This window comes from Cavia porcellus, unplaced genomic scaffold, assembly GCF_034190915.1.
Source record: "Cavia porcellus strain 051 isolate PalLab524CR breed Dunkin Hartley unplaced genomic scaffold, mCavPor4.1 scaffold_20, whole genome shotgun sequence".
Lineage (NCBI taxonomy): Eukaryota > Metazoa > Chordata > Mammalia > Rodentia > Caviidae > Cavia > Cavia porcellus.
In genome coordinates, this window is record NW_026947503.1 from 63,156,769 (window position 1) to 63,285,897 (window position 129,129).

Below are 129,129 nucleotides of genomic sequence, written 5' to 3' on the forward strand. Positions count from 1 at the left end.
AATATGGGAGAATGAAATGAAAAACTTCTTAAAAATAACAAAGAAACAAACAGCAATAATACAAAGACAAGAAGATGATAAGAGGATCCATAACTTAAGAATTAAGAACATAAAAGAAGAAGTAGGGACACAAACAAATGAACTACAAAAGCTACTCAAAGAAATAATCCAGGAGAATTTTCCTAATTTAGCAAAAGGTAAAGATACTCAGATGTATGAGGCATACAGGACCCCAGCCACCTACAACCCAAACAGAGCTACACCCAGGCATATAATAATAAAAATTCCAGAAATTCAATACAAGAACAGAATATTAAAAGCTGTCAGAGACAAGAAACAGACCACTTACAAGGGAACACCCATCAGAATTACAGCAGATTTCTCTGCACAAACCATCAAATCACAAAGAGCGTGGGGGGAAATAATTCAAGTTTTGAAAGATAATAATCTCCAGCCAAGATTGAGATATCCTGCACAACTGTCCCTGGAAATTGATGGAAAAACAAGGTGCTTCCAGGATAAAGAGGAACTAGGGGAATTTGCAACCACCAATTCAGCTCTACAGAGAGTATTGCAGGATATTCTAAAAAAAGAAAAATACAACGAATCCAGAAATAGTGGCGGGGAGGCCACAACGAATGGAGCAGACAACAAAATGAAGAAGACAAACTGAAAGCTACTGACAGAAAAAGAGCTCAACAGAAATGAGGCAGAGAAGATTGGATGATAGGAACAGCTATTTTGGAGAAAATGACATCTTAATAGGTAATACTGATTTAGTATCATCTTGTTTTGAAGTCTCATCAAGCTTTTGTTCTTCTGTCTCCATTGGTCTAAACAGGTTGTATCTTATTGGATTTTATTATGTATGATAGTATAAGCAAAAACTTTTAAAGACAAGGAGATTATACAGAAACCATTGTTCATTTTCTGTTAGTTGATTCTAAATACCCTGTAATGCTGTCATTCTCTTAAATGGTTTTACATTGTTTTGATATATGTAATGCTACAGTATATGAAGTTGTACTCAAGGATTTCTAGGAAAGAGACAATATGGTAACTACTTTTAGGTTAGGATTATCTTGTGGTGAAACACTATTCTGCTTAAATGGTTATGTTTTGATCTGCGCTGTTTTGCTGTTATGCCCTCTTTTATCTCAATCTCCACTCCATTATTTACTTTTTTATTTTTATCCTTTTAATTAAGGGAAAAATAAATAAAAGTAGCAGGATATATTATAGTAACCCACTTTGACTTTCCATTATCTTGATTTAAAGCCCTGTATTACTCTCACCATCTTGTTTTTGACTGATGTCCCCCTATTCTGTTTTGCTGGATAGTACCAGGTTCGAAAGTTTAGGCAACAGCTGTGAAGATAGTGAGATTCATTATGACGCCCATTCTCGATGACTTTTATCTACTTTTGAAGACCTACAATGTCTCCAATGTTTTGGTTTTGTCGGTTTTGTTCTTTACTGTTTTGTTCAATTTTATTATAACCGATGATATAGGCAATTCTATTAGAAATAGCAGGAGGCATTATGGTAACCATTGTTGATCACCTTGTATTATGTTTTTACATTATCTATTATGTCCACCCTTTTGATTTGACCGACTCTGTTCTGTTACGTCACATTTGGCTTTACTCTCTTCCAAAAAAGTAATAAGAACCGTGGGAGCAATAAAACCCAAAATGTGTAATAGTCATTGTACAAAAGAGAGGAAAAGAAAGTGCTGTAAATGATATAACTGCATGTATATTTAAGTGTATAAGATAGAAAATGATATCACTGAGTTTTATTGGATCATTGAACAGAACTGTTTGCAGTATCATTGTTGGAATGTCCACTTTACAAGCTTTAATTTTGTGACTTGAGCAATTATTTATAAGATGACAATATGTAATCCATTAACTAGTGATTTCCTACTGTTTATTTTTTTCTGTATATCTGTATAACTTGTACCCTTTCTCTGCTTTTTTTTCCTCCTTAAATAAAATTAAAAAAATAAATAAATAAACTGTCAAAAAAAAAAACTTCAAGGCAAACTCCGAAAAATCATTCAAGCAAAGATGTCAGGGACATAGAAGTCATTGCCCCTTCCAAACCTTTCCCATGTCCCAGGGAGGCTCCAAGGATGACCATTTGTTCCTTGTTGTCCATCCCCCTCTCTGGGATGAAGATTTCTTACAAATTCTTAGGCAGATATGACCTCCAAATTCTTGCTCCAGATGGGTCAGTGTTAAACACTACACTGATATTAAGACCTCTTCTTTGTATTAACTTTAAAAAGAAACATTGCTGCTGATTAGGTTTATCTGTCCAGGGGTTGTTTTTCATACTGAATATCCTTTGTTCAGTTTGTATCAATCATTCCAGAAGGGAATTCAATTATTTCTGAATGAAATCTATTTTACTTTCCAAATATATTTCCTTTCTCATCTCACAACAAAATTGGAAGCTGGTTGTCTCCCACTTTGATGGTACACTGCCTGGTTCGACCAGTTTGGCAAAAAGCAAGCACGATTCTTTTTTCTTACCTAGAACTAATGGTTCCAGACTTCATCTAAAACACTCAAAAAAAATAAGCTTCAGACTCACTGCCTGGGGGCCCACACTCATACCAGACCCTCCACATTTGGGAGATGGAGCCGGGGTGGAGGAGGAAGGACCCACCCATAGGACAGCTGCCAACGGTCACTCCTTCCCAGGACACTACAGATCCCAGGGCCTCTAGGTACTTTTCAAGCCTTTCAATCAGAGCAAAAGGAAAATGCCTAAACATTTTACTCAAAAGCTTGTCTTCTCTGTTTCTAACTGGTGAGGGTTCAGACATATGGTAGGTGGGCCCCACAAATATTAGAAGCAGAACTCCTTGCATTCCATTCAATTCCACCATATTGTTTTCTCAAAGTGTCTTTCCAACTTCGGAAATATTTAATTAAGCGCTCACAAAGACCCTTCTTGTCCCTAGAATGTTCCCCTGGAGGGTTCTGATTCCATTGGATTCTCTAAAGAGCAAAGTCTTTGGTGTTCCTGTTACCACCAGGATGGTGAGTGAAGTCTGCAGTGTACCAGCAGCGAGGGTAATGGCACAGGAGCTCTGCCCCATTTAACAGACAACTGTGCCTCCTAGGCTGGCGGATTAGTAGCACAGTGCCTGCCCTGCAGTTTGGTGGCTAGGTTACACTGCATCAGTGTGTTTCATAAGCTATAACAACATGCCACAGACTGTATAATTTATAAACAACAGACTGAGCAGCTCGTCCACATCTGTAAGGAAAAGGATAGGATATAATGAGTGAGAAAATGAGAGAGAACTGCACTAGCTTTTATGAGGAACCCACTTCAGAGAAAATGACCCGGCTCCCTTCTGCTCTCCTGGCCAGCTCACCTCGTAACACCCCAGCTCCTGACACTGTGCCAGTGGCAATTAAGCCTCAGTGGGAGTGTCGGGCAAAGGGGCACAAACCGTAGCATGAGGGGAGTGAGCCTCAGAGCACACACCCAGCCCTTATTAAACAACCTCTTCTCAACTTATTACAAATATTTATAACCTGTTTCATGGACGCAGTAGATCTTGCTCAGGTGACCCCATCAGAGCTGCCAGGTCATGTGAGGCCACACACACACACACACACACACACACACACACATACACACACCTGATTCTGCTCTCTGGAGCCCTCCAATCCCCCCCCACACACACACACACATTGAGGTCTCAGAGAGTAGCTCAGTGATAGAATGTGAATTTTTCATGCAGTAGGCCCTGGTTCAATCCCCAGCTCCACCAAAAAACAGTAATAACAATCTGACACCTAACCTGGACATTCTCAAGTTTGGGGACTCAGTGTGACTCTAGCTGTGTGAATCTCTGGAACTTCTGAGAGACGGTGGAGGAAGAAGGATGAGCCTTTTCCTGTTCTACTGACTCCATCTGCTAAAACATGAGATCCAGCAGTGCCATGGATTGTTGGGGAGGTCATTTCATGGCTCCTGTGAATGCAGTCACAAATCATCATTCTCTCTCAGATAAGTAGAAAAAACCTTCCATTCAGTCACCAATCGACGGGGGCATCTTGTGTGTCTGTTTCACTTCCTAAATCTTGCTGGCCACATTGTGTCAGTGCCCAAAACAAACACAAAGATTTTCCTTTCTAAGCAAATCCCCTGTCCGAGAGCAGAGGTCTTGAAGTGGCAGATACCCATCGAGTCACCATTTCACATTGGACCTCAGAAATATGCATGACGATTGCATCAATCAAAATACAAATAACAATTTTAAAGGACTTGACACGTGCATCCCAGTGCTAGGATTAGGACCCAGACCCAAACCCGCCTGGGCTCACAGAGCTCCAAACCAGTGGGAAGCCCCTGCCCTGGTTCCACCCACCTTCCTGGCCTCCTCAGGGTCCCTTGGGCATGAGAAACTTTTCCAGCTGCTGTTTTTGAAATACGAATGGACCATTCTGTTCATCTGCTGGAAGATGCAATCCTTCTGTATTTTTCTTTGACCAGGTTCTCATTGTGTACTTCACGGTGGCCTTGAACTCACAGCGACCCTCCTGCTTCAGCCCCCTGAGTACTGCGATTACAAGCATGCATCACCACTAGGGTCAGATCCAAATCTCAGTGTTCTAAAAATAAAAATAAAATCACATGGCTAACAGAGAAGTAGACCAGGGTGTGATCCTGTAGCACTCCTGGGATCCCACACAGTGTCTTTACAATTGCATAATACTTTACCATTCCGCAGAGTGTTTTCGCACAGGTTAATTCCTCTCCTCCTTGCCAAGCTCTAGGACGCTGAGTGGGCAGGTGACACCCAGGTGGGCTAAGTAGGTGAGCGGCCCACATTTACCCGACGAATGCAGAGCATCTTCTGCCCAACAACCCAGGTCCCCCGCCTCTAATGAACGTATTTCTTGGAGCTCATTTTCCTAACCTCGGTAAACCTTACAAAATTGTGCTCAATAAGAGAAATCCCAAATTAATAAATTCATTTGCAGGTAGTCCCATGTTTGTCAAATGACATAAAAATGATAAAAACAGATCCAATATTCCCAAAGGAAAAGCAATTCTACACAGCAAGTAAAGCAGACTCTCCTGGAGCAGATAGCAGTCCCTTGTCACTGGTGTGGGTCAAGGCAAGGGGTTGTGTAGATGACACTGTGCTGCCCTGAGTCTCTGTCAGGCACGAGCAGCTTTGCTTACGCAACCTGATGATGCAAATCAATCCTACAGGATCTTCACAGATGAGAATGGGCAGGGCCTGACCCACTGTTCTGCTAGCTCAGAGGCCTCCTTTTCAGCCCTCTGCGCTGAATTACCAGCACACGTTTCCCAAGGCTGAGCCTTCACTTTTTTGTCAGATCCCATAAAAATATCCCCATGGAAATTAACTAGGACTGTAAAAATAAATGACCAATGCCTGCGTTTATAACACTGAGCGTCGCTGCTCTCCAAACTCTCCCTTTGTGCCTTTTGGCAACATAACCAGCTGCCCGCCTCTTCCTCCCCCCACACCTTCCTGAAGGGAAGCTGAACACCAGGAAACCTCAAGTAGAAGAAAAGCGGAGTCTCGGCAGCCACTGGGGAAGCTAGGAGCAGTGACCCTCACAGCTAAACACAGTCCCGTGAGCACCTCTGCGTGCTTCCCGTCCACTCTGCGTTGCTGTCTTGGAAATAGGTTTGTTGTGATGAATCTGTACTTGCTAGTAATCTGCTGTGGAGAAAATGATGCCTTCTGTTAAGGAGGAGAGGGCTACAAGGATGTGATATTCCCACAGCATGGAATAGCAAGCAAGAAATAAAAAATCCTGGAGAAAAGAAAAATCAGAACACACTGTGCCCAAGGCTCCCTGGAACGAGGCCTGGCTTTAAACTTCAGAGGCCTGCAGAGGCAGGGGGCCCAGAATTAAGAATAACAATGATAATGCAGTGGCTAGTAGTGGTACACACCTGTAATCCCAGTATTACGGGAGGCTGAGGCAGGAGGATTGCAAGTTCAAGCCCAACCTGAGAAGTTAGTGATTTACTGAGACCCTGTCCCAAAATAAAAAAGATTACAAAGGGGCGGGGGAGGATGGAGCACAACACAAAGGTGCTGGGCTCAATTTTTGGCACCACAAAGAAAAGAAAAAAAGAAGAAGCAAAGACAGAAACATTTTGGAAGGTTAAGTATGTTTTAAAACTGCATCACGTTTAGTGGTACATACACTAGACTCTAAACAGTAGGGTAAAATGTCGAGGTCCCCTAAATACAGTGTTGATATAACTGTCTTCTTATGCTTTATGTTTCTACTCAACAAAAGCCCATGTTAGGGACCACACAAAGGCTGATCAGAAAATACAGTGTGTTTGAACAAGAAAAGATTATGGTAAACAGCACAGTGCCAGTAATCCCCTTCATGATCCCCGCCTTGCTTCAAACACACTTACTCCAGCATTCTTTGAGTTTCTGAAGCAGTTCTGGAAGATCTCTTTCAGAGTGATTGTTTCAGTGTCCTGAATCAATAAATGTTTATAGCCATTTCCGTCAAAAACATGACACTGGGTCCTCATCTACCTTTAATACCAGGTCAGGCACCAAGCAACTTCTGGGATTCAAGGTGTGAAGACAGTCAGGAAGCACAGCTGTAGCTGAGAGGGTGGGTCATGTCAAGAGGGTTACAGCATCAAAGTCTCCCACCTGACTGACAAGCACCCTGGGGGAAGCCAGCGCTATCTGCAAGGAGCGAGACTGTGCTAGATTATCTCAAACATGCTTTAGTATTAAAAATAAAACAGGGCTGGGGGTTTAGCTCAGAAGCACAAGCACTTGCCTAGCAAGTGCAAGGTCATGAGTTTGATCCCTGGTACCAAGAAATAAAATAAAATAAAACAAAATTTCAAAACAAGATAATAGGACAGTAACAATGCTTAATACAGTACGTGTTCTTGTCTTTAAATTGGTGACACAGAGTACAAGATATAGGCATTTAATTCTCCAAACAATATTTGTACAAACTTTTCTTTTCGATGAACTAATAGAAATTAGTAGCGTAACTACCTTAACTATTACATAGATAGGCAGGCATGATGGCGCAAACCTGTAATCCCAGCACTCAGGAGGCTGAGGCAGAAGAATCCTTGTGAGTTTCGATACCAGCCTGGCTACAAAGTGAGTTCAAGGCCAGCTTGAACTGCATAGTGAGACCCTGCCTCAGAAAGACAAAACAATCACATATATTTTTTGTTTCTTTTCCATTCCTTCTTTTGTCTATTCCCCCATCCCAGTTTCTCTCTTCTTTTGAAGTTTTCCCCGTTTTACAGTATCTGTTGTGCATTTTGGATCTTATTTAGTGTTTTAGCTTCTGACACTAGGGAGACAACAGGATGTTCACACATGTGCAGCTGGTTTATTTCACCTCAAAGATGCTTCAGACCTTTAACACTATACAGAGTCTAGGTGGATTTACAAACCACGACCTGATGACTTCTAGAAGCCACTGGGAGGAGTCACAAAGCCCCGCGCCACCGCAGGAAGGTGTTTAACGGTCTAGGAGCCCCTGAGCTTGTACTGGGCTTTCTGTGCTTCTTCTACGCCTCCTCCTTCAGAAGCAAGCTCACGGCCACCCCGGCCGCCCTGCCTTCCCCCAGGCCAGCGCACGCACAGGTGCCCAGCCTGCTCACTGAGACCCCAGCCCGCCTGCTCTTCTGGTTGCCTAAGTGAGCGCCTCCTCTTTCCTTCTGCCTGCACACGGAGCAGCCCCTTAGCTCTCCTGACCTGTGGCCTTTTCCTCCTGACCTTTCTCCTGCCCTCTGGCTCATTCTCCAGGCCCCAGTACCATTAGCTCAGCCCTCTGGCCCTCCCACACCCTTTGGTTTGCATGCCCTTACCTCAGTTTCCTCCTCTGGCCACTTCATCGCCCTCTGCTCTGCTGCTTTGGCTTCCTGGCTCCCAGCACCTCAGCCCACCTGTGACTGAGCCCTGAGACCTGGGAGGCCGTGGAGGCTGCCACACAGGCTTTCCAAGTCGTGTCTGTCATCTAGTGGACACAGCTAGTAATTACAGGAGGCCGCGCTGGCCCCTGCCTAGGGACCAAAGGATGCTGTTCCCTTCATGAAAAACTAGGTGCTTAAATCACGCCTGCGACATGCATCCCTCTGCTGGTCATTGCAGTCAAAAGATAAAGCCACATTTCATTTCTGTGTTGCCAGTGGAGGCATGTGGTCCCTGTTTCGCGAGGCATCTTCTGCAAACCCCTCTCTCCTGCAAAGAGTTTGGCGGCACGCTTTTTCAGCAGCCATTTAATAAATGTTCTGGAAAATGGAGAATCTAGCTATTCAACACATGGACCTATAAATAACTCGGAGGCAATTTATCCTAACTGCAAGTCAAGTGTTGGAACCCTTAGCTTATCAACAGACTAGATCCCAAAAGCTATTTTTAGTTCCGTGCATTTTATGAGAAAAACTTACAACCTCCAGGTGTAGTTTCACTATCAAGAGTGGGAGGCGGTCCTTGAAAGTTCTGAAACAAAGCGCATTCTTGTTTTCCTTGTGATCTGTGTTCTACAGGCAACATTGTTCCCCCTCTTCTTTTTTTAGTGTCACACACGAAAATAATTGAATCTTTTCATGGTTTAGTCTCGGTGGTGGTTCTATTTGCCTCCCTGGAGCTCCTAACCTTCATCCCTATTCCAACCTCCTCTTCCCCACTCGTGGCCGGAAGGCGGATTTATACAGGTTGGCCTTCCTGCCCTCTGGTTTCCTGTTGGAGGAATAAACTGAATATATGTGTGTGCTTAAAATTTACGTCGAAATTCCCATCTCTGGGGTAGTGGCATTTGGAGTGAGGAAGTAATTAAAGTTTAATAAGACCATGCGGGTGACACCATAATCCATACGATTGCTGGCTTATAAGCAAAGCGGAATATCTCTTTCCCTCCCTGTCTCTCTGCACCTCCCGAGGGAGGGGCGTGTGAAAGAAACAGGCAAAGCAGGAAGACTGCCCTTGGCAGAGAACCAGGAAACGCCTCTCGTCTGGAATTTTGGATGTGGCAGCCTGAGTTACAAGGGAACTCCACCAAGGCCGGGCAAGGCAAGATGTCGGGGTCCTCGCTCCCCGTCCCCAGCTGTTCTTCCTTGGCTACTGCTGCACCAGGCTCCTGGAACTGGTCTCCTCCAAGTGGGAACTGCGTCCTGAGCTCCTGGTCTCACGCGCTGCCCTCCTCCATGGCTCCTATCACCCCTCCATGTCTCTGTGACTAGTTCTATCTCTGGGCCCTTTGCAGTGTGTCCTCTGAGTTCTTCTAGAGCCGGGATCCTCAGTTTCTGTGGAGGGATGGACAGTAATAATTTCAGACTTTGCCTGGGTATGTTCTGTGCTACAGTTGGTCAGACCATTGTAGCACAAAAGCAGAAATTTTTGTATGTGAATGAATGAACAGGTCATTTTCCAATAAAACTTTATTTACAAAAACAGCAAGTAAGACCAGTGCTGAAACCCAGTTGAAGAACCTTGACCTGTACACATGCTTGTCCACTAACAGGCAATAAGAAGTGCTTTAAACCCATAAAACCAACTTGGTTTTCCTCAGTGGCATCAAAAATGAAAGCAGTCATTCTCCCAGTGTGCTTAAGCATCTGGAATAAAGTCCCAGCCTCTTGAATTAATGCTGAGTTACAGTATCCTGAGTGAGTCAAGCCAAGATTACAAAAGCATTTTGTGTTCCGAATCGCCTCTCCCTGTTTCTTGCCATTTACTACGTACTGGTACCGGTAACACAGACCCAGTTTCCATCTCTTGTGTGATTTGCTCTTTATCCTTCAGAATCTTCTTCTGATATCAAACAATTCTCTCACATAATGAGCAACTGGAGGTGAACTAATGGTGGGTGAGGCTAAGATCTCTCCAAGGCCCCTCATTCAGATCTCGAGTGGGGCCCAGCCAATGCTGTATGTTTCTGTAAAAATTGCAAAACAAATTTTAGAATTTGTTTTGAAACGTCCTGATTTTTCTGTCGCTCGACTTACTGCTCCTCCATCTGCCAAGGGTTGGCACCGCACAGGCCCTCCCCAGACACTCACGCCAGGCTGCTGGACTCCTCAGCCTCCTCCAGAAATAAACTCTCTTCTTTATGAATGACCCAGCCTGCAGTATTCTGCCACAGCAGCAGGAAAAGGACTAAAGCAATGCGTGAGTTTAATTTGCTGCTGGCTGCGTCCATTTTAGAATGGTTCCTATTAACACACCTTCACCTCCTCCTCTCAGCCTGCTTACCTCAGGGCTGGAGGCGCAGCCCAGTGGGGGAGCGCATGTTGGTGTGGGGAGCAAAATCCGGGAGGGGCTGGTTTAACCGCAGCACCACCAAAATAAAGGAAGGAATGAATGTCCCAATTTAATCTCAACTAAAAAGGCCTTTTTGGTGGAAGGTATCTTACTCACAGGCTCTAAGGACTAGGACATGGCCTCTTGGGGGTCCACTCTATTTCCATTAAAAGAGGACCTGCCTGCCACAGAAGAAATGAGGGGTGTCTCGGCTGGCTCAGGTTGCCATGACAATTACCACAGAGCGAGGCACAAACAGCCGAAATGGTGACTGACGGTCCTAACGCTGGAAGTCCAAACTGCGGTTTGAGCAGGATTGTTTCTTTCCAGGAGTTTAGAGGGAACGATCCGTTCCAGGTCTTTCTCCTGGGATTACAGGTCATATCTTCTCCCTGCACCTCTTCACACCATCTTCCCTTCTCTATGTCTGTTTCTGTACCCGAATTCCCCCTTTTTATAAGGACACAGTCATGTGTGATTAGGACCCGTCCTAATAATCTCCTTTTAACTTGATTCCTTTGTGAAGAATGTATGTTTGAAGGCAGGTACATTTGGAGATTTTTGGGGCAAAGATTTCAGCGTCAGAATTGTCAGGGACATAATTCAATCCACAATCCATTCAAATAATAGATTCAAAAATTACTTGGAAGCCGGGCATGGTGTCATACTCCTGTAATGGCCAGCACTCGGGAGGCTGAGGCAGGAGGATTGTGAACTGGAGACCAGCCTGAGTTATGAAGTGAGCCCAAGGCCAAGCTGAACTGTACAGAGACACCTTGCCTCAAGAAGACAAGAAAGAAAGAAAGAAAGAAAGAAAGAAAGAAAGAAAGAAAGAAAGAAAAAGAAAATTACTTGGTGTTTTACAGTGGTAGGTGCTGAATTAGCTTTATGTCACTATAACAAAATACCTAGGAGAACTGCTTATAAAGAGAAAAGGTTTACTCCAGTTCACAGCCCTGGAGTTTCCAGTTTATGATCCATGGTCCCATGATGATCTGGGCCTGCAGTAGCTCATCGTGTTGAGAGTTCTGGGAAGCGTGAAACCACTCACTTCATGGCCAGGAAGTAAGCAGAGAATCAGGGCGAGCCCAGGGCCCCACATCCACTCCAACCACACAGCCCTAATGACCTGAGTCCTCACACCAGCTCCCCTCTCCTAAAGGAGCCTTCCAGAGACACTCTGTGTCAGGATGGAGAAGACGGGCTGGGTGGCAGGAGGGATGACCTTGGCATGAGAAGGGCTGGGCTGCAGGGTCACACAGAGGCATTTCTGCTCCTTCTTGGCTCTTCTCTGCCTTGGATGACTGAAAGGCAACCATGAGGAATGAAGGCAGAAACACGCATCCTGGATTGTAAGGTCTGCTCTCCAGTTTCTGTGACCCACGCACTGTGTCACCACCTCGTTTCACACAGAGCTTCCCCAGGTCACTCACGGATGGTGATAGGTTTCGGGTAATGTGAGCTTCTCGGCTTCATGTGGGACCGGAATCCTTACTTGAGACAAGTCCTGTGAAGCCCTGCCTAGAGGCTACACACGGACCAGCAAGCGTTTGTGTGTATTTACCGGGTGTGTGGCCCTGTTCTGTGTGCCTTCCACCGACTGCTCATTTCCTTCACCCCACATTCCCAGAGGGTGAGCAATGTTATAATGTTTACCCCTCTTCATACCTGAGGTAGCCAAGTCTTAAGGAAACTAAGTAATCCAGATAAACCTGAGGTTGATAGGTTGTAGACTGTGTATCTCAGGGCGTTTTAACTGAACCAGTAACCCATTTGCTCCTGTCTTATACTAGTCTCATCAAAACTTTCTCTCTCTCTTCCCCCACGATAATCACAGCCAGCCCTGCTGTAAGGCCGAAGACTCTGAAGGAAATATAAAATGGTCCCCAGGGTAATTCTTGGGGGCCAGTGGCTATTCTTCCCAGACTACTGATGGACTGACAATTGGAGAAATTCTGGATCCAGGCTTCAGTGGACTCACAAGTCCTACCTTCCATGCAGCAACAAGCCGTTAGCCTACAGGCCACCCAACAACCCTCTGAGTTTACATATACTCCCAGCATGGTGTCCTCTTGGGAGCTGCTGGGACTGGGTGCAGTTTGAGTATGTCCCCAGAGAGTTCCTGTCTTGGGGGCTGGGTCCCCAATATGCTGATATTAATATGTGAAGGGACCTTGAGAAGTGGAGTCTGGAGGGAGCTCATCGCCAGCCCTTCCCCAGCCTCTGGGGTTCCAATCTGACCCTGGGATCGCTTCCCCTCGCATGGGCTCCCAGCACAGTGCCATCTGCTAGGTGGAACCTAGACCAGATTCCTCAGAGACTGAATCAGTGAGGTTGCCCAATCTTGAACTCTCAGCCTCCAAAACTGCAAGCCAAGTAAATTTCTTTCTTTATAAAGTATCCAGCTCTGGATGTTATGCAAGAGGATAACACAAAGGCCAGCAGCAAAAAAGGCCTTAACTCAGGCCCAAAATCCCGTCTCGCATGACTTGAAACCTGGACCAGGTTCTGTGTGGCCCAGCCGAGCCCCTGTGGCTCTGGTGCTGTCTCTTTGCAAAGACAACTAACAATTGTCTTTTGAAACCAACGCGATACATAGAAAGAATCACATCCTCCCAAAGCCATTGCTGGTGAAACAAACAAACAGTGGAAACAACTCCCATAACAACAATAGCAATGACTGATCACTGATCACCTGTGATGTGCCATTCAATCACCCAGGCAGCCAGGAGAGCTCTTCTAGAGGAATTCTCACTTTACACAGCAGGGGACTGAGGGTTAGCAAGTTTCGGTGGCCGCCCCCATCCCCTAGCTAGTACATTGCAGAGTGTCATAAATACCCTGTGTCATAAATACCCTGTTTCAAGTGCCTTCTCGTGTCCTAACACACCATTCACAGCAGAGTCTCGGGGCCACCTGCTCCCTGGGGCTCTTTAACTTATGGCCTCAGCCCTCCATCTGTTAACTGGAGAAGTTGCCTGTGGTTTGCTTCCACGGTACTCCAGCTCTGAACTTCTATCGTGTCCCTAGGGTTGCAGGCCAGAGGGCAGGAAGGGGGAGTGGTGACCCCAAAGGATGATATTCTTGTAATTTCAGAATGTGGTCACCCGGGAACAGCAGTGCACCACACTGTGCCACTGTTCCAGGCCCTCCTTCCCCCACAGCAAACTCCACTCATGTGTCTGTTAGGGGAGGAGGGTCTGCTCCTCCTGAAGGGCTCTGCTTACCCAAGAATTAGCCAGAGTGAACTGCACTGTACCCTGGAGCAAAGGGGTACACCCTGCACCTTTCTCCCAGTTATTATTAAATAATTTGGCTTTTTAAAAAAATACTTTTATAGTCATCTTGGGAAAAAAACATTCAGAACTCCTTTGCACTCCTTTCAGAACCCCACCGTACCTGTTTTCCCATTTAGCACTTACCTCGTCTACACATGCTGGCTATGGAGGTGTGGAAGGCTTAGGGGCTGTCAAGACCCAGGCCTGACTTTGCTGCTGGAATGAATCTAAGGATTTATAAACATGCAGCATTTGCATGCTCTTATTTCCTCTCAGCTTTATGCAGGTGAAATAGTGAACAAATACACTTATTACTTAGGCTATATTCCCAAACACGCTCTTAGAAGAATCAGACTTTCTCCCCATGAGTACACTTCTCTGAGCATAGGGACGAGATCCCTTCGTGTAGTCGAGCAGTAGGGTCACTCTGCTAGCTTCGACTAATCCTGACCCTAACACCTCCAAGTCAAGGTGGTCCCCACATCAGAAATGAGGACTGCAGGGACCCCCCCCCACCCGTGTATCTTTAATCTGCAGTTGGGAACCCACAGCTTCCTGTGCCCACCTGCTGCCTGGAAGATTACCAAGCTCTCTCCACACACAGTGACCCAGGAGAAACTGGACACAAGATTAATGCTGCATAAAAATTCCCACTGTGAATGTCAGTTCAGAGCTGCAGGATTCTTGTAATTAGAAGGAAAATAAAACCTTAGACACTTTTTTTTCCTCACTGCAAAATGTTAATAGATAAAGCACCAAGGATAAAGGACTTATCTTTGATGACAAAAGGACCATTATTAAAAGGAAGAAGAAATTTTTCTCCACCTATAAAGAAATGACAAGAGTACTGTGGAGGCCCTGGGGACAATATAAAAAATGGACAAAGTTTATAGGGAAGCTATTTAGAGAAGGAATGGTCATTAAAAGTTACAAATGATGACGACAAATTATTCCCAACATCGGTGGGATTCCCCTTGGAATCCTAAACAGGTGCACTATGCACTAGAAAAATGCAGTCGCTTATTTACAATTAAGAAAGAAAGACACTCAGCTGTGTATCTGAAAATCCCCTCCAAGCTGCCTTGCATAGGATTGAGAAGAGCAGAAGGCAAACGAGGTCTCAAATTTCCACGACATTCACAGATCTTCAGGACTTTGGCTTCACTCACTCCGCAAGAGGAGCTTTCAGGATCCCAGTGTGTTCATGATGACCCCTTTGCTCAGTTTAAACATAATGCTCCTTGGCTGGTTTGTGAAATAGATACTAACTGTCCCTCTCCTCCCATTGTTGGAGAAAATATATCTACCCATAAGATCATTCTGAGACAGCATCACAGATTTCAGAAAACAGAAGCCAAATGTAACCAGAGCGCACTTGTGTCTGGAAGTAGACGATTCTGGGTTAAGTTCACCCAGTTAAATGAGTGATACAAAACACATTTTAGAAATGATAACTAAGTAATTTTTAAGAGGCTGCTTATCCTGTCAGAGAGCTGGCGATATACAGGTTAATATTTCTGAAGTTTAAAACTCTTAACTGCTAGTAATACAGTATTTTACAAAAATACTAGCCCAAGAAGAAATGTTTTTTTTTAAATGGAATATAGTAATAATCAAATAAAATATACACAGTTTTTTGCTTCACAAAATTAATTGGAGCATTGCTGCGTATCTGTAATAAGTTCACCTCTGTTAAAACTATTTGGTGTTACTGAAAACAAATAAAATATGTAATATCTCAAATATTTGATACCATAATAATTAATGCATTTAAAATAATTCTTGTGTGAAAATCAAAATTCGTTTTATATCTTCACTTACTCATAAAACAGTTTAGGGAATTTATAAATGATTTTGGAAATTTTTATTTCTGTAGATATCTTTACTGACCTATGCCTAGTAATGTGGAAATAAAAATCACTCGCTATCAGAAATGGTCTTTGAGACGATGCACCGACATCTCCAGCTTGCTCTTCCCATGCAAATTTTGTACCTAGGTACCCCAAGATATCTCCTGATGTGGAGGAGGCGACCTTGGTTCTACATACTGTAGAAGATTTTCATGACAACTGCTGACGGAGTCATTTTTCATAGCTCTGTCATACAGACCACCACTCCCTGGTTGCATCTCTGGAGACACAGAGACCCATCTCCTGGTGCCATTTCCACAGCCTGGTGTTTTGCGTATTGCTGTGCCCTGAAGATGACGGTCTTTCCACTATGGTGACACAGAGTAACTACAGAAGAACGGAGGTGACAGCGAAATCCCGTGCTATCCTGGCACCTGGAGGCCCTGGTGCTAAGCTCCTCAAGTTCTGCCTCATGCCAGCATGTATTTTATTGAGAATTTGTGTAAACTCAACCTTTGGAAATGGTTTGCAGCTTGCAGAGCAGAGGGTATATTTGAAGAACAGAGATTGATGCATGTGAGACAGCAGTAGAAGCTCCGGGTGCAGTAAGGAAGCACCAAGGTCTTTGAGAAGTTCACACAGACGCTCGGGCTGGGATCCCATCCTGAGGACATTGGTGAGGACTCACCGTGAACACAAGAGTGTGGGAAATCAACCAAGACTGAAATAAGCGGGGGTGGAGGGACTGGCCCTAATTCTCTCTCCCCAAATCTAAGGAAATCCAAGCCACTACAGAATTACAATGGTGAGCAAGTAGTTCCCACTTTAAATATTCACTGTGTCAGTTAGTGATCGATTCCATGAATGGACTGATTTATCTATATTAACACTTCTGGCAGTCATTTTTGTTTGTAATTGATAAGGATCTCTATAACTCAAAGTAACTGTTTTGTAAAAGAAAATCACCCAATGCTAGGCTCCTGTGTATGTGTTATATGTTAGATCAAAAACAAAATTTCAGTATCTCTGAGTTTTTTAGGGTCTCAATTTTAGCTAATAAAATACTTAGTTTTGGGAGAAAAAACGAATTGTGAGAAGGGCCAATGATAAAGGAGACAGAGTAGTAATGACACATCCATATCAGTTCACCAGCTGTCACTACACCTGGTGGGGTACTGATAAAGAGGAGGCCAGGTGTGCGTGGGTGCTAGAGGTCAGGGTCCATGAGAAATCCCCATGCCTTCCTCTCCATTTGTTGTGAAATTGATGCTGCTCTTTAGAAACTAAAGGTTACTTAAGAACTAAAGCAAGCCCATGCCTTGAAATCTTTTTCTGTGCAGACTGCTCCAGGACAGCATGGAGTGCTCTCTTCTGCCGCCCTGGCTGCCCTCTGTCTGGAGCTGTGCCCAACCCACCTTCTGCTCCACTTCCTGGACACCACCATGGTGACTCTGTGAGTTCTGATTTGAGCAGCAAAGCCTGTGTTTCCCGTCTTGCCCTGCACTTACCTCTTAAAGAGCCACAGCTGGGTTTGAGAGGAACACATCTGGAAATGTGCTCACTACTGCTAATCCACTGCTAGAGCCCTGATTTTCTGTCACGCAAGTGAGTGGTGATTGTCTCACCCATGCAAGTGAGTAACCGCAGCAGATAAGCCAGGGTAGCCTCAGAGGTGGAGGCTGGGCTAGCTCAGGGACATGCTCCCTGCTAGTGGGGCCTCGGGGTCTCCACAAATACAACTACACCAAAAGCTGTGACGGCGGCTGGGAGCTAGCTTGCATGCTTCACTTCTGTAGGAGGCAACCCTTTGGTCCAAGGAGCACATCATGCTTTGAAGATGGAATCTCATCACCAGCCATCAAAGTTTATCACGTCACCCTCATGCACTGTGCTGAACCCTCCCTGTTAAGCATAGCTGATGGGGAAGCAATTCTCCTTCAGCATCCACCCCAAAATAAACAGGACATTCAAAGCTGCATTCATCAAACTTCAGAGTGAATGAGAGGGAAAGGGACCAGAATGTACAGTTCTGGCCATTCCGTCACATTTTATCAGGTCACAGCTTACAGGATCTCCACTCCCCAATGCAGAGCCAGGAGCGTAAAGAACTCTGTTTACAGAAGAAAGCATGGAGAGGTAACTGTCACTCTGTTGTGCTGTGAAACTAAACTGGCCTGGACACCTTATGTGTTCAGAGGTGGGGCTTTGTAAACGATTGGACAACAGGGTGAGTTGATGGATTCGTTGTATCCTTAGGAGGTGGGCCTGTTTGGAAGAGGTGGACAATGGGGATGTCAATGGGGGACTGGAAAGGTGGCTCTCCCTCCCTGGCTTCTCTCTCCCTCCCTGCTTCCTGGTTGCCATGAGATGAGTAATTTTCCTCTACCAGATCTTTCCACTATGCCCTGCTTTCGCTGGAGGCTATAGACTGAAACCGTGAGCCAAATTGGACCTCCCCTTCTATAAGTTGGGGGTATCAGATATGGAGGCACATTCCAATAGTATATTTGGCCTTGCCTGCTGCAAGGTGCTGCTTTCTGTGAGTTTCTAGAGATTTAGGTCCAAGACAAGAGAGTTCACAAGTTGCTAAGGATCCCAAAGCTTGATAGCCCATAAGCTGCCATGCAAGTCTCAGACCCTCAGTGGTTGCTGGTCGACCTCCTGCATGATGGACATGGAGGAAAGTAGAATATTTTCTCAAGTAGTAGAAAATCCTTGATGTGTCAAAAGTTCAGGATGAATCTAGAGGAGACATAGATAATTTTTAGAAGAAATTGGAAAAACAATGGAGAAATAAGGTCATCTCCCCCAAGGAAGCCCCTTTCCTAGTGGTCCACCCCTAAGTCTTTCCTCCCTGGACCCATCATCCTCCAGATGTAAAATCCAGTTTCCTACCAAACAGACTGATTGAGACAGGAAGGCTCAGGCAGAGCATTCTGCTCTTGTCTTCACAGTTGGGTCTCCTGGGGTGACTGGATAGTAGGGCACTACACTCCTGGGTTCTTCCACTGATAAATCTATGGCTAAATGTGTGGCCAGAAGAGAGCTCCTGGTTGGAAGGCCTGGTCAGGGTCCCAGGAAGCTACCCATGGGTACAGTTCCTGTATGTTTGATAAGAAACGTTTTTTCACTCCAATAACAGAATGAGCATCTGAGCCTGGGTACAGCTCTGTCACCTGCTGGGAACTGTGAGGAACAGAGATGTCTGCAGCTTGTCTGACAGCATGTCATTTCCAGTCATACCTGCCAGCCCTGGACCAGGCAATGGCTAAACTGCGACTCTGCCCCACGGGACACAGACACTGAAGTCAGAAGAGACACATGTGTAGGACACAATGGAGGGCATCGACCCTAGGAATAAGTGTAGGTGTCATTGGGGAAATTGGAAGGGGTCAAATGGTGGAGCCCAGGGGCTTCGAGGTCCCTAGTCAAGTGGCCACCTTCCTCAGTTTTGTTTTTATGTGTAGTATCTATCTTTCAGAAGTGCAATGGGAATATGTATTGAGCAGTTAGCTGACACCAAAAGTGGTTCATAAATAGCAGTTATTATTAAGCAAAAGAATTTGGCAGGATAAAGTCTATGGTGCAAGAAATACACAATATCAGTGTGGTAAAAAATATAAAACATAACAGTGAAATATAGTAATAGGACTCATCCGTGGGCTGGGAATGTGGCTCAGTGGTAGGTTTGCTCCTCAGCATTGCAAAAAATAATTAAGCTGCACATCGGTTTTGGAAATAATCCTTCTTGGATATCACAGTGGAGTACTTTTAGTAAGTGCTGCTTCTGGAAGCCAAGTGCTGCAGATTCAAAATGAAAGTCTATGTGGAAAAGACGAGTCCTGAGAGGACAGCAGAGGAAGAAAGGGACACAAGGCCATGAAAATGTGCTTTCAATTCAGGGAAATATTAAGGGTTCTTATGGGTTATCAAAAGGAATCAGCGGAGAAGTGCAGACAGGGCAGAGCAGAAGTAAGGGACAAGCCAGCAGTTTTGAATGAGTACAATAGGGTCAAATCTAGAACCTTGGCAAAGGAGCCTCATCCAGAAAGGGATGTGTGATCCTCCAAAATGGAACCAGAATGGATAAGGATTGCTGAAATCATTAGTTGGGGAAGAGTATGTCTAAAACACTCAGAGATTCAAACTATTAAAAACATGAGGACTCCAGAAAGGCCACAATGGCAAGCACAAAGCCCAGCAGAATAAAAGATTCCTGCAGTGAACAGGGAGGAGAAAGAACCATTCTATTGGAGATGATGCACTTATGTGGTAAGGGAAAAAATCAAAGCTAAAAGCACAAGTGGAGAACCTGGTTCAACTTTTCCATTCCCTAAATCTATCTGGCAAGAAACTCTGCACACAACTGAATTATTGAAAGCTAGAAAGCAATCCAGAGGATACATCTTCATCTCCAACACTGGATGGCATTGTAAGGTAGAAATAATACTGTTTCTAAAGAGTCGCTTCTGCTAGACATCCTCTTTCTGCCTGTCAGTTAAAGAACAGTTGGACTATGTACTGATACCAAGACATTTGAAATTATCTTTTTGCCTGAGAAAATCTTAAGTGATTCTAAAAGTGTCCAGATCCATTCAGAGCAGGGCATCAGCAAGGTCCGTCCAACACCTGAAGATGTGCTGCTTTTATTCAAAGGTCTATTTCAAAATTCACACTTAGCATTTCTTGAGCTGTGCTATAAGCTGTTCAGAACTAAGCAGGTACATTTCAGTATTGACTTCCAAGGAACTGAAATTTAGAAGGAAGAGAGAAACAGATGCAAGAGAATGGACTGAAAGCAGAGTGCATGAGAATGAAGCAGAAGATAAGAGACAAGAAATGGTGAAACATGGGTGAACATGGAACTTTCCAGATGCTGGCTTCCAAATGGAATGAGGTTTGGTGCTCTCGCTAACTCTTAAGTCCTAACCTACAGGCTCAGTTGCTTATTTATTCATTTATTTTGCCTTTTTGAGACAGGGCCTTGCTATGCAGTTCAGGCTGGCCTCAAACTCACTTTGTAGCTCAAGTTGACCTTGAACTCCCAGCAATCACCCTGTCTCACCCTCCCGAATGCTGGGATTACAGGCTCAGTTCATCGTATTTGATTTTCTCAAAAAGGCAACCAGTGACAAGGGGTTTGGAGTCATTTCCTAACACCTAGAGGGGAAGGGAACAGGCTCTCATGGCATGGACCTGGCAGGGGAGTCAGAAGAACCTCACACACTCACAGGGTCCTCCCCTGGATGAACCCCCGGGGTGTCGCTGTGGCCCTGGAGGACTGAAATGAGGAAGCCCAAGCTTTGCATTTGGCCCCAGGGTTTCATCTAAAACCTGGCGTCTACAAATGTAACCCTTACCATGCTTGACTCGGGGTTAAGTCAGACTCTCTTCGTGATCCAAAGCTATCGACCCTGAGAGCAGCCTCCCCAGCCTAGCAGTACACAGATGATCCTATGATGAGGGCTCTGTCTTGCAAGGTTTCGATACAGGAATAAAAATGATCATTTTTTATTGCAAACAAAAATCCAACTCTTTAGAATGAGTTCTTTGCTTTAAAGTTTAAATGACTGCAAAATCTTCACAGACTTAAACACAAACAACCTCAAAGGGCCCTAAAGGAAGACACTTCTGGATAAGCAATGACTCATTCTGTCTTTTGTGACTAATTGACCACGGATTTCACAAAGTGGAATCCGCTTTTGCTTTTATGTCTGGACTAGAAAAGAATGCTTTTGTGTACCCCTTTTTCTTACCACAACAATAGCAACTTCAATACAGAGAACACTTCACCGTAATATTTTTAGTCTTCTCCTACCTCCCCTCCCCCCAATGAATCCGTTGAAATAAAACCCAAGTAAAAATTATGGAAATGTTTGAATGCATTATTCATCCTTGTTGCTACTGGCATTGCTGTAAGTAACAGCAACGCCTGTGAAGTGTAAGGTCCCTAAGACCACTTGCTCTCCCCTCCCTTCTTTCCTCCTTTGTCTTCTCCTTCCTCCCACAGACACTGTTACACCCTCTGCCGTCCATGAGCAGCCCCCAAACTGGGACACTGCTTCTATAGATGACCCCCCGCTGCCCCACACAGGTCATATTCTCTACTGAGGCAGGGCGAATTCCAGCAGCCAGTCAGGGGCTGCAGAGCACATCCACCTGCTCTGCCTGGGACACTCCTGCCCCTGGTCTTCTCAGGGAAGGGAGGTTTAAGATGTCACACAGTAGGGAGTCCTTTCCTTGCTGAAAGCAAAGTGGACATCCGTGCGCCATTCCTCGTTGGGGAACAGCTGACCATTTGGATCCCCCATGCTAGGTATCCAGGGAGAATGAGTGAAATCTTCCTAGCTTTACACTGCACTTACTACCGCACCAGTGCTCAGGGGTGCAGGGCAGAGCATGACACTGAGGAGGACACGGGGCTCCCTGCCCAAAGCAGCTTACAGCATAACCACGGTGGTGGGTCCAGACCGTCTGCCACAGTGGCCAGAATAAACTACTGTTTTTCTTCATCTACGCCCATCGGAGATGCCCACCCACACAGCAATAGGTGTAATCGAACAATGGGAGTTGAGATCAGGAAAGCAGGTGGGTGCTTCCCATCCCTTCCCGCCGGGACCCTGTTCTTTCAGGCTGTGAGTCTGTTCAGCGTGCAGAACTTTTTGTCTTTCTTAGCCCACATTAGACCAGGACTCCAGCTAGGAGATGAGAGAGGATGCAGTGACAAGTGGATTGGCCCTGGGTGCCATCAGCCACACCTGGGTTCTGAGGATGGAGGTGGCCAATGCCTGCAGGCTCTGCTCCATGTCTTTAACATACCTCACGGCCTTCTGTGTCCTTATGCCCCAAATTTGCCCTCCAGGGTTCTCCTCCACTATGTATCCAACTTGCTGTAATAAACTAACATTTTTAGATTTCTTCTTTCTCTTTTTCTTTAAAATTATGGAACCCTCTCAGGAAGGACTTTCCAAGTCAGCTTTCAACTTGGAAAAGCCTCTGGGTCTACTCATGAACTCCAAGTTCCTAAGCTAGGAAATTCCCAGAAATAGCTTGGAGATGATTTCTGCCATGCAAGACAGAACAAGGAGGCCCAGTGACAAGGGTGGTAAAAGAATCTACTGAGGCCAGAGTAAAGGAAGAGATTTATTGGATCCACTGCTGGAAAGAGAGAGGAGAGAGAAATAGGAGAGGGAGGAGAAAGAAATCAGAGAGGGAAAAAGGGAGAGGGGAGAGAGAGGGAAAAGGAGAGAGGAGAGAGGGAAGCCTCCAGGTACATTCCCAGAGGGAGGGTCATGATGCCCGGAAAAGGCTGGGACCCTTAGAGATTACTACAGGATATTCTAAAAATGAAAAATATGAAGATTCCAGAAACAGTGGCAGAGCAGCCACAATGAATGGAGCAGAAAGTGAAAGGAAGAGGACAAACTGACAACTAATGACAGAAAAAGAGCTCAACAGAAATGAGGCAGAGAAGCTTGGATGGTAGGAACAGCCATTTTGGAGAAAACAAGACATCATAATAGGTAGTGCTGATTTAATATCCTCTTGTTTTGAAGTCCTGTCAAGCTTTTGTTCTTCTGTCTCCATCGGTTTTAACGTGTTGTATCTTATTGTATTTTATTATATGTGATAATATAAACAAAAACTTTTATAGACAAGGAGATTATACAGAAACCATTGTTCATTTTCTGTTAGTTGATTCTAAATACCCTGTAATACTGTCATTCTCTTGAACAGTTTTACATTGTCTTGATATGTTTGATGCTACAGTATAGGAAGTTATACCCAAAGATTTTAAGAGAAGAGACACTGTGGTAACTACTATTATGTCGAGATTATCTTGTGGTGAAACACATTTTGCTTAAATGGCTATGTCTTGACCTGCGCTGTTTTGCTGTTATGCCCTCTTTTTTATCTCAATCTCCTTTTTATTATCTACTTTTTCATTTTTATCCTTTTAATTAAGGGAAAAATAAATAAAAAATAGCAGAATATATTATAGTAACCCACTTTGATTTCCTATTAACTTCATTTGAAACTCTGTATTGCTCTCACCATCTTGTTTTGACTGATTTTCCTCTATTCTGCTTTGCTTGATAGTACCAAGTTTGAAAGTATAGGCAACAACTTTGAAGACAATAAGATTCATTGTGACGCCCATTCTGGTTGACTATTATCTTATTTTGAAGTCCTCTAATGTCTCCAATGTTTTGGTTTTATTGGTCTTATTCTTTACTGTTTTGTTCAATTTTATTATAACCGATGATATAGGCAATTCTTTTTAAGATAACAAGAGGCATTATGGTAACCATTATTGATCACCTTGTATTTTGTTTTTACATTATGTATTATGTCCATCCTTTTGATTTGACTGACTCTGTCCTGGTATGTCACATTTGGTTTTACTTTCTTCAAAAAAAAAAAGTAATAAGAACTGTGGGAGTAATAAAACCCAAAATGTGTAATTGTCACTTTACAAAAGAAAGGAAAAGAAAGTTCTTTAAAAGATATACCTGCATATATATTTAAGTGTATAAGATAGATAACCATATTACTGAGTTTTGTTGGATTATTGAACAAAACTGTTTGCAGTCTCACTGTTTGAAAGTCCCCTCTATATGCTTTAATTTTGTAACTTCAACAATTATTTCTAAGATGACAATATGTAATTAACTAGTGATTTCCTACTGTTTATTTTTTCTGAAATTCTGTATAACTTGTACCCTTTTTCTGTTTTTTTTTCTTTTTTCTCCTTAAATAAAATTTTTTAAAAAGGCTAGGACCCTTTATAAGGGTGTAGTGAGCTTGAAAGGACACATAGGTAAGGTGCAAAGTGGGAAAGGAAAAAAGGAAGAGTCGTTTGTCCTTTGCGATCCTTCAGCTCTGTCCTCTTTACCGTGGGGCCAGTGACGTGTGTCATCTGTACCACTGCGGGTGGGAATGGTCACACTTGCTGCAGGTTACTTAAACAACTTTTTGGATACCGCACATTGTTGGATCTTGCTTCTTGATCCATTTGCCATTCTGTTTCTTTTGATTGCTGAATTGAGACCATTAACATTGATGACTGTAGCTGAAATGTTTTGACTTATCTTTGTCGTATTGTTTTCCTGTTGTTGGCTCCCTTTTCCCCCATCTGTGTCACTGTTTCCCTGGCCTGGTGGATTCATTCTGTTGGGCTATATTCCTCTTTCTAGAATGTCCTTCGGAGCATTTTGGAGTCCTGGTTCAGCGGTCATGAATTTCCTCAGGTGTTCTTTGTCATGGAAGTATCTGATATCTCCATCAATTCTGAAAGATAGTTTACATGGTTTATCAGTCTGGGTTGAAGGATTTTTTTTCTTTTAGGGCTTCTACTCCAACCTCTCTTTGAGTTGAGCGTTTGTGCTGAGAAGCCTTCTGTGATTCTGATGGGCTTTCCTTTACAGACGATTTGTTTCCTTTTTTTATAACAGGTTTCTATAGTCTGTTCTTGGGGTGAATTTCTAGAATTCTTGACTGTTATATGCCTTGCTGTATATTTTTTTGATCATGGCTATTGGAGTTCTATATATCTCACTTATCTGCATGTCAAATTCTTTAACCCTACCAGGGGAGTTTCCTGCCATTACTTCTGGGAATGGGGTTCTTATGCTGTTTGCACGATCTCCTGCTTTTTCATTGACTCTAATCTGATGCTATTCTTCTGTGCATCATCTAACAGCTTGATTTATCATGGTCATTTGCTACTTTTTAAAAAAAAAATCTTCCTTTTGGGGCTGGGAATTTAGCTCAGCGGCATAAGCACCTGCCTTGTAAGCAGGCAGTCGTGAGTTCAATCCCCGGTACCGATAAAGAGTAAAAAGTAAAGTAAAAAATCTTCCTTTCCATAATTGCTAATAGCAATCCTATCTTCTGTATCTGAGTCCTCCAACTGGTTAATGCTTGTTAATTGTCTACAGTGAGTAGCTTTATTGCTAGTATTTAGAACCCTTCGGAAATGACTACTTCTCAGAGGTATCTTCCAAGTGTAACTGATTTTGGATTTTGAGTCCTTTGCAAGGCCCTACCTCTTTGGTTTATTGAAGATTTGCAGTTGTTCTGAGTTCCAAGTTCAGTTGACCCCTCTCCAAAACGACTTCAAGACAATTCCCTCTCCTGCAGGACATCCAAACCCAAAGAACCAGCTACTAAAGTCCATTGCATCTACTGCTCTGTTCCACTGGTGTGACACTGTGTGGAGGCCTTTGACGTCACTAATAATCACCCTGAATGTGCAGTTTTAAGCCACCCCTCACATTCAGTGAGTCTTGGCTCGGGGAGAGACAACATTGCCTGCCACCCCCTTTTTCTTTGTTGAAGTCTCTCTTCATTCTCCCCGTGGGTTTCAATTCCTGCTTCAGATCCTTCCTGAGAGCTTGGAAACCACTTGCTCCTTCTCTTTCTCACATTGCTGTATTCCAGGTTACCAAACCTTGGAGAGATTCTTTCTGCTGCTCACCACTCTGCCATCTTCCTGGAAGTCTTTCTGAAGCAACTTGTTTTGAAGCACAGTACATGACTCTGGTGTAAGGCCAGCAGTCCTGGTTGTCTAGCACTCCACAATTTCCTTGAGGTCTAACAAAAAAATTCACCAGAGCCCCAGTGTCTGCCAGTAAAGCCACTGCTGACCTAGAGCTGCCAAGGTGACCTCTTCTGGTTAGTGCTTTACCACTTCATTCAGACAGCTTTTAACATGACAGAGAGACAGACGGAGAAAGAGAGAGAAAGGGACAGTGACGAGAGAGATGGAGATTCTTCCTGGGACCCTTAAATCTTTTATAAGTATTCAGAAACCTCTGAAGAATAAACCAGTTTCCCAAACAAAAGGCAATCATATAATTCAACTGCAAGTCATAGTCTTGCTTTCTGGTTCACAAAGTCGAAACAATTGTCCTACAGTCCTTGGCAGTGGTAGAATTTCTCCATATGTTGTAGATGCAACCTCAGGGCTCATTCAGGAAAATTATCAGAAAACAAAAGTACTGTCAGAATTCTAACTTCCACAAATTAAATGAGAAGGAAAAATGGGCTAAATTAAAGAGTTAGTCTGATGCTAATATTTTAAGTCTGCTTTTTAACTCATAAACTATAAAACTGAAAAGACTTTCAAAACAAGTCTGCAAGGATGTTTGGAAAATTCAGTACAGCTTTAAAGTCAGCAGTGCCATCTGGCACAAATTCTAAGAAAACAAGGGGGAAATTTATCAAAGCCTTTTTTAATTTTTTTGAAATGAGGTCTCACTGTGCAATTCAGGCTGACCCTGAACTCAGTTTGTAGCCCAGGCTGTCCTTGAACTCACAGTGATCCTCCTGCTCAGGCTCCCAAGTGCTGGGACCATTGGCATGCACCACCTTGTGTGGCTTCAAAGCTTTTTAATGGTATTGAAAACAGTCATATCAAAGGCAATAAGTTGAACAAAAGAAAGGCATTTGAATTTCTCTGAAATAAAGTTGACTATCATATAATCTGTATTGAAAGAGGGAAAACGGTGATATAAGCAACTGAAACACAACTGAATTTATCATGAGAGAAAAGTGTATGGCCCTTCCACAGTGAGAATCAGTTGATTCTCCAATCAGTTGGTAATATGTATTAAGAGCTTTAAAATATACATAGCTTTTGTTATGGTTTGTATTTAGATGTCCCCCCCCCCAAGTCACACGCACTCTTAGGTCAAGCTTTTTGGAGGTGGCAGCATCAAAGGTGTGTGATACTGGAATTAAGGATGAGTGATAACTAAATTAATGCACAGATTGGTTCTGGGTGTGGATAAAGGGAAAGTGCCTTCTGGGTGTGAATGGTACCAACCAATCGACTTACAGCCTGAACAGAATAAATGGGAAAGGGAAGCTGTTGCTGCTTGCCGCCTCCTGCCTGCCCTGCCATGGACTGTTTCTCCTCTGCCAGGCTCCTCCAGCATGCACCTGCCTGGGAACCAGTAGACTAAGGACTGAAACCTCTACAAACTGCCAAAATAAAGCTCTACACCTTTAACTTGTGGGTGTTGGATATTTTGTCTCAGCAACAAAAAGCATCCAAGATACCTTTTGATCTGATGATTGTGTCTTCAGGGCTTCATGCTAGGGAAAGAAGCTGGATTAGAAAAAAACAAAACTTTAAGCACAAAGACTGTTATTTCCCTGAACACTTGGAATCCTGTCAAGAGAAGTAAGCAGTCTGGGTGAGAAATTAGTACTGTCAAGCCTTGGTTTGAGAGCAAAATTCATTCCGGAAACATGCTTATAAGCAAAATCCCTTGACTATCAAAGCAAATTTCCCCATATCAGAGAAATAATAAGAACACAGATGATTCATTCCACAACCAAAAACTTCACATAAAAATTATTACAATATTGTGATTTAATACAACATAATAAATAAAATATAAAGAAGGCATGGTAAGCACAAGGGTGTGAGTTTGATTCCTGGTACAAAAAATAATAAAGAAGAATAAACATTAACCTGTACTTATCTTTACAAATTCTCATAACTGGTGTGGAGGAGAGAGGAGGGTTATTGTGTAGGATAACTTTAACCAATAGAACCACTGCTATCTATTGACTCAATGGAATCTTTTTCTTTTTGTGCAGTTTTCACAAGAAATTTATCCAATGATAATTGCTTTTGTTCTCTTTTGAAATGTGACGTTGCATTGTTGGTAAACAGATTTATCATTCATACTAGTGCAGTCTTTTTTGAGTGGTGCTTTTCTTTAAAATTTTTATTGTTTCCCAGATTTTACACATTGCCCTAATCTCATTTGCGTGGAAGGAATCCTCTGCCCTAGTCTCCTTATTCTCCTACTCCTCTGCAAACCGTTTGCTGTTGGAAGGTGATCACCCTCAGTCCCATGGTGAGGGAGGAGAGAGAGAGAGAGAGAGAGAGAGAGAGAGAGAGAGAGAGAGAGAGAGAGAATCAGCTCAGTTACAATCATGTGACGCTGGGCATTGCACACTACAGTGATACCTTGGTTCACCAACTTAATTCATTCTATGATTCTGGAGAAGATGGCCATTAGTTGTGTTTATCATTCAATGCAGAGTTTGTGCATGGAAGCAAAACTACACCAAATGCTTCTGTTTGCAAACCGAATTGCTCACACTCACAAACATCAGTATTCATGAACCAAGGAGCTACTATGATTGTATTGCAAGGCATAGCTTATTTATCAAGTTAAAATTTATTGTGAATCTTTGTTCATCTTGCAGAACACTCATAGAACAAGTTATGCCCAATACAACTTTTACTGTGCATCCATCAGTGTTAGACTTAACCTACCATTGTGCAGGCCAACTCCCAGTGATTTGCTTTTCTGAAAATGATATTGATCATTATTCTGGCCACCCAGTGGCCAATGAAATTAATGTATGGTTGTCCATGCAGTTTAATGTAGCCTGTGCCATTTTATTGGGTCCCTAAGATAAACTTTCCTCCCTAAGCATGCTTATATACCAAATAATGACCATGCAGCTAATGACAGACCCTATGGATGATGTTGTCCTATATGACTGTAATGGATTTGAAATGACTGTTGCCTAGTGATGTCATAGATGTCATGATGCCATAGCCATTATGATGTCATAGTGCAACACAGGGCTCATGTTTTTGTGGTGATGCTGCAGTAAATACCCAACTGTGCTGGCAATCATATAAAGTGAAACATCTACAGTTATGTAGAGTGCATAATACTTGATAATGATAGCAAACAACTGTTTTGCTGGCTTATGTATTTCCCATCCTAAATTCTTTTTCATTATTTTACAGTGTGTACTTATTAATTTTAAAAAATCTTTGCTGTAAAATAGTGTGCATATGCTGACGGCCTCATTTTCTCTTGGGTTTTATTTAATATCATATTGTTTTGTGCATCACAGTCCTAAGAGCTGTAGCACTAGCCCTAAGCCATAATCCACATATCTGTGTCCACAGCACCATGTATCTCTATAGCACGCAGCTGAGGTGTGGGAGGCTGTAACACCCGGGCTTGTGGAAGTACGTACTGTGATGTTAATACAGCAAGGCTATTGACTAAAGAACATTTCCAGGACATGCACCCTTCGGTAAGCAAGTGGCAGCTGTAGAGAAACACGCCCGGATACGGCGTGCAGTAAGATGGCAGGAAACCAATGCGTACATGCAACCTATAAACACAGTGATGCTTTGAAAGGTCACTTCCCACTGTTCAATAGAAAGCTAAGAGTGCTTGATTTATTTATGAATGGTGTCGTGACTGAATTGAGATTTCGCAGATTAAGACTCTGGAGCGTTTTTAACCCCAGTTTGTTTGTTTGATTCCTGACTTGTTGGTTAACATTTGTTTTGAGTTTGGGTTTGGCTTTTGACTGCAGATTAATAATAAGGGGCAGACAAAAACTAGTAGTTTGGAGGTTTGTTAAAAAGTAGACAAAATGAGACCGAAATGTGCTGTTCTAATTAAGCAGCAGACCGTGGTAAAACTTCGGGGAAAAAAAGAGCAAAAAATGTCACTGAATAGTGTAAAATCCTGAAGATCCGGAGATTTCTTTCCAACAGCCAGAGCGCCACCTAGCGTCAAGAAAGAGACGCGCGTCAGCTCTGTGGTGCAGACTCTTCGGGACCTTTCCTTCCCTGCTCCGGCCTTGCTGTCCACAACTGCTTACGTCCACCCCTTCGGCTCCTTTCAACGCAGAAGCCTTAACCGGAAGTTGGTAAGTACTTTCGGGTCATTAGCACTGACAATGTCAAGAATCATGGAGACACCTAACTCTTTCTTAACAGTGACACAGTGCACGTGGCGTTTTACTTGTCAATTTAGGTTAAGAATGGATTAAAATCACTGATCTAAAAAGGTCCAGATATATCCTTCAATAGAAGGTTGATTAAATGATGGTATATTCTTTTAACAAAACCTTATGACACTCAGAATTAAAAATATCTAAGTCAGATACGGTGATTCACTCATATCCTCCCAGCCCTTAGGATGGCCGAGCCAGGAGAATCACAAATTTGAGCCCAGTATGGGCAAATTAGCAATTTAACAAGATCCTATCTCAGAATAAAAAAAAAAAAACTGGCTATGGCTGTAGCTCAGTGTGAAGACCTTAGGTTTGATCTCCAGTACTGCAAACCAACAAGCAAACAAAGAGGTTTATTGATACAGAGAAAAGCACTTAAGCCATACTGCTTAATTTTATTTTGAACAGTTTGGAAACATAAAAAATATACATATAAATTTTATTTAAACAGATCAGAAAAGTACATACCTGCACTTAAAACCCCAGAAGTTTACAGTAACATTGATTCCTTGCAAACAATAAGATTAGAGATGATTTCTTTTTGTGTGTATTGTTTTTTCAATGAAAATAAAATTTAAATTTTTCAACCAAAGCAAAAGCATATGCAAGGGAAAAACCTGGAGCTGTCATACTGTCATTAATTAGATAAAAACAAGTACCCTGATATTTGCTAAAATGAGAGGGCAAATAGTTTATAGTTTTATAGTTTATAAAATTGGGTAGGAAAAATAATTATTCATAATTCCCAAATTCATTAAATATGGCACATAGTTTCCTGCTCGTTTACCCAGGATTCCCCCTGGCTGGACCTAGAGACCCTTCTGTTCCCCAGCTGAGGCAATGCTGGGCTAGAGTCACTGGTTCTAATGTCTTCAGGAGCCCAACAAGCTGGCAGTGGTGAGCAGGGAAGACAGGGTTCTGTGAAGGGATCGCTCAGCAGAAAACATTCAAATTCAGGTGTTTCCTCTCTAACCTGCTGCCCAAATGCATTGACTGCCGCATGAGCAGTAAATTAGGGCCTCCCTGGACCAAATCTTCGGCTTAATTCCTGGTAATCTTCCCACCAAAACTTAGCGCTCGCATCACAATAGCTGAAGGAAATGTTGGCGAAGACCCCCACCCCTCTCGTTGCTCTTAGCCCAGGTGAGCAGAATCAGCAGCTTGCCTGGGCACCTTGACAAGCTGACCATATGGCCAGGACCTAGCCACGGTGCTGAACTCTAGATACCAGCAAACCACACACAAATTCCTGCTCTGCAGCTGTGAGAACCTTTGGCCTCCTCAGTTCTAGCTTTCACATCTGTGCCGTGGGAATAATGATGCTGCTTGATGTGGCCGTGCTGAGTATTAAACCACATTATGCTTTGAAAACACCTGGACACAGCGTGAGTTCAGGACTTGTCATCCGTCACTGTGCGGCTGTGCTTTGTCTTGCATCTGACTTCCTACTAAGTGGATGTCAGCCAAATTGGCTGACCGCTGGGCCTGTGTCCTCCCATCTCTGCTCCCTTCCCACTCTTCGGGCAGCCCTTTTCCCGTCTCCCTCCATCCCATGTCTCATCCTGCTACCCAGAGGGAAGGCCCGCAGCCTGCTGTGTCCACCATGCCCATTCTAAACTGTACAACTCTGGACCCAATCCCTTCAAGTTTACTGGTCCATGGTGCACTCTAACACTGGAGTCTGAGGCTGGACCCTCCAAACGCTTGCTGTAGACTGGGAGCCTGTAAATTCTCACCATCTATGTGAGGCAACTTTGAAGAAGGTTTTTCTCAAAAATTTCCAAAGTATCCCAAGTGTGCCCTAACTACTCTTCACAAAGGGATATTTAGCTGGACATGATAGCACCTGGCAGTAATCCCAGCACTCAGGAGGCTGAGGCAGGAGGACTGATGAAAGTTTGAGACCAGCCTGCACTACATAGGGAGACCTTGTCTCAAAAAAGGGGTCTTTTTGGGTCTATTTGTGTCTTCAACCCAAATGATACTCAGCATTACAGTTCTTTTATATATTTTGTTGCATGGTGAGGGCAGTAATGTGTCAAGCTAATCAGAAATTAATTCAAGTACCTGAGTTAATTTTTCAGGATGAAGTCCAGAAATACTATAGGGTTGAATTCAGATTGTGTGTGCAGTAATTAAGACCTCAAGTGTCCCCCAGTGGTCTTCCTGGAACAGTCTTAGTGTCCAGCATCTTGCTACTGAGAAGTGGTAGCACCTAAGAGAGAGAGCCTGGTGGGAGGTCGTCAGGCCAGAGGGTCCCCTTCGAGGGGAGCTGAGTCCAGCCCCTTCCTCCTCTTCCTTTTGATTCTCAGGCAGGAAGTGAGTGGTTACTCTGCTGCACTCCCCTCCTCGATGTGTCCTTGCCAGGGGCCCAATAGCAGTGGGACCAACTCAGCACAACTGAACCCTCCACAACTATGAGGCAGAATAAAACTTTCTCTTTGTAAATTGACCTGCTCAATCATTTGTTACAGTAATGGAAAGCAGGCAAGCACAAAGGGTACATGATCTACACACTAGTCAAAGATACTTGTCCAAACTTAAAAAGCCAGTATACAAACATTCTATGTCGGATTAAGTTATAAATCATTAATGATGCTATGTAACACTAGCAATAAACAAAAGTTTAAGTAATTTTCAATGTTATCCTTTTACAAAGAAGAATTAGAAGGGCACACAAAGATAGTTTTAAAAAGACATAGTGTAATAGACAGTAATTGCTGCCATAACAACCTTAAATACTTAAGCCTGAAGAATTATATTGTGCGGGGCTGTATATGTGTTTGCAGGAGCATTATCAATGACAGTGGAGAGCTGGGCATGGTGGCTCATGCCTGTAATCCCAGCACTCTCGGGAGGCTGAGACAGGAGGATGTTGTGAGTTTGAGATCAGCCTGGGCTACAAAGTGAGCTCAAGGCCAGTCTGAACTGCATAGTGAGACCCTGTCGCAAAAAAAAAAAAAAAAAAAAAAAAAAAAAAAAAGACAATGACAGTGGAATCCACATTTAGAGCTGAAAATTGGCAAATGTTTCAAGTTTCAAAAGTAAGTACTACAGATTGAAATACCTACTACTAATAACTAACATTTTACTAGTTACTGAAGAAATGGTTTGTATGTACTATTTTAATAAAGATAGTAGTAAGCAAGTGTTCTCTGAAGATACAACATAACAAATATATGTATACTTTTTATATTTATAGATTTCTTTTTGGTAAAGATAGCCACTAACTGAAGTAAATCAGAATTCAGGGTCCCTGAGCTCGTGTACCCACAGAACTGAGTATCTCAAACTGTTTTCGGGGAAAATCGCGAATAACTGAGAAGCCTCAAGGGCTCAGTAGTGAAATATATCAGAGAAAGCCAATTAAACAAAGATCGATGGGACCCAATACAGAAAACTCAGAGCCCATGGACCCCATAGTTACGAGGAGGGCTCACTGTATACAAAGCTGCCCAACCCAACCGATCAGATGAAGAATAGTTTTTTCAAAGCTCTAGAATCCTGCAGTCTCTGAGAAGTGCTATACCTCAAAGACCTCAGACCTGGCATTTAAGGCTGTAGACAATTAATTATAATTTTACTATATATAATTATATAATGATTATAATTAGACTAAAGTCAGCATTACCACCATTCCTCCCAATGATGCACACAGTGTTCAATTCTCACAGAAAGAACACAGAAAGGATTTTATTCAGACTCCGGACCTTTTGTTAAGGCCCTGTAATGGCTGATTCATTGTGTCACCTTGAAAGGTTTTTGTTTAGGAGGTGAATGAAGGGGCTCAGCAGGGAGCCAGGGTCTTGTTTCTCTGCCTTCCACTCCTGCACTCTTGCCCCTGGGCCACACCACCCTACCGTGAAGCCAGCTGACTGTGGACTGAAACCTCTGCAAACAGTGAGATAATAAACCTTTCCTCCTTTAATTGTTGCCATTGAGTATTTCATCCAGCAAAGAGAGAAAAGTAAGCAAGACATAACCCAAAACTCAATTTCAAACTAAAATTTAAGGCCACATTAGCTTGAGTTAAGCTAATTTTTGTGTTAGTTTTCATTCCAGGAGCTATTAAAGTATATTTCCTGATGGGCAATAATTCATTGGATTTAAACTTCACGTTAATTCATTTACACAAAGAAGCAGTGGGGCAAGGAATAGGGACTGCAGACAGATCAGCCCTTTTATTATCCAGTTAGCTAATCTTGCATCCTTAATTAGAGGAGAAAAACCCTTTTAGCTTTATCCCATATTTGAAAAGAACACTAAGATTCACTCCAGAAACAGCACAAAAGGACTAGCAAACAGACAGCATTATTCAGCAACTATAAACACCTTCAGAGAAGCATTTAAATTACTAATATGTAGATTAAGGCTTTTTAACAAGTTATAGCATTGATCAACCACTGCTAAGACAATTTAACATTTACAATCCAAGTATGTAGATAGATTTTGAAAATATTAATCTCTGTTGTGGTTTTTAAAAAATTTTTTACTTACTAGCATTTCAAAAGTAGTTCCTTCTCCGCCAGACATTTAACCATCACTTGCTGTAAATGCAGCGGTCTCTCCATGTCTGTAAAGAACTGGGCCCCAGTTCCCATGGATAACAAAACCCGTGCCTGCTCCAGTTCCTTTTATAAACACATCCTGCCGCACATTAAACCACTTCTAGATGGCCTAAGTATCTTCTACCACATAATTGCATGAAGACGATGATTATGGTGCATCGTTTATGGAATAGCAAAGAAAAGAGTATTTGCATGCAGTAAGAAAGCGGGTTCATCTCCAGATATTTCTGGAACACATTTGGTTAAATCTCCAGATGCTGAATCTGTGGACACCAAGGTCCAACTGCACTGATGTTACTTGCAGTACTTGAAGGGTGTTTGGCTTACAGTACTTCCTAATCTTGCTGCAGAAAACGTTACCAAACCCAATGGAAAGCACTGCACCGCGAGTGGAAGGTGACTTTTATTACGCCAGTGAGCTGATAGGACCCAGGTCAGAATCACCAACCCTGACTTGGGGTCAAACAGACACTTACCCATGTTGCAAGCAGGAAGTACAAAAAGCTGATAGCAAGTTACTTTACTATTGGCTACATAGGCTAGGTCACATGTTGCCAGGCAGTTTGGTTCTGGGAAGGTTTGGTCAGAGTGAGTTGTTTATCACTAGGTGGGAGAGTCCAGAGCTGGAGTCAGGGCCCATAAGGTGGGTACAATCATATGGGCTAGTCTATCTTGGGTAGAAAGTCCTTGAAACAGGCTAGCAAAACAGAATATGTTTTTGCAGGCTCTAGGGAAGGTGCAAGTGGACAGACAAAGCAGGGTCCAATTACCTCTCAGTTGCAGCTGGGTACTCAGTCAAGGCTGAGTCTGATGGTCCAGCTGAGTGGTGGGCTGGGTGAGTTTATCCAGTCTTAATATGCAATCAGACTGCTAGCCAGTTTGCTAAAATTCCAAAATTTCTACTGCAGTCTACCTCCACAATAACCCAGCAGAGAGACGGGAAGAACGGTGTTCCCATCCTCACCAACCAGAAAGTCTTGTAACTGGGCGTGGTGGTGAAAATGTGTTCCCAGACCACTTGAATCTTACAGATTTGATCACCAAAGCAGCCACACTCAGAGATGGGGCCGGTGGGGGTGTGGGAGTGAGGACTGGATGAACCCATTGATAACTGCATAGCTGACTGCGTGTATTAGTAGGTGGGAACAAATCAGAGGAAGCAGGTCACTAGAGATGCCCTTAAAGGTGACATCATGTCCCCGGCCCCTTCCTCTTTCTCTGGCTCTCCCACACTCACTCTGCTTCCTTACACTCTCTGGGGAGTAGCTGACCTCTGCGCCTACCACCAACCTGGGTCTCTGCCCTGGAGCCAGCTGACCGTGTGGCTGAAACCTCTGGGTCTGTGAGCCAAGCCCCCCGCCCCCCCCTCCCACACACACACTTTGAACTGAGACTGTCTGGTTCCTTTTGCCACAATGGGAAGCTGACAAACCCATATGCAAGGTCAGGTGCCCAGGAAAGGGAAGAATGGGGATCTTGCTTGCTCTCTCCTTGCCAGGTGCCTGCAACACCAGACGTGACCTCACAACAAGGCTGTGGTCACAAACTGCATGTGGAAGGGTGGTTTTCCTTAGGGTCTGATGTCGCTGTTTATGAAGGCTTGGCTTGGGGAAAGTCACTTACACATCAATCTCTGGAATATGGAATAAACACTGCTACATACTTTACAAAAAATCAAGAATTTGGATTATTAATACATGGGAGAAACTAACTGTGGGCTTTGGCATGCAATAAATGTGAGCGAATTAATGGTTCTGTTAATAATTTATCTACTCTTTGAACAAACACATACTGAACATCCTCTTTGTGCCAGCTGGGAGTCATGGTCACAATCCATTCAGCTATTTTTATTATGTGGTTATTATAATCTACATAAAGAGAAAAGAAAGCTAAGTCTAAAAACTAAACCGGGCAGTGAAAGCAGGACCCACTGGTAGAAGGAAGAGTGGAAGATACACAGATCTGCTAAAGTAGTTTCAAATACCAGGGATAAAGAAGATCAATCCAGCTTCTTTTACCCCAGTAACAATATTATACCTTCCTCCTCCAAACCTTCAAATCATTTCTCCAGACTAACTTCTTGGGAGCAGAATTTCTGTGATGCACTGTAGGTTAGACAGTGCATTACTTAAACCATATCTTAAACTGTGACGTGCACAGCAGAGAAAGACTTCAAGGGACACGCAGAAGCTTCTGCCATGCTTGGGCCCCATAAAGAGTCTTTAGATTCTGGATGCTGCAGATGTAGTTTCACTTCAACAAGCCGATTTTAACATAGCCTGTGGCTGGTTCCTAACCTAGGGGTCCTCACTAAAGTCACACCCCTGACTCCCGCTCCTGTACCTGCCGCCTGCTCAGCTGTGGTGTCCGTCCCTTTGGCTGACCATGTTTTCCGTCCATTTGAGGCGTTTCTGGAGGACACAGGTGCCCACGAGCATGAGTGGGGACGGGCACTCCTGGAGATGACACAAACCCAACAAGATCCAAAAATCTCTACACAGGAGTAGCTCACTCTCAACTCTAAGAATACATAAAACACGTATATGTACATATGATCACACACACAATAGCCATGGACCTGAAGTTCTTTGGTGTCTTGACTTCTGGTATGGGTTACTATTGAATACCTTTGATATATAAGGAATTCCTGTCTTTAGAAAACATAAATCTATTCCTCACACTTCTGAGTGTTTGCATTTTAAGTGAAAGTCATAAAATGCCCTCACTGATTTCATTACCCATGCAAAATAAAGACCAGACCGAGAGGGACCTACTTCCTCCCCCTTCGTCTGTGCCTCACCCCTAAAATGCAGCCCTGCCCAGGAAAGTTTAGAATTTCAACTCTGTCCCACGCTAAGTGGCTAGAAACCAGGTCCAAGGCTCTGTGCTTTATCATATGGGTGAACAAATGAATCCTACCTGATTCCTGTCCCAGAAGAATACACAGCCCATCCGGGAAGACAAACACATCAACAGAAACTTTAAGTACACATGAAAGATACCAGGAGGAGCCGTGGAGACATAGAAGACTCTTTCAAATCTACCAGAACATGGCTAAATAAGTGAAAATGTAGACACAGCTGAAATGCTCATGAGAGGATGAGATACTCAAGCTAACTCTTAAAAGTCAATGGAAGTTTCCGAGATAAAGGAAGTTGGAAGGTCTCGGAAGCAGAGGGACTGTGTGGTCACAGACAAGACATGAAGTGTAAGAGAAGCTGTGAGTATCTAAGGCTCTGAGAGCAGGGTGCCAGGCGGAAGTGGCAGGCAGTGTTGCTGGGCTGAGTTTGAAAAGGGTTTAAGATAGCTGCAAAACGCATTTTTAAAATAGGAACACAAGTCCGAGGCTGTAATTTTGAAAGCTTATTTAAAACAGCAGCTTTCCTTCCATTTTGCTCTGTTTCTCTAGTTGTTAAATATTCCAGGGCCACATTCTTGCTCTTGTGGGACCCTTTCTGTTCCCCTTTTCATTTTTGTGCCTTATTAATCCTGTCAGTTTCTACATTATATGCATTTACATAAATAACATAACACACACACGCGCCTCCTCTTGCCTACACTCTAAGTCCATATTGAAAACGAGGGTTTGTGCACAATGCCTGATAGTGCAGGTTCTCAAAGGCTGCCTTAGAGTAGAGGATTTGTGTGCTATCCTCTACCCTAAGTATATTCACCCACACTTACAAAAGCTGACCAAAGCTTGGCTTGTGTGTGAATATTTTAAACATTATTACAGTAGAAGACACTGCCATGAATTCACCTCAAATCCTCCCCCACAGCCTTAAATACACTCACCCCCCTTCTTGCCACTTTCTGGAGCACTGCTGGAAGTCCTCTTTCTTGATGTCTTTGCAAGGTGGGATCAAAAATGAGGTATATGCCACTGCCGAGTGCCATCCAACAGAAAGGCGGGGATCAAACCACAACACTGTCCTCACCCACCTTATTCACCGGATCTGATACCACGTGGCTGCTGGCTCTCCTCCAAAGTCAAAGTGACCATAAAAGGAAAATGTTTTGAATAGATTGGAGACACTGAGGTGGTCACACAGCACAACTACAGACACTCATGGAAGAGAACCGCCAGAGCTGCTCCAGAAAGCGGCAGGCATGATGGGAGGAGTGCTTTCCAGCCGAGAGGGAGGGTCTTGGGTGGGTACATTACAGACAATGTACCATTTTCTGTGGTAAAGTGATATATACATATGTGATTTCTAATGCATCATATCTTTTTAATCACCTGGTTATTTCCAGGATTGAATTCTGTAAGCTAAGGGAATGGCACACTTCTTCCCTAGAGGGAGTCTTCTTCTTCTCCCCCCACAGACTTTGCCTCTCAGGTTTTGTCCTGTGGGGAAGAACATGATGTACCCGCAGAGACCTATGACTTTCACAAGGGATGTGGCTTTTGAGAAATTAAGTGTAGCCCTTACGGGAAGAAGTTCTGAGAGAGCTGGACCAGGTGAGATCGTCACAACTCCCTTGGTGCCCAGCATTGCACTGCTGGCCTTCAAACAGTGCCCACATTCTGTGGCATAGCATGAGAACCTGCCTGGGCTTAGCTCTGCCCCCCAGGGAAATAAACGATGAAGAGAAAGAGAAAAAGGTAAATAGGTGGACAGAGAATGTGCAGCTCCTTGTAGCTGCCCCACTGCGTGGAGAAGTGGCTTGGCCAGGCTGTCTAGCTAGTATCGAGGACGGATCACCAATGGCCTCCACTCATTGCAGGTGCAGGACTCTGAGGGTCTGATTTGTGATACTAGCACTCTTACCCCAGTCACATCATGAGAAACTGGGCTGATGATCCTCTGTCTCTGAAATTACGGAACAGACACTATAAAGGTGAACTCATTTGCTTAAGGTCACAGATCTAATTAGTTTTAAGCAAATGTCAGCATCTGCTAATTTAAAATGGTCTAATAATTATGTTATTTCAACATGAACCCTAATTTTTAAAGAGCTTCTAATTGAGGAAAAATGAAATTATTGAAAACAAGTCAGGATATCAAGCTGATCTAAAAAGAAAAGCACTTTATAGAAATAATAGTGGGCTCTTTTCTTTATGAGGGTTTCTGTTTGATTTTGTTTTCTGAAACAATAGCAAGATTTTGACTTTAAGACTCACTTCCGAAGAATTATCTGTGGAAATTACCAGGAAATCATAGTCTTCTGTCTAAACTGGATCTCTCTTATGTATCTTAATGCCACACAACTCCCACCTGAAGAAGTACTTACTTTGTATTTTTATGTACTTACTTCCCTTCAGTAACTATATGAATTATTAAAAAATACGTTTACTTTTCACTTAAAACCAAGACCAAGAAATGGACCTAATTTTATCCTGAACATTCATGTTTGGACCTAGGGAACTCTAGCACGTGCAAACAGGCATGTGCGTGAGTACAGACACGCACACATATGCATGTGGTTACACTGAGCAGGAAAGGTGCTCCGCACCCATTTGCACCTCTGTCTCTCTTCCTCTCTCAATCCCTTCTCCTTTTGCAGCTGGGCCTGACCTGCTTAGCGTCTAGGAGGACACAGAAGCACAGTGGAGACAGGAAGGACACTGCTGGGGAAGGAATAGGGAGAGGATTGCAGAAAGGTGGATGAAGAACATAAGAGGATGAAGAATATAAAAGAATATATAAGAATTATAAGTGATTCTGGGTTCCTCTATTACCCATTTGCACATAATTTTAAGTAACTTTGATCTTGCCATTGTAGAACTGTAGAACATGTTCTGTCAGAAACAAAATCAGTAGAATAAGCAGTTACTCGAGGCTGTCTGCAGTGTTACCAATGGAGACAAATCAAATCAGAGGGAAGCAAATCAAAGGGGAAATTGAGGATCGCTCTGATATTTGTTCCCAGAATCATAAATCTGATCTGTACAGTTAACTACCACCGATATGCCTGATAGACTCACAGGATTCCTGCCTCTGAGAAGGATGTAGCCTGATGTTCCTACTGCAGAAACCACTCCCAAAAAATAGATTACCAGGAAAGCATTCCAGAGAGTGTGCTCAATAGAAAGTAGTTAGTTAGAACACAGATGGGGTGATCCTTCCTGAGTAACAAAGAAGAGCAAAGTCGCCTTGGTTGATGCTTGGTGGAGACTTCATGAAAACAAGACCAGAAAAGACAGATGAACTGAAAGGAAGCATGAAATGTCCAAAATGAGCTCAATTTCCCTCAAGTCCTTTTGCTGAACTGTGAAACTTTGAAAATCAGATTGGAATTTCCCATAATGTCATGATGCTTAGGAAACAAATTCTCTTTAGAAGCGATAGACTATAAACACACCAATCACGTAAAATTCTCAAATAGTGCTAGTAGCAGAAGAAATTAGTATTGCCATATTGGAAACCTCTTCAGCAGAATATAGAAAGCTAAATACATACACGCGATGGTCCCAAGATTCTACTTCTATATATTCACCCAAAAATGATGGTATGTACCTTTCCAAAGAAGCATACAAAGGTATTTAAAGGAGCTTTATTGATAGCCAAATATGAAGGAGCTCTAATATTCACTAAATAAATATAGACTGAATAAAAATAGACTAAATAAATAAGTAACACTAGCCAGGCATGGTGGTACATGCCTATAATCCCAGCACTTGGTAGGCTGAGACAGGAGAACCACTGCAAATTGGAGACCAGCCTGGGCTAAAAAGTGAGCTCAAGGCCAGCCTGAACTGCATAGCAGAACCCTGTTTCAAAAAGACAAATAATAATAATAACTCTATATTTATATAATCAAATACACAGCAAATAAAAATTACCTTTATGTATAATAAAACCTCTCAGATGATATTCAGAGGGGAATAAGAAGAAAGAAGAGAATATACATTGATTCATTTATATGAAGTTTAAAAGTTAGCAAAACTAATCTGCTTTTATGTAGCCTTTAGTATTATTTAACTTGGGGTGTTAACAAAGGTGGGAACATAAGAAACTTATTGGGGTGGTCAAAATGTGATGCTTATTGGGCTACACTCATATGCAAAAGTTCAGCCAGCTGGTGGTGCACTCCTGTGATCCCAGCACTATGGGAGGCTGAGGCAAGAAGATTACAAATTTGAGCCCAACCTGGGCCACTCGGTGACTCAGCAAAACACTGTCTCAATAAAATCATCAACTGGACATTTAAAGGAAACCTCAAAAAACAACACAAAACACACAGAATCATTTACTTTTAGAACAAGAAATAACTTAGTGATTACTCCACCAACTTATACTTCACAGATGGGGAAAATGGTGCTCCAGAGAATCAGGAAACTTGTTAATTTCCTACAGACAATGCATGCGCTGATTCTACAAGTAATTACCAAGTGCCCGCCCACTTCTACACGGGTCAAACATTGCCTGCTTTTACAAAGCCTATAGTCTCCTGTGGAATAGAAATTAAATTATAAAACACGGAGAGGAGATTGCACCTGGTGACCAATACTGTGAAGATTAGCACAGCTGTTTCCAGGTCTGTACCCGGAGCTGAAACCGAGATCTTTGGCTCAGCCCTGACTTGAACCCAACATCACTGCTTTTTTTGGTAAACTGTGAAGCCGTTCAAAGCCAGAAGCAAGTGATATACATGTATGAATTTATTTTTCCAGATTTCAAAGGGCAACTTTTAATTTTAAATATAATCAAAATCATAAATAAATGGAAAGGGAAGAAGACTCTATCCCAAAACTTGCCCAAAGTACTCAGTTTTGGCAGGGAAGGCACTGTATGAGGCTTGAAATGTGCGTCCCATGATCAAGTCTCAGCTCTTTGGATTCAAAGGTCGTGTGTCCTGCAAATACCTTCTCTTTCACTGTCCCCTGACACTGCAGCCCCCGGGGCCAGTTTGATATTTATGTGGATGTGATGGCTATAAATTAACTATCTTAGAAAACAGAACTGAGATAAATGAATCACAAGACAGCCAAGATATCTGTAATAAAATTAACATGTACCACTCGCACTCTGCCACTTTGTTTGGAAAGACACCAGTCTTGGCTCATGTTTGGCAGTGGCAGGCTGACTGTGCCGAGGGCTGGCTCCATTATGGTGCCCCAAGACACAGGCATCAGTGACTTCGATTTCCTGTGATAGGAAGTTCCAAAACACCACTGTCTTAGGTCTCGTTCCCCTGGAGAATCCCAAGACAAGAACTTGAGCAGGGGCAGTTCACCCAGGGACTCATCCTAAACCCCTCCCCGAGGGAGAAGTGAGGAACGAGAAGGGGCCACTTCAGAGACACTGCAGGATGTGCCTGGCAGCTGGGCCGAGGGGCCAGGGGCTGGGGTGTTTGTGCCCCAGCTCCCACATGCAGGAGTCTGAAGGCCTTCACCCACCTACACACACACACACACACACACACACACACACACACACACACACTCTTCTAGCCGGCCTCTTCTGCAGGCGGAGCACACAGACGTAAGTAGAAAAAGCCTACGGGCAGACAGGGAGGCTGTTTGCAGCCATCTGCACACTGGAAAACAGCAGACACTGAGGACACGCAGATGGCTTGGGAAGCAAGGGCATAGGTTGCACACATGACTCGGCTAATGGAACATTTGTGCAAGACTGTGCACCAGCGTTGACCCCAGACACAAGCACTAGTGCACGGTGAAAGTCCCAATTACTCACATCTGTGAGATCAGCAGGCACGCTCCGCTGTACCTAGCAGCAGAGTAACAAGCCATTCTGCCCTCCCTTATTGCTTAGGCTGGATCCACAGTGGCCAGTGACTTATGTGAAGCTGACACCGCTACCTCTTTTTCAGTTTAAAGGCGTGGAGCTCTTTCTGTTGAGGAATAATTGTGAGGACCTTTTGCTATTTGGGTTACATTTCTTTATGCAGAAAAGTATTCAGTTAGGCAGTTTATTCTTCCATCTTGAAATACATATTCCTAAACTCTTGACCTGATGGATGTGCTAGCAAAGTGTGAGGTCTGGCGTTCTTGTGCCTGGTGCTACTTAGTTCTTATCCAGCTGGGTGTATTTCTCTTCCCCGAGTCTCAGTGCCACCTTAGCTGAAAAAGAACAATGCAATTGTCTCCTTCTTGTGAGGTTGTGGCAGTGAGATAAACAAGGCACCGTGTGCTCATGTATTTCAGAAAACTTCCCCACTGAAAGACAAGACGTCAGTGCGTTTCTACTCTCTCCTCACACGAGCTGAAGAAAGTGCTCCAGGGTCTGCTGTTTCTCCCTGGCTGAGGCTTCAGATGCTAAATGAGCTACACTTTGTCAGAGTGCATCTGCATCTTACCAGGATGTCTCTACAGTGGATTAAAAAAAGTCCCTCTTCTCTGTGTTGTTCTTTCTTGAAGACTTTAAAACAGCCTTGAAGGTAACCACCCCTGAACAGCATAAATCCAAGGATTGTTTTTAAATATCTGGTTCATCTACTTGTAACCTGAAATCTCACCATAAGGGAAGACTGGGCAGCTAATTATTTTTTAAGGAAACTGAGAAAAATAAAGGAAATGAAGCCCCTAGTGCTAGGAAATTGTTCTGTATTTGCAGTACCGCCTGCCCTGGCCAGCTGATTGCAGAAAAGCAAAGGAACACAAGAGGATTTCTTTTTATTCTGCCTGAGAGACAGGCAAAGCAAAAAGCTGAAACAGCTGAACTCACAGAGCTGGAAGGTACTATACAATTCCTTGCAGTAAGTCAGGGAGCTAAAGGACATGCAATAAACATTCCCACAAATCGCCAATATTAAAAGCTGTGTGCTAACTGATGGTAACACCAAGTAGAAACCCTCCATCATCCCATGTCAAATGACGTTCTGCGGCCCCTTGTGAAGCCCAGTGCCCCTCCTTTGCACTGAGAGGCTTGCTTTTTTATGACTGCGTTTTCTTTGGATTCTGTCAATATGGCACCTACTCATTGGGTACTGGGGGTGCTGAACCTCCTCCTGTGCTCTCAAGAAATTATCGACACCTCTGTCCCTTGCTATTGGCTTCGTGACTCTGAAAAATCCTAATGGATACTTGAACTTCCATATCCACTTAGCCATCCTTGCTGAGACCACAAGGCCACTTCACGGTACACGTCCACTTCCATGCCGACCTTGGGAAGCAGCATCTTCAGATGGCCGTGGTGTCGATCCACAGGAGAAGCCCTTACCTTGTTCCTGACAGCCATGTCTCCAAGACCAGACCCTCGCAAAGCACCACGGTGCCGTATGCTGGTGGAGCCACACACACGCGCCATGAGCCAAGCAGCAGGCCGTAGAAAGACCTTACTTAGAACGGCATGTTTCAAAGCAGGATATATTTTATTTATAAATAATATTTAGATTCAGACATTAATAAGACATTCCCGAGGATCCCCAGTCTACTAATACAGTCACACTGGAGAGGAAAGATAGCATGTTTACATGTTTCTGCCACCTAACAGCAAAGTCCACGGCCGGGTATATTCAGATCACTGGCAGACTACAAGCATTAAGTTTGTTTCTGTATTACTGTTGTTTATTTTTCATTAGTGCGTGTTTCCAGTACCTGCTGTTTATATTCACCTTAAGGAATCAGGACATACACTTAATACATCTTACTTCTTTTTATTCCCTTCTTATTTGTGGGTTCACCTGAATAACTTTCCTGCAGACCTTTATTTTCACTGTGAATTTATATCCTGTCAATTATATGACTTTAAGTCACTTTAAATTCATTCTCATACCATCACAAGATCTGCTAAAAACATGTTTGGATAAGCAATATTTCAGCTTTGGCCCCTTTGGCTTCCTCCCTCCCCCATCTGCTCCTGAATTAATTTATTCCACCTGGGGAGGACTGTCTACCACAACTGATGAGGAATCCTTCTCGTTCATCTGAGGTGAGCCATAGCATCCATTCTGGAAATGATAACACTTTGGAATTTTAGACATGTCTTACTATTAGTTGCATTATATATGCTGCTGCTAACCGTCAAAAAACCAGAGAACTATTAACTGCAGACATTGATAAGCTGATGCCTGTGCGTTTGTAACAGAGGTTAAATTCTCTCCCCGGCCCCAGGGGCAATATCTTTTGTGAAGCACAGGAAATGGAGCTGTAGAAGACTCCAGGAAGATATGCACTGGAATGGAGCAGGAAGTCATGTTGCTTTTGCACACCTGCACACACACACGCACACACATGCACCTCTGTAAATGCTTCTACAATGCTGTCACTTTATGAATTGTATTGTATTTTGATGTTTCAAGGAGCTGAAAAACTGGCTTTCCCATTTTACAGGTTGCTCCTGACCTGTATGGTTCTTACATAGTGGCAAACTAAAAATTCTAATTTTGTGTGTGGGCAAAGGCAAGTTGCATTAATAAGGTCTTAACACAGACCCACAGCCTGGCAATGACGTAGCACATGAATAAGACCCCAGAGTTCCTTCCAAGGATGTTGCACGCCACAGTGAGACCTGAGGATGAGAACACCCAGGACCAGGATGGGCCTAGGTTTGCAGAGTTTTAGTTGTTCTCTGTGGGACTGCTGAAAAATTGAATGAATTACCATCAGTTCATGCATCTACACTCGCTTGCTTTATTTTATTTAACTCTGAGACAGAAAAAAGAAATCCATACTATTCCCAGTGGATCTCTGCACAGAAGGTAAACAGCAACCATGAAATCGTTCAGAGCACTGAGATGAAAAGATCAAGGTCTTTAAAAGCCTAGACTCCTCTTTTCTAAGTAATACAAACATATGCCTGAGACCCCGAGGAACTGGGTCTTAGGATTTGTCTTTGCTTAATTTGGTCTGGGCCTGGTCTCATTTCACAGAAGCCTTCAGTTCTGTGTTTCAAAGCAGCTAAAGCTCCATTTCTTGGCCTTTCCAGTATACATTTTAAAGATATTTATAAAGAACACAAAATCGCGCGCAGTATTTCAGAAAACGAGAAAAGAGAGGAAACCTGCTGGTTGAATTCACAGAAAAAGCATGTAAAAGGCAAAGTAAACAAACAGGACTAGGAATCCTCTTTTAAAAGAAAACCTCCAAAATTACGATGCAAAACTACTTTCGTGGTGCCCATGCGGCACCAGGCCCCGCGGTGTTAGAGGCACCGGCAGGGTGCGAACCAGGTCATCGATAGACCCACTTCTGCACAACAGTGCTGCTCCCGGTCCAGGGCGAGCAGGATTCAGCTTAGGGCGAGGCGTCCGGGACGCTCTGGCTTCCTCTACTGGCAGCATTTTGGCAGCGTGTCCTATTCTAACAGGCAGGCTGGAGACCGCGTGGGACGGGAGCCACATCCACTCGGCTACTTCTTGTCGTGCTTCTTGGTGAGCTCGCGCCCGCCCCGCTGGCAGCGCCCGCGGCTGTCGCTGGCCCTGTCGTCCGCCCGCTTGCTCTCCCTGGAGACCTGCTGCAGGGCCTGCAGGATGGCCCTCTGCACGATCTGCCTGCTGGCGTCCTGCAGCTTCACCTCCTCCGGCTCATTGCCGGCCTTCTCACCTGGCCAAACAGGAGAGCAGGAGAGGAGAGGAATTAGTGCCAGGGACCGCGACAGGGTGGGGAAGAGGAGAGGCAGCGGGGGATGAGGCATGAGAGGGGGCTGCAGGGTGCGAGGCAGCTCCCAGGAGCCCGGGGTTATAGATGCCATCCACTGAGGTCCCCCACTATGCATTTTCTGCAGAATTTCCAAGCTATCCACATCCCAGGATCCTGAGCCACTAGCCAAGTCAGAGCACAGGCCTAGCCACTGAGGAGCTGGGAAAAGGCTTTTAGAAAGGGTCAGTCCTATGTTTCTTGGATCCACACGGGATTCTGGGTACTGAGCCATTTTTCCCTGGAAGCCAGGAGCCTAGTACCAACACTCCAGGTATTGCAATGGAGAAAGAAAACCCAGGGTTAGGTTCAAAGACATCGTTGAGCATTGGCACCAGCCCTGAACCGTGTATGTGCTGGAAATAAACCCTTTTTGTTCAGTCTGTCACCAGTTCGGACTGTTCGCTCCTGAATCCGCGTCAAGCTGAGAGCTCCCCTGTTAGGAATCACAGAGTCAGAAGCCACTGAGACCAGAACGGAGCTGGCAAACTTCTCCCCTGGAGGACCAGGGGGTAGACACAGGAGTCGTGTGGGCCAGCCAGTGTCGGGGTAGCCAGCCGGTGTAAGGAAGTCAGCTACAGACATTGTGGAAATGAACGCAGGCGGCCTATGCCTCTGTTCCAATCAAAACGTATTTATAAACAAGTACAGACATTGGACCCAAGGTAGGAATGTGTCAATAACTCATCCAGAATGGCAGGAATTTTCTCAGTAGAAGGCAAAGCAGTCCACTCAACACTTAGCTCACTTCCTATTTTTCCCAATGTGGCGCAAAATCTTAATTTTATTTGGGAATCTATGTAGCTAAGGCGTTGCTGAATTATGACCAGTCAGTGGAAAGGGAAGCTGAATCATGAAATCTGGAAAAGGATTTCAAGAGGGCAGGCAGGTCACGCCTTAAAGCCTCTACTCTCTCCCAGTCTTTAACTACCTGCACCTCTGACCTGACGGCTGCCCTGAGGGGCACTTGTATCCCTAAGAGAGCTCTGAGAGGAGAAGGCAGTTTCAAGAATGCTTGAGGGAAAGGTTAGGAAAGTGCTGGGGTCTCAGTGGCCAAGAGTCACCGTGCGGGTCCCCAGCAGCCCACTTTCGGGATCCCACCGTGTTAAAGCACAACACACCTTGCCTGGTGCTGCTGCTGCTGCAGATCACCTTTCATTATTTTTTTATTGACCCTAACTCGTACCTGGCAGAAAGATCATGAGTCTAACAGTGAGGAAAGTCCCTGGACAGTCCCTGCAAAGTTCTGGGTTCCACCCACTTCCATTTAGGGAGGTGAGCAGGAGGAGCGGCGCTTCTTGTTAAATCATGGTTTCAGTGTCCTCTTCTCACTCACGCTGCTGCCGTGACTGTTTCTTCAGGACTGACTCACTCAGCAGAATTCACGGGCCCACGAGAAAAGCACTGCCTTAGAGAACACTGAGTCCTTCTGGAAGGCCAGACAGTTTTTATCCACTTAGATATTTAATTGTCATTTATTTTGCACTTCTGCCCATTGCCTCAGGGATGTACTGTCTAGGAACAACGCAAGGTTAGCTTATTCAAAACAAAACAAAGCACAGAAAAGGAGGGTGGAATGAGTCATCTGTACCACGCCGAGCAGACAGGAGTGCAGACAGACCGGAACGTGAAGGTGGCAGAGGAACACTTGGAACGTTCTCATAGAAAAGCAGTGAACAGCGGTGGACGGGAGCACGCAGAGACCCTGCGGGCAGGGACCAGGAATGTGCGTGTGGGCACACTTGGCAGCTGAGCTGGGGTCCTCTGTCATGGGCAGCCAGGCCATCTTGGACAAGACACCTCACTCTGAGCCAGGTTACAATCTGTGAAATGGACAATAAATCCCTACTTAGGGAGGTCACTAGAGAACTGAGTGACAGAGACTCATTCAGCACACTATGGTTCCTGCCTTCCTGGGAGCTCTAAGCGGTCATTGCTGGGCAGCAGGGTGCAGATGAAGCCATCGTAGCAGACCAACCAGTATCTGCATTGGAGCTGGAAGGAGGCAAAAGAGAAGATAAAGGCCAGCAATTCAAGCCCATGTGACAGATGCTGCAAACAGTCACTGCTCACATGGAGACTTTGCCATGTGGCCACAAAAGAGGCCAGGGAATATTGCCGGAAGCTGGCGGCCAGATGCCCCACTAAAACTCAGCAAGCTTGCAGCCCTGAGTGAAGGGTAACTGTGGATTTTTAAAAAATGATTCCGCTACAAAGGATAGGAATACAGTGAAAAGGAGCAGCAGGGGAGATCTGGGACTGAGCAAACCCTGTCTGGCCCCTCCACATGGGGTAAGTGGACAGAAGGACGAACATGCTGCAGATGCTGCTAGCTCCAGGAAAGAGCCTCTCCGTCTAACTACATGTGTGTCAACCCCAAAATATCCCTGCCGCCGTGTAGATGTTTTGCTGTGATGAGTCTAGAGGTAGAAGTAAGCAGACTCTTCAACAATAGAGAGAAAGAGAAACCCCATTCTAAGCTTAACTGTGACCTAATGTGTCTTCATCCAACTGTTATCAGTGTAACCGGACTCAACAGCCTAACCCAGCAGGTGCCAGGCTGTGCCTGGAGGAGCCTGGGGCAACCGGAAGGTTGGTTTCACTGACCTGCACTGTCCTCTTTGCTGCTCTGAGCTAGATCATGAATATCCACCTGCCACAAAAGATGTGGGACAGAGTGACAGGGGGCTGTCACAGAGGAGAAGAGGAATAAAGGCCAGGAAGAAGCCACCCTGAGCTCCTAACAGGCAGGAAAAGTGAAACAAGGAGTTATGCAGCCCACGGGAGAGGACGGCCTCTCTTCCACAGCGGAAGCCGAGCGAGGGGGCTGGAGGGATGTGGGTGTCATTGCGCCAACACTCTGGCTGATCTTCGAGGTACCTTTCAGAAGCTGCAGGGCTGGGATGAGGCTGTGGCCACCATTTCACCTCTGCTGCAAGGTGGTCTTGTGTAGTTCCCGGTCCACTTCCACCAAGTGGCCGCCTCTAGCTCGAGTCTCCCTCCCCGTGGCACTGGCTGGCCTTTGTCCTACAGCTTCCTGACCTCTCATCCTCTCTGATTTTCTATGCCACCCTCCCCCAGAGGGCATCTAGCCCGGGTCCCGTTTGCACTCATGGACCCTTACTGTATCCACACCATCGCCCGCAGCAAGCAGCCCTCACATGCCAGCATTCTGTGGGGAGCTGTCGCTGAAGCCCTGTGATTGGCTCTTGCACAGTGGGTGTAGCTCCCAAGGTGAGAACCCAGTGCCACAGGAGGGGGACCCACCTAGCCCATTGCCTGGGAGGAGCACTACAGGCACCCACGAGCTTGCCTTGTTCCCTTGAACACTAGCAGGTGCTCAGGGCACTCACTGAAATGACCCCACATCTGAGAAAATTCTGGGGAAACCAATCCTTAGCTTGAGCCCAAGTGCAGAGCCAAGCACAAACGCCAGGGCCTCCCTCTGTTTACCTCCAGGCACTCAGCGGACTTCAGGGCCTTGACTCCCCTGCCACGCGAGGTAGCCTACTGCCTGGTTTTAGATGATACAAATGTCCCTCAGCCTAAATAGGGTTTGCAGCATGGTTTTCATAGTTCATAAGAGGAAGGATCACTTTGATTAGCTTTACACTCTAAGTGCTTGGTATACACACGCCATCGTTCAGGAACTAAATGTGCCTTCAGTGTCTCCCCATTGGGAATTGCTACTTGCCTCCCCTGGCTGCCTGGCTCACAAGGACCCTTCATCCCATGGCCACCCAGCCCATGCAGGGGTGCATCCTTTCATGGACCTCCCCAACCCCTCAGAGCCTCCTGTTCCTCAGCCTGGGGAGCACTTCTCCACTGCGGTTAGTAACCAATTTGCAATGTGTGGCTGCCACAGCTGTGCCTCCCCAGCCACGGGGAGCTCCTCTGGATGGAAGCACACGTCAACCTCTCCTCCTCCCCAAAACCTAAGTGCCATTTGCTGCTAGCACATGATTCCTGTCCCTAGGGGAGGTTTTGGGGAAAGGTCGGTGTTCTCATCTGGAGGCAGAATCTGGACAGTGATTGTCCCTCCATCACACAGATGAGGTGGAAGAGGGGTCTCACAAAGGCTGAGCATGGCGATTAGAGTCACCGTTGGCCAGGAGAGGACCACAGCTCACTGATGGATGGGAGTGGAGCAGCTACTCCGCCCCTCAGACACCGTGAACATTAGGGACGGTTCTGTCCTCCTCATCTGCCAGCCAGCAGCAAGTGCAGGACAGAGAGCAGGACGTGATTCCAGGCGCTTTCCTAATGGAGGGGTGGCCTTTGCTCCATAGCCATAGAGAATTCTCATGCAGGACCAGATCACATTTGGTGCTGCTCTCGACTGCCTGCACCGGTGGGAACACAGCCCTCGCAGCTGCCGTAGGTGGGTGTGGAAGTGCTGAGTTTCTGGCCTGCGGGTTTGCAGCGCACAGCCAGCACCTCTGACTCGTGCTGTGTCCCACACACTCCAGCCAAATCAGAAGCAGCGCTGCATCCGAGGCAGATTTGATTGGAACCAGCAGCGCAGCACCAGCAGGTGCAGAAAGTGTCTAAGTCACACTCAGTGATGCCCATGAGCACCCAGCACACCTATCTGATCATACACAGCGCACCAAGATTCACCCCAGCTCTGCCCTCTGCAGCCAGGCCACCACTTCAGAACCTAGCAAGCTACTCTCAACAACCACCCAGGCTTCCTGCTTCAACTCTCTTGTAGAACAAGACTACATGAACCAGAAATAATTTTGGAGCACCTATACGGATGCATGCTTATACTGTAAAGTATAATACTAAGCAAATATGGTTTTTTTATTCATGCATTCATTCAGTAAAAAGATTACAGAGCTGGGTGTGGTGGCTGAAGCAGGAGGATTAAAGTTGAAGGCCAGCGTGGGCAATACAGTGAGTCTTATACCAAAAAAAACAAAAACAATTCAGAGTGCGTGGTCTGTGACAGACACTAGAGTAGGTATGAGAGATAAGCAGTCACAGGCCCTTCCCAGTGAGCTCACAGTTGAGCGACAGGTCAGAGGTTAATCCCACCAGCAGTAGTCAACATTCAGAGCATGGCTCATGCCAGGATGGGCCACGAGGAACACACCAGAGCGGAATTACCCAGGCTGGGGTCAGGGGAAGATGCCCAGATGCTGGACTTGTGGGTGGATGGGCATCCGCTGATGCAGCAAACGTGATGGAAACAGGCAGCAAAAGCATCCCAGGTCTGAAGGTCTCACCACACTGTGGACCAAGGAGTGAGGTCGCCAGAGCCACTGGGAGCCTGGGTCCATGGGGCTGGGGAGCTGGGACATGAGATCCATGGCCAGGGGACCAGAGACAAATCTCACTAAGCTCCAGCTGGAGCAGGTCCCAGGGTCTGGGAGGCAGTGATTTCTGAGTATGAAGCAGCCGTGTGCCATTCAGCCCCTGCCACGGGGCACAGCAGAAGTCCAGGGAGGGTTACACAATCCTGGTTGGAATGCTGGAGTGGAATTGAGAAAAGCCCAGGAGTAAAGCAGAGGAATTCTTTCTCCGGCCTTGGCGGGCAGAGCAGACGGGTAGCTTACCGGCTAATAGGTCAGAGAGCTTTGCCTGACAGAGCTGTTGGATTATTTTAGGACATAATTTAAGGTGCGCAGTATCTGGGGCTTGCAGTACCCTGGGAAAACCGTAGGAATGGAGCCAGCAGAGCCTGAAAACAGAGGGACAATTTAATCTGCAAATCAACTTTGAGTCGTTTGCCCAAGGAAAGCGAGAATAATGTTGAACAAGGACAGTGAATAGGATGGACCTAATTTAGCAGCTATCAGTACCGGTGTAATTAAGAAAGGATGTTAGTTATACAGAGGCAGAGAAAGTGACCACTAAAGCAGCATTCACAAACAAGCCAATGCGTACACAGACCTCTAATTTATGAAAAGCGTGATGCTGTCACGCAGCAGGGAAAGGGGCATTTTTAATCCACGGAGCTGGGTCATTGTACATGTGTCACCACGCATAGAACTCACACCCCGGGAGCCAGCCCTCCTGTGAGCTGTGGGCTGTGTAGGGACACAGGCGGGGACAACTTTCTGCAGGTGTTGGCTATGGGGAGGCCGGGAAAGTGTGGGAGCAGAGGGTGAGTGGGAAGTAGCTGTACTTTTCTCTCAATTTTGCTGTGAACCTAAAGTGGCTAAAAATAACATTTAAAAAATAAACCTTAAAGCTAGGCATAGAGATACATGCTGGGGAGGCTCAGGCTGGTGAGTCACAAGTAATATAACTCAAAACAACAGTATTGGGTTCAAAGCCCAGTGGTGGTGGGGGGAGCCTACATTCTGGTAGCACCCTATATGTGCATCAATAATAGATGAACAGATTTTAAAAAGGTGGTATTTACTCACCATGGAGTACTACTCTGCCCTAAAGAAAGATAAGTTCCAGTCATTTGTACAAAAACAGGTGCACCTTAAGTGAAATAAATCAGATACATGACTTTAATTATCATATGGTGTCTCTTATATTAGAAACCCAGTATATAAATAAGGAGCAAAATAAAAATTACAAGAATAGATCTTTCTCAAAGGAAAGGGAATCAAGAGATGGAAGGAGAGGAGGTATCTTGGTCATTTTTCTCTTGTTGGTGAGACAAAAATACATGACACCCCAAATTAGGGGAAGAAAAGTTTATTTCACAGTTTGTGGAGGTTTCAGTCTGTAACCAATTGACTCCAAGGCAGGGTGGCACATGTCAGAGGGGTGATAGGTCACAGCAGTGAAAGACAACAAAAGCAAAAAGAGCAGAAAGCGGGAACAAGCTTCTTTTCCTCCCTGAATTAGAAGCGGGATGCCTGCCCTAGGAGGGTCCTCTACACCTGAGGATGCAGAACTGCTGAGTCACTGAGTTAAGTTTCTACACTTCTCAAGTTGATACAGTGTATCCACCATTACAGGAGGAAGAGAGATGAATAAAGGAATTAAGTTGTGGTATGCACACATCCCAGCTCATCACAAGGAATGTGAACACTGCTGCAAACAGCAATAAAATCTCTTAAAAAGGACTGGGACGACAGCTCCATGTGAAGTACTGGGTCCCGTCGCCAATATCAAAACATGGGTGGGATGTGAGGGAATCCAGTGACAGGGCATTGCATTTATCAAACACACTTAAAGTCACAAGTGCAGGAAGGGTCCTTTCTCACCTCAGACATTCTTGCTAGCTGGGTGTGTGTTGCACACCTGTAATCTCAGGACTCTCGAGGCTGAGGCAGGTGCATCACCATAAGTTCAAAGCCAGCCTAAGCTATCCAGTAAGTTCATGGTAGCCTGAACTACATAGCAAGAACTACATAGCAAAACACTGAAAAAACATTTTAATAAAGAGACACCCTTGCTGGTTTGCTTCTAAATTCATCCTCCCAGGAATTCTAAAGCGGCTGGAAATGCAGTCAAGAAGTTTCCTCAATGGGTTAAAAAGTCACCTGACCACATTACCAGTCTTTCATACATTTAACAAAGGGTTCTGAACTCCCAGGTGAAAACTGGACAGTTGTTCTCCCTTCTTACTCACCATGGGAGGGAAGGAATGAAGAAAATACCGCAAGAGTAGAAGGAAGGAGGGGGGAGGGGGGACTACAGTGATTTTACAGAGAGCCTTAAAAACTGCCCGTCCTGGGATCCCCATAAATGAAGCACCAGGTCCTCACCATCGCCATGTTCCATCGAAGAAGGATCCACAACCCGAGTCATCTGAGGTTATCTGGAATCCCTGCAGGAAGCGAGTGCATTGCAAGAATCTCCAGCAGCTCACAGAGGAACATATTAGGCAAACCGTTTCCACCCTCTTTGGAAGCAGCTCTGCCTTTGAAGATGTCTGCTTTGTAAAGTCAAAATAGTTCACAAATCGCCTCCCGGCACAATAACGAGAAGAGGCTGTGGCTTCAGCAATGCCCCCGTGGATTTCTGAGTAGCATTCATCTTCACAGGGTTCATGCAGGTGTGGTGAGATGCTGCCCCCTCTTGCAGAAGGCTTAGCATAAAAAGGTGCAGTGCCTCCCATGAGAACTGCATGGCCCTGAGGTCTCCTCACTTCCCAGAGGCCAGAGGCTTTAGACACATCGAGGGAAGCAGGCAGGCCTGCCTGGCAAGCTAATGCCTAACAAGGAATTTGCAAAGCCACAGTGGGCATAGGAGCAGGGCACGGGCCAGCGAGCTCTCCTCGACTACGAGCATCTCTGAAATAGCCGTTCATGAAACTTTTATTGCATGTCCAGCTCTGCCAGGTTTGTACATAGCAGGCTGGGTTTTTGCCATCAAAAAGAGATTTCTCACAGCTTTTAAGTACCAAGAAATATTTTAAGATCCGAGAGATTAATGGAAATAATGAATGTTCTCCATTTTCCATTGTGTGCTGTGGCCTAATTGTAAGAGTGGTGAAAAAGGATACCTTTGTCTTTTTCCTGGTCTTGGAGGAAGTGCTTTTAACCCCAGCATACCTGTAGAATATTGGCTGTGGTCCTGTCATATAGGTCTTTAGTATCTTGAGGTAAGATTTTTTTCAATGCCTGATTTGTTCAGTGGACTTCATTCTGAAGGGATCTGAGTTTTATTAAATGCTTTTTCTGCATCTGTTGAAGTTACCCTTCCTTCTGTTGATATAGATTTATATATGTTGATCCATCCTTGCATCTCTGGGTTGACACCAACTTGACCATGATGAAGACTTTCCAGATGTGCTCTTCAATTCAACTTTCTAAGCATTTTGTTGAGATTTTTGTATCTGTACATATGGATATAGGTCTATGGTTTTCTTTTTTAGTGTTGTATCCTTGTTTGGCTTTGGTACCAGGTTTAACGCAGCCTCATAGCAGGAGTTTGGAAGCATTCCTTCCCTTTGAAGTCTATGGAATCGCTGGCAAGAATTGGTCCTAGTTCCCTAAAGGTTTTGTAAGTTCATTGGTGACACCATCGAGCACAAACAAGAGAGACACAGAATATCATTGGGAGGCACTTGTTGGGGTCCACAGTGGTGGATCCAGGGCAGGGGCCAGAACTGCATGTTCCAGACCCACAGTTGGCTGGCCTGCAGGACACAGAAGGGCCACAGCGAGCCCAGGGATGACTTATCTCTTGCACAAAATGAAAAACATATGAACATCTACTCAGCTTCCTAATGCTTCTGTCTTCTATAATCATTGTCTTGTTTTCGCACCTTCTGTTTGTCCTTTTGCCTGCTCCCCATCTCCAACTGCAGGCAGGGTGAACACTTGCAAGTATAAATCCAATATGGGACTCACCTGCCCAGAACTTTTCACAGCGTCCCCACACACTTGGAAAGCTCCCCAACCTGCCATGGTCTTCAGGGCCTGCATGGCCAGCTCCTGTCTGTTGAACAACCCCACGTCCTCAACCCCTCTCCCACTAGCTGACATGAATGCTCCTGTGGGCTGGACTTCAATTCATCATGGATGAAACCTGGCTTTCAATGTAGGAATAACCAGGGCCCACTGGCTGTGAGAGCCTAGCAAGCCGCTTTCCTCATCTATAAAATGGGCTGTAATGGTGGACTCTTACAGGGCGACCATGGTCCATGGGTATCGCCTTTCTCCCTGCATTAGAGTCTCTGCTCTGGGGGTGCAGCCCTCCCTACCCCGTCACCATGGTCCCTGGTGTCTAATGCTCCCTGTAGACACTCACTGAAGTACTCCATCACAGCTCGTCCTGTTCCCCTCCTCAGCACTCAGTACCCATTTGTTTTGGCTCCTGGCTCCTCTGCTGCGTTTTCTGCTTTGCTGCAGTGAACGAATATGCAGGAGCAGAGAGCAGAGGAGGAGATACTCTCGGGCTCCAGCTTGATCCTCTGAGCGAAATGCAAAGCAGTATGCTGCCGTGAGACTGTTGCGACCATGGTTCTGATTCCCTGATTCGGAGTTTTGAGATTGTCCACCAGGGATCCAAGGATCAGCCTCAGGTCACTCTGTGGGCTCCCAGACTCTGCAGGACAATCCAGCGCAGCACCCTCCCACTGAGTCACGTGATGAATGTTCTCAGGCAATTTTGTTTCTTCTGGCCCGCCCACATCGGTCTGCAATGAATCCAGTCCTGCCAAATTTGAAGCATGGTATCCAACAGCCTGTGCTGTGAACCCTTTGGCCAGGAGGCCCACAGTCCAAACCCCGTTTCTGCTCCTTTCTGAAATGTCCTCCTGAAAAGCCCGGGCCTCCTCGCATCATGTGGCTCCTCTTTGAAGTAGGGAAACCGGAGGTAAGTCCTTTGCTATGTTTACAAATTGGACAAAGAGAATTTTAAAAATCTTGCACCGGACATGAGTTTCCTTTGGGCAAAATTTTAGTCTATGTGACTTTTTTCCCTTTTTTTTTATACCTTTTTTTCTTCCATCACGAGAATCTTGGCTCTTCCCCTGTTGGGGTTAATTAGAAAATGGGAACAGGTGGCTGGAAATAGAATCTGCAGCAAAGAACAAGATCAGATGTTCTGGGTCTGTCTTTTCCCTCCCAGTGGTATTTCAGAAGGAAAAGGAAGCAGAAGAAAACTAAAGTCAGGCTTTAGGAGTATTCGTTAGAGTCACGTGACAGGAGGCTGAGAGGAAGCCTTGGCTACTGGAGTTGGAAACTCCAAGGCAAATAAGTTGAGCTTCCGATCTGAGCTTCCGATGTGAGGATCAGGTCAGGTAAAAAGGAGGAAAGGAGGGAGGGAGAGGAAGAAACAGGAAGGAGAGAGGAGCAACATGTCTCAGGATGCCAAATAGCTACCCTCAAACAAAATCAAATTACCTGCACCTATGGCAACTGCAGACAGAGCTTCTAGCAAGGAGATCATTTGTCATTTATGCTTTACCCAGTGAAAATAGTATACGATATTCACATTTTGTGTCCCATTTTATAAATATCCTGTCTTAGAGGGACAAAGGGGATCTAGACGGTGGGTTCTCCACCACAAATTCTATCATAACCTGTTCGTTCATTGGTTTATTTAACTACCCCTCAATGTAAGAACTTGACATTGGCCAAATCTTGGAAGCCACCAGAGTGCCCCAGCATAATCATATGCTCCCAGGAAAGGTAAACAAGCGTCTAAAGTTTCTGCTACTTCCTTGCTTTTTTAACATTTAGCCATAAATTTATATTTTTGCCTACATCTGTAGTCTGGTCATTTTTGTAGCTATGTAGGATCTCGGTTGATGAATGGATCAGCATGTTTAACCTACTCTACTCTTAATACAGTTTGGTGTGGTTCCAGATGTAACTATTTGGACAGATTCTGTTTCAAATATACCTGCGATCTTTCCTGTTCTCATGAAAGAATTTCCAGAATCTAGACATCTAGGTTGTAGAGAGCAGACATGCTCACATCAATCAATATATCTAATATGCTATCCAAAGGCGGTGCACAAATTTACACTCTCAGCAGCAAAGGAGTATTTTTGCTGTCCAAAGTCTTACTGAGTTCCTAGGAATGTTATAGACAGCTAAGTTATTTAGAAATGTGATAGGCAGACAGACTGGTCTGGCTATCATATGATAGCTGGGCTGGATCCTTTGGATGTCAATACAGAAGACAACTGTAGGTGGAAGAGCATTCCTTGAGGGTTGGCCTCAGGACCACGAGGAAAGACTGCACCCACACACTCCCCTAGGGATGGGCGGCAGTGATTGATAAATAGGCATCAATTACCATGGGTGGAGAGCCCAACCTTCTTAACCCACCCTTCCAGGAAAGTCCTTGGTCAGTCCATGCAGGCTTGCCACGTGACTTGCTTCCCTATTTGATCCCCATTTAGTCGATAGTACCCAGGCAGCTGTACTTGCTGCTGTAATCTTACTTGTTGACCATGGTTCTGACCCCCTCACACCCACCTTGTGACTTTCCCTTAGCTCAATAATACCTAACTGACTGTATTTGTGATCTTATTAGTTGACCATAGTTTTGTCCCATCTTGAAGCTGTCTTACCTTGTACCTTTGCTCAATAAAACACTCAAAAAATGGGGTCATTGGGCAACCCACTGTCTAGATCCTCTTTATCCCTCTAAGACAGAAACTTTCTTCATCTCAGTAAATTTTTTTTACTCTTAATTTCTGTTGTTCCTAGAATTTATTCCTTGATTTTAGAGAACATGAACTTGGCATTTTTGTCATCTAGCAGGTTGGGGGTTACGTTTCCCTTATATTATTTGGAGGTCCTATATCATCTGTGAAAGGTTCTTGCCCTAGTATAAATTACTGTACGGTTATGGCGGTGGGCTGATGTGGCGGAAAGCCAAAGTGGGAACACTTACCACTTCCTGCTTCTTCTTCAGCCTTAATTGCAACTCCCCTTTCTGTCTGCAGGCACAGGGAATTCCAATCAGTTCCTAACACGTCATCAATATCCACCCCGTGCGCCACTTCAATCAGAGGTCATATAACCCTCTGCCTCTCTGTGTCTGGTCGAAGGAGACAGCCCAGCCACTGTGAGTTGTGTGCTCCTTTCCACATCCTCAACTCAATAAACCTGTACTTTTGCTCCTCTGTTACACCAGATACTCTTAACATTATGATGCTGTGACTCAGATGGCAGAGTGTGTTAGCTCCTGGGAGTCACTCCCAGTTCAAGCCACCTGCCTGTGAACCACCTTTCTTGGAGGGACTGTTTACTTGTCGCCGCCGCTAATGTGCCTGCAACAGCAGTATTCCTCACTCATCACAAGTGAGCTGCCATCTGGGGTTTTCTGTTTCTGTTCCTAAAATTTGCAAGCTTGCATCAGAAAACCCATCCTGCTGTCCCTAAACAGAGATAGCATTTTTCACGCTCCTTAGGCTACACAGCCTGAGACAAAGCTGTTACTTTTGTTCACTGGGACCCCGCCCTGCACTCTTTCATGACAGCCAAGGAGAATGGATGTTGGTACCTTCCATGTCACTTTTAAAACGGGTGACAACCTTTTTGATAGTTGTGATCCAGGACAGCTTACAGGTTCCTTGGGGGGGGGAGCTTAAGCTCTTACATCCTAAGGCAAAGTTGTTCTCTCAGCACACTTATAATTTGGTCATGGAGACCATGGGAGACTTCCTGTCCCCCAAAAAACACACCTCTAGGGTGCCTGTTTCTTTTTTTTTTTTTTTTTTTTTTTTTTTTTAAATTTTATTTAAGGAGAAAAGAAAAAAAAGCAGGGAAAGGGTACAAGTTATACAGATTTACAGAAAAAAAATGAACAGTAGGAAATCACTAGTTAATGGATTACATATTGTCATCTTAGAAATAATTGTTCAAGTCACAAAATTAAAGCTTGTAAAGTGGACATTTCATCAGTGATACTGCCAACAGTTCTGTTCATTGATCCAATAAAACTCTGTGATATCATTTTCTATCTTATACACTTAAATATACATGTAGTTATATAGTTTGGAGCACTTTCTTTTCCTCTCTTTTGTACCATGACTATTACACATTTTGGGTTTCATTGCTCCCACGGTTCTTATTACTTTTTTGAAAGAGAGTAAAACCAAATGTGACATAACAGAACAGAATCGGTCAAGTCAAAAGGGTGGACATAATAGATAATGTAAAAACATAATACAAGGTGATCAACAATGGTTACCATAATGCCTCCCGCTATCTCTAATAGAATTGCCTATATCGTTAGTTATAATACAATTGAACAAAACAGTAAAGAATAAAATAGACAAAACCAAAACATTGGAGACATTGTAGGTCTTCAAAAGTAGATAAAAGTCAACAAGAATGGGCGTCATAATGAATCTCATTATCTTCACAGCTGATGCCTAAACTTTCGAACCTGATACTATCCAGCAAAACAGAATAGGGGAACTTCAGTTAAAAACCAGATGGTGAGAGTAATACAGGGCTTTAAATCAAGGTAATGAAAAGTCAAAGTGGGTTACTATAATATATCCTGCTATTTTTTTCCTTTAATTAAAAGGATAAAGATTAAAAAATAAGTAAATAATGGAATGGAGATTGAGATAAAAGAGGGCATAACAACGAAACAGCGCAGATCAAAACATAACCATTTAAGCAGAATAGTGTTTCACCACCAGATAATCCTAACCTAAAAGTAGTTACCATATTATTTCTTTCTTTGAAATCCTTGAGTACAACTTCGTATACTGTAGCATTAAGTATATCAAAACAATGTAAAACCATTCAAGAGAATGACAGCATTACAGAGTATTTAGAATCGACTAACAGAAAATGAACAATGGTTTCTGTATAATCTCCTTGTCTTTAAAAGGTTTTTGCTTATACTATCGTACATAATAAAATCCAATAAGATACAGCCTATTTAGACCATTGGAGACAGAAGGACAAAAGCTAGATGAGACTTCAAAACAAGATGATACTAAATCAGTATTACCTATTAAGATGTCATTTTTTCCAAAATAGCTGTTCCTATCATCCAATCTTCTCTGCCTCATTTCTGTTGAGCTCTTTTTCTGTCAGTAGCTGTCAGTTTGTCTTCTTCATTTTGTTCTCTGCTCCATTTATTGTGGCCTCTCTGCCATTATTTCTGGATTCTTTGTATTTTTCTTTTTTTAGAATATCCTGCAATACTGTCTGTAGAGTTGAATTGGTGGTTGCAAATTCCCCCAGTTCCTCTTTATCCTGGAAGCACCTTGTTTTTCCATCAATTTCCAGGGACAGTTGTGCAGGATATCTCAATCTTGGCTGGAGATTATTATCTTTCAAAGCTTGAATTATTTCCCCCCACGCTCTTCGTGATTTGATGGTTTGTGCAGAGAAATCTGCTGTAATTCTGATGGGTGTTCCCTTGTAAGTGGTCTGTTTCTTGTCTCTTACAGCTTTTAATATTCTGTTCTTGTATTGAATTTCTGGAATTTTGATTATTATATGCCTGGGTGTAGCTCTGTTTGGGTTGTAGGTAGCTGGGGTCCTGTATGCCTCATACATCTGAGTATCTTTACCTTTTGCTAAATTAGGAAAATTCTCCTGGATTATTTCTGTGAGTAGCTTTTGTAGTTCACTTGTTTGTGTCCCTACTTCTTCTTTTATGTTCTTAATCCTTAAGTTATGGATCCTCTTATCATCTTCTTGTCTTTGTATTATTGCTGTTTGTTTCTTTGTTATTTTTAAGAAGTTTTTCATTTCATTCTCCCATATTACAAGTCTGCCCTCCAGTTCAGATAGTCTGTCCTTAGTTTCTTTCAAGCTGTTATGCCAGTCTTCTATAGACTTCTTAGTATCTTGGTAGTCCCTTTGAACCTGCTTCACGTATTCTATGCTTTCTCTGTTTTCTCCATCAAACAATTCTCCCCTTTTTTTCTGTTCTTCCATTCCACCACCTGTTTTTTCTTGGGTGGTACTTAGCATTTCTCTCACTATTCTGCATACTTCTAGCTTCAGGTCGTTGATAACTTCATTCCTGAATTGGTCTATGAGGCTCTCTATATGGTGCCTTATGTGTATTGGTGCGGTGTCTGCTATTGCCTGTTTCTCAGAATTGGGGGCCGAGGAGCCTTTCTTGTTGCTGCCTCTTCCCATGCTGCCTCTTCTTCTCTGTTCCTTATATATGCAAGCTTATATAAGAGGCCCAGCTTCTCTCCCAGTCAGCCACAGCCTGATCGAATTGCGCCAGTTAGGTGTTCCCGCTCACCGCTGCGCACCAGGGAGTTACGGACCAGGCAGCCTACGCGTCTCCCCTCCCGGCCACCGTCAGGCTCTGGGATCTGAGTTGGGACAGTCTACCAGGTCCACTGGCAGCGTCACGCAGGCCAGGCACTTTTCACCAATCCCGCCCGAGAGGCGGATGTGTGGCTGGAATCGCCACCGCGCCCTGCTCCCACAGGACTGCTTGGGCCCAGAAAGTCCTCTGCTGGAGTCAAACTGTGGTAGAGTGTCAGTTTCTCTCACTCACCTCACCACAAGTCAGTGCACGCCTCCCTGCCGTTCGCAGATTGCCGTTCTCAGAGCTTCTGCCGAGCCACTGTAGAGGCAGCCAGCCGCCGCGCGGCGGGAAACCCAAATCGCGGCTTACAATGGCGCAGGGTCCAGCCTCTACACCAAGATTTTTCTGTTCCTATTTTAGCACCAGGACTGCATTCCAAGTTGGTTTCTCTCAGCCCAGTTCGTTCCTGAGTCAGCAGAGCATATCTCCACCTGCTTATGTCTCCTTAATCTGCACCATTCCTGGCTTCTGAGCCGACTCTTTCAGAGAGCCTCCGGTAGTTGCTGTTATCTGTCCGCCATGTTCTCCCGGAAGCTGGGGTGCCTGTTTCATGGCCTTGGTGCTCTTGGCTTCTAGGCTATAAAAACAAAAAGCTAATCTTTTATTTATGCTTTGTCACAATGGCGGCAAGCTGGCAGAACCCTTCATCTTTAGGCCCTTTCACTTTAAGGACGTGTCTTTCTCCCACTCTGTCTTCTGTGATGGCTCATACACTTCTGGCTCACTCTGTTCCTCCAGGATCTCCCTCCCTGCCCACCGGAGGCGGCTCCTGTCTTCATGGCTCCTCCCCTGCATCTCTCATACCAAACCCGCAGCCTTCTCAGCCAGAGGTTTCCGTGCCCCCTGTGCCATTCTCTGCCCTTTCCTCACCCCCAGTGATCTCTAAATCCTTCCCTTAGTTTCTCTCCCCAGTCTCAGATTCCTCAGTCCCCTCCACCTGAGCCATCTATTCCATCAGATGACTCTTCTTTGTCCACTACTCCTGTGTCACCATGTTCCGTGCCAGCTCACTATACTTGGTCTTGTGTGTTTCAGCCACCTAAGAAACCACATGGTGTTTGACTGCCATCTTGCAATCCCATACCACATGGTCTTCAGTAGCCATCTTGCTGCACCTCATGTGGAGGACAGCCACCATCTTGCGGCCCTGCGCCACGTGACAGTGCACCACCATCTTGCAATAGGTCACAGGGTCAATGGCTGCATCTTCCAGTCCCTCATCATGCAACCAGCAGCAGCCATCTTGTTGTGGGTCACATGATGACTGGTCACCATCTTGTGCTCCCTCACATGTCACCAGCAGCAGCTATCTTGCTGTGGGTCACACAGTAATCAGTCGACATCTTGTGTTTCCCTATCGCATGGTGACGAGCAGCCATTTTATAATCAATCACCTGGTAATTGCCACAAATGCCCACTGAGCAGTTAGCTGCTGGGCGGCCATCTACACCTCCCACTCCATGCCTTCTCAGCCTCAATCCCTATTCCCGCTTCAGGAACAGGCTGGTCCCCAGGTCCTGAGGTCCTGAGGGACTAGATCATATTAATGTTCTTTTTTCCTTCACCAACCTACCCCATAAATTAGGTTCTTTTTCTGCTATTCTTATTTCAAGAGATCTCTATTAATTAATCTACAAAGAAGTTCACACTATTCTATTTATTATTGTTCAAATTGGCCAAATATATTTGAGTGCACTCTGATTTTGTAAGATGTTCGTCAGTTTATTTATTTTTATCTGTTGTCTGTTTGTCTAGTCTGTTTATGCTGTACAGATCATCTGTCCATGTTTGCCTATTTGTCTGCTCTGTAAACCACTGTTCCTTTTTATTTGAGCTCAACAATCTTTTTTCCTCTTCTTTTGAATTTTCAGATCATTTAATCAAGATTTATTTTGGTTATAGATTTAAAAAGCATGCCTCCACCTAGGTTAAACAAAATCCCTTGAGGTGAGGAGACATTGGACAGGACTTCAATGATAAGAAAGTGGCCACCTGGTAACTTTAACCAGCTCTTGTTCATTAATTGGAGGCCCCAATAATCTCCATAGCCTTCTGGGAGACACCACAACTAAAGTTCATATGACTAAGACAATTCATTGTTACTGGTCATTAGTTAAAAGGTCTGCAGAGTATTTCTGACAGCCATTCAACAACTTCAACCCCCTCAGTCTGAAGAAGTCAGATTGGTCATCCCCATTATCCCTCACAGCAGTTTGGGTTATTTCTTCATTATTCCTCATGGCAGTTTTGGTTACTTCTTCAGAGATAAAAATACAGGCAACAATGTCAGTTAAAAATACTATAGACAGGGCTAGGGCCACAAAGTAGGCAGCACAGATGATGAGATGTCTTGTGACTGTAGAGGAGACAGATACCTCCCACTGTGGGTCAGATCCCAAGACAGAAGGCTAAACTTGGCCCTCAAACCCCACAGGGAGACCTTCTTAATATGACTTTTCATATTGCAACAACAGAGATAAAAATCAAAAGGAAAAACATACCAATTTGATCTTTTAGTAGTGTTAGTTGGAACTCTAAGACAGGTACACCGAGACAAGGTGGAGCTGCCTGAGTCCTTCCTAGACCATGCTTCAAGTGTGACAAAAAGGACACTGGGCAAGAGAGTGCCCCTTCTGCAATCTCAAGGGCCATCAGAACAGTGACTGTCCAAGCCTCCAGACGGTAGGTAAACCATCCTCTAACTCCTTGCCCTCATAGGAAATCTCATCACCACCGGATTCATCACAAAGATGGGAATGAAAGGTTTTTGCTCTCGTATAAATTACTGTAAAATTATGGCGGTGATCTAACACGGTGGAAGGTCAAAATGGGAATGCTTACCACTTCCTCCTCCTCCTTCAGCCCTAGTTGCAACTCCCCTTCCTATTTGTGCACTAAGAAAATTCCAATAAGTTCCTCACACATCACCAATGTCCACCCCATGCACCGCTTCCATCAGAGGTCATATGACCCTCTGCCTCTCTGTATCTAGTAGAAGGAGACACCCAGCTGCCATGGGTTGTGTGCTCCTTTCCACGTCCTCAGTAAATGTGTTCTTTAGTTTTCTTTACTTTTTACTTCTCTATTGCACCAAAAAACTCTAACAAGTATATCATTCTTATTTCATATGCCCTGTATTAGTATGGGTCATATTTTTTAAATTTGTAGTCTCACAAGTATGTCATTGTATTTCCTGGAATTAATTTACATTAACGTAACTAATGTGATTGAACATTATTTGGAAATTTACTTCCTGTTACAGTTTCCCTTTCATGAAGCAGTCACTTAAGTCCCTTGTCACTTTCCACTGAATTGTGCCCCTTTCCTTACTGTTTTGTGTGTATTCTGGATACCATCCCTTAGTCACTTACAGGTGCAGGTAAAATATCTTTGTGATTTAAAAATAAATAAATCTGCAGCTCACCATGTGCAGAAGTTGTTCACTTTAATGCAAAGAAATTTTCTCCTTTCCGGTTAATGTTCTGTGATGATCTGGGACTCTCCATTTTAAGCTGAAGTTATTTCCCTCTGGTGTCTTTTGAAAACTTCACCGTGTTACTTTGAAGGTTAGGACTTTAATCTTTGGTTTTTGTGTGTGGTGTGAGACAAGCATGTGACTTCGTAGATTTCTGTGGGGAACCACAGAGATGACTATCCTTGAAAAGAAGAACTATCTCCATTTTGGATAAACTTGACCCTATCTTTGTGTACTGATACGCACAAAGCTGACTAGGCTATTTCTTTGTCCCTTCAGTGGCTTTAAGCAATGTAAATTGGGCTGGCTGAGGAGCTGATGGGTCATCTCTGAAGCAAAGTGACAGGTCAGTGTTACCTGCCCAGTGACTCCCCAAGTAGGTGGCTGAGTGGGGTGGGATGGAGGGCTGTGCTCCACAGTGTCAGCTGGGAGAAAGAGGTTGTGACTTCCCAGGGCAAACAGCATTGTACATCAGCGCTGACTCAGTGACCCTACCAGACACTGCCTCAGCTGTGCTCTGCAGACTGCTCTGGTCTCTCTGCATTTGTTGCCATCTGCTTATCGCAGAGGTGATTTCAGGCCTCCTACCCAGACCAGCTCATGTATTTCCCTCCACTCTATGTCACTCATCCCCGAGCCAGTCCCCTCGTGCAGAATTAATAAAACACGGAGTGGGCTCTGGGTGAGGCCTTTGTCCTGGTGAGGACCATCTTGGCTGGACTTAGGACCCCTGGGCTCGCCACAGCTGTATCTATGTCTTGGTGTCTTTCTTCTTGCCTTGGGTTGCACTGGAAGTGGTAGATTAGAATGGACTCACTAGAACTCCAGTAACTTCTCCTTCTCCAATGATAAATCTTCCTGGACCATGATAAGGACAGGGAAGGGTTCTCTACAGGTTCCCATGAGGGTAGCAAATGACTGTAGAATTATGCTGTGAAAAGTCTCCTTTTTCACGACATCTTTAATAAATTAAATCTCCACATATGATCCCATTACACTGTTTGGTTTTCACCTATTATCTTTCATGCTATTGCTTTATAAGTCTTGTTATATAGAACAGTGAATCTCTCCATCTTATTTTTTTTATTAGCTAATCTTGACCCTTGAAATTCCTATGTAAATTTGAGAATCCAAAAATCAGGTTTAAAAAAGAAAAAAATCCTGTTAGGATTTTGTTTGCACTGACTTTAAAGATCCACTTGGGAAGAATCAGATCTTCACATATTTTACTTTTCAGTTTTATGTCCATGATGTTTCTCTCCATTTATTTAAGTTCCTTTTAATTTTTTAAAAAGTTGTATCAGTTTAAAAATGTAGCCAGGTGTGGTGGCATACACCTGTAACCCAGCACTTGGGAGGCTGAGGTAGGAGGATTGCCATGACTTCGAGGACAGCCTGGGCTACACAGTGAACTAGAGGCTAGCCTGAACTACACAGCAAGACCCTGTCTCCATGGTGGATAGATAACAGCTGGCTACAGAGGCTCCCTGAGATAGTCAGGTTAGAATTCAACATAACATAGCATGGGGAGCCCTGAACAGAGGAAGATGAATTCTCTCATCCCAAGAAGAAACTAAGGTGAGAAGTACCAATCAAACATATAGTCCTGGTGCTATTACTGGAACAGCTAACGGTTCAGTGCTCCTGCCCCAGCAGGTGACTTGCCAAGCCATCCAAAGTCCCACTGCTTCGACTCACTGGAGGCACAGTCACACTGAGGTTGAGGGTCGGCCAGCCAAATGGAGAGGTGAGCTGGCAGGGAGCTTGTACCAACCTGTGTTGAGTGACGGGAGTGGAGCCATTCCACAGAAAGGGGGACTCTGGTGAACAACGTTTTGGGACCGGGCAGGACTGGCAGGTACAAGGGGCAGCAGTGACTTCAGCCAGTTGTTCCCTTCCTGAATGGGATTGGTGGAGTGAGCTTGGCCTGGGTCACATGACCTGGCTGATAGGTTATCCAAAATCAATTCCCTATGGTGGCGGCGCACACTACTGCAGTGAAGGCCTCATAAGTTTGAATGACCCAGAAGGGAGGCAGCACAAAGCAATACGGGAAGGCCTCAGCAGCTTGATCTCCCCTCTGATCCAGAGGGGAGGGGCCAGAATACGCTGCCCCTGTTTGCAACTCACTGGCACACTGCGGTGGGAAGGGCCACCTAGCCAGCGTGCTTCAGAAGAATTGTAACCAACGAAGAAAGAAACTGGGACCTCCTGGAAGAAACAAAAAAGATGGGAAGAGAAAGCAACAAGAAAAAGTCCCCAGGTCCCAACCCTGAGAACATCGACCCAGGACAGGTAAATACAAAGGAGAATGAGGACAGCAAACATACAATATCAGACACGGCACCAGTGGACACAAAGAGATATATTTGGACCTCATAGACAAGTTCAAAAGTGAAATATTTAGCCAAGTAAAGCAAGCTATAAGAAGATCAATAAAAGAGATGCTGAGCACCCCTCAAGCAGACACAGACGGAAGAAAAAAGAACTGAAACAAAGGAGAGAACCATTTGATGAAGAATATAAAAAAATATGGACTACATGAAGCAGATTCAAAGAGATCACCAGGAAATTAAAAACTCTATGGAAAGATGGCAAATCAGCTTGAAAGAAACTAAGGATAGATTATCCAAACTGGAGGACAATTTTGCAATGTGAGATTATGAAACGAGAAACTTTTTAAAAATGACAAAGAAACAAACAGTAACAATACAAAGACCAGAAGACAAGAGGATCTATAACTTGAAAATTAACAATGTGAAGGAAGAAGCAGGGGTACAAACAAAGGAACTACAAAGTTTATTCACAGAAATAATTAAGGAAAACTTCCCAAACTTAGAAAAAGGAAATGATATTCAGATGTATGAGGCATACAGAACTCCAGCCACCTCCAACCAAAACAGAGCTACACCCAGGCATATAATAATCAAGATCCCAGAAATTCAATATAATAACAGAATATTAAAAGCTGTTAGAGACAAGAAACAGATCACCTATAAAGTAAGGCCCATCAGAATAATGGCAGACTTCTCGACACAAACCATCAAGTCAGGAAGAGACTGGGGCAAAAAATTCCAAGCCCTGAAAGAAAATAACCTCCATCACCGATTGATATACACTGCTCAACTGTCTCTAGAAATTAATGGAGAAACAAGATGCTTCCAAGATAAAGAGGAACTTGGGAAATTCGCAACCACCAATCCAACGCTACAGAGAATACTCTAGGGCATTCTCTAGAGAGAGTAAAGTACTAGGATTCCAGGAACAGTGGCAGAGAGGCCTCAATGAATGGAGCAGAAAACAGAATGAAGAAGATAAGCAGACAATTGATGCCAAAAAAATAGCATAACAGAAATGAGCAGAGAAGGTTGGTTATAATCTCTAACATACATGGCCTTGACACACTAAATTTTAAAAAAAAAGAACCACACATGGAGTAGATCAGGAGGTAGGATCCACCAAGATGCTGTATATAAGAAATATAATTAACATGAAAAAGAGTACATGGACTGAAAATCAAATATGAGAAAACAATGCTCTATGTGACAGAGAACCAGAGAGTAATAGGGGCACCTAGACCAGTATTTGTGGATAGTTTGGAAAGACAGGCTTTATTTTTTTAAATTGTGTTTAAGGAGAAAATGAAAAAAATCAGAAAAAGAGTACGAGTAATACAGAAATTCAAAAAAAAAATAAACAGTAACAAATCACTAGTTAATATACTGTCATCTTAGAAATAGTTGTTCAAGTTATAAAATTAAAGCATTTAAAGTGGACATTCAAACAGTGAGACTGCAAACAGTTCTGTTTAATGATCCAACAAAAACTCAGTAATATGGTTATCTATCTTAGACGCTTAAATATACATGCAGTTATATCCTTTAGAGCACTTTCTTTTCCTCTCCTTTTTACAATGACAATTACAAATTTTGGGTTTTATTACTCCCACAGTTCTTATTACTTTTTTTTGAAGAGAATAAAACCAAATGTGACATAACAAAACAGAGTCAGTCAAATCAAAAGGATGGACATAGTACATGATGTAAAAACACAATACAATATGATCAACAATGGTTACCATAATGCCTCTTGCTATCTTAAAAAGAATTGCCTATATCATCAGTTATGATAAAATTGAACAAAATAGTAAAGAACCAAACCAATAAAATCAAAACATTGGAGACATTACAGGACTTCAAAAGAAGATAACAGTCAAACCAGAATGGGCAGCATAGTGAATCTTATTGTCTTCAAAGTTGTTGCCTATACTCTCAAACTTGGTACTATCAAGCAAAACAGAATAGAGTAAAATCAGTCAAAACAAGATGGTGAGAGCAATACAGGGTTTCAAATCAAGTTAATAGGAAATCAAAGTGAGTTACTATAATATATCCTGCTATTTTTATTTATTTTTCCCTTAATTAAAAAGATAAAATAAAAAATAAATAATAAAAAAGGAGACAGAGATAAAAGAGGACATAACAACAAAACAGCACAGGTCAGAACAAAACAATTTAAGCAACATAGTGCTTCACCATAAGATATCCTGACATAAAAGTAGTTACCATAGTGTCTCCTTCCTTGAAATATTTGAGTATAACTTCATATACTGTAGCATCAAACATATCAAGACAATGTAAAACCATTCACGAGAAGGACAGTATTACAGGGTATTTAGAACCTACTAATAGAAAATGAACAGTGGTTTCTATATGATCTCCTTGTCTATAAAAGTTTTTGTTTATATTGGAAAGACAGGCTTTAATAGGTAAAGGAATACAATTAGAGATCAAGTCCAGGAAAGAGAAGGTTCAGAACCACTTAAGTAAATAGCAAGTTGCCCCCCCCCCATTTAAAACCAAGGGTCTTGGTCAGACCCAAAAATGCAGTGTACCCTGAGGAGGCAGAGTCTTAAAAAAGATGGCAGAAGATACTGTTAATAATGTATCAGGATTTAAAACCTATAGTACTCGCACCACTCTGCTTAGACAGATTTTATTCTGTCCCAGTTTGTCTACTTGCATTAGATTTGAGGGCATAGACAGCTATCCCAAAAACATCAGGGTATCTTTAATTTCCTATTAACTTAATCTGGAGCTCTGTATGACTTATACTGTTTTATCATGACTGATCTTAGTTAAATCTGGTTTGTTTGATTGCTGTTTGGTATTGACAGATTTTATTCAAAACTGATTTGATTGATAGTATCAAGTCTGAGAGTATAGGCAACTACACTGAAGATGACAAGACTCTATGATGCACATTCTGGTTTGATACTGCCTGTTTTTGAAGTTTTATACTATATACAAAGTTGTGTTTTTATTAATACTGTTATGTACTGATATATTCAATTATACTATGTCTGATATAGCCAATTCTATTGAAGACAACAAGAGATAACATAGAAACTATGGTAGAACTCCTTGTACAATGGTCTTATATGTCTTTTTAGTTTCATATGTTTATAGGAATATGTTTTGTTTTGTCTTGATTTGTTTTATTTCTCCCTCTAATGTAGAAAGGATAGAAATACATGTTAAGACTCAATGCATGTGTAGAATCTATAAACAGTTTATGAGAACTGATCTTATGACACATGATGAAATGAACAAATTCTTTGAAGAGAAAGAGACACTAAAGTACCCAGTGCTGACCCTGTAGTGTCATAATGTGAAACCCAGCAATAGTACTATTCTTTGTTCAGAGTGATATTAACCTGCTTGGGTTTGTTCAATATCATCATAATTGAAGATATGAATAACTGCATATATGTTTAAGTGTATAGGATTGATAACCATATTACTAAGTTTTTGTTGGGTAGCTGAACAGAACTGGTTGCAGTCTCACTGTTTGAATCCCCACTTTATATGCTTCACTTTAGTATCTTGAATAACTATTTGTAAGAGGACAGTATGTAATCATCAACCAGTGATTTCTTACTGTTTATTTTTTCTTTGAAAGTATGTATTTTCTACCCATTTTCTATTTTTAGTATTTCTTTAAATAAAATTTTTAAAAAGACCCTGCCTCCAAAAAAACTGTACTGTACATCTTTAAATAAGTATATTCCAAGATTCTTCATGTCACAGCAAATGAGATTCTATTCTTAAATTTTACTTTCTAAATGTTTGCTGCTTATGTATAGAAAGGAATCATCTTTTAATAATAAATGTGGATTTTCAGTTCAAAAAATCACTGTTTCTTTTAGTGGTTTAATAATGAATGTGCTGGATCCTCCAAACACCATGATACACTTTCCAAAGATGGCAACCTGTCTTCTTTTCAAAACCTACTCTGCTGATTTACTTATTTACTTACTTACTTTTCCTGGTTGAAGACACAATAAAAGGCAGAAGAAAAGTGGCAATTCCTGTATTTTTCCCCATCTTGAGAAAGGGTGCTGCTATCCCGACATTAAGGTCGGGATATTTGTCAGAGTTTATAGGTGCCACTGATCAGACTTACCTCACCTCACTGAACTCACTAGGATTACAGAGGCACGGGGAGTCTCTCACTTGTGACCTCCGCTTTTTTGTATGAATGTATGTGGCCTAGACTCTGATACATTGCTGGGTTTGTATCATTAGATTTTGCTTAGAATTTTGTACCTGCAATGACTTCTCCTTTGCCTCCTGCCTCTTTTCTAATAGTTTTCCTTCTATTTTCATGTTATTTCCTCATTAGAGTCTTTTTTTTTAATTTATGAAAACTTATCTTGCTAAATCTGGCTCCTTTAACAAGGACCTCCAGTCCTACTCATCTTCCTGCATTCAATGTGAATTCGTCCTTCTCATGGCTGAGCAATAAACACTCCATTATGTGTACGTGCATAAACACGGGTCCTTTACCCATCGCCCTGGACAGACACCAAGCCTGACTGCACCTTGCTGTTGTGAGTTCGTGTGGCAGCAAACACAGGAGGAAGATACCTTCCCAGCATGCTGAGTTTGGTTCCCAGGGGTACAGGGCAGGAGGAGGAGGAACAGTTGGAGCAAATGCTGGGTCTATGGTTAGTTTGTTGAGGAAGAGCCATACTGATCTCCACATTGGCTGCACCGATTCAAATCTCCACCCACACTGTGCCGAGGTGTCCTTCTTCTTGCGTCTCACTGGCGTTGAGTGTGTTTCATGTACTTCGTGCTGTGACTGGTGACACAGAATTTTGGTGGTGTGTTGATGTGCCTTTTCCTGATGGCTAAAAGATGGTGAACACTTTGAACATAAATATTTCTTTTTGGGTTTTTTGTAAGAGTTAATGTTCTTATTTGTAATCTTACTTGTTCATTTGATCTTATTTGTTTCTTGAATATCTAAAAGAACTCACTTGTGAATCCCTGGAACATTGAGTCTGCTCTTCATTAATGTGAATTTTAAATACTTTTGCATTAAAGTTCTTCATAAGGTCCCTTCTAGTTGTTGATTTTGGAGTTTGTTTATAGTGAGTTCTTGTTTTCATTTTTTGAGACAGTCTCACGGTGTCATTCAGGCTGGCCTTGAACTCACTGAATAGCCTAGGCTGGCCTTGAAGTCCTGCCTCAGTTTCCTTCATGCTGGAATTACAAGCCCACATCACTACACTCAGCTGTTTATTTCGAACTTTTGAAACATCTGTAGTAAGGTAACTTTTAACTGTTAATGTAATAGGGTTTCTCTTTTTTTTCTTTTATCAGTTTCATTTGTGCAGAAAACAAACTTGTATCTTTGTTGATCTTCTTCAGCTTTAATGTTTTATTTCACTAATTTCTGCTTTCACTTTCCTATTTCTTTGTATATTCTTCTTTGTTATCGGTACCGGGGACTGAACTCACGACTGCCTGCTTGCAAGGCAGGCGCTTATGCCGCTGAGCTAAATCCCCAGCCCCTCTTTGTATATTTTTAGGACTAATTTTTATCCCTTTTTCCCAGCTTCCCTTTTAATATGAACATTTGAGGCTGTATATTTCCCTCTAAATACTATCTCATCTATAGATACACAGTTTTGAAATATGGATGGTATTTTATTAAGATTTACTTTGACATCGTTTACTTAGAAGGATCCTTCTTAGTTTTCAGTACATGATACAAACTAAGTTTATCTTTTGTTTTCATTTCTACTTTTATTTTCACTGCAAATGAGATACACTAGATGTGGTTTTAAGGCTTTGTAATATTTTAGGGTCTGGGTGATCAGCTTTTTAAATATTTCCTATGTGTCTGCAAATAATTTGTATTCTGAAATGCTTTTGCACATCATTCTAAATAAATCCATTTAATTAAGTAACTCATGATTTCAATATTTCTAATCCTTATTAATGACAACTATTCTAGTGGCCCCTATGGAAATAAATTGACCATGATTAGAAGAAAATTAACTGTTGAGCCTGATTCATAGAATCACCATAAGACTCAAACAAAAAACAAATGCTTATGCAAATTAATATATAAATTGTCTTAACACAGTGCCCAAGACACAGTAAAAAGTCAACACATTTTAATCAAACTTATTCCACCAGTGATGAATAAGGACAATTAATTATTATGGGGCTTGTTAGCGGAAATTAGAACACTGTGTTTGCTGAAATGAGGGACATACTGTAGAAGAGTCCAGGCAGTGGAATGCAAAACATTGTATTTCAAGTCCTTAACTGCGTAAGGGTTATGAAGCCCAACAAAAGCAGGAACTGAGGAAAAAGATGTTCTGAGAGTTCAGAAAGCGTCCCATATAGAAGCACTGACTTGCGACCTTGAGGAAATCATAGAGATTCAGGACAAAGTCAGGGAACACAACCAATAATGCGTCCTGGTGACCACATGTTCTCTCCCACCTATGTGCTAACATCCACCCTTAGGAAGAAACCCCTGATCTCAGGAACTCAGCCCTAGGAAAGATGGGTCTCCTCTCCCAGACACTGTTCCAGGTGCAAGCCTCGTGACTCCCTAACCTAACATCTCTCCAATCACAGTGGAGATGCCCACCCAGTGAGTAGGAGGATACAACTGTTGAGTAAGTGCTCGGATGCTGTGAAGAGCTGGATGTTGTTATGCCTGTCAAATAAAGCAGTTGGTCTTCTTTCAAAGTCTACCAGGAGTTCATAATTATCATTTTGCAGATTTAGAAAGATCAAAACTAAACACTATTTAGGGCTTACAGAGGGAGGTGCAGGTGGGGCCCTGGCACAGACAGTGGAAAGCAGAGAACAATGGGAAAAGTGGAGGGGTGGCCAGGTGCAGGACAGGAGTGGCCCCGGGAACGGCCTCAGGCCGAGGGTCAGAAGGCAGCATGCGATTTATATATTCAGTCTTGCCGCAGGGGCCTCTGGTGCAGGTATTGGGGGCAGGGGCACCCTGACACTTAATGCTCAGTTTCTATCCATGCTTACAGAGCATGAGAGCGGGCAGGAGCAATGTGACCATTTCACAGTTTTATCCAATTAACAGGGAAGACGCAGCCAGTGACTCCAGCTCTGAAGTGCAAAGTTGTCTGTCCCATTTATTTAATCAGCTGATTGACAAATCTGTACTACACTTTGGGAAACACGAATCGATGATTAATCTCAGATGGAATTGAGACCATTAAATTCAAACCTCTGGCTACAACACCCCCAGGTCTGAGACCAGGCCAGGCTGTGGCTCTTAGGGTTGTTTCCAGGGTCGTCTTCCTCTAATTACAGCTAAGTTTGTGAGAACCATTAGACTCATGGACAATACGAGAAACAGTATTTTTTTGAGAGGAAAGGGAAATGCTTCTGTGAAAATTTTTGGATCACTGAGAGATAGACATAAATCACATGGAAAATATTCAAATTCTACTCTGTCCTGGAGCCAAAGACATCATTGGCCAGAAACGCCCTCAAATTAGCTCTTATCTATAGGGAAATTTCCTGTCATCTATGTGCTTACAATGATTTGTATGTCATATTAAAAGCTTGTTGTCTTATTGGCAGCCTTCAAGTGATTTATTTCAATATAGGATTGGAGATAACATCTGAAGATGTAAGAAAGTGACAAGACACTCTTGCAAATCTCATGAAACACTACACACTAACAGGTGAATCAATACAGAACATTTGCAAATGATGAAAAAGAAATGTTGGCAGATAATGTGATCAACATGTGTTCAGGAGGCTGAAAAAAGTGACTCAGTGTCTTCTGGATCCATCTGCTAGACTCGTGTGCATCACATAATGTACTGGGCTTCTGTCTTAAAAACCTAATAGTATAACAATTATATCTTTTTAGACAAGTAGGGGTAGGGCATAACTCTATCTATCAGGCAAACAGAAAAGACTTGAGTATCCGTTAGCGCAGATATTGCACCTGTAACTGGGACATACGCTTAACCCTGCGCAGAAAATCTAGAGCAAGATGAATGAATACGGTAGGAGAACCAGTTCCTATGTAACTGTAAAATGTATGTAAAAATGATTTTATGCAAAATCATGTCATCCCAAGGAACAGGTGAATTCATTCATAACAAGCTGATAAAGAATAAATTACTGCCTTACTGTGGAGCTATTCTGCCTTAACAAGCCAGAAGAGAAGAAAGCAGATGAATAACTCACTTATTGTAATTCAAGGTTAGATTAACACAATCTAGCACCATGGCTGAGTTGTGATTATGACAATTTTGAATTTATTTTAAGAGTTGAATTTTTCTATCACTGAAAAAAAAAAAACTGGCTCCGGCAAAGCAAGTAAAAAACATGTTATTTAAGTTCTACTTCATTATCTCTAACCCAATTAACTCAGCTGTTTTTATAGGGCAATGAAGGACAAGGTCGTGCCATCATCAGAAGAAGCCAGAAGCTTGACTCCCTTGCAGGAATACTGACAGCACCTCTGGTGTCTTCAGGGTTCCCCACTGGTCACAGGGGAGTGGGTGGCTGCAAGGAATAGGTTTTCAAAATCACGGCATCTGAAAACATTTGCAGTGTCTGCCACACAAGTAGTATGTAGTACATTTGTGTCATTCTATAACCAAGGGCAGCTCAGCCATCTCGGCACACACACATAGCATGAAAATCAAATCAGGGCAGACGATGCACCCCCAAGGATCCTGAGCGGGGACAATTATCACACACCCTGCCTGTCTGAACCAATATTGGGAGCACAGGCCATTGATTTTTTATTTCATTATATCTGAAGATAATAAAATGTATAAATAAATAACATTGTCCCCTAAGATTTGAATTCATTTCTACCTTTCTAGCTCATTGACAATAATTTTCAACACTTGGTTTTATTTCCTGCTTTATAGTGTGTCTCTTCTAAGTTTGTGACAATCTTGCAGCCAGCCAGAGAGTGACACAGCATAAAAATCAAGGAGATATGAATCAGCACAGAGGTCGCTTGAAAGAGAAAGAAAACCCAGAAGAGCCCGTGTCTCCTGTGGATCACAGGGAGATGTCATCCAGGACTTTGATGGGTCGCTCATCTAGGCAGATGAAATGGCCCCCAGCTTCTGGCCCCATGCTGTGCTCCCTGGGCTCCTCGCTGAGAATGACGAGGTCTATCTGGCTGGTGTCTTTCCCAGCTCCATGGAGGCAGGAAGTAACCAGCAAGGATCAAGCAAGAGCAGGTCTGGGTACCTCAGCATTTCCTGGTCCTCACTTCCCTTCTGTAATTACAATGTGAACAGGAGCCCCTTAAAATCAGCAGAGAGTAACGATGCCCTGGGAGCACATCCAGTGTGTAGAGAAAGCACACTGGAGCAGGTTTCCGAAGACAGGATGCTGAGGGCTGCCATCTGAGCTCTTGGACGGCCTTCCTGTCCTGTCCTAAATTGGGGAAGTGGGAGTGTCATTCCCACGTCCAGTAAGGCTTAACTGCAACCTCCGTAGGCAAGTTAGATGCCTGCAAATTGGTGTTCTGAGACAGGAAAGTCACACTGCTGGGACAGCAGACACAGGCAGGGTTCATGTGTCACTGTGTCCTTTCTCGGACAGGCACTGCCCATGCAGTGTGTCACTGATTGAGAAGGTGCTGGCCTGGGTCCTCCGGATCCTTCTTCACTCAATGCCCGCTGATCCTAGCAAAAGCCACTCAGTTTCCTCCAGGGTCAGAGGCTGGAAAGAAAGGTCTGGACTTGCACACAGCTGCCCCCCCGGACCCACCGAGTGACTTCATTAATTCAGATGACACCTCCAAGTCCAGGTGTCCTTTCCTAGAAAGGAAAACTCCTATGATACTGAGGCTTGAAAACATGCTATGCAATTACTGTGAAAGATCATATTATTTTCATGCCTTCTAAACCATCTGATTTCTAGCAAATTAAGATGTGGACAGAATTCAGAAAGACTGCAAGAGTGTTACTAGTGAGGAATTCCCCAAGCTAAATACAGTATTACCTAAGACGTGTGTGGATAAGCTTCTCTCCAATTCATTACTCCATTACTGGCTGTTGGTGGGATTTAAGATGCCCAGGTCCTCTAGTGAGGCATTCGGATTTTGCTTTGCAACAACAAAATGCTGATTTGTACTTCTATGAATCAGCAACTTTGGGTCAGGGATTTAGCTCAGCTGTATAAGCGCCTGCCTTGCAAGAGGGGTCATGAGTTTGATTTCCGATACCACAAAACAAAACAAAACAATGAATTAGCAACTTTGTCTCTTCAGGGATCCTGACCCTTCCCTCTCACTTAGCCGGAGGAGGCAGAGAACACATCTTCATCCTTTCCTCTCCCACATCAAGAAAACAGAATCCTAGTGCTGCCCCAAAGAACAAGGCACCACTTTGCATCAAAAGCAGAGAACCCACTTCTCAGAGCCACCACGACACCTCTGCAGACTTCCCTGGAACAGGAACTGTATGCAAACCACAGCTCAGGGCACCCAGGCAGAAATTTGTTGATAAACATCACTTTCGGGTATGATGTCTGTTCAACACGGGGGAAAACGAAGGTCAGGACCGATGTAGTTCATGTTTCTACTCCTGGAGTCGTATCTTCCATAACGTCACCACCCACAAAAAATGTGGCATGTGGTTGGCTTGGATGACAGAGACTCATAATTTATTGCACTGACACACACAGATGTGCTAATTATTAAAGAATGTTCTGCTTTCTCTGTCACGTTAAAAAAGAGAAGAGATTAAGCGGCCCATAAAGAACATTATGTGTGATAGTTCACTCCTGTATAAAATGATTTTGTGCGTTATAATGAAAGCCCACTCAGGCTAGCACCAACACAGACAGATGGTTTGGTGGAACAGGTTTAAACGTCTGTTTGAAAGCCGTGATGTGTAGTAAAGATGGCAGAACAAGCAAGCAGGAAACAACTGAAAAAGCGAGCCAGTGTGTGGGTGGCTTCTCTGCGAGCTGAACCTCTAACTCCAGATGGGAGCGGGCAGTGGAAGGTGAAATGTCCCCCAATACACAGGCACCCCACCCTCAGTCTCCCCTTACAGCTCACCACATGGCCACCCCTGACCCCAACTCCCGGCAAAGGGAACGGAGCCATCATTGCAGCGAGACTGCTGATGGCACCTGCCTGCGCCATGTGGGCAAAAACTAGACGCCAGCACAGGCAGGATGTCTGGTGCCCTTTCTGCCACTGAGCAGAAATAGCAGACAATCCAGAGTTAAAGCGGCTGGGTTTTTAACAGAGGTGATGCTTGATGGTCAGAGTCTCATGAGCTGGTATCACACAGAGGCGATGGTCACCAAGTAATGTGCTTTGGGTTTTAGCAGACTATCCTGGCCATACCTAAAATGTTTTATTTTTTTACTTATTCTCTATTTAAACTTTCTTCTCCAATCGCATTGGCACCAAAATACACAACGCGTTTATTCCTTGTTCAGCTTTTCTGTGTGTTTTCACTTCACCTGGGCACTAAAATTCCCCCTCTCCCTGCTGTGTGACCACGGCCCAGTGGAGCTGATCCATCCAATCAACCTCCACAGGAGGCTGGTGGCAGCCGCAGGGACACAGCTACACGTGCAGATGACTTCAGCCCAAGTCCCTGCTACAAAACTCAGGAGCCACGCCTCCTGGTGCACTCCACAGGCATCCACAGGTGATCAGAGGGCAGCACCCTTACTGCAGGTCCCCACCACACCATCACCACCATGCCTGCCCCTGCCCTCTGAGGTCTTCCTGACTCTATCTGGATTATTTAGGAGATCCGGGTAAGCTATTAATGAGAAAAACTCTTTCTCCCTTTTAAACACTTCTGAACAAAACAATGGAGTGTTTTCTTTGGGGCATTTAGGGGCTGGCTACAAGAAATGAACCCCTGGCCTTGGCATGGAGCTACATCCCCTGCCCTTTTCTATTTTTCCATTTTGCAACGGAATCTCACTAAGTTGCCCAGGCTGGGATGGAGATTTCCATCTTCCTGCATCAGCCTCCCAGAGTGCTGGGATTGTAAGAGTTTGTCACCATACCTGGCTGAATAAAGGTTTATAATAAACTGCAGTCACCCATCAGGGTCTGGGGAAGAAATGAGCACGGTCTCACGTTTTTAGTCACTGTCTACCATCACGGCCAGTGCACGGCAGGTTGCCTTACACTAGGCCCCAACCTTTCAGTCCTGTATCAGTTTTTCATTTTAATAGCTACAAACCCAGGAAACTCTACACTGAGTACAGTGATAACCATCAGTAAGACTCATACATTGTCCATGTTATTAATTCACACATTTGAGATATCGAAAAGAATTTTTATATCAAACAAAAATGCTACCTATGACGTATTATGTAAGCAAACATGCAGTACTGGTCATTTTGGCAGAAAGTTCTCATCTTAACATTCACCTGACAAAAACAAGGTGCCAGTTTTGCAATTTAATATAAATGTATTCCAAGCTAAAGGAAAGACCTACTTTTATACTCGGGTCTGTCTTCAAGTCACCTTCCAGGGATTTCTGGAGATAGAAAATCCATCCCTCACCCCAACTACCTATTTAGTGATGGCCGACTTGGTACAGCTCTCGTCTTCCTAGCCCAAGCTGTGACAGCTCGCATAATTGTGATCTCATGGCACTCACTCCTTCCCTGGATGGCAGAACACATAAAACTCTGGTCCTCAGTTTACTAGTATGGAAACCTTGGCATCTGAACTAGCAATTCTGTATGCTAAGTCTCCGCTCATCAAAGATTTCATATGGTTTTTATTTTTGTTTGCTACTAGTACTAGTACACTCACATACACCGCTTACTGTTGGTTAAACATCCTCAATACGTACTGGCTCACTTAATTCTCAGAAAAATTATATGAAGCAAAAAAATACATTTTCTAACAATGAGCACAGCAATATCCCTGCCCCTCCCATATTCTTCAGAATCCCTCACTGGCGGCTGGCAGTCTGCTGCCTGTGCCCTTGAACTTGCCTCAGTTAAAATAACATAGAAAGGATGTGGCAGGTCTTCCAAGGGTAAGACCTAAAATAATAAGATGCAGCTTTTTCTCCTTGGGATCCCCACCTTCCCCCACCTCACTATGCTGGAAGGCACCCAGGCCACGTGCTCTGCCCAGCAGTACCTCACTATCTGTCATGGGGTGAAGGGGCTGTCATGTGTGCCTTCCAGAATGGAAGTCACCCCAACACCTGCCAAACAGAACAGAGTCGAGCTCTCCCTGAATGCACATCTCTAAACCCAAGATTTGGGGCCTGGATGAATGGCTTTGGGTTAGGAGGCCACTGAGTTTCATGGTGGTTTACTGTGCAATACTGATAACCAGAACAAGGCTTTTCATACCTTATCCTCACGAAAGCCTGGGCTCTAAATGCTCCATTGTACTTTCAGTTAATAAGTAGTGGCTGAATGAATGATTAGTTTATTGATGTATAACCATACTTATATCACAGGGCACTTTTCTAACCAAGATTTTTAATACATATTGTATTATAGTTGACATAATTTTTTATAGCCAACTGTAGTTTAATTTCTTGTCCCAAGTAATCAGATTACCAAAGGCTAAGCGAATTGATAGGACTTTTAGAAAAGGAGAAAAAGAAGCTCCATATCAGAAAAAGATTGCTTTTTGGCTCCTTTCTAATTATGCTTATCAAGAATATAAGAAAGTAAAAGTCTGCCTCTGAAAAAGCAGTTTCTAAGAACCTTGACTAGCTGTAAAATCCTCTTTAAGAAACATATCAGGGCTGAGGGTAAGATCTTGCCAAGAAAGAAAAGAGTAACAATAGAAGAAAATAGAGAGATATCTAATTTACATGTGCTTGTATTGAAGTTTGCGACATGTGTTGGCTACTTTTCTCTCATTGCTGAGACAAAAAAACCCAACACTCAAGATTAAGGAAGGAAAAGTTTATTTAGCTCACAGTTCATTGAGGTTTCAGTCCATAATCAGTTGGTTTCAGAACCAGGGTGGCACATGGCACAGGGGCAGCTGTTCACGGCAGCAGGAAACAGCAAAAACAGTAAGAGCAGAAGGGAGGCCTGAGAGAGAAGACCCTCTGTGTACCTTAACACTGCATGTAGGCTCCCCACCTTAGGGTAGGTATAGTACTCACACCCATAATCCCAGTAATACACCCTGAATCAGTCACAAACTCTAGAAGCCCACTGTGTGAGCACATGAAGATCTGGGTATCTAGACCCAAACCATAACATTCTGTCCCTTGCCCCCAAAAGACTCATGCACATCCTTACGCAAAATGTATTTTAGTCTATCTGTAAGAGTTGCCAAAGTCCTAAAAGTTTCAGCATTGCTAGAAGGTATAAGTCCCAAGTTTCCTACACTATCTAAGGCAAATTCTTATCTGTGAGACATCGTACAAATGAAAAGTTAAACGCTTCAAACATGCAATGGCATAAGAGAAATACTACCATTCCAGAGGGTACACACAGGGGGATGCACAGGACTGGGACCAAAGCGAGTCCATAAACCAGCAGGGCAAACATTAAGTCCTGGAGTTGCCCATCCAGCACCTGCAGTAATCTGTGGCACACTGTGAGCTCCCAAGGGCTTGCATGACTCTGCCCCGACGGCACTTCAGCTGGTTTTAGCTTCTGCGACTTCTCTCTTGGGACTGCTTTGCTCTGTCCTTGAGACTTTCCTTGGATGATCCACATTCCTGGCTTTTCCAAACTTCTGGGGTCTCCACTGTCCTTTCAGCTTCGCACTCACAACTTCACACACTGCCTTCTCAGGGGCGCACTGCCTGGCCTCCCAGGCCTTCTTCTGAATCTAGGTGGGAGCTTTCTTAACCCATAACTCTTGCATTATGCATGTGCCTAAAACCAGCACTTTGTGGATGATGCCAAGTTCTTTTGCCAGATAGAACAGCAGCCAGGCGTTCTTCTCTCTTGGCTGTAGGGGTCAAGTGCCTGGATCACTGAGCACTCTGAATCTGATTTTGAGGAACACATTCTCTATGTCTCTGCTCTGCTGGCACATGATGAGACCACTACCATCTTGGAACACAGTATGGCTGCCACTATTCTAGAGCACAGTACTCTACAGCTTTCTCTCAGAGTAAAGTCTTTCACTTTGGCAGTTTTGAGGCTGCAAAGGGTGGAGACCTCCTGCCAATGCCTGTGATGTTAGATCATCTTTTATATTTTCCTGTCCATTCTCAGCAATAGAGATCTCATCACCTCTATCTCTGAAGTCCACAGTCTTACTGATGCTTCCTTTTTGGTCAAACTCACATTTTAAATCATTATTCTGGGCTCTTTGCTCTTGATTCTCAACACAGATCTGACTGAAAGCCCCCAACAATAGCCATGCCACTACCTCAACATTTGACTACTTTGAAATTTTTTCTGCCAGCTTAATTAATCTGCCACCCTTAACCTCGGTCTCAGATAAAGTCTCTGGACATGAGCTAAATGCAGACAAACTTTTTGCCAATCCATAACACACATTGTCTGAACTTCAACAGCCAGTGCAGTCTTTCTTCCCAGCAGAAACCTCCTGAGCTTGGTTTTTACCAGCAGGATTTCTGTCAATCCACTGTTCTTCTGACCTCTGACCAGACTCTCCCATGCAGAACAGCCTAAAGCATTCCAGTGCAGGTGGCATCTCTAAACCTTTCCAAACTCTTCCCACAAGCCAATTCCAAAGGCTGCTGAACCACACGGTCAGGTATGGTCACAACATTGGACTCCACCTCTCTGCTACCAAATTGTGTTGGTTACTTTTCCTTGATGCTGACACAAAATACCTGATTCCCAAAATTAAGGAAAGAAAGGTTTATTTAGTTCAAAGTCCCTAATTAGATTTCAGTCCATTATCAGCTGGCTCCAAGGCAGGGTGGCACGGCAGAGGAGCAGCAATTCATGGTGGCGGAAAACAGCTAAGGGAACAAGAGTGGAAAGGATGAGCAAGTGAGGAAAGAAGACTCTTTCTGTCCCCTCTATTGTATGTAGGCTCCCCACCTTAAGGTAGGCGTGGCACTCAAACGCACAACCCCAGCTTTGGGCCATGAATCAATCACAAACTAGATTCAGCTGCCTCCATGACTATATAAGGCTTTGGGGGAACATCTAGACACAAACCATAACACAGTGCAATGAGGTGCAAGATAAATGACTTGATGAAAAAAGTCTCAATTAAACACTGTTGAAATTGCAGTGTGTGAGAAATGTATCAGTCCACAACTAACTAAATGCTATTTAATCATCAAAATCCTGCCAGTTGGTATTACAGTGAGCAAAATAAAGAGCCTAATGAGACATGAATTACTCATGACCATGACAGTGCTCGGATCCTTTATCAGGAAACAGCCTCCTTTTCTGACCCCAACAAGGCCTCGTAATGCATCCAGATTTCCTTGGAACTAAATGAACATAATTGTTGAAACAGTTTTTGTAGCATTAAGTGAAACTTTTAAAGTATCAAATCACAAACCATTATTGGCATTTCTTTGTGTGTTTATTGGGCTGTGTTTTTTAATTTTCCAAATTTCTGTGCAAATATATATATTGGGAATATATATTTGAAAGGAATATATATATATATATATATATATATCCCCAAAAACATTGATTCAAGCAACATTTTACCCCCACATTCAAAAAGAGTCCCTAACTTGCAAACCCAACACAGGCAGCTGGGACTCTATCCAGAGCCAGAGCAGAAGGCAGGGCTTGAGTTTGCTTCCCTATCATTGGAGTGAAGCAGTGGGATTTGCTCTGGATGAGAAGCTGTGGTCAAGATGACTAGCAGAGAGTTGTTTCCTTGGCTCCGTGCCTGAACACACACAAAGCCCAGGTCTGACACTAAACATTTAGTTACTATAAGATCTGTGTCAGATGCTTGAAATGCAGAGCTAAGGGTCAAAGGATAATCCTCGTCCTCGAGTGTGCAGAAGCACTGTGGGGTCATCGGTCACTGCACACTTTGTGACAGTAATCAACTGCACCATGTGCTTGTCTTTCTGGAAGTTTACTTTGTCTCATGCTTTGTGGAGGTTTTGGTCTCTAGTGGTGGTGGCTCCAAGGCAGGACACCATGACCAGGGGCATGGCAGAAGAGCTATGCTCTCAGCATGGTACACAGCACGCAGACAGAGCTCAGTGGAGGAGCTGGAGAGGGGAATACGCCTAGGCCACTCACAAGTGACTCCTTTCTCCTGACTAGACCTCAGCTCCTAGTAGCAAGTCAGGGTAACTGATGCCTATCTGGTGGTACTCAGCCCCCATAATCCAATCACATTGCAGAAGTCTTGCCTACTACTGCAAGAGGCTTTAGAGGGACAGATAGATGCAAACCATAACACACATGTGACCTTCACTCTGTGGCCTGTCCTAAGGTGGGTAGAGGACTAGTCATATTTGTTACCTTCGCTGAGTTCCATCCTACTCACCAAGTGCTCCACGCAACTAGCTCTGGGTTGTAAACCCGAGAAAGAAGGACAAGACAAGTGAAGCTTGAGAGATTGCTCTTCTCAGCATAAGTTATTTTTGGAGTCAAATAACTATTATTTATTGACTTGTACAGCATGGCCTGATCATGTGGTGAAATAATATATTCTGAAGTTGAGTCAGATGGCAATTAAGGCTATAGGGAATTTCAGTTTATACTCCCTGGTTAGGGGTGATTAAAACCTCATCTACAGCACTGCAATAAACACATAATTTCCTTTTCTATTTCCTCAAAAATGTAAAAATAAAATAGACAGGCAAAAAGAAATGCACAAAAATGTTAGAAATAAATCCCATGGAGATAAAAATTGACGACTTCTCTTCTGCAAAATAAGATGCAGATTCCATAGAGGACTTCAGTCTGAAATCCTTACAGACCCATCTGCCTCGTCCAGCACAAATATTCATATTTTGCGTATCTTGTATGAATACCATAAGGACTACTTCCCTAAGTTTGAAAAATAAACATTTTTAAAGAGAATAACTAAAGGCTTTTACTTTTATCTGCTTGTTTCAGCAGATAAATCAGCCAGGACTTAGGAATATGGAACTCCATTTTGGCAACCAATGAAGGAGAGAAGTTTAGTTTGCCATTTATTTTGGTCAAGTGGTTCACTGCTGGGGGGAAAAATACTTGTGACATTTCTGAGGTATAGCAGCCTTGTGTAAAACAAGCTCCTTCTTCTATCTGATACCTACCCCTCTCCTGTGATTGCCACGATAAAAGCCTTCACTGGGAGGGACCAAGGCTAAACTCTGGCTGTGCTGGATACTCATTTACAGCAGGACTGAAAAAGACTCACGGGGCTGCTTTAGTCTCTTCAAATCCAGGCTTTTAAATGTGAACTCCAGCTCCTCTCCTAATCCCTAGCTGGTAACTCTGTGGTGGTTTTACCAACGGACTTTGTGGCTTTCTTCCCAAAGACATCACACTGGACCCAAGATAACACTCAAAGAACAATATCTAACAAAGTATAAGTGACAGTGGCCTGAGACCCCCGAAGTGTGAATGCAAAACACTACGGAAAATAAAAATGTACCTTGACTAGATACTTTAATACTAAAAACACAAAGCTTTGACACTAAATGTACCATTCAGGGGAGCTGCGCGTTCCCATACAGTCAACCTCATACCTAAATGTATGCGGTTTTTAAATTTAGACAAGATCAGAAATATTCAGATCAGCAAGACAGCCATCTGCCTTCCAGCATGCAGCTGCTGGCTTTAAACAGCAACCCTCCGCGATTCATCACTTATTCATCCCAGGGTGCTCGCAGACATCTGCTTGATCATCAGCCCCACTCATCGTAGATGTTGCTGTACAATTTCACAACCTCTGCCGAGGCAGCACAGTGAGCCAGGAAGCCAGGTTTCCTTCCCGCACAGAGCCACCGAGCATCTCAAGACGATGGTCCATCCAGAGAGCATGTAGGTGCGGGTGTGTGTGTAGCGCACATTGTCAGACACCCCACTTTTAAAAGGCCAGAGCATCGACAGCAGCTATCACGTTGCTCAGTCTGAGCCCGGTGCTATCTCTCTGCCCTTACCTTCACTTTTTTCATTTTTTATTGACATGTATTCATTGCATGCAGTGATTGGGTTTGACGTAGTATTTCAATGTATATATACAACTGGGTGTGATGGTGCATGCCTGTAATCCCAGCACTCAAGAGGCTGAGGCAGGAGGATCGTTGCAAGTTCGAGACCAGGTTGAATTACAAAGTGAGTTCAAGTCCAGCCTGAACTGCATAGTGAGACTCTGTCTCAAAACAAACAAACAAACAAAAAAAGATATACCGAATGCACTGATCAAATCCAGGCAATTGCATTTTCCTCTCCTTATCATTGCTCTTCTGTTTGGATGCTTCTAGCTCCCCTCTATTAGATCATCATAAACTCTCCAAAAGGTTATTTTGAACTACATCACACTGGGCTGCTCAGCACCCCTCCTTCTATAGAACTGTGTCCTGACACCTGATCTCCAGCCTCTCCTTCACCACCATGACCACCACTCCCTACACACACACACACACACACACACACACACACACACACACATACACACACACACACGCACACGCGTACACACACACACACACACACACACCTTTCCCTGCCTCCGGTAAGCACTAGCCTACATTCAGGTCAACCTGTGTTAGCTTCCAACCATGAGAGAGAATGTGTGGTACTTACCTTTCTGTGCCTGGCTTATTTCACTTCACACAGCCCCTTCTCTTTCCACCCACTCTGCAGCCAATGAACATGCTCCAAACCGCCTGCCATCCGAACACTATCCTACTGTGAAAAGTATTCTTTTGACTCTCTTACGTATCTGTTCAACCCTAGGGAACCCAAGGTTGATGTTACATCTTTGCTTGTGCAAATAGTAGGCATTTCATCTTTATTCTCATTACCACCCTGGAAATTATCTATTATGCTCTTTATTTTGAAAATTTTATTTTGCAAACAAGCAAATCAGCAGGATTGGATAGTTTATCCACAGCTTATATGTGAAAACAACAGAAGTTAACTGAGCACAGACACATGTGCTCCCATTTCAACCATTAATTAAGCTTCATATTTGAATTGTTATTGAATACGTGAAATATTCTCACTACATCAATGGAGCACGGGAGGCCACACCAGACCTGTGCCTTTCATCCCCAACCTAGACAACCTCCTGAAAACTGCAAAGCACTGTATACACAGAGTGACTCTCTTCATTCTGGGACTCTGGGATATCCAATCTTCTACTTTCCATCACTGATAGTAACAACCTAGGGCTGATGAAGAATTCAGAAGAAAAGAACAGAGTCCACTTTTCGGAGGTCTGAGTGAAAAATACTTGTCTACACTAACTTGGAAGAAATGCTTAAGATGCAGAAGATTCTTTCTAAAGGAGATCAACTTTACCAAGTGCATGCACACAGAGATAGAAAGATATATATAGATATAGACTGACAGACAGACAAACAGATGGATGGGGAGGAGGGTGCTGAGGATGGAACCCAGTGTCTCACACATGGTAGGCAAATACTCAACCACTGAGCTGCATCTCTCCCCAAAGTTTTCGAGGCCTGTAGCAAAATTGTTTTGTGCAACTTGTTTGTTGTTTCCTATTTATTTAATAACTGGGTTGTGAATATAAAATAAAAGGACAATTTCAATTACTGGTTCTGTGACCTAAAGTTGGTTAGGATTCTGGGTCTCATTTTTATCATCAGGAGAGAAAAAAGGAAATAATGCTATCTTTGTTCTTTTTTAAATAACACTAGAAGATAACTCAAATGGCATAGAAAAGATTATAAAACAAGCATAAACAATTGTCAAAAATCATATTAAGGTGTACAATAATGTCAAGATTACTTCTTATTTAAAAGGGGAAATATATGTTCATAGGGACAGACTAAATATAAACATTATTGCCGAATGATAGTGTGTGGTTTTTATTTTCTCCTTTCTGATTAGCTATGCTGTCTAAAATTTCTAAAATTATAACAACCCAAATTCTCATGTGATGAAATGTAATCTAATTTTAAGTGATAATGAAAACGTGCAAATCACAGTCATTTTAGAAGGCAGACATCTAGATACTTGGAGGCCAGTTTAAATCATCTTTAAAATTCCACATGTCATTAAAAAGCAGGGCCGAGCTATATGCTTTGTCTAAGAAACCTACACGGAATGTCATGGGGAGGACACTCAAAGTAAAGACACAGGAAGTGGTGCACAGGGGATTCTCATTCCTCACAGAGGTTGGGTTTGAATGGTTGCCGCACACCAGGAGAAGCCCTGGCTCCTGGGGAAGTGAAGCTGTGTCGTGTGAGCCTCTACCACGATCCCTCATCAGCCACTTAGCATATCCCCTGGGTCTTATGTGTGTTTCTGGTCAAATTCAACAGGCCTAAGATGTTACCAGTGAGCTCCCAGCCAGTAGCACAGAACTCAGGCTTGAGCTTCTCTCACCTGCAAACGTCCTGCCTGAGACACACTGCGGCCTGCCTGCACGTGGGAGCATGGGACAGCACATAAGCACAATGCTTCTGGGCACTTCAAACAGTCTAATCCCCAACAGAAAGCACAAAGCATGGAAGCTGACATCAACAGAGCCCAGCCAGTGTGCCCGTTTAAAGCACAAGGGCCAAAGCAGGATGGGAAAACCCTCAGTCTCAGCCGGGAGCCTGTGTGTCACTGCCGAATTATTTGCCACCCTGCATTCACTCAATGGTGGCAGTGAAAGTGCTGCATTAATTTGGGGTTACAGATTTGGTGCACTTTAGTGAACAGAAAAATTCATAATATGGGATCCATGAATAAAGAAAATCTACTGTATCACATAAACTTCAATCAAAAGGAATCTGGAATTACTGTCAGTCAAAACAGACGAAAGGCTGTGGGAACAAGGAAAGATACCGCCTAAGAAAGGATCAACTCACCAGGAAGGAACAGTGAAATAGAAGGGCTCAGCTACACGGAACCAAAAATAATCGGAAAGAGGAGTAGGGACGCCCGAAATTTTAGCCAAAAGCTCTAGGACTCCTCTCTCAGGAATTAATGGATCAAGGAGAGCAAATATCAGATGTAGAAAAGAAGAACAATTTCAACTGAAGCAAAATGACATCTATAAAAAAATCCGTCCTCCCCAAAAAAGCAAAATATACATTCTTTGCAAGGACTTCTGAAACATTCACCACAATAGACTATATAGTGGCTCATAAACATGTGTTAATTTACAACAATTGAAGTCATTCTTAGAAGGTTTACTCGCTTTAAATTCTATGACGAACTTAAACTAGAAATTTATGACAGAAACATACCTGGGGAATCCTCAAATAAGTGGAAACTAAGTAACACACTTCTAAATGATTGTAGTGCTCAAAAAGCCAAAAAGCAATCTTATTCCTAGTGGCTGTGCCCTCAAAAAAGGAAATACTTAGAAACAAGTTTAATAAAGGCAGTGAGCTATTTCTATAATACAAATAACAAAATGCTGATGAAAGAAACTGAAGACAGTCATGCATGGGGTGTGTGCCTCTCTTCTACTGAAGAGGCTGAGACAGGAGGTTTTCTTGAGCTCAAGAGTCCAAGGATAGCCTAGCCAGCATAGTGAGATTCCATTTAAAGAGGACAAGGAGGAAGAAGAAGAGGAATCTCATTTTAATCAATTGGAAGAATTAATATTTTTAAATGCTCTTACTATTCAACTGATCTGCAGATTCAATGTAATTCCTATGAAAATGCCAATGCCATTCTTTCCAGAGCTAGAAAAATCATTTCTGAAAACTATCTAAAACCACAAAAGACAACAAATAGCCAAAGCATTCTTAACAAATAGAAAAGTCATCACAATACTTGACTTCAAAACATACAACAAAGGTATAGTAATTGAAACAGCATGGTTGGCATATAAAACCAATATATACACCTATGAAACATGACAAAGATCTCAGAAATAAATCCATACATTTTCAGGTAACTGATTTTTGACAGAGACATTAAGATAATACTTTTGGTGAAAGGACAACTTTTTCAATAAAAGTGCTAGGAAAATTGGATTCCATGTTCACGTCTCCACATGAAAGAAAGAAAGAAAGAAAGAAAGAAAGAAAGAAAGAAAGAAAGAAAGAAAGAAACCCTAAACTCCTACCTCTCACTCAGATCAAAATAACTTGAAAATGTATCAAAGACTTACATGTAGGACTCAAAACTCTTAGAAGGACACACAGCAAAAATGCTCTAGTGCATTGATCTGGGCAAAGAATTTCTGGATACAACCCCAAAAGTACAAGCAATAAAAGGAAGACTTGACAAATGAGATTCTGTGTAGCAAATAAAACCATCAGTGAGTGAAAAGACGGCCTACAGAACAGGAGGAAATATTTGCAAACTACTCACCTGGCAAATAATAAATAATGACACTCTAGCAGGAACTCAAAAAACAGCAACAAAAATAAATGCAATTTTTAAAGTGAGCAAATGATCTGAATAAACGCTGTTCAAAAGAAGATACACAAATGCCCAACAAATACATGAAAAAAACCTCAATATCCTTAACCATCAGGGAAGCACAAATCATATGCACAGTGAGATAGAATCTCACCCCAGTTAAAATCACTGTTAAGACAAAAGAACAAAAAAAAATGCTATTAAGAGAAAAAGAGAAATCTTATATTCCGTTGATGAGAATATAAATTAGCATAACCAGCAAAGAGAATATTTTGAAGTTTCAGCAAAATACTAATACTAGATGTACTGCACAATCCAGCCATCCCACTTCTAGGTGTGGAGTCAAAGAAAACGAAGCCCAGGGGCTGGGGATTTCGCTCAGTGGCATAAGTGCCTGCCTTGCAAGCAGGCAGTCGTGAGTTCAATCCCCGGTACCGGAAAAACGAAAAACACACAAAAAAAAAAAAAAAAGAAAGAAAGAAAGAAAGAAAGAAAGAAAGAAAGAAAGAAAGAAAGAAAGAAAGAAAGAAAATGAAGCCCACACAGAGAGAAGCCTGCGCTCACCTTTCTATATGCTCTGCTCAGCATGGCCAAGATAAGTGCCCCACAGTGGACAAATGGTAAAAAAGTGTGATACCTGGGGAGGTGCTTTATTTGCCCATAAAAAATAATTACATCCTGGTGTTCACAGCCCGACAGATAAAATGGGAGGACACTGTGTAAAGTGAAGCGAGCTACACAGAAAGAACCGCAGGGCCTTCGCACCCTCCTCTGTGGAAGCTCAGGCTCAGGTGGTCTCCGTGCAGACTGGCGTTACTCAGGGCGGGGAGGGGACAATGGGGTGCGGTGGAGATCAGGAGGCCAGGGTGAGGCGGGCAGCAGGGAAGCGCCCACGGCGGGCAGCGCAGCGCGATGGATTAAAATAAAAAGCATAAATGAAGAGACAAAACGTCCGTTATCTTAACTTCATCACTGTACACTGTGTGGATGTTTCAAATGTCACACTGCTCCCATAGATATGTATAATTATTACAGTGTCAAATAAACAGTAAATAATGCCAGGGGTCTGGGAAGATGGCAGAGCGGTAAGCATAACTAAAAAGCCTCTGAGAGAAGCAGCGCAGAGGCTGGGATGCAGCATTCTGGAGAAGGAAAGGCAGGAAAGACGTAGCTCCCCGTGACCCAGAAGAAACTAGAGTGAGAACTGAGGCCCACAGAAAGAATTTCAAAGAAGAAAAACCTCAACAGAAGAAGGCGGTAGCTGGCGGCCCCTCACCAGAGCCGGTCCCGCTGGGCCAGAGCACTGTTGGAACCGGAGATGCACAGGCTCAGCAAAGCTGGTGGCGGGCCGGCCTGAAGGCCTTGGTGGGGAGATGTGAGGGCAGCAGGGGGCAGCGCCCCAGAGAGCTGCGACTCAGCACACTGCCCGGTTCCCGCCGCTTCCACTCACCAGAGCCGCGGTTACTCTGGGCTGCAGGCACACCGAGGTCAGGGATCGGTGAGACAAGGGGGAGCCGGTAGGGGACCTGCAGGACCTGCGGTGAGTGTCGGAATAAAACTTTTCCACGGAAAGGGAACGACATCTTGGAACCGGGCAGGACTGGCAGAGACAAGGTACTGCAGAGACTTCAGTCAGTTGTTCCTTCCCAGACGGGATTGGTGAGAGATGCTTGGCCTGGGTCACGCCCCTGGCCGGGAACCAGCAGGGTGTCCCAGAGCAATTCCCTATGCTCTGCAAACACTAAAGTGGGGTGAAGGTCTGGGCGGGCTGGCTGACCTGGAGGGGGGGCAGCAGACACAGACCGTATTTGCACTTCAATAACACACTGGAGTAGGCAGGGTCACCTAGCCAGCATGCTTCAGAAGAAACAGAATCAGCAACAACAAAAAAAAGGGGGGGACTGGGGCTTTCTTTGTAAACCTGTATGGAAGAAACAAAAAATATGAGAAGAAACAATAAGAAAAGGCCCCAGCCCCCAAACCTGAGAACAGTGATCCAAGGAAGGCAAATACAAAAGAGACCAAGGAAAGCAAACATGCAATATCAGACATCAATAGACATAAAGAAATATATGGAGGACCTCATAGATGAGTTCAAAAGGGAAATATTTAACCAAGTAAAGCAAGATATAAATAGATTAATAAAAGAAATGCTAAACACCTCTCAAGAAGACCCAGATGGAAGAATGGGGGAACATAAACAAAGGAAATAACCATTTGATGAAGAATATAAAGAAAACCTAGAATACATGAAGCAGATTCAAAGAGATTACCAGGAAATTAAAAACTCCATTGAAAGCTGGCAAAACTGCTTGAAAGAAACTAAGGATAGATTATCCAAACTGGAGGACAGGTTTGCAATGTGGGATTATGAAAGGAAAAACTTTAAAAATAACAAGGAAACAAGAAGGAATAATACAAAGGCTAGAAGACAACAAGAGGATCTATAACTGAGAATAAACAACGTGAATGAAGAAGCAGGGGAACAAACAAAGGAACTACAAAGGCTATTCACAGAAATAAATAAGGAAAACTTCCCAAACATAGGAAAAGGAAATGATATACAGGTATATAAGTCCCCAGCCACCTAAACCCAAAACAGAGCCACACCCAGGCATATAATAAGATCTGGGGCTGGGGATTTAGCTCAGCGGCATAAGCGCCTGCCTTGCAAGCAGGCAGTCATGAGTTCGATCCCTGGTACCGATAAAAAGGAAAAAGACAAAATAAATAAATAAATAATCAAGATCCCAGAAATTCAATATAAGAACAGAATATTAAAAGCTGTTAGAGATAAGAAACAGATCACCTATAAAGGAAAGCCAATCAGAATTATGGCAGACTTCTCGACACAAACCATCAAGTCAAGAAGAGCTTGGAGAGAAATATTCCAAGTCCTGAAAGAAAATAACCTCCATCCCAGATTGATATACCCTGAAAAACTGTCTCTAGAAATTAATGGAGAAACAAGATCCTTCCAAGACAAAGAATTGGGGAAATTCTCAACCACCAATCCAGCTCTACAGAGAATACTGCAGGGCATTCTAGAGAGAGAGAAAAGTACCAGGATTCCAGGAACAGTGGCAGAGAGTCCTCAATGGATGGAGCAGAAAGTAGAATGAAAAAGACAAGCAGACAACTAATGGCAAGCAAAGAGCATAACAGAAATGAGGCAGAGAAGGTTGGTTATAAACTCTAATATAGACGGCCTTGATACACTAAATTAAAAAATAAGAGACTCACAGGTAGAGCAGATCAGGAGGTAGGGTCCACTGAGATGCTCTTTATAGAAAATATAATTAACCTGAAAAAGGGTACATGGACTGAAAATCAAATATGGGAAAACAGTGCTCTATGGGACAGGGAGCCAGAGAGTAATAGAGGCAATTAGAACAGTATTTGTGGATAGGTTGGAAAGACAGGCTTTAATATGTAAAGGAATATAATTAGAGATCAAGTCCAGGAGGGAGAAGGTTTGGAACCACTTAGGTAAATAGCAGGTTGCCCCCCTCCAATTTAAAACCGAGGGTCTAGGTGAGACCCAAAAACACACAGTGCACCCTGGGGAAGTGAAAGGCGGCGGAATGGTCTTTAAAAAGATGGCAGAAGATATTGTTAATAGTGTATCAAGAATTAAAACCCATAATACTCGCACCACTCTGCTTATATAGATTTTATTCTGTCCCAGTTTGTCTACTTGCATTAGATTTGAGGACACAGACAGCTACCCCAAAAACACCAGGATATAGCACAGTAATCATCTGTAATTTCCTATTAACTTAAGTTGGAGCCCTGTATAAATTATACTGGTTTATCATGACGGATCTTAGTTAAATTTGGTTTGTTTGATTGCTGTTTGGTATTGACAGATTTTATTCAAAACTTATATGATTGATAGTATCAAGTCTGAGAGTTTTAGCAATTACACTGAAGATGACAAGACTCACTGTGATACCCATTCTGGCTTGATTACTACCTGGTTTTGAAGTTTTATACTGCATACAAAATTGTTTTTGTTAATACTGTTATGTACTGATATATTCAATTATACTATGTCTGATGATATAGCTAATTCTATTGAAGATAACAAGAGACAACACAGTAACCATGGTAGAACCCCTTGTACAGTGGTTTTATATGTCTTTTTCATTTCATATGTTTATAGGAATATGTTTTGTTTTGTCTTGCTTTGTTTTGTTCCTCCCTCTAATATAGAAAGGATAGAAATACATGTTAAGACTCATGCATGCATAGAACCAATGAACAGTTTATGAGAACTGACCTTATGACACATGACGAAGTGAACAAATACTGTGAAGAAAAAGAGACACTGCAGTACCCAGTGCTGATCCAGGAGTATCATAATATGAAACCCAGCAATACTATTATTCTTTGCAGAGTTGTTTTCTATTGAAGAGAACTGGTTGCAGTGTCGCTGTTTGAAACCCCACTTTATATGCTCCATTTTTTTGTCTTGAATTTGTAAGAGGACAATATGTAAATATTAACTAGTGATTTCTTACTGTTTATTCTTTCTTTGAAAGTATGTATTATTTCTACCCATTTTCTGTTTTGTTTAGTCTTTCTTTAAATAAAATTTTAAAAAATTTTAAATTAAATTAAAAAAATAAAAAACAAATAATTACAGATGCGGCCACTCAGTGGCAGAGTCCTCTTTAGCATGTGCAAGGCCAGAATTCAATACATAAAAATAAATAAATCACATTTTTAACATCAACCCTCAAACCCCTCATTGAGCTAAATGTGAAATCGTTAAGCATTTAGAAGAAAGTATGTGAGAAAAATCTTCAGGAGCTGGGGTTAGGCCAAGGTCTTAGATAAGACATTAAAATTACAATCTATTTAAAAATAATGCCAGACTTCATTGAAATTAAAGAATTGTACTCTGGGGGGAAAATGATAGGATTCAAAGAATGAAAACTTCAGCAACAAACTGAGGGAAAATTTGTAAATGATACACTTGACAGCAGAGTATATTCAGAATATATAAAGAACTCTGAAAAGTCAATATTAAGCAAACAACATTCTCACCTCCAAAATAATATACAAATGATTTGAACCTATACTTCATCAAAGAAACTATAAATGTGGCAAACAAGCTCCTGAAGACAAGGTCCAAATCATTAGTCATTAGGGAAATGCAAATTACAGCCACAGTGAACACCAGGAAACACCTCACAGGACGACCAGGGAACAGAACAAGTGAGAGTCCCATATACTGCAGGCGGTGGGGTAGACGGCATCATTCTCCAGAGAGCAGCCAAGCATGGCTTTGTGTAAGACCCAGGAGTTCCAAGCCCACACATTTACCCTAGACTAAAAAAACCTGGACACACACACACACACACACACACACACACACACACACACACACGGAGGCTTCATTAACACGCCTTACCCATAACCACCTAGACTGGAAACAACCTAAATGTCTTTCCAAGGGAAACGGAATAAGAAATTTTGCATACATCACACAGTGGAGTACCACTCAGCAATAAAAAGCAGTGACCTCTGAACACCGGCCACTCTCTACCCTGAGGGACAGAAGTTAATCACAAAAGGTTACACGTTACACGCCAGGCTCAAATGGCTATTTACCCCCTCCCCATTCATATATATAAACCCTAACCTAAGGTGATGGTGTTGGGAGGTGAACGCCTCTGGGAGGTGATTATGTCAGTGGGCAGCATTGTCATGCAAAGGATTAATGAAAGAGACCCAACAGAGAGAGAGACAGAGAGAGAAGGAGAAAGAGAGAGAAAGAGAAAGAGCTCTCACCCTTCTGTCATGGGAAGTTAGGGTTATAAGTCACTTAGTCTATCATATTTTGGTAGCAGCACCAATAGGCTAAGACCCTCCATAATCCCACTCAAATGACATTCTTGGAAAAGCAAATCTTTAGAAATACAAAACAAACCAATGGTAACCAGGGGTCATGGGTAGGTAAGGATTTAACTACAAAGAAAAACATTAATGTGATGAAATTGTTCTATGGTCATTACATGAATCTATGCATGTGTTAAATGCATAGGACAGGGGCCAGGGATATGGCTTGGTGGCACAGTGCCCGCCTGGCAAGCATGAGATGCTGAATTAGATTCCCAGTACCAACAAAACAAACCAAAACACTCATAGAACTATATACTAAAAAGTCAACTTTGTTGCACATTAAAAAAAAAACAACAACATTATTTTCCAGTACAGACTTTGAACATGCCAGGCAAGTGCTCTGTCACTGAGCTACATCCTCAGATAAAACAACGCTAGCGGAGGAAAATGTACCAAGTATGCAGAGAATAAAGCTTACAGGACTGCCTGCCATGCAATTCATTCGTCAGCCTCCCAGTAGTTGGTAGGAGACTGATATAAATGAGTAAAAGCTATGAATATTTTCTTAACATTAATAGCTTTCCCTAGAAATATAGATGCTAAATGCTCTTCAAGAATAGACATTAGGGCCTGAGTGTCTAACTGCTTACAATTATACCAGTTTTATATCCTCATGAAATCCATGTTCTCACACTCACCTGACTTACATGAAAGAGGAGAAAGATGTGTGTTGATTAGCACCTGACTTGAAGCAAATTCAAAAGGTCCAATACACATTACACCCATCTGTAAAAGCCGCACAACATCCCTAAAATAGGTAGGAATTGCTGGGGGAGGGCATGTCCACCCACACTGTGTCTCATTCCCTCTTCTTTACTGGCCTTGCCTGAAGACGGGAGTTACTAATTTTTCTGTTCAGTATCTGAAGTCTTTTAGTTGAAAACAAGTCACCGAGATGCCCTGGGGTTCGGCCAGCGACTACCCTGAGGTTCTCTTCTATCCACTGTCAACTTTAACACCATTGCTCAGTGGGCTTGCTTCCTTCTTCCACTTGGACTTGGTCTATAAATAGTTCAGAATGCCCTGATGTGCCCCCCACTCACATACACACACACACTTACATACATAGCATGCACAAAGGACATGCATCTCTTCTCCTCACTGCTTACCCTCTACATGGAAGCTTCTCCCTGACCACAGACTATATAATCTGGGTCAGTTTAGAGTTGTGAGTGGAGACCAAAGCACTTGTCCACACTGGCTCTGTCACCTTCCTGCCTTTGGTGCTGGTCCTGTTGATCTCCTCCCATTTCACTAGGAAGCTGCTCTGTCCCTCTGGGGCCATGGCAGGAGAGGGATAAGGAAGCTTAAGGAAAGGAAGCCAGGGGCTTCCCTTTAATCTCTGGTCTATGCCATGTGCCCCAACATGGCTTTACCTCTATTTAGGGACAGTCCTCCTAGAGAATTCCACAGGCTTCACTCTTCCTTTAACGTATCAATTCCACACAACTCCTATAGGGGCCAGCAGTAAATGACAGGTCCACCTATCTAAATCCGTGAAAAATTAAGTCATGACCTGTTCCTTGAAAGAGTTTAAACATTGGTTTGGATAAAGTTAAAATCCTTCTAAATTAATGTCGGATAAAGAGAGGAATGCACAGAGGTGAGCTGCAGGCCCTACCCAGAAAACCACCCAGAGATCCGCCCCAACTTCAGCGGAATTCCACAGAGACCATAGAGGACGGCAGCAAGAGAATGCCATTATATTCGACAGTGTGTGATGAAAGAGAATTCCAGCGAGTGTTATGGGAAGCCCCAGCCCAATTCCCCCTCAGCGCCTTGTGTTTCTGGACTGCAACATGCATGAGTCTCTATCACTGTCCACCCTTACCTGAAGGTGAGCAAAGGATGATTGAGAGGCAAGCCAGTTAGCTGAGGCAGGGCCAGAACTACAGCTCAGGCTTCTGAGTTGCTTTTGTTACAAAAGCTACAATGTCATTGGAAGGGAACACTGGGTTGTGGTGCCTACTGACCCAACTCTATGCAGGGTCCTTTGCTACCATTGTTATGTGAAGCCCTTTGTTAGTTTTGGAGCGCTCTTGCTCTTAGCACGTAGTTTGCTCCTTCCCTTCTTGAGTGTGTCTTTAGCTTACAGGAAAAGTTCTTTCTCTTAATTGATACAAAACATCTGGATTGTCAGAATACAGAGACCTACAAGAGCCATGTGCTAAAAATGGTAGTGCAATGCTAAAAATCTAGCAGAGTTCAAAAAACAAATTCTTCATCCTAATTTCTTTCCGAATAATAGCACAGTATTATTGGAAAACATTCAAGCAATACTAGGGAGGTAAGTTAACATGGTATTCCTTTTCTGATTGCACCCACAATGCTTAGCATTTTTTCAAGAAAACCTCAAATTGAAGAAACATTTTTAAAAACTTTCCCCTCTTTTGCCCCCTTTCCCATTCCAATCAGCTCGGCCAGCTTCCGGTGATGAATCCTGTTTACTCTCCCACACCGACACGAGCCCTAGTACCAAAGTAGGACGGGAAACAGAAAAAGCGACAGCCCGGTGCACATCGCTGTTTTAAAACACATGAGCCTGGCGGGCGTGTGGTGCTCGCCTGTAAGCCCAGCGTTCAGGAGGCTGAGGCAGCAGGATTCTTGTGAGCGCAAGGCCAGCCCAAACTGTATAGCGAGACCTGTCTCAAAGAGCCAAAACAAAGCCACAACAGAAGAAATACGTCAGCCCCGTCCGAAAACTCACTGCCATTCCCTCCACCAAAGATCACACTTAGGAAATGCCAGGTACCAGGGCCCTGTCACCCACCCTCTGGCTACTCTGACTTCCAACCAAGAAGCAGCGACCCCTAAATTAAGTGCAGCTGGTGGGGGACATTTTAGACAGAAGCCGAGGTCAGACAACTCCAGCCCATCCCAGGAAGGCTGTCTGGAGTCGCCTGTTGGGGGACAGGGGTAGAAACAGGGTCTGTGGTTCTCATCTCGCAGGGTCACGGGCGATCAATGAACGCGTTAAGTGCTTTACAAATGCACGGAAGAGCTGGGGTCGGGGTTGTGTGCGGGCTCGGTTTCCCTCCCTGGCTCCTGAGTCCGGGTGGCTGGGTCCTTCCGTGCCTGCAGCGCCCTCTTGCCGCCCCCGAGTTATCCGGCCCCGGCAGGAGGACTCCGCACTTTTCCCGCAGCCCCTCTAAATGTCACTACCTGTGGTAAACCTCGCAGCAGACAGAAACAATCCTCTCCGCTCAGGCAGCAGCTGCAGGAGAGGGGGTAGAGGGCCGACTTCCTCTTCTCCGGTTTCGCTAATTGAATTTTTTGAAACCAGATTCAATTCTTTCCTTTCAAAAAAAAAAAAAGTGCATTGCACTCTCCTACTCGGCTGTTTGTGACCGCGACCAGGGCAAGGCAATCTTTCAAGTCAAAGACACACCAAAGCCTGAGCGCTACCCCCTCGCGGCTCTGCAACGCCTGTGTTCCACAGCAGACTTTCATCGGGAGACAGACAGACAGACAAACAGAGGGACTGAGAGACAGACAGAGACAGAGAAACTTTGTGTCGCCCGGACACAGCCCCCGTTAAAGGACCACGCCTCCCGGCGCTCCTGACTCAGCCTCCGCGCGGACACACACCCAAGGGCGCGCACCCGGACGCGCACGCACGCTCCCGCCGCCCAGCGGGTCAACCGCAGGCGAATCTGACTCTTTGCCAACTTGCAATCACGCACAGCTGCAAAGGGACCCAGGACCTTCGGCGCCGGTTCCAGAAACGACACCGCAAGCGCCAGCGGCGCCGCAGTCGCAGCCTTTGCCGCGGCCTCGGCCGGGAGTTTCGGATCCGACTGCGAACGCCCGGTCTCTCCTCCGCCCTTCGCCCCGGTCCCCCGGCCTCGCCCGCTTCGCCTCCTCGTCCTCGGGACGCACAGGGTCACTTAGCCGCTTCTGCAGAGGGGGAAGCAGAAGGAAAGAGGGTCCCGCGGAGCGGCCGGGGCGCGCTCCCCTGCGCCGCCTGCCTCGGTGCCCCGCTCCGGGCGAGGGTCCCGGCGCCCCAAGTCCCTGGGCTCCGGCGGGGCGCGGAAGAGCCGGCCGGGACCGGGCGGAGAGGGGCTGAGGCTGTCGGAGGACAGATGGGGCGGGACGGGGAGAGGGGCGACGGCGACGCGCCGGGGCTGCAACTCCGGCGCGCGCAGACGGTCCGAGCGGAGGCCTCTCCCCGCCGCCCCTGTGTCCCCGCTTCCCGGGGCACCCGCTGGGCAGCGCGGCGCGCGGCTACCTGGAACGAGCACCATGGCGCCTTCCACCGCCGCGCCCGGGCCGGGCAGCACCTCGGACAGCTCCCCGCGCGGTCCCGGCCGCGGCCCTGCGCCGCGCGCTGCTCCCCGCGCCTCCTCGGCCCGCGCGGAGGAGGGAGGAGGCGGCCGGGCCGCGCGTGCCTCCCTCGGAAGGGGACGGGGACGAGCGGGGAGCCGCCCGGCTGCCCGGCGGGGGACGGCTAATTACTTCTCGTTACCTGCTGTCCCTCGCTCCCGCGGATGCTGGACTGACATTTAAGATGAGTTTGCCTTTCTCTTTTTTCAACTCCAAGAGCTTTTACTCTAGAGTTCTGGTGTCAGCGTGGCTCCGAGGCGGGGAGGGGCTGCCGAGTCACTGGGTCCCTGGGGTCCTCCGCTCCTCTAGCCCAAGTCCAGTGCTACGCAGGCGTCACAGTGACGGTGCAAGGCGTGAGGCCCGCGGCCCCGGCAGGCCCTGAGCCCAGGTGGCAGATTGGCTTGGAGGTCATCATGTCATAGCTGTGGAGAAGCAGGGTCAGCTGGGGGCAGAGGAGTCCTTCACCATCAGAGTCGCGCAACCTGGAGTGGGATGAACCGATGGGGTGCCCTTCAAATGTCAGGTCGCCCCAGAAAACCCACCAGGAAAAAAGCACTTGAGTGCTTTACCTTCCCTCCCGCAACTGGAAACTTCCCCCGACACCCAGGAATGCCCTGAAGCTGCTGGACGCCCCACCCATCTCAGGCTCGTAAGGGATTGCTCCCTTGAAGTCCCTCTTCTCTGACCGTGTGCACAAAGCACCTCAGATGTCACCGGCCTTGCGGCTGGAGTTACAACTCGAGAGCCAGAGACATGCAGCATCCTACAGCCCACGGAGATTGATGCAAGGTGCAATGCTAGGATTAAGGGTGTGTCAGGATTAAGGTGTCAACTGCTGTGGGTGTTTGTGCAGCTGAGCAGGGTTTTCCAAGAACAAAGTGGACGGGGTCATCTCCAGCATTCTATGGAATTTCTTCACTTGCACCTCTCCCTGGAAAATATAGCAACTCTGAAAAGACAACATTTCTTAATAATTTGAATGGAGGCCATAAGTTCTACCCTTTTCTGGCAAATATAAAGCATTCAGACAGCCTTGTTGGCACTGGTTTTATTCAAAGCCATCTGATAGATTGAAAATGCAAATAGTTTTACAACCCTGGAACTACAGTTTGTACGAAGGCCTGCAGGCAGCTCAGTGTAACACAAACAGTACTTAGCTTAGCACCTGGCACAGGCACAGGCCTGGGCAGACGGGTCCTGTCTCGGCAGCAGCAGGGTGCCAGTTGGCTGGTGGGCACGGGAAAGCATTGCAGGAAAGGACCACGTCCTCTCATGTTCCAAATTCTACCAAAGCCAGGGACCAAGGTTGCTCTGCACCTTCTTTGCTTTATCGCATGGGAAGCATGAGCACCACTGGCTGAATGGCCCTCTTATGGCTGTGCCTAGATGTCCCCCCAAGACCTCAGACAGTCCAAGGGAGAGCTTTTTCAGAGGTGGCTGAACCTAGTGTGCAGTAATGGGATTGATTTATGGTGCAATGCTAGGATTAAGGGTGTGTGATTACTAAATCAGTTCATTGATTGATTTGCCCCAATCCCAGCAGCCTAGATACAATATAAAAGAGGAGAAAGATGCTGTTAAGGTCCTTTGTGGCTTTGCTACCTTCTGCCCACTGTGAGTGTTTCTCTCCTGTGAGGCCTATCTGCCACACCACCCTGCCTTGGAGCCAGCCGATGATGAACTGAATCCTCTACAACCATGAGCTAAATAAACATTTTCCCCTTTAACTTTGGATGTTAGTATTTTGTGCAGTGACAAGAAAAGTATCTTGGACAGGTCTCTGTCTTTTAATACATTTAAAAGGGTTCTCTTTTACAACTCTTATTTTTAAATGGGATTTATTCTCCTAATGCATGAGCAGCTGCTCAGGAAAAAGTTTCGTAGTAGAGAAACAGAAAAAAACAACTCAGAAATCAATCACACCCAGAGGCGGGTGCAACTCTGTGCCAATTCCTACACGTGTGACGTGGGATAAGTAATTCAACCTATCCTGTCTCATCTGCAATATGAAAACTAAGGTGCTTTGAAGATTTTGCAGAAGGATTAGCTTTGATATAGATTAATGGATCAATGAAGGGGCAGAACAGAGTCAAACTCTTTCCAGGAACCCACTGCCACCTTGGGAATAGGTGACACCCTGGGAAAAGGCAAAATACAGATCACATCTCAGTAGACTAAGGTAGGCGGTTCTGCATTTCTAACCAACTACCCCATGCAGGTGTGGCTGGGCCTGTGCGAGGCCCTGAATGGTGAGGTAACAGGTGCCCGTGCATCTTAAAAAGGAAGTGCACAGACAGGCCAGCCTCACAGCTATTCTTGTGAAATTCTGAACAAAGCAACCTGGTGGATTCTCATAGATGGCCAAGCCAGAGAGTGCCAAGATGGTAGCAGAAACAAAGGATGCTTAGAAATGGCCCCAGAGTGCTTCTGGCTATTTACCAACCTACGGTGACAGCAAGAGGTGGTGCAATCTCAGAGAAGCCAATGCAACAGGTCAAGGGCCCAGGGAAATGCTCTCAGGCCTATCCTTAGCTCCTCTGTCCTTCCTCCTGCATCCTGTCATCTGTGCTACCCAATGGCACTGGTACCTCACCAGAGGATAGTCCACTCCCCATCCACTATGTATAATACATATTATATAATGCACCTAGTACATATATAATGAATTATAATCTAACATATGATTTATAGTAGACAGAATGCATAGGTTATTCCATAGATATTTGCAGTATAAAAACATTATTACATAATATACCTTGTATGGTTAATATATTATGCATAATATGTATATTACATAAAATGTTTTATATATTGTATATTATATTGAACACACTATATTATTACATGTTATTTTCCTATTATATATAGTGATGCATATAATAAGATTATGCATAATAGATAATATATTGCAAATAAATGCATATATAACATACTGTTTACAATCTACATAATATATTACATATTGTATACAATATTTATATGTAACATTTATTTTATAATTATATCATATATCAATTATACCACAAAATTATATTTTCATATTTTTTACTTTACATATATATTTTTTGTGGGTGCTAGGAATGAATCCAGGGCCTCGCACATTAGGTAAGCACTATACCACTATACCATGAGATTGACACCCCCAAGTGTATATATATTTTTAGTTCAAGCAATTAATTTTATTCTCAATAAAACCAAATATGTTTTACAGGTCATTTTCCATATTTCATCAGTAAATTTTACACTCAGTAATAATACCTCCAATATTTACCACTGCTAAAGTCATTCTGCTGGTTTCATTTATATATCCTTATCATTCTACTAGATCTTAGAATCTACATCTGAATTTCAATGGTCAGCTTAACAGCTGACCACATAACAGGAAAATAGAGCTCCTGTGTATTCTAGCAGGACAGAAGCCTCGTCCCTGACAGAATTCCACCACGGCTGAGGCTCCCGTCCCCAGGGCAGCTCCCTGCCTTGTCTGTTCCCAGCACCTCCTCTCAGTGACTCGCTTTCTGCTCACGGAGCCATTGCATTTGCACACAGCCGCCTATCAGGGAGGCAGCCGTCACCACTGTCCACTCCAGGCTGCCTTAGACATGGTCTCGTGCTCGGTAGCAGGAATAACACTAAGATGCAAGATGGCGACCAAGCTGGAAGGGATGACCCAACCGGGGCCTGGGGATGCTGCTTCTGGGTACTCAACGCAGTGCTGAGAAGGGTCCAGGGGAGAGTGCCCCCTCATCAAACCAGCGGTTCCACCTGGAGATTTGGGAGAATTTGTTTTCAGAATGAACATGGGCACATCATGCGGTAGAATGCAAAACTCACACAACATATAAACATTAAATTAGCAGTGCCAAAGAAGTCCACATGGCCAAAAGAGCTTTGGGCTATAACTTGCAAACTTCCTCTCACCTCTATCTGTTTGCTCTTTTGTTCTTTACCCTACTGTCTGTAGAGCTTTAGTGAACAGGAAATTCTGAAACACTCTCCTCCCCTAATTATCTGTAGGGTACCTGGGCTCCAGACCACCGCTGATTCTTTCCCCTCCATACTCATTCCAGATACATTGTTCTTTCAACTACATTTTAGGATAATTTTAGCATCTCTGAGGACAACTGAAATGGGTTGAAAAGAGGCACTTTTATTCTGAAGAACTAAACCATACTTCTTTCCGAAGTGTCTTAGCTTGCAGAGTTTGAATGACTGCAGAAATGAAATATGGGAGGATTCTTCCCCATCTAAAAGCTCCTTGAAGAACACAGAGGCAAAGTAAAGCAGAGCTCAGGAAAGGAGCAAGAGAGTGTAGTGTGGAGAGGCCCAGGCATAGGAAAACTGAGGGAGGAAGAGGAAGAAGATGCTGAACGGTAATATGTTACTTTCCGGGTTTATGTCTGCAAAGGAAGTGAGGGAGAGAGAGACAGACAGAGAGAGAGAGAGAGAGAGAGAGAAGACATCATTGAAAAATAAAACAGAAGATTGGTTGAATAAAGGAAAAGAAGGCATGGACATAATGAGTGCTCCATGCTAAAAAGAATGAAGCAGAGGAAATTTTAAAGTGTTGCAGGCTGGAAGAGCACAGGGAAACATCTCCATCGGTTTGTGTTTTAGGAAGCAGTTGATGAGTCCCGCAGGCCTCTTTAAAAAGGAATATGGCATAGAAACATTTTCTGAAAGAAAAACATCCACAAAATTTTCTGTTGGAAAAAAACACATTAGAAAAGCTTAAATTTTATATTGCTTATAGAAAATGAGTTCTTTCCTGAAAAAATTCAGCTTTGGTTGGAGGCCTACTTTCTCTATCAAAGAGCGATATAGCCACACTGATTTCTGTAGAAAGAGTTCTCCCAGATTGTCGAACAAAATGACTAATTCTATCAGATAATAGAAGATGGAAAGTTGAGAAAAGACAGTATTCTAATTTGCTAGTTTTAAAGGTGCTCCATAAAGCATTCAATTCGCTCAGCACCCAATTCACCTTCAAATTGTGTCTAGACATTTTAGTTCTTTATTCAATACATTCCAGCATGCTAATCTGTTGTGTATAGACCCCACACTAAGTCAATTTCAGGAGAAAATAATTTGGAAAATAATTCAAGAGAAAAAAATGAAAGGAGAAGACAGAGGTAAAAAGAGACAGAAAAGGAGTAAGGAAAAGAAAAGAAGCAAGAAACAGAAGAAAAAAGAGGGAAAGCACATCTAAGGGAGCAAGACAGAAGACAAAAGAAAGGAGAATACTGAAATACTTAGAAAAAGCTCAAAAACAAAAGGAGAGGTCTGGCACAGTGGCACATACCTGTATTCCCTTCTACTTAGGAGACTGAGGCAGGAAGATCACAAGTTCAAGGCCAGGCTAGACCACTAAGTGAGACTCTGTTGAAAGATTTTTAAAAGTTAAAAAGGTCTAAGACTTTAGTTCAATTGTCCTAGTTCAAACACGTGTAATATCAAACAAATAACAAGAGAAAAAATAACTACAATTTTGTATTATATAATATGGTTCAGATCTAAAATTTTCCCCCCAGAAATCTCAGGTCTTAGAGGAGGGACTTTTGGGAGGGTTAGGATCATGGAGGCACTATATGCACCCGTGGGTTAATCCATTAATAAATCCCTAGCTGAATGGGCTATAAGAAGGTAGGGCTGGTCGGAGGCAGGCCATGAGGAGTGAGACCTGGGTGTACTCTTGTCCCCGCTCCTCTCTTCTCTCTCTGCTCTCTGGCTGCCATGGGTTAGGCAGTACACCTCCACCAAGCTTTCCCACCTTGTGGCAGCCAACAAGGGACTAAACCTTCCAAAACCATGAGCCATGTTAAATTATGGAGTTGGCACTCTGTCCCAGGAACCTTTGAAAAAGATTTAAGAAACCAGATGCTCTTCTCCTATCCTGTTCATTTGGGCTGTGTTTAAGAATAAATTTAATCACTGCCTTTGAAAACACTACTTTTTAAAGAAATTGTTCAGCATTCTTTACCTCAAGGCCTCAACTCAGAATCACGAGTCATTCTACAGAAATTTAGGTGCAGGAAAAGAATTGTTCTTTAGACTGTGATACCTAAATCATAACAGTAGTAACTCATTCATAACTTTTTTTATTTTTTCACTTTAAAGAAAATAAAACAGAACAGAGCAAAGCAAATCAGAACAGATTTTCAATCTTTACTTTTTAGCTTAAAAATTATCTTGAAACCAGAGAACTTCTTTACAATTTCAGTGACAGCAGAAATTTCTTGGGTATGACACAAAAGCACAAAGCCAAATTGAACTGTATCAATATTTAAAGCTTCTGCTGAAAAACTCTGATAAGAAAATGCAAAGGTAAACTATAGAGTAAAAGAAAACATTCCCAATACGGACATGTAGCATATATATTCCTAATGCTCACAGATCAATCAAACAACAACCCGAGTAAAACTTGCCAAAACATTTAAACACTTTGCAAGGAGCACAATGCTAATGGCCTAGAAGCCCTTGAAGATGTCTCAAAATCATTAGTCATCAGAGAAGTATGCAAATCAAAGCCACAGTAAGGTATCAGCTAGTTCATACAGGGCGAATTAGCAAAAATCAAAAGACTGACAAGTTCAGCTACTGAAAAGTAGAGTAGCTGGAACTCTCACGCGTGCTGGGAGAATGCAGAATGTTTCCACCATATCCATAGTTTCTGGTGCTACTAAACATATACTCATCTCAAGACCCATAGATTCCCAGGAAGTTGTAAAGAGAAATACAACTATGCCCACCAAGTACTCAAGCACGGTGGCAATAGCTTCATTCATCGAAAAGTGAAAACAACACACAAGCTACCAACGTGTGTATAGTTACATAGATTGTTGTCTTAGTTACTTTTCTCATTTCTGGGACGAAATATCAAACACCCAAAGTTAAAGGAGGAAAGGTTTATTTAGCTCACAGATTGCAGAGATTTCAGTCCATCCTCAGCTGGCTCCAAAGCAGAGTGGCTTCACAGAGCAGAAAAACTCATGGCAGCAAAAACTGCAAGAAAAGAGAAGCAACAAGCCTGTTTCTGTTGCTTACACTGTGTGCAGTCTACTGGGTTTAGGGCAGTGTCAGTTCAACCAGTGGCCTGGTCTGGCAATCACCAGAACCCTTAATCCTAGTTTAGAACTCTAGATTCAGATACCTCTGGAAAAGCTCTCTCTAAAAGCACATGGGGCTTTGGAGGGACAGACAGACACAAATCATAACTACTGAAGTATGTACCTGCAACAGCTCACATGTTGAAAGCATGCTAGGGAAAAAGAAGCCAGATAGAACAGAGTATGCACCATATGTTGCAAGTGATATGAAATTTGCAAAAAGATTAAACTGACCAATAGTCAACAGAGGGCAAACCAGCAATTGCCTGACTCTTGGAGATTTGGGAAAGTGGGTTGGGATTGATTGAGAAGGGAGATGGGGGAAGTTTTCAGAATGAGGAAATGTCCTATATCCTGGCTGTAGCAGAGGCTCTTTTAATGCATACACAAATCAGAATTCGTGGAACTGCACACTTGCAATGACTGAACTTTACTTCATATAAATTGCACTGCTCTAAAGTTGATCCTTGGTAGGGGACTTAGCTCAGTGGCAAAGTTCCTGCCTGGTAAGCACAAGGTCCTGACTTCAAGTCTTAGTACCAAAAAAATTACTCGTTTATTTATTTGTTTATTCAACCACGAGGTATGGATCTGCTAGTCTATGCTAAAGACAACAGCATATTAGAAACTGAAGGTCAGAGACATAGGATATGGGCACCCTTTAGCATCTCAGAGCCTGGTAGTGGAAAAGAGAAAGAGAACAGGAACAAGGAGGGAAGAACACGAGACCACAAAGTATGGTGGTTCATTCCTGTAATCCCACCACTTGGGAGGCTGAGGCAGAAGTTTCCAAGTGAGTTCAAGGCCAGCCTCAGCTTCATAGTGAGTTCCAGGCCAACCTGAATTTGTATCAGTGAGACCCTATCTCAAAAAACAAAAAACAGAAAACAAAAAACACTGAGACCCCACTGCAGTGGAAGTGTTTATCCAGAAATCAAAGTACAGACGAGAGCACCTGTACCAATGGAATTCCAGCGGGGGAGAAAGAAAATTAACCAAGACGAGGTCTGCATGCGAAGAAGTTAAGAGGCTGTTCTGGACTAAAAGCTGTAAGGCCACAAGTCCAGCTCTGTGAGAGCAGTGGCGGCCTTAGGTATGATGTTGGGTATCTACAGGGCAGACACTCTGCTTGTCCTATTATCCCCATATTCAGCACCCACCCCCGTCTTAGTTCCCTAGCAGCTGATCAGTGAGCACATGTTGCATGACTATGCCAACCTCCATGCGAAATTCTCTGCCTGAATTCATCTCACGTAATTCTCAGACTTGCATGTGGCAGGGGTTCTTCTTATTCATCATCACTATTCTAAAGATACAGACAGAGGTATCCAGGGATTGAGTAGCTTTACAAAAGCCCTGCAGTCAGGATGTGGAAGAGGCAGTGCACACTTCCCTGACACAAGCAGACTGATGCTTGGATGTGACAAAACCTTTGGGTGTTTCAGCAGAGGGTGGACTCAGCAGAAATGCACTAATAAAATGGAGCTTTTTGCGTAAAGCTAAGCTATTGTGGGATTCATGTGTAGCTCATCTCAACTTCAGAAGTCGGGCTGGCATGATCCTTCACCAAGGGCCAGGCTCTTCTATGCGCTAACACCTGTCATACAGTGGACTCGAAAGAGTGTGGGGAGTGGTTCTTTCATTCAAGTTCAAGTTCCCTATTGCCAAGCACATAAGTATCCCATGAATGGGTGAGTGAGGCAGCTTCTCCACACCACTAACCCTGTGCACCTGCTTTTTTTTTTTTTTTTTTTTTTGTAGCGTCCTCCTCCCTCAGGTGGAACATACTGTTCATCCTCTGCCTTCCAGGTTGATGGTCACTTCGCCTCATCCACTTCTCCCCTGGTGCTTCTGGTGCCTGCCAGAGCGGGTGAAGGACCAGGCAGCTTACTACAGGGCTTTTCATGCAACCAAGCTTGATTGCTTCTTGTCTTAAAGACCATCTGCCGAAGGAGCCTTGGCCTCTTTTTCTTCTTAGTTGAGTACCACAGAGTCAGTAGTTATTAATAAATGCACCAACATGAGACAAAAAATGATTTAAAAAAATAAAGGGATACCTGGCAAGTAAGCAGCTCTTTCATTTACTATTCCACAGAAATCTTCAGTCTTCATTGTGTCCTGAGGATGGACCTTGTATTCATCAGGGGATAGAATAAAATCTGCTGATGCCTGATTGCGTGGTAAAGGGAAATATGGAGGGGAGCATGGGCCTGAGGACTTCAGCTGCTCTGAGGGCTAAAGGGCAACAGAGCTCACTATGTAGGGTGTTTGTCCTCTCATCTCTGAAACCCTCATGGATGGAGCACTAAGCTGTATAAACACACAGCACCTACCATGCACGTAGTTAAGGCGTGGTTTTTAAAAACAGGATTGTGATCATGCTACTTAGCAGGACACAACCCTACCTGCTCTTTAGATCCCCATGTAGACATTCCAGATCGTATTGCTTCTGTCTGCCAGAGAAAGGGGATAACTCCTCACTGAGTTCCTTAGCAAGTACTGCTGTATTCATTGGGGTTCTCCAGAAAAACAGAACCAATAGGATAGATGCAGATATAGCGAAAAGTGTTTCTGCTGGCAATTGACTCATTCAATTACAGAAGCTGACAAGACTCACAGGTTTCTGCCTGCATGTTAGGGATTCCTGATGGTATAATTCATTCCAAGCTCTGAAGCTGGAGAACCAAAGGAGACTAGAAGGCACGAGAACCCTGATAGTGAAAAGCTGGTCCAAGTTCAAAGCCCAGTAATTTCCTAGGACAGGAGGAGAGGAATGTCCCAGGTGAAAGTGAACCCTCCCTTCCCCTTACTCCATTCCGGCGCCAGCACAGGGATAATGCCCACGCCTGGTGAGGACAGCCATCTAGACTCAGTCTATGCCAACCTCTTCTGGAAACACCTCCATAGACATGCACAGAAAGAATGATTATCTGGGTGTCCCTGAGTTCACTCAATTTGACGCGAAGCTCAACATTGCTCCCCCTTTCTTCACCTCCCACTTCACAGCTCAGTTTGCTGTCTTCCAGGGCAAGACAATCGCTCCCAGAAACTTTGAGGGCTCCCTCACGTTCCTCAGAAGCCGCGGTTCCGAGACCAGTCTAGGAATGTAGACACACTTGCCTGTTCCTACGCAAATGTAACCTATTATGATCACTTACATGACAAGCCAAAGAATAAATTCATGCTCTTACTAAAACAAATTTCCTAAATAAATTTTCATTTCGTCCACTTTCCACATGAGATTCGGTACTTGAGAAAAGCAATACCTATCCAGTATGGTGACGCACACCTGTGATCCCAGCTACTAGGGAAGCTGAGGCAGGCAGTCACGAGTCAAGGCCAGCCTGAGCAACTTAGTGAGAACCTGTCTCAAACTGAAAAGAAAGAAAAATAGAAAAGGGCTGGAGATACAGCTCAATGGGTAAAAAAGCCCTGGTTTCAGTCTATAGTACCACAAAAAGGATGATGAGGATGCTGAGGAGGAAGAAAGGAAGGAGGAAGAGGAAAAGAAGGGGGGAAGGAGAGGAGAAAGAAGAGGAGGAGAAAGAGAAGGAGGAGGAAGGAGAGGAGAAAAGGAAAAAGAGAAATTAATATCCATGGCCTGAAAATTTATTCTGTTTGGGAAGATAATGTCCTTATTTCCATTCTGAGGGATCATTTTATCACATCAAAGTGACACATATTTAAAAGACAAGTTAAATTCATGTGACAGACTAGAAAACACGTAGAAAATGGGAAGATGGAAGATAGACACATCTGTCTTTGAATATCAACTATGAGAATGCAGGCACATTCTTGGGCTTCCACTTTTGAAATGCTAAAATAGAGAAATTAATGCCAACACACAGCTTTGGGGAGAAATTTAAGTGATACAGCAAATGATAAAATACACTGCCTGCTCACTGTACATCAATTTATTTTTGGTGTTACATGTGAAGTTTTATGACTAGGCTTGCATCATAAACTTATGCAATGTTTTCCTCTGCACAAAATTGTTTCTTACAAAAATGAACTGAAAATAAGTGAATGTGAAATAACTTTTATATGGTACAGATAAATACAGTCAACATTATTCATTAAATGTTCATCTGACAAGTCTTTGATGAATACATTTAATGTGCAAAGTAGAGTTAATTGCAAGGTGAGATATAAAATAGGACAAGATCTCTGCTCTCAAGAAGGATACAGTTTAATAAAGGAGAAATACATACATATAAATCATTATATTAAAAGGAAGAATAGAATTAGATGCCATATAACAGTGTAAAGAAAGCCCACAAAATTCAAACTGGTACATTAGTTCTAACTGCATAAGAATGAGTTTTATGTAAGTTAAAAATCAGAAAAATGTAGGCAAAAATAATGTGTAGAGATTAATTTTAATAAGCAAACACCCATAGGTACATGTGCATCATTCACAGCAAAGCACACAGTGGACACTGGTCCTCAGATTTGGGAGTCTGAATGAATGGCAGCCCCACACAAAGGAAAATATAAACACCACTAATATTGCCATGTATTTATTTACGAACAACATAGTTCTGTTGCCTCCTGTTTATGCAACCAACCATGCACACACAATTCCGTGCTGTGTCTTAGCCAGCCAGCCTTGCAAAGCTCCTGAGGGACAGTAACTGCTCAAGGCTCTCATTTACACCCCTGCAAACCTGAGAAGGATAATGTGGGTTCCCAAATTCACACACCCACAAAAAGCGATGTAGATGATTGTAAATTGGGAAGAGAATCTAATAATGATGGCTCCGTCCCTTCTTCTCTCCTTGACTTTATGAAGCAGGAAGCCTACATTCTGGTCCACTTCCCTATGTGAAACTGTCCTGGGGACAGCAAGAAAAGGACTGTGACTTCCCGTGCTGCCTGTGACCGGTAAGTCAGAGGTCTCTCTGCAACTCAGATTTGCAGCTCAGCCCCATCCTAAGACAATATCAGACCTACCAGGAAGAAAGACTGTTTTAATCTCTGTCTTCCCAACTCCTTTCCTTGTCTCCTAATTGGTTCAAAGCCCCTGAGATCTGAGCATGAGTTTAGATACAGACCATCCGCGAGAATTTTCAGCTCCCAGAGAAGTCCTTAGTGTGGGGCCCTGCTTGTAACTTGGAAGCCATGGTGGAGACAGACTGTTGTAGCTCAGGGAGTTTAGAAGTGGAAGGGAAATAAGATTGTCTATTCGCAATGTTTTAATGAGAAAAACTGAAATCCAAAAAACAAATCCTGATGGTGGCACAACTTTGACTCTCTCAAGTCTCCAGACTCCACCTGGCCGGGGAGGACTTCATCCCTCTGGAAACCTTGGTCTTACTGCATCTGACTCGTTCCCGATGGAGAAGCAAAACAACATTTGACTCCGGCAGAGTGCTGTTCCCCAGACTGTCCCAGTCATGTCACGTGCATATGCTGGCTGGGATACAGCAGGAAAAAAGAAGTGGTGATTTGAAGAATAACGCTACCCTTAAATAGTTTTCTCTGAGGATTTTAATTTTTCTTTAAACTGGATCAAAGAAACAGCCTTTCATTACCTATTACGTTGGTAACCGAAGGAATATCTGGGATGATTCATGACGGCCAGCGTCACAAGAGCCTTTAACAGTGTTTAGTGAGTGACTTTCTCACTCTTTGAACTGACTTAAGCCCCAGACACCTTCTTCACTGTCAGATGGTCTTGTTTCCTTCTTGGGATATCTGGTAGTCAGTCCTACAAATCCAGTGACAGCTGCCACAGCCTCCCCTTCATCCTTCCAGGGGCAGTGGAAGAGGTGCCTCTGCACTCCCCAAAGCCAACCCTTTCATCTGTCCTCAAATCAGACCCCCCCCCCCCCCGCCCCATCTTCTCAGAGAAAACGCCAGCTCAGTTACCTTCGTTCTCACCATGGTTTTCTCCTCTGGATTTTGTCCATTAACACTTTACAAGTTTAATCTTAACAGACAAAAACAAAATCAAAATCAAAAAGCATCTCTCAGTACCACACCCAGTTCCACCCACAACCCTGTTCAGGTTTCCACTTTCAGAGAAGCTAAATAGTTGCTTTTTCCTGGAAAATCTGCAACAGCTTTTTTAACAACTTTTTTCTCTGTATCTAACTGACCTAACCAGTTCTCACTGTAGCCAAAGTGATTTTGGAAAACAATCATGTCACCATTCACTAAAATGTCGAAGGCTTGTTAGCATTCTTTGGATAAAGACCAAAACTCATGGTGTGGCTTACAGGACAGCTACACTGCCTGTCTTTGCTGCTTCTCCAGCCTTGTCTTGTGCAACTCTCCCCGAAGCCTCTTGTTGTCTAAGACAGCTGGTCTACCTTGCATCTTGAAACATGCTTCCTCTGACAGCAGACACTGGGCTAATTGTCTTTCTGGCAATCAACCTTCTGCTCCTCCTTTCCACCTCATTAATATTTTCATATTCTTCAGATCTCAGTTTAAATGTTCTTTCCTCTAGGAACACCTCTATGATTCTGTGACATAGTTTAGAATCCCTTGTAATATTCTTTCTTAATTTTAATTCCTTCATTAGTTCCAGAATTTTATTTATTATATTCCTAGTGCCTAGGACTATCTTGACATATAATTAACAGTTACAAATATTTTCTCATAAATAAATGATGGTGTTATTTTAATGTGTACATCAAACACTTCCTTTCCTCAGAAGCATCTTGCTGCATATTAAGCTAATTGTCCTTATTAATCTTACCTCATGTGTTCTAATAACCTTTCTCATTCAATTCATGATCAAGTACGTGATATGTGCCACAAAGAGGAGATTCAGGAATTCACAGGCATAGTCTTTACCCTCAATTTGTATATAACTCAATATGGCAAACAGGTAGGGACACATAAAAACTTTGATCAGTTCATCCCAAGCTTACTGAGTGTCCATTAAGAACCGAGATTTCAAGGCCTGAAAAGTGCAGCAGTGAATGGTCCTTTGTAGAGTTTATTATCTAGTGGCCAAACATCTGTCCTTTGTAGAGTTTATTAGCTAGGGGTCTAACATGGGGTACAATTCTGGGCCTGCAATCTGAAAGTCATTGACACCTTAGAATTGTGATTTTATCCTGAAATTTAATCACTGCAGTGACCTCTTGGGTTACATATTACAGAAAGATGACACTAGTAACAAGAAGGAAGGATTGTAGCCATCACATTCAAAGGTCATTGGAAAAGGATCCCAAAATTTGAGACCAGAGTGATCAAGGCCTAGAATAGCATAGAGGCAATGAGAATAAAAGTTAAAGCATAGAACTGAGGAAGAGAATTAACTTCCTAAATCTGATCAATACAGAAAAGAGGAAATTCAAAAATAATGTTTTGAATTTGAAAGAAGAGTTAAATTGTAAGTAACCCATCCCCATGAAAATCAAGCACATAGCCAGACTACACAGGCCAACCTCTCCGCACTTAGGTGGGGCAATGTGACGGGAGGATGGTAAAGAAATGCAAATGAAAACCCTGAGCACCAGTCCCAGCTTTGACCCACCAAAACCTGCATCAGTCTACCCTGCATCTCTTCCCCATCTTCCAGGTGTGGGGTCACAGGGTAACGAGGGAAGAACTTTAGCTTGGAGCCCCAGAAACAGAACCCACATTCCCTTGTAACGTATGGCTTCACATTAATAATAATTTAAAAAGCACATATTGTGCTAAACCACCAAGCTTTGGGATTTACTGAGCAGTCGGGTTGAATTTAACTACAATGATAATCTCAGTTGCCAAAGATAAGAGATTCAGAATTGATGCAGAGGTAAAGATAAAGTGCTCAAAGTAGGACAATTTTAGTCTGAGATTCTTTTGACTTATCTAAGCAGTTGCAAATAGTGGTCCAGAGATTAGCAGAGACCTAGAGACACCGATATGCAAAGTTTGTAGAATCCGAACTACTGGTCAGTAGCTTGTATTCCAGAAACTTGCAAAGTCCTGGTCAATCACTGCTTGTTGAAGCAGTGGGGTAGGGAACACCCACATTTAAAAGGGGGAGAAAATAGGGTACTCAAATTCCTCTATCTTTATTACTGTATAAAATAGACCACAATGTGCAGTATCAGAATTCTCAGGACTGCTTATCCTAGTTGAACTGGTCATTTGGTAAACTGTTACTATCTCCCTCTGCTATTAAAACTTTGAGTTCAACAAGCTCATTTAAAGCTTTTCTTCCCACACTGAGAACTCTAAAATTCAATAAAACCATTCTCACTACAAAAAATGCAAAAATTCATCTAAATTTTGGGCTGACATTTTAAAATCTGCAAGTCATTCCAGATACGTTCTCTGATAACATTTATGATCTCTTTGGCAATGATATTGCCTTGCCTGTACTACCAACCTTGTACTTTTTGATCCCCCCTGAAGTGATTCTCATATGCATTATTCATTTGATGGCCCAGGCATGCCCATAAGATTGGTTAATGCAGGTGGGGCTCCAGCCATGCTGACAGAACTATCAAAAAGTGGGGGCATTTATCGTAGCATGGGCTCACATCAACTAGAAGCATGTCCCGGGAGGCAGCAGAACTGTGCTCACAGGGCATCCACAAGACAAACACACTCACTTAAAAGCACTGCTTCAGGCTCAGAGGTCAGCCATTTATCATGGGCCTGCAGTCTGCACGTCCCACAAGTCTCTCTAACGTGACATCAAGGGACATCTTGCTTCCTGACTCAGAATTTGAATCACTGAAAATGATCTCTGAAATAGAGAAAGTGAAAAAGAGAGCATCCTGATGAAGAGTGCAACATTTATACGATAGCTGCTCCGTCCTTTGTCTAAGTGGCTCTACAGGGTTTTAAAATATCCTGAATAATGAACCCCTTACAGGTAAGATTATGGTTATGCATTCAGATGCCTAGGAGAGTAGCTATAATCTTCTTGATTTAAATTGTTTTCTAAAAGAATTGGAAGGAAAAAATCAAAAAATCTGCATAGCCAGTTGAGTTCTCCTAAAATTCCATCTTGCTTAGTGTACCTCCTTCTCTAGTTGCTTCCAAATAATATTGTAAAATGGCCAAATTTCTATACAGTTAATTTTATGAGTCAGCTTGGCAAGACTATGGTGATGAGTTGTACAACTCTATCCTGTGTGCTTCTGTAAAAGTATTTTTAAATGTGATGAAAACTTCAAATGCAATGATTTTAAGTAAAGCACATAACCCCCCTAAAGTACATGGGCCATGTTCAATCAGGTGAAGCCTTCAAGAGGGGAAATGGAGGTTTCTCAAAGAACCCAGAAAGTCTGTTTGAGTTTTAGCCTTTGCACTCAGGTCTGCAACATTAAGTCTTACCTGAACTATCTGCAGTCAGCCAGCTTGCCCTATAGATTTTTGCCTTGCAAAGCCTCACAATTGAAAAAGTACCCTGGGGAGAGGGATATAGTGGCACAGTACTTGCCTGGCAAGAATGAAATCCTGAGCTCGATTCCTGGTACTCACAAAAAAATAAGTAAATCAACAAAGTTCTACACCACCCCTATCCCCTTAAAAAAAGTACCCTTCCTCTCTTTGATTCCCTCCCCTCTCTATATATATATTTCCACTTCTAGAGAGAGAAGTTATGCAAGAAAAACAAAAGCCATGAAGGCAAATGAACTGAAAATAAAGCCAAAAAGTTTATCTGTATTTTTGCAAATAGCATATTGAAAAGTCAAAAAAATATACCCACACCCAAACATGAATGCATATACACACAGATGCAGTTAGTGCCTATACTTAAGCAACAAAGTTGTAGGTTATAAGGTCAACATGAAAAAATCAATTGCATTTCTATACATCAGAAATCGAAGAGAAAAATAAACTAAGGAGAGAAATTTTTCTTTATAACAACATTCAAACATAAAATTCATAGGAATAAATTTAAGAATGAGCATGATACAATATAAACCAAAAAGTAATACTGAAAGAAGCTCAGGACACTCTAAAAATGGAAAGCTATTCTGTGTTCTAGACTAGAACAATCAATTTTGTTAAGACGACCCTTCAAAGTAATCTACAAATCCAGTTTAATTCCTGTAAAACTTCCCGTGTTCTTTTATGCAGAAATGCAAAAGCCGCTGCCCTGCAGATGGAGTAATGGACCTACCAGCATCATGGGCACAGCCACTCCTCTGTTTCTGTGACTTTAGGGCAAAGAGCAACCAGCTATTTCTATGCTCAGTGTTTGGGGACCAGTGAGCACTGAGAATGGATTATAGCCTGACATTCCGGGAAAAAAAAAAAAAAAAGAAATGCAAAAGCCCTTCCTCAAGTGTTGGGAGCCGCGGCCGAGCCCGGTCGCCTTACTTGGCGGACGTGAGGCCTGTAGGAAAGAGCAAAGCCTGAGCTAGATTACCCCTCCCATCGAGTGTGCTAAGATGGCGCTTATTTCCTGCTTGGTAAACAACCCGCCCTGTAAGATCTCCTGCTTCCTGCTTGGTAAACAACCCGCCCTGTAAGATCTCCTGCTTCCTGCTTGGTAACAACCCGCCCTGTAAGATCTCCTGCTTCACAACCCGCGCTGTAAGATAGTCTGCCTAGCAACAACTGATGTTAGCCAATCAGCCCGCATCGCGCGCTTTGAACTGATTGGCCACTGTAACCCTATAAAAGTGAGTGCCTCTCCCGCCACGAAAAAAGAAGCAGAAGAAGCACGCAAGGAGCCGCGGAGAGCGGACCGGTAGAGGCTTCGGGACAGACTGTAGGGAGAAGCACGCAAGGAGCCGCGGAGAGCAGACCGGTAGAGGCTTCGGGACAGACTGTAGGGAGAAGCACGCAAGGAGCCGCGGGGAGCGGACCAACAGAGGCTTCGGCCGGGAGGATTCCCGGGGCAGGCTGTACGGAGAAGGAAAATAAAAGAAAAGGTTGTCCACTGCCAGACTTTGTTGTGTGTCCTTCCTGCCGGCCGGGAGTGACACCGACATCTGGTGGCCCGTACGGGGAGCTGATCACCCCCGAGACGTGGCAGTGGACAACGCTCCAACGCAGAGCTGCAAGACAGGTGAGTAGAGGATAAACCTGGGCCCTGGGTGGCGTGCACCTACAGGGTTTGTAGACTCCTCTCAGGCTCACGCGTAAGTGGCGGATTCCTTGGGCCTCACGCGGTGAGTAACATATTAAAAAATGGGAAACATGCTAGGTAGCGGCACTAAGAGTGAGGGTGGTTGCGGGGAAAGCTCTCAAGAGCTTACAAAAGTACGCAGGGTATTTGAGCAGGCCCAGTCAGGGAGCTCCCGAGAGGGGTCCGTCAAGGGAAACAAAGATGCTAAGGAGGAGGACGGGGCTCAAGCCTCGGAGTCGTCTGACTCCGAGGACGAGGGAAGGTTGAATGGTGAGGAGGCCAAAGAGACCAGCTGTCAGGGGCCTAAGTCGCTTGATGGGGAGATGCAAGGCTCTTTCGCTGCGTTGCGCCGCGAATTGCGCTCCGCTCAGCTAGGCTTACGAAAAAGCAGAGAGCTTCTGAGCGCCCCCTGGCAGGGGAGGGAGACAGAACCTTCTGCTCCGCCCTGGAACTCGTTCCCGGAAGCGGTCCCTCGCCACGATGCCGCCGCATGGGAACTCCCCCCTCTTCCGTCAGTACAGGAAATAACGCACAGGCCACCATTTTCTGTTCAGCCACGGCCGCCATCTTACGATGCTCCGCCACCGGCGGGACGTTATTTCCACAGACAGCTGTGGCATGGGGGTCGTGTGTCTAATGAAGACCACCCGTTCCCAGGGATAGATAGCGGCCCCTATGGGATATATCCTGTACAGATGGCCATGGGTCAGGGACGTAATGTGTGGGAACCCTTTGAAATAAAGCAGATTAGAGAACTTAAAAATGCAGTTACAACCTTTGGGCCGACTGCGCCTTACACCATTGCCATGCTGGAGAACCTGTCTTCTGGGCCCCTCACCCCCGCGGACTGGACTCAGCTGGCAAAGGCGTGTCTGCCCTCGGGTAGTTACCTGGATTGGCGAGCCTGGTACGCCGAGTTCGCTGCCGAACAGGCGGAAAGAAATGCTAACCGAGGGAACCGGGGGTGGAATAGAGACATGCTTATGGGGGAAGGCCAACACGCTGATAATCAGACTCAGTTCCCTGGTGCAGTTTATGAGCAGATCAATACCATTGGGCTTCGCGCCTGGAAGCAGGTGAGTGGTGCCGGAACGGCATCCTTGTGCCTTTCTAAAATAGTCCAGGGCACAACAGAGCCATTCGTTGATTTTGTGGCTCGGATATAGACAATCAATACCCTAAAGACCCTATCTTGTCATTTGTTACTCAGCACTCTGTAATTTTTCCAAAGGTTACTGCCTCTGAGCCAGTAGTCCCAGCAACTACAATATATACAGATGGCTCCAAGACGGGGATAGGCGCCTATGTGATCCTAGACAAGCCCCCGGTTACCATACAATTTGAACCAGATCAGCCTCAGGTGGTGGAACTGCAGATCGTTAAAATGATTCTTGAAAGGTTCTCAGGACCCATTAACATTGTCTCCGATTCTAGCTATGTGGTCAATGCTATGCAAGTGCTTGAGACTGCCGGTTTAATTAGATCCACTTCCACAGTGGCTGAGCTGTTCCTGTCTATCCAGACATTGCTTCAGAACAGACACCATAAGGTCTTCACCACCCACATAAGAGCACATACATCCCTGCCAGGGCCTATGGCACAGGGGAATGCGGCTGCTGACACTGCCACTCGCCCGTTATGGATTTTTACCTTACTAACACCAATCGAGCGAGCCCGTGCCTTCCATGATAAGTTTCATGTCAATGCCAGGACACTAGCAAACCATTTCCATGTTCCCAGAGCAGATGCACGAGATATCGTGCGACTATGTGACTCCTGTGCCACATACAAACCTGCCATACTGATGGGAGTAAACCCTCGAGGTTTGATCCCTGGTGATGTTTGGCAGATGGACATCACACATATACAGGAATTTGGGACTCTTAAATATGTTCATGTTTCCACAGACACCTGTTCTCACGTCATATTTGCAACAGCAGAAACAGGTGAAAAAGTGTCTAATGTGATCAGTCATTGCCTGGCGGCTTGGGCCGCATGGGGCAAACCAAAAATATTAAAAACTGATTATGGACCAGCCTATATAGGCAAAGCCTTCAATGAGTTCTGCAAAATGATGGAGGTTCAATTAAAACATGGTATCCCATACAATCCCCAAGGTCAAGGAATCATTGAGAGGGCTCATAGAAGCCTCAAAGAAATTTTACAAAAACAAAAAGGGGGAGTAGGCCAAGGCCTGGCCCCAAAGGCACGATTATCCATGGCACTATTCACACACAATTTTTTAAATTTAAATAATGATAATTGCTCCCCAGCTATGGAGCACTGCAACCCTTCCCCCAACCATAAAGGGTGGGTTAAATGGAAAGATGTCCTAACAGGACAATGGATGGGCCCGGATCCGGTGGTTAGCTGGAACCGAGGTGCGGTTTGTGTTTTCCCACAGGAACCGGGACGAGAACCACTGTGGGTACCGGAGAGACTGACACGGGCAACAAAGCCCTCGACTGAAGATCAGACCTGCCCTACTGGAGATCCATCACAGACCAACCAACAAGATGAATAGAAATAGCGGTAGCCCAAAATGGACAAAAAGATCCTCAGGCATATGCATGGCTCGCTCGCCTAGCCTACGACCGAGTCTAGGGGCGGTGAGCTTCCCACACTCCTCCTCTAAAAAATTATGACATAGCTGGGTAGGAGAGTCAATGACGGGTAAGAGCGTACTCCCCCGGTGCGACTCAACCTAAGCCAGGCCCTACCCCATCCTGCACGTAAGCCGCTGGACTGTTAGATGCTGCCCAGGTCTAAATTTCTCTCCGAGGGGATTTCTTTACGGAGAGGAAATGAGTGCAAGCTTGTGTGCATCCAGGTTCCGTCCAGTTTGTGCCTGGCCCTAGAAAAAGGACGAGGGCCTCAGGGCCTTGGCAGACCATGGCACGGCCGACCAGGGTCTAAGCCAAGGACCTACGGTGGGCCTACGCATAGGGCATAAGCCTCTGCACCCAGTCCAGGAAGGGCTACGATGCGCACATTCATAAAAAATAAAAAAGGGGGAGATGTTGGGAGCCGCGGCCGAGCCCGGTCGCCTTACTTGGCGGACGTGAGGCCTGTAGGAAAGAGCAAAGCCTGAGCTAGATTACCCCTCCCATCGAGTGTGCTAAGATGGCGCTTATTTCCTGCTTGGTAAACAACCCGCCCTGTAAGATCTCCTGCTTCCTGCTTGGTAAACAACCCGCCCTGTAAGATCTCCTGCTTCCTGCTTGGTAACAACCCGCCCTGTAAGATCTCCTGCTTCACAACCCGCGCTGTAAGATAGTCTGCCTAGCAACAACTGATGTTAGCCAATCAGCCCGCATCGCGCGCTTTGAACTGATTGGCCACTGTAACCCTATAAAAGTGAGTGCCTCTCCCGCCACGAAAAAAGAAGCAGAAGAAGCACGCAAGGAGCCGCGGAGAGCGGACCGGTAGAGGCTTCGGGACAGACTGTAGGGAGAAGCACGCAAGGAGCCGCGGAGAGCAGACCGGTAGAGGCTTCGGGACAGACTGTAGGGAGAAGCACGCAAGGAGCCGCGGGGAGCGGACCAACAGAGGCTTCGGCCGGGAGGATTCCCGGGGCAGGCTGTACGGAGAAGGAAAATAAAAGAAAAGGTTGTCCACTGCCAGACTTTGTTGTGTGTCCTTCCTGCCGGCCGGGAGTGACACCGACATCTGGTGGCCCGTACGGGGAGCTGATCACCCCCGAGACGTGGCAGTGGACAACGCTCCAACGCAGAGCTGCAAGACAGGTGAGTAGAGGATAAACCTGGGCCCTGGGTGGCGTGCACCTACAGGGTTTGTAGACTCCTCTCAGGCTCACGCGTAAGTGGCGGATTCCTTGGGCCTCACGCGGTGAGTAACATATTAAAAAATGGGAAACATGCTAGGTAGCGGCACTAAGAGTGAGGGTGGTTGCGGGGAAAGCTCTCAAGAGCTTACAAAAGTACGCAGGGTATTTGAGCAGGCCCAGTCAGGGAGCTCCCGAGAGGGGTCCGTCAAGGGAAACAAAGATGCTAAGGAGGAGGACGGGGCTCAAGCCTCGGAGTCGTCTGACTCCGAGGACGAGGGAAGGTTGAATGGTGAGGAGGCCAAAGAGACCAGCTGTCAGGGGCCTAAGTCGCTTGATGGGGAGATGCAAGGCTCTTTCGCTGCGTTGCGCCGCGAATTGCGCTCCGCTCAGCTAGGCTTACGAAAAAGCAGAGAGCTTCTGAGCGCCCCCTGGCAGGGGAGGGAGACAGAACCTTCTGCTCCGCCCTGGAACTCGTTCCCGGAAGCGGTCCCTCGCCACGATGCCGCCGCATGGGAACTCCCCCCTCTTCCGTCAGTACAGGAAATAACGCACAGGCCACCATTTTCTGTTCAGCCACGGCCGCCATCTTACGATGCTCCGCCACCGGCGGGACGTTATTTCCACAGACAGCTGTGGCATGGGGGTCGTGTGTCTAATGAAGACCACCCGTTCCCAGGGATAGATAGCGGCCCCTATGGGATATATCCTGTACAGATGGCCATGGGTCAGGGACGTAATGTGTGGGAACCCTTTGAAATAAAGCAGATTAGAGAACTTAAAAATGCAGTTACAACCTTTGGGCCGACTGCGCCTTACACCATTGCCATGCTGGAGAACCTGTCTTCTGGGCCCCTCACCCCCGCGGACTGGACTCAGCTGGCAAAGGCGTGTCTGCCCTCGGGTAGTTACCTGGATTGGCGAGCCTGGTACGCCGAGTTCGCTGCCGAACAGGCGGAAAGAAATGCTAACCGAGGGAACCGGGGGTGGAATAGAGACATGCTTATGGGGGAAGGCCAACACGCTGATAATCAGACTCAGTTCCCTGGTGCAGTTTATGAGCAGATCAATACCATTGGGCTTCGCGCCTGGAAGCAGGTGAGTGGTGCCGGAACGGCATCCTTGTGCCTTTCTAAAATAGTCCAGGGCACAACAGAGCCATTCGTTGATTTTGTGGCTCGGATATAGACAATCAATACCCTAAAGACCCTATCTTGTCATTTGTTACTCAGCACCCTGTAATTTTTCCAAAGGTTACTGCCTCTGAGCCAGTAGTCCCAGCAACTACAATATATACAGATGGCTCCAAGACGGGGATAGGCGCCTATGTGATCCTAGACAAGCCCCCGGTTACCATACAATTTGAACCAGATCAGCCTCAGGTGGTGGAACTGCAGATCGTTAAAATGATTCTTGAAAGGTTCTCAGGACCCATTAACATTGTCTCCGATTCTAGCTATGTGGTCAATGCTATGCAAGTGCTTGAGACTGCCGGTTTAATTAGATCCACTTCCACAGTGGCTGAGCTGTTCCTGTCTATCCAGACATTGCTTCAGAACAGACACCATAAGGTCTTCACCACCCACATAAGAGCACATACATCCCTGCCAGGGCCTATGGCACAGGGGAATGCGGCTGCTGACACTGCCACTCGCCCGTTATGGATTTTTACCTTACTAACACCAATCGAGCGAGCCCGTGCCTTCCATGATAAGTTTCATGTCAATGCCAGGACACTAGCAAACCATTTCCATGTTCCCAGAGCAGATGCACGAGATATCGTGCGACTATGTGACTCCTGTGCCACATACAAACCTGCCATACTGATGGGAGTAAACCCTCGAGGTTTGATCCCTGGTGATGTTTGGCAGATGGACATCACACATATACAGGAATTTGGGACTCTTAAATATGTTCATGTTTCCACAGACACCTGTTCTCACGTCATATTTGCAACAGCAGAAACAGGTGAAAAAGTGTCTAATGTGATCAGTCATTGCCTGGCGGCTTGGGCCGCATGGGGCAAACCAAAAATATTAAAAACTGATTATGGACCAGCCTATATAGGCAAAGCCTTCAATGAGTTCTGCAAAATGATGGAGGTTCAATTAAAACATGGTATCCCATACAATCCCCAAGGTCAAGGAATCATTGAGAGGGCTCATAGAAGCCTCAAAGAAATTTTACAAAAACAAAAAGGGGGAGTAGGCCAAGGCCTGGCCCCAAAGGCACGATTATCCATGGCACTATTCACACACAATTTTTTAAATTTAAATAATGATAATTGCTCCCCAGCTATGGAGCACTGCAACCCTTCCCCCAACCATAAAGGGTGGGTTAAATGGAAAGATGTCCTAACAGGACAATGGATGGGCCCGGATCCGGTGGTTAGCTGGAACCGAGGTGCGGTTTGTGTTTTCCCACAGGAACCGGGACGAGAACCACTGTGGGTACCGGAGAGACTGACACGGGCAACAAAGCCCTCGACTGAAGATCAGACCTGCCCTACTGGAGATCCATCACAGACCAACCAACAAGATGAATAGAAATAGCGGTAGCCCAAAATGGACAAAAAGATCCTCAGGCATATGCATGGCTCGCTCGCCTAGCCTACGACCGAGTCTAGGGGCGGTGAGCTTCCCACACTCCTCCTCTAAAAAATTATGACATAGCTGGGTAGGAGAGTCAATGACGGGTAAGAGCGTACTCCCCCGGTGCGACTCAACCTAAGCCAGGCCCTACCCCATCCTGCACGTAAGCCGCTGGACTGTTAGATGCTGCCCAGGTCTAAATTTCTCTCCGAGGGGATTTCTTTACGGAGAGGAAATGAGTGCAAGCTTGTGTGCATCCAGGTTCCGTCCAGTTTGTGCCTGGCCCTAGAAAAAGGACGAGGGCCTCAGGGCCTTGGCAGACCATGGCACGGCCGACCAGGGTCTAAGCCAAGGACCTACGGTGGGCCTACGCATAGGGCATAAGCCTCTGCACCCAGTCCAGGAAGGGCTACGATGCGCACATTCATAAAAAATAAAAAAGGGGGAGATGTTGGGAGCCGCGGCCGAGCCCGGTCGCCTTACTTGGCGGACGTGAGGCCTGTAGGAAAGAGCAAAGCCTGAGCTAGATTACCCCTCCCATCGAGTGTGCTAAGATGGCGCTTATTTCCTGCTTGGTAAACAACCCGCCCTGTAAGATCTCCTGCTTCCTGCTTGGTAAACAACCCGCCCTGTAAGATCTCCTGCTTCCTGCTTGGTAACAACCCGCCCTGTAAGATCTCCTGCTTCACAACCCGCGCTGTAAGATAGTCTGCCTAGCAACAACTGATGTTAGCCAATCAGCCCGCATCGCGCGCTTTGAACTGATTGGCCACTGTAACCCTATAAAAGTGAGTGCCTCTCCCGCCACGAAAAAAGAAGCAGAAGAAGCACGCAAGGAGCCGCGGAGAGCGGACCGGTAGAGGCTTCGGGACAGACTGTAGGGAGAAGCACGCAAGGAGCCGCGGGGAGCGGACCAACAGAGGCTTCGGCCGGGAGGATTCCCGGGGCAGGCTGTACGGAGAAGGAAAATAAAAGAAAAGGTTGTCCACTGCCAGACTTTGTTGTGTGTCCTTCCTGCCGGCCGGGAGTGACACCGACACTCAAGTTCATATATAACTATAAGAAGCCCCAAACAGCCAAAGCAATATTTAAAAACAAATCACACTTCCTGATTTCAAAAATCACATGTGGTAATTTAAATACTGTGCTACTGCACACATATGGATGTGCAGGTCAGTAGACAAGAGATTAAACCCAGAAATAAACTTATACATCTATGGACAGTTGCTTTTAACAAGTGTTCCAAGATCACCTGATGGAGAGAGAACATTCTCTTCAACAAATGTTGAGGAAGCAACTGGCTATCCACATTTTTAAAAATGAAATTCAATGTTTTCTTTGTACCATACACAAAATTTAACTCACAATTGACCTAAGTAAAACAACAAAAGCAATAATACTCTTAGAAGGCAACACAACCATAAGCACGTGATGTTGAATACGGCAGTGAATCCTTAGATCTGACGCCAAAAGAATAAACAAGGAAGAAAATAAACATCCTCATCAAAATTTAAAATTTGTTGCAAAGAGCATTATCAAGAAAGTGAAGGGACAATTGAAGAAGAGGGGAAAATATTTGCAAACCATACATACAACAAGGGTCTGGAATTCAGAGAACATAAATAATATAATTCAACAAAACAAATACAACCCAAATTTTAAAAGACTTGGCAAGGTATCTAAATAGGCATTTCTGAAAAATGCATAAATCAGCAATAAGCACGAACATGAAAACATACTCACTAATCAGTAGTCACCATGGAAATGCAAATGAAAATCACAGTGATGTAGCACATGATAACCATTAGGATGGGTAGGGGTTTTTTCCTTAATGAGAAAAAAAAAGGAAAGGAAAGAGATGAAGAAATCAAAAAGTGTATATTTTTATCAGAGATTTAAGATGGCTCAGCCATTGGTAGTTGATTCTTCAGGAACGTAAATGTAAAGTTTACTATAAAACTGAGAATCTCATTTCTCTTCACCTCTAAAAATTGAAAATAGGTACTCAAATAAGTATCTACACACATACATATTTATAGCTTCATTATTCATAAGAACAAAAGGATAAAACCAGCTCAAATGTCCATCAACAGAAGAAGGGATAAACTGTGGCATA

At 44.0% G+C, this 129,129-nt stretch overlaps 1 protein-coding gene and 1 non-coding gene across 2 annotated transcripts; one reads left to right on the forward strand and one right to left on the reverse strand.

Moving 5' to 3' along the window:
* Positions 1 to 45,069: 45,069 nt before the first annotated feature.
* On the reverse strand, positions 45,070 to 103,134 carry Akain1 (A-kinase anchor inhibitor 1). The gene is made up of 4 exons (XM_063232032.1): positions 103,064 to 103,134; positions 102,821 to 102,976; positions 102,400 to 102,563; positions 45,070 to 47,261 (listed from the first exon to the last, which is right to left on the reverse strand). The coding sequence occupies exons 1-4, from the start codon at positions 103,132 to 103,134 to the stop codon at positions 47,068 to 47,070; spliced, it is 585 nt and encodes a 194-aa protein (XP_063088102.1). The 3' UTR covers positions 45,070 to 47,067.
* A 16,534-nt stretch (positions 103,135 to 119,668) lies between these two features.
* On the forward strand, positions 119,669 to 119,806 carry LOC111755360 (small nucleolar RNA SNORA43). Its single transcript, XR_002789919.1, has one exon. It is a non-coding gene; the product is annotated as a small nucleolar RNA SNORA43 (small nucleolar RNA).
* Positions 119,807 to 129,129: the final 9,323 nt, after the last annotated feature.

Coding starts and splice junctions, on each gene's coding strand:
- Akain1 (XM_063232032.1), bottom strand. CDS start 103,134: ATGGGTGGGGCGTCCAGCAGCTTCAGGGCATTCCTGGGTGTCGGGGGA. Junction 102,977..103,063: donor TTCCAGTTGCGGGAGGGAAG/GTAAAGCACTCA, acceptor ATCCCACTCCAG/GTTGCGCGACTCTGATGGTG. Junction 47,262..102,399: donor CGCCATGGTGCTCGTTCCAG/GTAGCCGCGCGC, acceptor CTGTTTGGCCAG/GTGAGAAGGCCGGCAATGAG.